The sequence below is a fragment of the Mustela lutreola genome, chromosome 11 (assembly GCF_030435805.1).
Source record: "Mustela lutreola isolate mMusLut2 chromosome 11, mMusLut2.pri, whole genome shotgun sequence".
NCBI lineage: Eukaryota > Metazoa > Chordata > Mammalia > Carnivora > Mustelidae > Mustela > Mustela lutreola.
In genome coordinates, this window is record NC_081300.1 from 95,954,564 (window position 1) to 96,075,059 (window position 120,496).

The window sequence follows — 120,496 nt, forward strand, 5'->3', positions numbered from 1 at the left end:
GGCATACCAAGAACTTGTAATAAGGCACTTTATTAAAATAAAAGTGCATACATCCCTTTAATGTATTAATCTATTTCCTGAATAACATATTGAATATTGAACAAATACTGTACACCATTCTGTTCCTTACAGTAGTAGGAAAACAGTATTATCGTAATAAGTTTGTCTACTTCTCCCGACTTTCTTTTACATTTCTGCTTACCATAGTATTGCCTAGAGCAGTGAACTGTTCTTAAAAAAAAAAAAAAGAAAAAGAAAAAAAAAATCTACCAAGTGTTCTCTAATAGCAATTGCAAAATGCTACAAAAAACTATGAAACAAATTCAAATAAGAATTCCAGGTAACTTAAATTAACACCAGTGTTGAGAAAACCATTTTTATTGTCATCACCACCCAGCGTATTTGTGCTGGATTATGTACCAAATGGCCAGATCTTCTAAAGAACATCTACATAACATTTCTTTCATGTTTCAAGAGATGAAAATAACTGTACAAGGTTAAGTACAAAAGTACACGAGACGGCGGACACGAAATACCCACGTGTGAGGTTTTATCCCACCTGCAGCTTTTACGTATTTGAAAAGTAGAATTCATGAACTGAAAAATATTGTCCTTCTATAGTCCTGTCAAGTTCAATGGAAGTGTGTTTAACCTGATTACAACACTAACACCAGTATCACTGATCTGATATTTACAAAAAATCGTATTTTTCAATAAATTAAAGTCAATGCAACACCCATGCAAGCTAGAATGCTAGCTGTTTGGTGAACAAGGACCTGACATCAGAACCAGAAGTCCATAAAGTCCCAAACATTAAGTCTGATCTTTTTCAAACTGCATCCATTCCTCGCATTGATGATGTGAAACCCAATCCCATTCCTCTTTGTGTGTGGGTTTGTGATCTTGCCATTTCATACTGAGCATCTAGATTTCTAAATACTTCTTCCTGTTGCTTCAAAGTCTTGTAACTTTCTTCATCAACTGAGCTACATCCAGCTTCATCTTCACTCTAAATACCAAATTAAAGATATATTATTAAAATAAACAGAAATGAGAATAAGTCGTTCTTCTCAATTGACAGTACCAATAAATCACATTTTTAGAATAGGTATTTACCTTCTACTTATTTATTTAGTACCTATGGAATGCAATGCACTGTTCTTTCTAGGTATGGGGATAATCCAGGATTTAACAAAAATCAACTTCATTTTAGTGTGTACGAGAAAGAAAATGTAGAACATACCATTTAATATCTAAGTAAACTCTAGGAGAAAAGCAGAAAATGGGGATGGTATGCTTACTATTTTTAAAAAGGCAAGTGAGAAAGGACTAAAAAGTTGACATCTGAGCAGAGACCAAAGGAAGGAATGATGCGGGAAGCTAAGGAAAGAATTAGAACAGGGAAAGCTAGCAGTAAATGCAAATATTGTCTGGTATCATTCCAAAAAAGCCAATTCAGTGAAGCTTAGTTGTTTTTTGTTTTTTAAAGATTTTATATATTTATTTGACAGAGAGAAATCACAAGTAGGCAGAGAGGCAGGCAGAGAGAGAGGGGGAAGCAGGCTCCCTGGTGGGCACAGAGCTCGATGCGGGGTTTGATCCCAGGACCCTGGGATCATGACCTGAGCTGAAGGCAGAGGCTTTAACCCACTGAGCCACACAAGCGCCCCAGTGAAGCTTAGTTTAAGCCAAATATCCCTTCAATGAAAAACCAATTCCCTTAAAGTAATAATAACCAATACCTGAGTGTTTGTGAACTTTTTTCCAGCTTGTTACATGAAATCTAGTATGAGATCTGTATATTTCCACTTGATTCAAACAAAATAGAAAACACCAAGAAAAAAAACCAAACAATGCCACCAGAAAACAAAACCAAAGAAAAAACAAACCCCCTACATCTTTAAAAAAGCTTTCTGGGGTGCCTGGGTGGCTCAGTGGGTTAAAGCCTCTGCCTTCAGCTCAGATCATGATCTCAGGGTCCTGGGATCGAGCCCTCCATAGGGCTCTCTGCTCAGCAGGGAGCCTGTTTTCCCCCACTGTCTCCCTGCTGTTATGCCTACTTGTGATCTCTCTATGTCAAGTAAATCTTAAAAAATAAAACAGCTTTCTATGGGCGCCTGGGTGGCTCAGTGGGTTGAGCCGCTGCCTTCGGCTCAGGTCATGATCTCGGAGTCCTCGGATCGAGTCCCACATCGGGCTCTCTGCTCAGCGGAGAGCCTGCTTCCCTCTCTCTCTCTCTGCCTGCCTCTCCATCTACTTGTGATTTCTCTCTGTCAAATAAATAAATAAAATCTTAAAAAAAAAAAAAACAACAAAAAAAAAACAGCTTTCTAGAAACTTTCAATATTAAGGCCTGATTCCAAGTACACTCAGTTTTTAAAAAAGATTTTTTCTGTCAGAGAAAGAGCACATGTGCACAAGCACAGGAAGTGGCAGGCAGAGTTCTCTCTCTAATAGTTCTTCTTCTGCTGCTGAGCAAGGAGTCTGATGTGGGACTCGATCCCAAGACCCCGAGATCATGACCTGAGTGGAGGGCAGATGCTTGACCAACTGAGCGAACCAGGTGTCCCTAAAGTTTGCTTCAAATGAACATTTTCTAAAAGTAAATTTATTAATTCCCATTTATAATTTCATTTTTATTTACTAGAAAAAGGTTCATTAAGGTATAAATAGGTTATAATCAACAACTATGTTAATTTAAATGGTCTGTATTGTCAACTAACGATGACAACGTAATTCTGTGAAATGAACGTGAAGCACGAAACATAAAGACACTAGAAAGTACCCAGAGATCACACATTACTGAAATTAACTTTTAGGGCAAGGACCAATGTAGTCTGAAAATGTTAGTATGAATTTTAATTCCAAGTGTGTAACTCACCTTAATACCCATTAATTTCCTGAATTTGACATTTTGGTCCTTGTTTCCAAAATTCAATTTTTCCCATATTTCAGCAGACTGGGATTTGTCCTGTAAAGAAAACAATGAACTTTTACAATTCATAAAATTTAGCTTTCTAAGTAATAAGGTTTAAAAGAAATGATAACATTTATAGTATTGTAACAGTGCAGTTCTAATTATTTTCAGTTTATGATTATTTTAAAATTTCTACTACAAAGTAACAAAGTAAATAAACAGTATGAAAAAGCCTAAGCCAAGGAGCATCTTCCTCCATTACAAATGTATGGGAATACTGGATTTCTCTGAATCACTACTGGTCTTCTTAGATCAATCTTTTTCCAACATTAAACTGTGGTAAATTAAACTATTACAATCAAGACTGGAGAAGAAAAATAAACCCAAATCAATCTTTTCCAATCCAAATTTGTTTTTCTAAGCAACTGCTAATTAGGAATAAATGACAAAAGAGGAGAAGAATTAAAGAACTTACCCCTTCTTTCTTGCCTTGCCAAAGCATTTTCCTTTTTTTCTCTTGTTCAGCAAATTTCATTGGATTCACAGCTGCTGGGTTATAATAGCTAGGTACAGCTATTCCGGTCTCTGCCAAAGCCTTCGCCTGCAGGGCAGCCATTTGAGCTGCCATAGCTATCTGAGGAGTTACTTGCGTTCCTGATGCCAACAAGGCAGCAACATTGAGAACAGAACCTCCTGTGGCTGCAGCTGCTAAAGACAGAAGCACAGATTTTTTTTTTCTTTTTTTAAAGATTTTATTTATTTATTTACAGACAGAGATCACAAGTAGGCAGAGAGGCAGGCAGAGAGAGGAAGGGAAGCAGGCTCCCCGCTGAGCAGAGAGCCCGACATGGGGCTCGATCTCAGGACCCTGGGATCATGACCCGAGCCGAAGGCAGAGGCTTCAACCCACTGAGCCACCCAGGCGCCCCCAGAAGCACAGATTTTAAAACCTAACAAAACCAACCTCCTGATTTACAATAGTGCATTTATAGGTAAGAATTAATGTAACAAAAAGGCAGAATATGTTTACCAAAATAAGGAAATGCAGGTTAGCTTACTAAGAATTAATATTTTAGCAAAATTTACCTCAATTTATTTCTAATAGACATTTCTGGATATGATCCCTCCTATATACTAATACTTTATGTATCTTAAAATAGTAAGAATTCTACAAACAAGGGGCGCCTGCGTGGCTCAGCAGGTGAAAGCCTCTGCCTTCAGCTCAGGTCGTGATCCCAGGGTCCTGGGATCGAGCCCCACCATCGGGCTCTCTCCTCAGTGGGGAGCCTGCTTCCTCCTCTCTCTCTCTGCCTGCCTCTCTGCCTACCTGTGATCTCTGTCTGTCAAATAAATAAATAATATCTTAAAAAAAAAAAAAGAATTCTACAAATAAAAAAATTTGTGATTTCAATGAAAATGAACTATGGTACTTGTAGCTAAACTTGTAACAATGAATACTATTTGTATGGCTCTTTAAGCTTAAAAAATGGTTATTTAGACGTTCATCTAAAATTTGTAACAAACATTTAAGATATATATTTTTTAAAAGATTTATTTATTTATTTGACAGAGAGAAATCACAAGTAGATGGAGAGGCAGGCAGAGAGAGAGAGAGGGAAGCAGGCTCCCCGCCGAGCAGAGAGCCCGATGCGGGACTCGATCCCAGGACCCTGAGATCATGACCTGAGCCGAAGGCAGCGACTTAACCCACTGAGCCACCCAGGCGCCCACAAACATTTAAGATATTAAACAAGTATTATGCACATTTAGCAAACAGGAAGCCCAAATCCTACAGAAGTTAAATGCCACACATGGTATTCCCATTATTTTAAGTGATTCAGTCAGGAACGAAGTTAATTTTTTGTGAACACAAAGACTACTCTATGTTTTTCTGTCAGCCCAGAATAAACTTATAAAGTTCTTTAATTACTAATACTATGGGAATCCAGTTATGGAAGTTTTTGTTCTATTCAAGTATTAAAAGCAAAATGGCAGGGATGCCTGGATAGCTGACTCCGTTAAGCTTCCAACTCTTAATTCTGGCTTACGTAATGATCTCAGAGTTGTGAGACTGAGCCCTCACTTGGCTCCAAGGTGAGTGTGGAACATGTCTCTTTGTCTCCCTCTGCCTCACCTTCTACCCTCTCCATATTAAATAAATAAAATGCATGAATACTTATTAAAGGCAATTTGTACAGGTTTTTTTTTAAAGATCTTATTTATTTATTTGACTGAGATCACAAGTAGGCACAGAGGCAGGCAGAGGGGAGGGAAGCAGGTTCCCTGCTGAGCAGAGTGCCCAACTCGGGGCTAGATCCCAGGACCCTGGAATCATGACCTGAGCTGAAGGTAGAGGCTTAAACCCACTGAGTCATCCAGGCGCCCCAATTTGCACAATTTCTTAAAAAAATTTTTTAATTTTATTTTTAAGTAATCTACACCCAACACTGGGCTCCAACCCACAACACTGAGATTCAGAGTCACATGCTCTACCAACTGAGCCAGCCAGGTACCCCAATTTGTACAATTTTAGATTATTTCTAGTACCACCAATTTATCAGGAATGTGAATAAACAAAAACACCTTCCAGATTACATTCCATGTAATTCAGTAAGTCTCCCTGATCTCCTTCAATCATCCACAGGCAATGTTTGTGTTATGTCTAATAACCTGATTTCTTACCCAAGATCAGTTGTCATCTTCAATAAATTGCATTTTCCCAAAAACCATGAGTAAAAAAATATGCCGTGATGGCTACAGTGTTATATGAACGAGAACAGTGACTGTTTACTTGTCAAAATCAGGTGCATCAACCAAGTAAGAAATACATATGCATGACGAATTTATGAGGAATGAAAGTTAACATTAAAAATGTTCACATTTCAGGGACGCCTGGGTGGCTCAGGTGGTTGAGCATCTGCCTTCGGCTCAGGTCATGATCCCAGCGCCCTGGGATCGAGTCCCATATCGGGCTCCTTGCTCAGCAGGGAGCCTGCTTCTCCCTCTGCCTCTGCCTGCCTCTCTGTCTGCCTGTGCTCACTTGCTCTCTCCCCCTCTACCTCTGACAAATAAATAAATAAAATCTTTAAAAAAAAAAAAAAATGTTCACATTTCAGTAATACTAACAGTTTTACAGTACACTGATGGGTAAGCAAGCCTCATAGGTGATTTTCTTCCTATTATTTTTCTGAACTTTCCAGATTTCCTACAAAAAAATGCCACACTTCTATAGTAAAAAAAATTACCTGCAGCTATTTCTTGTTGTTTCTGTTTCTCAACCATTTCCTTTTCTCTCTGTTCTTGTAATTTCTTTGCTCTTTCCAACCTGTCAAAAATAATTTCAATAAGTTTATAACAACACTCAATATAAAACCAGTATTTATCTTTGTATTTCTTTGTATTTCTCCACATGTATAGAAACGAAACACTTAACAGAATTTTAAATTAAGTTTAACACAAATTGGTATCTGTATGTGGGGGAAAAAAAGCATTCATCCTTAAGATAGTCATAGTTAAAGAATATTTCAATACTGGTTTTAAACATTTTTAAATTCATGGAATTGCCAAAAAATTGGAATATCTTTTACACACACTTCCCACAGAGACTAGTTTCAAAAAATGAAAATTATTCAACCTTTACCATTGATGGTTTTAACAGTATGGATAACATTACATCTTGCAAATGACATACTGAGAACCGAGTAAATCTTAGGGTATGTTAAAAGTAGTAAACAGTATTTACAGAACTACCTACATGCTTCTTAGGAGGGATGCTGATACAGGATAAGGCCAATTAAAACATGCCAATTATGACTTTTCTACTGAAACACACTTTTTAATCATATAACCTTAAATCAGTAAAAATTAAAAATAGCCAAAAATAAAAAAAGAGGCCAATAAATCCTATTTGGGAACTAACTTTTAGCAATTTAAGAAATGTATTATTAGCAATGGAACTAGAAACCTGAAACACAAATTCATCCTCAGACAAAACAAAAAAGAGACTGTAGTTCACTCACACTAAATTTACTAATACATATACTAAAAATGTATTGTCAAGTTAGTATCTACTTCTTATACAACAAATCTTAAGTAATAGCATCTTCATGAGTTCCTGAAAGAGAAACCTTTTTCAAGACTCCTTGATTTCCCAATTATTAAGTCAAAAGTCACCCTTTCTCCTTTAATGTGATATAAAGGGGCAAAGATTAAGGGAAAGGTTTTTTGTTTTGGTGTACTATGGGTAGGAAAATTGCACTGGCTTTAACAACTGCTGTATTTACATAAAATGAACATAACAATATAATTTTATTCCCTCTTACTGAGCACACATTCAAGACAGACACAGTACAGACTTGATTTTGTCCTTGGGAATACAAGTTCCTGATTAGGGGTAACATTAAAATGTTGGTACATAGATACTAAAACTGTTTTCAAAGTAGTTTAAAAATAGTCCAGGGATGCCTGGGTGGCTCAGTGGGTTAAGCCGCTGCCTTCGGGCTCAGGTCATGATCCCAGGGTCCTGGGATCGAGTCCTGCATCCGGCTCCTTGCTCGGCAGGGAGCCTGCCTCTCTCTCCACCTCTGCCTGCCTCTCTGCCTGCTTGTGTGCTTTCTCTCTCTCTCTTTCTGACAGATAAATAAATAAGTAAAATCTTTAAAAATAGCCCACATTTAAAAACAAAAATGGAACAACAAAAGGCCTATATACTGTAATATCTTGTTAACAAAAGATCGCCCTTTAGTAGCCAAGGACCAATTTGATTCTTAAAGAGTTAACTCAGGGGCGCCTGGGTGGCTCAGTGGGTTAAAGCCTCTGCCTTCGGCTCAGGTCATGATCCCAGGGTCCTGGGATCGAGCTCCGCAGGGAGTCGGCTTCCTCTCTCTCTCTGCCTTCCTCTCTGCCTATTTTTGATCTCTGTCAAATAAATAAATAAAAGCTTAAAAAAAATAGGTTTAAAAAGAGTTATTTCATGTAAACTTGTCATCTGAAAATCACTAAAGATTATTTTTTTACGCTGAAGTTTTTGATGCTACTAACAGCTTCAACTTTAATAAAAGCCAAAAATTAAAGCACAACCAACTTATAAGAATAAACTTTAGGGCCTAAAAAAATACTGGTCAGACTTAACAGATCCTTCTTTATAAGTTACTTCTGTGGATTTTAGTTTCAGAAAGAAAGTATGAGTCACTACTATTGATGCATATTTAAAATGGCCATTGCAGGTTGGAATTAACACCATTCACTACAGTGAATGGAACGAAGAAGGGGCGAGCTCACACCTTTGCTGCTGCTGCTGTTCAGCTGGAGTTTCTGCCAGGCTGGGTTCACAGGGCAGCAGCCCATCAGGTTACATTGTGATAACTGTATTTTTGTAATGAAAAAAAAATACAAACTCAATTTCATAAGGAAAAAAAAACCCAAAATCAAGAGTATAGTTTTCAGAATATGGGAAAACCTGCAAACAAGCACTTGGATTCTAATTTACTTCTTGCCTCTCTATATGAGGCAGTTCTTTCAACGGTTTTGCACATTTCGGCCAGACAGCCCCGCTGTGTGTAGTCCCACAATTACCACAACATCTTTGGAATGCTTACAGAATTAAAACATGAAATGGTCTCCCTATGCTATCAGCAGTAAGACTTTCAAGATCAAACAAATCACCTTGTAATGTTTATTATTTGCCACCTTTAAAATAAGAAACCCATTGACAGAATTGTTTCAGACTGTTTTCTTGAGGAAGAAAAACAAAAGGACAATGCAGTTTCAGAGGCAAAATTTAAGAGCTCTTGAATCAGATTCAGATTTCTAAAAAAGTTTTTATTGCAAATCAAAAATATTTAGGAGCCTAAATTTGAGAAAAATGAATCAGTTAATCATGAAGGAAAACAGAGAAACTGTTGCAGACATTGTAATCTTTCCAGTTGCACAAATAGGTAAATGTTTAAAATGAGAATTAACCAACTACTTAGTTCTAGATCAAAACTGGCACAATATGTATCATGGCTATATTTAATTATTTAACTTAAACTCTGAAAGCATTCACTTTGTCCACACAATTGAGTATCAACTTCAAGTTGAAAAGGAAAAATGCATCAAAGACAAAATATGCCCACCTCCTAGCTAAAGCTTCTTGTGCATCCATTGCTGTGTTTCTGCCTCTGAAGGGAGGTGGACTAGGAGTTCGGCTTAAACTTCTGCTAAATCTTCTAGGTTTTTCAATTCTCTTCTTCCTATCTCTGTAATAAATCGTATTTCACATGTTGCAATATGGCAAAGCAGTGATAATTAGTTCATTTTATCAAAATCCATTATATTTGCAGAGGTTCAACAAAAATGCAAACAGTAGACAAACCATTTAGAACCCTTTCCTCTCTGTACTATAGCTTCCACAGGGTATGGTAGTTCCCTGAATATGCTGCTAGTCTTCTATAAGTTCATTTAACGTTCCCTGCTACAGACTATTGAGGATGTTTTCCAATCCTTTGCGATTACACCCAACACTGCAAAGACTAGACTTGCACATCAGTCATTTTATATTCACATAAGTGAGTATGCAGGATAAATCCCTAGTAATGAGATCCACAGTTTAAATGTTCCTAGTATTTTAATCTACAATGAATTTGTAAAAGAAAAAAAAAATCCCAAGCACAAAAATCAGTAAAACAAAATAATTAGGAATGGAAGATAAAAAAAATAGGCACTGAGCAAAATAAAATAAGAGTAGCAGTGGTCAAAACTAGAAAGGCCATAATACAAAAAACTAGAAATATCACAAATAATGGCTTGTAAGCCCACATGGAGAATAAAATATTAATGATAATGATGAAATTATTATTTACCTAAACTCACTAGAACTCTTAACTGGTAAAGCTTAAATTAGTAAACTACTAAAAACTGAACTATTGATTAAAAACTGATCATCAGCAACCCATAGGTCCTGTCTGTGTGCTTTAATAAAACCACCACTGGGCACCTGGGTGGCTCAGTGGGTTAAACCTCTGCCTTCGGCTCAGGTCATGATCCCAGGGTCCTGGGATGGAGTCCTGCATCGGCTCTCTGCTTGGCCGGGAGCCTGCTTCCTCCTCTCTCTCTGCCTACTTGTGATCTCTGTCAAATAAATAAATAAAATCTTTAAGAATAAATTAATTAATTTAAAGAAAAAACATAAATAAACAAAACGACCACTTTGAGGGGCTCTTGGGTGACTCAGGTCATGATTCCAGGGACCCCAGCCAGCAAGCTGCTCAGCAATGAGTCTGCTTCTCCCTCTGCTGCTGTCCCACTCTTATCTCCTGCACACTCACTGCTCTTGCTCAAATAATGAAAATCGAGGGCGCCTGGGTGGCTCAGTGGGCTGGGCCTCTGTCTTCGGCTCGGGTCATGATCTCACGGTCTCAGGATAGAGTCCCACACCGGGCTCTCTGCTTGGCGGGGAGCCTGCTTCCTCCTCTCTCTCTGCCTGCCTCTCTGCCTACTTGTGATCTCTGTGTTGAATAAAAAAAATCTTAAAAATAAAGTAAAATAAAGAAAATCTAAAACACCCACCATTTGCATCCAACCCCCCCCAAAACCCTTGATAAACAAGAGAAAGCCAAGTAATTTGTCTTTACAGACTAACTTGAACAATTAACAAAAAACCTTTCCCCTTATTTAATAACAGTATCTGTGCATATGTATTATTAATAATTGTCTGATATAAACAAGTACAGACTAAATATATACCCTGATTATTTAAAAATTTTCTCTTGTGCTCTTCATTGTACTTTGTCTCAACAAATTAAGGCCTCCTCTCAATCAAGATAGGTTTGAATTAAGCTCATCTTTCTGAATACCTGAGACAGCATATGCAGTATGATGGGTCAAACACATAGACTGACTTTGCATTCAGACATACTTGGGACTTGGTCCTGACAGGACCATTTAACAACTATGATTTGGGGCTTCCTAGGCAAGTTACTCAAGCTCTCTAAGCCCGACGGTCTTAACTCACAAAACAGTTGTTTTGAGAATTAGATGAGGTAGTACATGGAAGAGCTGACATTAATACACAGCACATAGCAGGCATGCAATAAATGTTAAGCTACTCTGATTATACAATTAACACAATTCAACACCCAAAACAACTGAAGTAATTTTAATAGGACTATTTCTATCTGCACTTCACAGAAGACCTGATTAAATGAGTATCTCTAAGAATGCTATGGCAAGTGTTTAAATTGTTCTTTATTAGTCAGAATGTTGTTAAAATATTTTGTAACTCAAATAAAATTCTGACCCACAATTTTGATATTCTCAGACTGAGGGAAGATAAACAGACCCCGTGAGGGAACTATCTGATTTTATTCAAGAGATGACTACTTACCGACTTCTACTCCTTGTTCTACTTCTGCTTCTACTCCTATGCCTGTGTCTTGATCTTGAGCGGGAACGAGATCGAATCCGGCGTTTTCTTTCCCTGCTTCTGGATCGTGACTTCTTCCTCTCCCTGCTCCTGGATCGTGACTTCTTCCGCTCCCTACTCCTTGATCGAGACTTCTTCCGCTCTCTGCTTCTACTACGATGACGCCTGAAATTAAAACACGTAAGTGAGTAGTTATTTAGAGCTGCGTCTTCTCAAATTACAGACATTATGAATTAATTATCTGCAGTGTGTGCTGTCAAGCCAGGCAATAAACTAATCTGTATTGTGTAGAGAAAGGCTAATTGAGGCATCTACTGGAAGAAATTGTAACAACAAATGAGCCTTTATTCTTGATGATGTCTCAGAGGGCACACAATAAAGCTACATGTTAAAAATGCAATGCATCCTAACCCAACTTAAGATCCTATTTAATAGTTTAAAGTCAATTATTGCCTTAGTGAAGTACTTATGCGACTTAAAGATGACAAGTTAATCTACTACCAAAAAATTCAGACCTAATCTGATATACCACATATATATATTCCCACAGAAAACTCCAAACATACATCAAACACTGGCTTCTTTTAACAAAAGTCTCACAATTTTTCTGCCATGATCCAGTTTTCAATACAAAAGAAAATCTAAATTAATTTAGCAGCAAATAAATCCTACATTGACAATACAGAAGTACTGTTATATTGGCTTAAACATAGGTCAACTAAATAAATTTTTTCACTGCAAGTGACAGATAAATCAAGAAATTAAGAAATACTGGCTAGATGAATGTGAATCATACACAATCATCTTTTAATCCCTGAGTCTTTAACACTTTTCTTTACCTTCATCAGAAAACAATGCCCCAAAGACTTCAGCTACTAGCAGACATTAGATAGCAAAGGAATAGATCCTAGCAAAAAACTTCTACTTTCTAATTAAGATAGTCTGTGTATTGCTGGGTTCATGAGAAGCTTTACATAATACAGCTCCTTACATGGCACTAACTTATAAATAACAAAATCACTTACCTTTCACGAGACCTAGATCGTGAGTGACTTCTGCCTCTCGACGACTTTCTTTCTTTGCGTTTATGTCTGTCCTCACCGTTTTCAGATGAATTTAGTCGCTCTCTTCCTTTATCAGAAGAATGTTCTTTGTCATTATGTTCCTCAGACTTGTGTTTCTTAGATGATTTATCTTTGGATTCATGTCTTCTTGCCTGTTTTAAGAAGAAGTTGGTTCTTTCAGGAAAATAGTGCAACAAAGAGAGTTAGTATGGGTATCAGTAGACAAAAATGTTGTGATGCAACATTAGTAACCTTAGGAGTGTGTGGCAAATAAAAAAAATGATCTAGTTTCACATCACCCAAATGTTGCAGATGAATATTACTAATCTTATTGTCTTTATATATCCCCCAAATTGCAGTTTCCTCCCCAAAATAAATTATTAAAACAATGATTTTCAATGTTGAAATAATACTGAAAAACCATTATTATCAGAAAAAAGAGGAATCCCTGGTGTTTCTTTTATCTAAAGGAATAAGGGAAGTACACATATATCAAGACTTTCAAAATTTTCCAACAAACCTTTTAGAGAAACAGATCATGTATACACGTATACATCAACTTTCATAACCAGAATATATATTATTTTAGGCTTAAAAACTTAACAATAGTGAAGATCAGGACACAAGGAAATGCACAGAAAACGCATTTCAGTTAGGTAGCTAAATAAGATTAATCTTACTAATTATTAGTATTTTCTGCAATTTTAAGTTACTTTACGCAGAGTTGAAGTGTCCTTTTTATAGCTATACTGCCACATTCTCTCTAAAAGACGGCTCTTGATTTTTCTCCCAATGTCTAAACTGTGAAGAAATCACTTTTCATCTTGCAATATCCCAACGGGCTTGAAGTTCTATTACATTTCATGTACCTAGGGTAGAAAATGGCAACCGTATCTGTTTTAATTTTTATGAAATCAAACTAGGCATAACATAATTAATCCCTATACCATTATACAATACATACTTCCCCCATACTCTGAGAGATAAAAACCAAATTTTTGCTTTCACAACATATGCATTCAGAGACTGAGCTAAAATTAATTGCATGATCAAGTCTCCATCCTATTCTCACATGCCAAATTAGGAAGTGATAAACATTAGATCTCCTCACATTAAGTTGTCAAATCCATCTTTCAGTTAAAGCTTAAAAACCTGGACATCTCAGAAACACAATTTTAAAGCTGGAAGGAAACTCAGATCCTCTAAACTTCCCTTCCTTTAAGTATGACTAAATGAAGATTTAAAGTCACAAAACTACATGGTAGCAGCTGAATCCAGACCCCATGTTGTTCTTATGCCCAGTCCACTGCTTTTCTACAACAGGACACTTAACTCAGGTTTCCCAGAACATAGCATTTTTTCTTTACACTCAAGACTAACTTTGCTTAAAACCAAAAACCTGGCCAAACATTTTGGAACATGCATGATATATCTGGAAAGAATCGCAGAATGTTATTTAATATTTTGCAGAAAAATAGAGAGACCTGGAGACACAGCTTAATTTTAATTTCATTGCCAGTTCTCTGTATTATGAGCTTATAAAAGTATTTCCTTGGTTTTGCCATATAATGGCAAACTGGAAAAGCTTTAAGTGGTTCAATTTCGAAAGGTTTTAGAGTTTATTTCAAACCAGTTTTCCAAACATAACATTACTATTATTAAAAAAAAGACAATAAAACCCTTAACTGATTTAAGATATACTTAAGGGAAATAGGAGTTTGAATGACTAATAGTTACCTTATCATGAAGTAGGCTTATTATTTTGCTATCTGAGTCTGCAGCGTCTTCAGTTCAGTCTCTTCGCGCATTAGCACGCTGAGTATGATTTATTATAGAAATGTTATCATGTGAGCTAAACAAAATAGTCATTTTCACAAAAACTCTCCTAAATTAAAAATTTAACAGAGCTTCCATTAGGGGAAGAGGTGAAGTCCCTGCCCACATTTTTTTTCAGAGTCCCTTGCCCAGCCCCCACAAGACTCTTCTCCTCCCTTTTTGGCTCCTACTTCTGTTCTTCCTTGTTGGCTCATTCCTTGTCTTCTCAGGTGGGCGAGCAAGTTAACTCCTGCTTCTCTTTCATACAGCTGCTGTCTTTTTTTTTTCCTCCAGTTTTGCTGTCACTGCTACCTTTCCAGCTGTCCCTCACAAACACTTTATTTCAAAATTCGGTACTATTCTCAAGGAAACTGAGCTGGTTTGCTAATGCAAAGAGGACTCGTTATCTTCCATAAAGAAAAAGCCCACAGTTATCTAGGATATTGGTACTTAAAGATGACTGCTATATGAAAATCCTGAGCAGCTGTCAGGTATAAGGAGACTCGGGACCTCAGATTAATGGAAGCTCTGTGTGACAGGCCTAAAAAAACCAATTATAATCTTCATATGAAATTTTTATTGTGAATATTTTCACAACATAATAAAATTAATAGTTTTTGAATGAACTTTTCATATAAACAACTATCTTCTTGAAAAATGATGATCCATATCATGCTTATTTTATACCCAATTAACCTTTTAAATTTCAAGTTTTGGTACTTACCTTGATAGTATCATATATTCACACAAACATTTCTACCAGATACTTTACAAGAATTTTAAAGTGCCTATTCACTACAAAGTGTTAATTACCTCTTTGCTTCTGCTCCGGCTCCTGTGTTTTCTTCCTTCATTATCTGTAAATACATACAAAAATTCACCATAAACAAGACACAGAAACCTCTCAAACACAAATTCCAATACTCAAAAGGACGATTTCCAATCCACTTTCCTAAATTAAAATTCCACTTACTATCTTCTAAAGACTATTTTTTATGGAAGGGTGGGATTATACTACTTAACACCACTGTATATATTTGAAACAAATCAAGCATTCTGAATAAACAAAAATATAACTGAGAGCAAACAAAACAAACATCCCCCCTCCAAAATCCTTCATGACAAATCAAAAACATATATACTGTCTTTCCGTCTGTCAAAGATTCTTAATTCACAAACCACTGTGACTAGCCCATTTTGCTTTACAGCGCACAGAAAATTTGTAAAGCAGCTTAGTAGAAACAAACAAGAAAGCAAGAAAATACAGTCTGAACTTATCTGGCATAAGTAGTCAAAAGGATGCTACAGTTTTGAAATTTCTATTCAAAAGTGATTTTATACAGTACAGTTACAAATATACACATAAAATTACATTTTAACTAATTACAGATGATTATCTGTGGGCATAAAGCATAAATAAATGGAGCCCAGGTCATTAGTATTCTACTTCTCACTTAACCTCTTCATTAAGTAGCAATACTAATTTAAAAAACATACAGCAAAACATCATACTTTCTATACTACATCAGTCTAATTCTTTTTCAAGTAAATGAGTAAGAAACAACTCAGAATGCCAAGACCTCTCACTTCAGAAATATTCTAACATTAAATTAAATAAAAAAACAAGGTTAAAAATTTTCCATAACTCACATCAAAAAGCACATTAAATAAGCTCAGAAAAATACACCACTGCCCAGGCACATCTTTCAAAATATTTTACCAATGTTGAAAGACTGAAATTTAAACAACTCAGGGTTAAAACAGAATTACTGTGACAAAAATTTAAATATATATATATTTTTTGCCTTTGGACAAGTCATGACATTTCTGCATTTGGGTTTCTCATAACTAAAAAATTGTCCAGAAAATTACCAATGTACTTTCCTTACTGATTTCTCAACTGAAAAGAACACCTATTAATTATATAAAAAACTAAATTTATGGCTTATATACACATTTACATGGATAGAAGTAATTACAGTTTTCCAACAATTCATACCTGACTTTCGTTTTCTTTCTCTTGACCTTGATCGTGATCTCGAATAATGATGTTTTGAGGCTCTAGGAGAAATAGATACATCTGACTGCTCTTTTTTCTTATCTCTATCTGGGGATGTCTTCTCTGGGGCTAGTCCATCTCGTTCTGTATCACTAGCCTAAAAGTTTAAAGAGAAACGATTATTAAGTTCTTAATTACAGGGGCGCCTGGGTGGCTCAGTGGGTTAAGCCGCTGCCTTCGGCTCAGGTCGTGATCTCAGGGTCCTGGGATCGAGCCCCACATCGGGCTCTTTGCTCAGCAGGGAGCCTGCTTCCTCCTCTCTCTCTCTCTCTGCCTGCCTCTCTGTCTACTTGTGATCTCTCTCTGTCAAATAAATAAATAAAATCTAAAAAAAAAAAAAAAAAAAAAAAAAAAAAAAGTTCTTAATTACATTTAAAATGTTTCTAATTTCTTAAAAGAAGGAGGGAGGAGAATCTTCCTTGAGTTTTACAAAATTTAAAAAGAAAAAACCAATAAACCAGAATGGCCAATTTCTAAGTAGTTAAGTATTATTTGTACCTAATAAGCAAGCCTGAATAAACTGAAATGACTAACTCGGTAACAGACATATGTAATTAGGCTGATGTCTTTAACTTTTTAAAAATTATTTAAAAAAAATCATTTTCATAACTTTCAAAACAATGGGGAGACGAGAAGAATAAGGGCTCCAAGTATTTCCAATAAAACAAGCAGAGAAAATACAGTCCATTTTAGATTTGTGAAGTCATATGTGTGACTTTACCAATACTTCTATATTAGCAAACATTAAAAAAGCATTTAAAATGTAGTAAAATTTAAACAGACTTAAGTCTGTAAAATCTAAGAACAGCAGAGAATGCTTCTAGATTATAAAAGAATAAACAAAATTAACTTACCTATCTGAGAACCCACTCTTAATTTCATTAACCCTCTTTAATGAAAAGAGCCCCTTGGTACAGTGCTGCTGCAAAATATGGTCTGCCTCTCCTCACATATGCTCTGTGCTATGGAAACATTAAGTTGTTTCTGCTTCAAAGCATTTTATAAATTTTCACAATGCAAATTTTGTACAAGTTAAAAAAACAATCAAGTATTACACTTTCCCAAGAGTCCTGATTTACTCAAAAGGACGTTCCTTCATCTAAGTATCAGTTCCCTGTTTTCCAACTTACTTGCTCATAACTGCGTACTGAGCAAAGCTAATAAGAGTATCACACAAAGACATTGATTTAAATGAGTCCTAGAAAAAAGCTCTGTGAAGCTAAAACCTGAATGTTCCCAAGTCAGATTTTGATTAAAAGGTAGAGGGAACAGTTTCAGCAGTATGTAGAAGGTGGACTACTTGACCTTTGACCTAAGAAAGGTTTTCACATTTTGGAAGGATTATTAAGCAAGGAATGGGACAGAGACTGTATGTGATCCACAATGCCTAAAATATTTATTACCATGCTGTTTACAAAAGAAACTGGACTGGATAAATACGGATTTTCAGCAGGAGGAATAATCACATGTCAACGAACTCCTTTCCCTTAAGAAAATCAATCCAGAAAACAAATGCCAAGGAAATTAAATGGGGAGTAATTTAACAAATGAAGTGTGAGAGATTGCACTATTTCAACAACTAGTTACTGAGAGTCACAAATGTGCCAAACTCAATGCTAGACTCAAAGAGTAAAATGATAAACGCTTAGCTAGGATGAAAGACATAAATGTGTTAAACCTCTAACAGTGGTAAAAAAACAAAACAAAACAAAAAAACACAACCAAACCAAACCAAGCACAAAGGAAGAAACTAATTGCTGGAGAGACTCTCAGGTGATCACACATGCTTTCTCCAGTTTTCTATGTATGGGTGATTTCTGGAATCATAAAATTTTTGTGAGGAAAGCTTTCATCACAGAATCGAGTTCAACTTTCCGATCTCACAAAGAAGATCCAACAAACATTACCTGCCTCTCCTAGGATGGTACTCTAGCTCTTTGCTGTCTACTATTAAATAACTGATGCTGTACCACAGGTAAGGATACTTAAGATTTTCACAATACTGGTCATTTTCTTTTAATTCTCATTCTCATCATTATCATTACAAACTATTTCATATGTCTCTGATGCTGTGAAGTGCTGGTAAGGCCTGCATTTGGTAAAATAAAATTGCAAAAACTGAAGCACTGCTCACTTCTCTTAATTCATGCGACTTCTCTACCAAAACGAGCATTCCTGAACCACTGGCACGTCTCATTCACTCTTACAGAGATCATGACCAGAATGGAAAACCACCTTCTGATGGAAAAGGCAGCATCTAGACCAGGCAGTACAAGTTTTCAGTCAATGGTTTATTTACTTGCTTAACATGGGAGAAGCTTGGCATCAGGAAAGTCAAATGCCCTTTGCTTAGAAAGGTACCCTGTAATACAAGATAAAAACTTACATCAAAGAGCCATTTTCACCTGTAAAATACACTATAGAAACAAATAAAACCAACCATTCTATCACTAAACAGACTACAAATGATAGGTGGCCACTTCTCCCACACAAAACTTTTATTTCCATGAGGTTATTTTATAGTGCCCTAGTGAAAAGTATCCAAAAAATGAAGTGAATAAAATTTCTCTGAAAATTACTAAGCTTTATTTCAATTTATCAGGTGTACATACTAAATCTTAAATGCTAACTGCGAAACTGTCCTCTACTCCAGCACCTGCTTTTTCACCACTGTTATCTTAACATTGACATCCCGTTTAAAACCCTAATAATGCTCAAGACAGTACACAAATCTTTCTCCAGTGCAAAGAAGGTACACTGGATTTAATACTAGGCCACTTCTCCAGGGAACTGTGTCTCTTTATTGAAGGAGGCACTGCAGCACCAAATGTCTGAACGGACTTCATTTTTTTAATATATTTGCGCCCAAGTAAAACACCACTATTCTTTAAAGTACCTTAAAAGGCCCCAAACACTATTTAAACAAAGGAAAACATTACATCAATTAATTGCACAAACACCAAACAGCCTTCCAACTGTTTGAAACCTTAGAAAAAAATAGGTTCTTAATTCAATTAGGTACTGGGGGAGGGGAGTGCAGAAACCATCCTAATTTCAGATACCCCAATTTTTTGCAAGGGCAAACTACGAATCTTCCGGTATGTTTATAGTCCTACTTATTTTTGAAGAGGAGTACATAGAACTTTCTAGTCAGTCGAAAAGAACACAAGATGCTTGCATTTCTCTTTTAACAGGGTTAAGAAAAACGAAGTAGTCACAATAATGTGATCCACCAGAATTGAGCATCCTATACCCGAAGCAGGCTTTTTAAAAGAACTAGCGTTCTTATTTAAAATTAAATGGGTCAATGAAGGGTTCTTAAATTTAAGAAACAACGCCTATGATAAGGCTTTATTATAATCCTTCTCAAAGACTTCAAAATGATTACATCACGAGCTGCTTCGGAAATGAACGACAATCGGAATTCGTAGTTCAAAGCCCTCTCGGAATTAAGTCGATTTTTTTTTTTTACTCCCTTTGAGCAACAGCTTCCTCAGCTCCGTACTTAGGAATAAACTAAGGTTTTCACAGACAAAACACTAATTAAAATTATGCAACTAGAATTTTACTGAGCGTAAGCAAAAAATCACCCCCCAAAACGTTACAAGACGATTCTCTTCTTCCATTCCACTCCTTACAGACAACGCCTTTCTGATCCCATACTTTTCAAAGACCCCCCCCATCCCTTTTCTCTCTTCCCCAGCCCTTCCCCAACGCGAACAGAAATTCCCAAGCCCTAATAAAACTCAATAAAAACGACTAACAAGAACGAGTTAGCTAAACTGGAGACCGGTCTACGAGTGGAACGGAATACAGGCCTAGAAAAGGGATGAGGAAAGTTCTGGAAAAAAAAAAAAAAAAAAAAACACTCCCTGCGGCTCCCCACCCCCACCGACACCGCCTCATTTCCCCCTCCCTACAGCAGGCAGCCATGATGGCGGGCGCAGAAGAAGGCCGCGGCGCCATTTTGTCCACACACGCGCGGACAACAGCTCTGGGAGCCGTTCACCCGCTCTTTGGAGAGTAGCAGCAAAATATCCCGGGTTTTATACTCAGCGTCGGCACCTACCGCCATAGTCCAGAGTCCTGGCCGCTAGGGCGGCGCCTCCACTTGCCGCTCTCAACTGTACCGGCCGCCCCGACGCTTCGCCACAGACTAAATCGCTCGCGCGAGAGACCCGGATGGCACAAAGGGGAAGAGGCCCGGCGCGTCGCACAGCTTGCTGGGAAAAAAAAAAGGGTGGTGATAAGAGTCTCTATAGCAACGCGATTCGAGGAAGTGATTGGTTGTTCTTCTGAAAGGGGCGTGTAAGGCCAAGGAGGGGGCGGAGCCAAGAATACACCCTAGAATGCGCAGCCGGGAAATCGGAATGGGTGGAATTTAAGGTGGGGCAACTTCCTAGTTCGATTTTAAAGCAATTTTGGCCTCCTCCGGCTGCCGTAAAAGGGGTTGGGTTTGGTGTTCTCCCGCCAATTTAAACCCGTGGGCTAGAACCTGAAGAGATTAGGGACAGTTGTGGGTGGCAGGAAGAGGGACGATAAGTTTGAGTGTTCTTCTTTAGTTTCTTCAGTTGCAGGTGAGGAGGGGGTAATGCGCTGCTGTAGAGACCTGGGGGTGGGTTCAGGTCGTAGTAACAGCGGCCTCAGCCCAGTCGGGTGTTTTCCCATCAAGAAGCTGGCGGGAGTGAGTTTGAAGTCGGTTCTTGCTGGTCCGTTGTCCGGCGGGGAGCGTTTGTGCATGGGGGCCTCACTGACACTTTCATTTCACCTAATTCGCTAATCGGTTCTCCACCCAGCCTCTCGACTGATCAAAAATCGCTTATCAAATCAGGTCACTCGTCTCCTGAGTGTCTTTCCCTTGTAGTACCGAGCATAAAAACCCAATCTTAAAGTTGAGGATTCGTTTAGCTTTTGAATTGTTCCGTTTTTGCTGTGGCCCAGCAGCCGCCCCAAACTCCTTCCAGCCCCCGAGCCTTTGCACTGGCCTGCATTTCTTTTCTCTCTGAGCTTTGCAGAGTTGGCTTCTTGCCCTTGGGATCTCAGCTCCCATGTTCTCTCTTTCGTTTACCCAACAGGTTCTTCTTATATGGCCCCTCGGCCCCCACCTGAGCATCGTTTAGTTCAAAACTTTAGCACTGTTCGTAATTGGGCACTTACTTATTTTTGTAGGGAGGTACAGTTAATAGGTGTGAGTTTGAATCTTGTCTAACTATATCATTTACTCAATTTAGGTGACTTGGCCATTTATTTAATCCCTGGCTCATGTCTCTGCTGTAAAATGGGTTGTTGTGCAGATTAAATGAGTAAAGCATTCAAAACTGCTGTGCATACTCAATACATATTAACTGTTTTGTTTGTCCTTCTTAGACTAATATAAACTTTGTAATGATGACAGGGCTTTTCTGCCTTCTGGGCTGTATTCTTGCTTTAGAGCACTCCCTGATACAAAGTAGGTAGCAGTAAACACTTGTTGAATGCCTGACTTGACAGCTCTGGAAGGTTGATAATATTTCTCTATTTTTTTCATGTGTGGGACACAGAGACCCATCAAAGTATTAACCCGAGCCTGTCCCTCCTGTCTTAATCTCCTTCCAACTCCCACCCAAATACACGACTCACTAGAGCTATTGTTTGTTCTAACAAGCTTTGTTTTGTACCTTTGCTCACACTGTTGGTAACAGCTCCTTTCCTATATTTAAAAACTCTTGGTAACAGCTCCTTTCCTATATTTAAAAACCTCCTATGACCATAGCCTAAATGTTACCTGTTTTCACCAATGAAAATGATAAATTACCTAACGCTTAATATTCAGTGCTTGCCATGAACCAAGCACTGTTGCATAAGTATTTAAAACTCATTACCTTTGCAGGTACAACTATTCCTATTACAGGTAACTGAGAACAGAAGAAGGGATTACGTTGCTTTCTTGAAGACGACTGGTTATAAGTGAAAAAGCACCTTCACTGTGCTGTATGTTCCATAAAATTTAAAACCTACTTTTGCTAGCACTTATCAAAACAGTTGTAATTATTTGGTTGCTATTCTCCACCAGTGACTGATCAGGGATTATTTTTCATCTTCGTATTCTATTCCAACTCACAGCACACAAAATGAGTTACATAAGTCTTGGCTGATGAGATGTTCAAGTGACTCTCCTAGGTTACAGGTATAATCTTTGATTCAGTCAGAAACCTAATCTAATTTTTCCCCTTTCCCCTTAGCATTTTCATTTACTGTTATAATACTGGAAACATTAATTGACTTTTTAAAAAGTTTCTTTGGAAACTTAACCATCCTCAGATATCTTCTCGGTCTGACTTTAGGTCTTCTGCTATTTATTGTTATACTGCTAAAAGGTTTATTTCAAATGAAAACTTGTTATAAGTTTAAGTTATAAGTTTAAGCTAGGCACCCAACATACTAGAAGCTCTAGGATACATTGGTGAGATCAAATTTGTCTGATCCTAGACAGATATATATACATATATATATATGTATATATATATATGTATATATAGTTTTTTTTTTAAGATTTTATTTATTTATTTGACAGAGATTACAAGTAGTCAGAGAGGCAGGCGGGGGGAGGGGGGGGTGGAGCAGGCTCCCTGCTAAGCAGAGAGCCTGATTTGGGGCTCGATCCCCGGTCCCTGAGATCATGACCTGAGCCAAAGGCAGAGGCTTAACCCACTGAGCCACCCAGGCGCCCCTAGATGGCTATATTGTTCTCTGATGATAATCATAGCTCTAGTTCCATCTGTCTTACTGGTCTGAAGTATCTAGTGACTAAAGAAATAACACAGAAAGGTCTTCATTGATTGGTGTGGGTGTGTGTGTATTTACTTATCTGTTCTCTAATTTTACAAGTTGTCACAGGGAAATCAGTGGTTCCTGAGTCAGGAAGATAATCTGGAAACATGTGGAATGATATTGAACTGTTGACGAGTGATGATACTGGAAGCGGGTACCTAAGTGTTGGTTCAAGAAAAGAACACGGAACTGCTTTATATCAAGTTGATTTGCTAGCAAAGATCTCCTCTGAAAAGGTACTGATTATGATGCTGACTGTTTTCATTTATAACACTTTTGCTGAGTGCTTAGTAAGCCCAGTAGTCACATGGTAAATGTTCTATAAATGGATATAGCATTTCTCAGGGAATCAAAGTTCAGTCTCAGATTACTGGAAATTTCCATCTGAATTCTCCCTTCATTGTCTTAGATCACTATTTCCAAAACTGAACATTTCATAGCTTTTCTTGACATTGGGACAAATAGAATGTAAATAAAGAGAAAGAATACCCACCACAAGCTCAGGAAATAAAACATTACCAATAGGTTTGAAGGCCCTGGGGTCCCTTCCCAATCCCAAGCTCCCCCTATACTCCACCCCTGAGTTAAGCATTCTGCTGAGGTTGACATTTATCCTTTCCATGGATTTCTTTACACATAATAATTTTCTTCTCTTTTTTGTTTTTTAAAAATTTTATTTATTTATTTGACAGACAGAGATCACAAGTGGGCAGAGAGGCAGGCAGAGAAAGAGGAGGAAGCAGGTTCCCTGCTAAGCAGAGACCCCGATGCGGGGCTTGATCCCAGTACCCTGGGATCATGACCTGAGCCGAAGGCAGAGACTTTAACCCACTGGGTCACCCAGAGACCCCTAATTTTCTTCTTTTAACAATATTTCTACTCTTCTTAGTCCAGGCTTGAAACCTTACTTTTGGCATCCTGTAGAAGATATTATTAGTTTTTTATCTTACGTTTTCTTTTTCAGTAATTTGCATCTGATAAAATAATTTTTGTAAGCAAAGGGTTTTTTTTGTAAAGAAAGTACATCTGACTTGTATTCACAGTATTATAGCCCACGATCCTTTCATTTCTCTTAGTAAGTCAATATAATATTTAATCCTCTAAGAAAAAAGATTTAAATGAAAAGAAGAAAAAAACTATTAAAAACAAGATTATATCTTCTAGGGCTTGAAAGGAAGGGCCTCTCTTGGGGACCTTATTCATAAAGGACCTCAAATGTATGCTTTTTAGCTTTTTCTTCAAGTGAGGTTCTATATGTATTCAGAGAAACTGGCTGATAGGATTTAAAAAAAATAGACCATGCTTTACACAGCATGCATCCTATTGTTGAACTATACTGCCTTTCGTAGACTGTGAATCACAGAATTTGTAAATGTTCATGAGTAAAACAAATACATTATTTTTTTTGGTATTAAATTGTTATTTGTTAAAAGCAAAAATTTTAATTTAAAGTATACTAGGAGTTCTGTAATAAGAAAGTGGCTATTTTTAGCATTATCAGGAGCCTCAAAATATGGAGTAGCCCATGCCTCCCTTGAGCTCTGAGGACTCCTGTTGAAAAATAGTATGTGTGTACCTAGTTTCAAATACAGCTAGGAACTAAAATTCTATCTGTTATTAGCTTGAAGTATCACTTGTCGCTCATAGCAAATGCTATTTTCAAAACCATATACTAAGCTCTTAGAATATAAAGTAACCTATTATGCCATATTTTTAAGATCTTTCCTGAAAGTAAAGCAGACAGGACAGCAGCAAGTCAGTATATTCTAAATAACAAATGAATGATACAGACAGTAAATGCAGTAGGAATTCAGGAGAAGGGGTGCCTAGGTGGCTCAGTGGGTTAAGCCTCTGCCTTTAGCTTGGATAATGATCTCGGGGTCCTGGGATTGAGCCCCGCATTGGGCTCTCTGCTCAGCAGGGAGCCTGCTTCCCCCTTTCTCTCTATGCCTGCCTCTCTGCCTACTTGTGATCTCTGTCAAATAAATAAATAAAATCTTTAAAAAAAAAAAAAAAAGGATTTCAGGAGGAGAGTATGTTGTGGGTAGGGACAATTTAAGAAGCATTTCATAAAAAAATTAGCACCTAACTTGGTCCTTAAGAAAAAAGGAAAATGGAAATATAAGTTATCAAAATTTGTGAAGTGCAGCAAAAGCAGTGCTTCTTGGAAAATTTATAACATTGAATGTATAAATTAGAAAAGAAGAAAGATCTAAAATCAATAATATAAGTTTTTTGTTTAGGAAACCAGAAAAGTAAGGGCAAATGAAATCCACAGTAAATAGAAAAAAGAGAGAACAGAAAACAATGAAATTGAAAACAGGAAATTAGTAGAGAAAATCAATGAAACCAAGGGTTTCTTTGAAAAGATCAATAACATCTGTAAATCTCTAGCCAGGCTAAGTAAGAAGAAAAGAGAGAGAACACAAATTACTAAGATCAGAAATGAAAGAGGGGACATCACTACAGACCCTATGGGCATTAAAAGGATGGATAATCAAGAAATACTAATAGCAGCTCTATGCCCACAAATTTGGTAACCTAATGAAATGGACCATGTCCTTGAAAGATATAATCTTCCAAAGCTCATACAAGAAGAAGTAGGCAATCTGAATAAGCCTCTATCTTTCAAAGAAATTGATTGTATCAGTAATTAATAACCTTCCAAAACAGAAAGAACCAGTCTCAGATGGGTTCACTGGTAAATTCTACCAAACATTTCGGGAAGAAATTATAACAATTTTCTACAATCTCTTTCAGAAGATAGAAGCAGAGGGAATACTTCCTAACTCATTCTATAAGCCCAGCATTACTATCATACCCAGACCAGGTGAAGACATTATAAGAAAACTATAGGCCAAGACTTTTCATGAACAGAAATGCAAAAATCCTCAACAAAATATTATTAAATTGAATCCTATATATAAAAAGAGTTATAGGGGCGCCTGGGTGGCTCAGTGGATTAAAGCCTCTGCTTTCGGCTCAGGTGATGATTCCAGAGTCCTGGGATCGAGCCCCGCATCGGGCTCTCTGCTCAGCAGGGAGCCTGCTTCCTCCTCTCTCTCTGCCTGCCTCTCTGCCTACTTGTGGTCTCTGTTCTGTCAAATAAATGAATAAAAATATTAAAAAAAAAAAAAAGAGTTATATGTTACAACCAAGTAGGATTTATCCCAGGTATGCAAGATTGCTTAAACATTTGAAAATCAGTTAATGTTTAGGTGAGGAATGTATTAACTAACCTTATTATGGTAATCATTTCACAATATATATGTATATTAAATTACCACATTTTACACCTTAAACTTACACAATGTTATTTGCAAATTATATCTCAATAAAGCTGGAAAAAAATCAATGTATTCCTTTATATCAAGAGATTAAAGAAAATCACATAATCTTATCAATAGATGCAAAAAAAGCATTTGAAAAAATCTAACAATCATGATAAAAACTCTCAGTAAACTAGGAATAGAAGGAAGCTTACTCCATTTGATAAAGAAAAACCTATACCTAACATTATACTTACTGGGAAGAAACTAGAAACTTTCCCAATAAAATCAGAACAAGGCAAAGATATCCCTCTCACTACTTCTTTTCAACATCATACTGGAAGTCCCAGCTAATTCAATAAGACAAGAAAAGGAAATAAGATGCATACAGACTGAGAAGAAAGAAATAAAACCTTGCACATGACTTGATTGTCTACGCAGAAAATCTGAAATGGTTGACAAAAAACACCTGAAACTAAAATACTTAGAGCAGTGTTGCAGGATATAAGGTTAAATATGCAAAAGCCAGCTGCTTTCCTGTGTCCCAGCAACGAACAAATGGAATTTGAAAATTAAATACATAATCCAAACTAATCTTTGTGACCTTGGATCAGGCAAAGCTTTTTTTTTTTTTTTTTTTTTTAGATTTTATTTATTTATTTGACAGACAAGTAGGCAGAGAGGCAGGCAGAGAGAGAGAGAGGGAAGCAGGCTCCCTGCTAAGCAGAGAGCCGGATGCGGGGCTCAATCCCAGGACCTCGGCATCATGACCTGAGCCAAAGCCAGATGCTTAACCCACGGAGCCACCTAGTCACCCCCAGGCAAAGCCTTCTTACATGTGATGTCAAAAGCACAAGTGACAAGCGAAAAAAAATAGATAAATTGGACTTCATCAGAATTGAAAACTGTGTTTCCAAGGGCACAGTCCAAAAAGTAAAAAGACAACTCACAAGATGGAAGGACATATTTATAGGTATCTGACAAGGAACATGTATCCAAACATTACAAAGAACTTCCAATTTAATTATAAAAAGACAAATAACTTGGTTAAAAAAGGGCCAAAGACCCTAACACACACCTCCCCAAAGAAGATAGATGACAAATAAGCATAAGGAATGATGCTTTGCATCCTTTTTAAATTTTTTTTAAAAGATTTTATTTATTTATTTGACAGAGAGCAAGAGAGATCACAAGCTGGTAGAGAGTCAGGCAGGGAGAAGAGAGGAAGCAGGATCCCCGCTGAGCAGAGAGCCCGATGCAGGGCTGGATCCCAGAACCCTGAGATCACAACCTGAGTGGAAGGCAGGGGCTTAACCCACTGAGCCACCCAGGCCCCCAGATGCTTCACATTTTGTCATCAAGGAAGTTGGATTTAAAACATCAGAATGTGGTGGCATTTTCAAGAATTGCCCCTGGAGAGGGTGACTATTGAAACAAGCACAAAATGAAGTGATTGGATTAAAACTTAGTGGGGGAAGAATAAGAATAGTTAACATTTATTGAGTATATATTATATGCAGGGCTATCTTCTAAGCCTTTACATGAATTCAGAACTATTATTCCTGTTTTTCAGGAGAGTCTGTTGAGGTACTTCCCCAGCATTACTCAGCATTGTCAACCACTAAAGTGTCCAAATGCTTCGAGATACATTTCTGGGTCTCCTGCGTGGCTCAGTCAGTTAAGTGGCTGCCTTTAGCTCAGGTCATGATCCCAGGGTCCTGGGATTGAGCCCCTTGTCAGGCTCCTTGCGCAGCGGGAGACTGCTTCTCCCTCTCCCTCTGTCTGTGGCTCCCCCTACTTGTCCTCTCTCTCCCTGTCAAATGAATAAATAAAATTAAAAAAAAAAAAAGACACATTTGCATGCAAAGCTGTAATTACTGGAAGCTGAAAATTAGAGACTCATGATTGGCTTGCAAAATTTTTTTTAAAATGTTGACTCAGCTGCAAATATTTAAAACTCAGAACATTTCACATAAAGATCCAGTTTTCTAGGTAAATTGGTTGTGGCCATGCCGGGGTTACATTTCTACCCGCTTTTAATCTGTTTCTGTTCCCTTTACTGTAGAGGGGGTGTGAGCCCTCCAGTTCACAGCACACCCTCCCCCACACCCCAGGCCCCAGTCATATCTCAGACACTGAGACTTTGTGCCAGTCTTGGCTCATTCATTCAACTTGATGCCTGCCTGCTCCTACAGGCATAAGATCCACCCCCAGGAAACAAAGACTTGCCCATGAGAATCGCTTGCCCTTTCCTAGCAATCTTGGAATGTTTCCCCATTTGGGACTCTGAATGGATTCACGATATACCATAGAAAGAAAAGCTTGACTAATTAGAGATAAATAGACTAAAGAAAAAAGTTAACGTTTAATGCGGGTACTTGGGACTATGATGATGTTCTTGGTAAGTATTGTTAAACGTGCATAAGAATGTTTTATTTTAGTCCTGCTTTTCCCTCCCACAGGCCTCGTTAAATCCAAAGATACAAGCGTACAGCTTAAGTAGCGGGTTTATTATTGTGGTGGACCAGTCGGTATTCCTGCTTGACCATGTTTGCAGACTGCTTCAGCTGCATCTGGAATTTGGTAAGTCTAATGCAATACAGCAAATAAATTGGAAACCAGGTATAGCTTGCTACCGATTTATACCTCATTGCCTTTTCTTTACTCTGTTATTTCTAAGACTTGAAATTGAACTAATTTCAAAAAATTAATCTGAAGTTTTTTTCGAAAAAATTTTTAAAAATTAAAAAAAATTTAAATTTTTTAAATTTTTTAAAATTAAAAATTTTTTTTTTAATTTTTAAAAGATTTTATTTATTTATTTGACAGAGAGATAGAGAGTACAAGCAGGCAGAGCAGCAGGCAGAGGGAGAGGTAGAAGCAACTCCCCACCAAGCAGGGAGCCTGACATGGGGCTCCAACATGGGGCTTGATCACAGGACCCTGGGATCACAACCCGAGCCGAATGCAGCTGCCCAACCTACTGAGCCACCCAGGCACCCCTAAAATGCCTTTTTTGTGCTGAGTACTAGATGCAAGGGATCGTGAGATGATCCCTTCTCTCAATAAATCTAAGGAGTACATGTATATGTAAATACATGTAAAGCAACAATGAACTTTACTTGCATGATTTTTTATTTATTTATTTTTTGAAGATTTTATTTATTTATTTGACAGAGATCACAAGGAGGCAGAGAAGCAGGCAGAGAGAGAGGAAGGGAAGCAGGCTCCCTGCTGAGCAGAGAGCCCGATGTGATGCTGGGCTCAATCCCAGCATCCTAGGATCACCACCTAAGCCGAAGGCAGAGGCTTTAACCCACTGAGCCACCCAGGTGCCCCTTGCATGATTTTTTAAATTAGAATATCATGGAAACTGGGGTGTCTGGGTGGCTCAGTGGGTTAAGCCTCTGCCTTCGGCTCTGGTCATGATCTCGGGGTTCTGGGATCGAGGCCTGGATTGGGCTCCCTGCTTCCTCCTCTCTCTCTGCCTGCTTCTCTGCCTCTTGTGATCTCTCTGTCAAATAAATAAATAAAATCTTTTAAAAAAAGTAAAAAACTTAGCAGGAAAGGAGTCAGGAGGTATGCATGGGAGAAGGCAATCTTGATTGCAGTATAGAGGCAAGGAACTCCTAATTTGTAGAATCTCGTATCTACCCTGAATGGTCTACAAGAGTCACAATTTCACCATGAAATAGTGGGCTTTGTGAATGTGTAATGCGTTTGTGCAAAGTATTTATATCTTATGCAAAGAGGGCTATCCTGAGTGCTCCAGTGAGCCCTGTACCATGTGTGGTTCTTCCATGCTATCTTCCCCTGCTCTACATTTTCTTTTTTCCAGAGAATTTACCACCTTCTTACATGAAATATAATTTATTATGCCCTAATTGTTTATCATCTATTTCTGCTTTGGAATTTGAGCTCCATGAAGGTGTGACTCTTTTGTTACTGTTCTCAGATATATGCAAAAGGCCTGGAACATTACTTAGCTTGTATTAAGTGCTCAGTAAATATTTGTTGACTAAATAAAAGTATCATTCTTTTAAATTTAATTTAATTTAATTTTTTAAAAAAGATTTTATTCATTTATTTGACAGAGAGAGACAGAGATCACAAGTAGCAGAGAGGCAGGCAGAGAGAGGGAGCGGGAGAAGCAGGCTCCCTGCTGAGCAGAGAGCCTGATGTGGGGCTGGATCCCAGGACCCTGGGATCATGACCGGAGCCGAAGGAAGAGGCTTAACCCACTGAGCCACCGAGATGCCCCTCATTCTTTTTTATTTAAATCACCACTTTTTTGGACATACTTAAGAGAAGCTTGGATAGTTGACTTTTTTTTTTTTAAGATTTTATTTTATTTATTTGACAGAGGGAGAGCGATACAAGCAGGCAGAGAAGCAGGCAGAGAGAGAGGGGGAAACAGGCCCCCTGCTGAGCAGAGATTCCCAGTGTGGGGCTCAGTCCTAGGACCCTGAGATCATGATCTGCGCCGAAGGAAGAGGCTTAACCCACTGAGCCACCCAGGAGCCCCGAATAGTTGACTTTTAATGATAAAACTTGCACTTTGTTATATTGAAAATAAGTATTTTCTATTTATATTGAAAATAAGTATTTTCAATGGAAGCTAGTAACTTTGATTTGAAATTTTCAGATACTGAAGTGGATGTAGTTGGCCTCTGTCAAGAAGGAAAGTTTCTTTTGGTTGGAGAGAGAAGTGGCAACTTACATCTTATCCATGTAACGTCAAAGCAAACATTACTCACTAATGTAAGACCCTGTTATGTTTTTCATTTTTGTCACCTAAATTTAAAATTACTTCTTAGACAACTAAAACTGTCACAAACCATTACTTAATATGTTTTTAATTAAAAGAATAATATCCTTACATTAAATTTAAGAATCATACCTTAGAAATATATGAAGTAAATGAAATACTGAAAAATTAAGCTTTGAATATATTCCTAGTATGCTTGTCCAAAATAGTTTACTGTTTTAAAACTAAATTGTTTGGATTATAGGCAGAATTATTGATAATACTAGGCTTTAAAGAATATAATTCTTGATTGGATTATTCTGGGTTTAATCTTACCATTTGAAACGAATTTGCAATTAGGCTTTTGTTCGGAAAGCTAATGATGAACATCAGTGTACTTACCGGAATCTTGTTATTGAGAAAGATGGTTCAAGTGAAGGTAAGTTTTTAAATTTTTTTTCAATATCCTCTGACTAATACCCAATAAAAAAATCAGATTAACTACAAATCTAATAATTTATTAACTACAGTTCATTTTTATACCTCCTCTTCAATGTTAAATTTTCTAGAGGTTCGAATAATATTATGATAAGAAATAAGTTTTTATACTTTAGGTCTTTTGAGGGGTTTAGATGTACTTTCCCTGAATATAATATTCTAAATTCAATTTTATAGTTTTGAGAGTTCTATAGATTACCAAGGAGACGTTATATTCTTTTAAAATGTTTTTGTAGGTTTCAGCATGTTTATCATATTTTTATTTCAACAAATGTTAACTGGACCTTAATTTATTTCATTATATCTGTGATTTTTTTTTTTCCTGGCAAGGGAAGTTTGATTTATAAATGTTTCAAAGAAGTTAGCATTATTTTTGCAAATAACTTTTCCTAAATAAGCTTTATCTGTATCATTCCCATATTATTTGATGATTAGAATTTAATAATGAGTAAATTGACACATTTTTAACATAGGTCTAAACTTAAATTTTATTTATTTATTTATTTGAGAGAGGGTTCTCACAGGAGCGGGGACGGGTGGAGACAGAGAGGGAGAGAGAGACTTAAGCAGACTCCACACTGAGCAGGGAGCCCAATGCAGGGCTCGATCTCATGACCCTGGGATCATGACCTGAACTGAAACCAAAAGTTGGGTATTTAACTGGTCGCTTAACTGACTGCACCACCTAAGTGCCCCCAGACACTTCAATTTTATATTCATGCACCTGTTAGAGAAACTGGCTTGATTTTATTTCAATAGGTACTTATTATATGCTACTGCTTACAAACAGTGGATTTTTTTGTATCACAAACCTTCAACTTGCAAAAATTCAGCAAGGTAAGTAATGGATTTTTTAATTATTATTATTGATTTGTCGCAATATTTCTCACTAGTTTTTTGGGTAAAATTTTAAATATTCTCTGTTAGAATATTATTTTAGTTTAATTAGCTTCTATAAAACCAGATATACTTTTAAGTATTCCTATATTACTGTTAGGGCTGCAACAGAATCTGAAGGAATGTACATTGTTTACAGCCTTCAAGGAGTTTATAGCTTAGTCAGGGAGACAAGACACACATTAGCATAGTGATACATGCTTTTTGACGGAATGAATGAACCTGGAAGCTGAAATGACTGTATAAACACATTAACAATTCAGGCAGTAATCCATAGTATGTGCTAAGTGGGATGGACCATACATGCCTCTGAGCTGGGAGAGTTTGGAGAATTGGTTCAGGCATGTGTTCAACAAATATTTTTTCGTAGTCTTTGTGCCAAGATTGTACAAAGTCCTGGGGATGCCACAAGACCTAGTTCTCCATAGTTTAATGAAGGAAACAGACAAATAAAAGTGCTCTTCCAGAATGGTGTGCAAAGTGATGAAGACTTTACAGGTAGGACTTCAGAGCTTGGATAGGAGAGCTGGAGCAGAGAGAAGACCCCTGTAGAAGCGAGAAACATGGTAAGGGAAAGTATGCAGAGGAATGCCAGGGACTAAGAGGCAGCCTGGTGGGTACCCTGACTATGACATGTTGTCACAGTTGATATCTGTGGTCAAGGGTAAAACTGAAAAGTCATCAGTGCTTCTCACTAGAAGAATAGTGTATTTAATCTCACCTCTTGACACACAAGGGTGACTTGCATATATTTTATAGGTTAATACTATAACTTTAGTCTGTTCTCTCCTTTCACACAGCGATTGAGAATGTAGACTTCAATACGGCAAAAAAGGTAAGAAAAGAAAACCACATTGTCCTTTTGAAACTTAAATTTAATGTTAATTTAGGAGAGTGTTTCTGGATATTATCTAAGGTTGATATTTTGGGTATTAGGGTGATATAACATTTTAATAACATTACCGTTTTTAAAAAAACAACATTGCCCTTGAAAAATGCATATATAGGGGCTCTTTCATTGGAGCATGTGACTCGACCTCAGGGTTGTGAGTTGGAGCCCTGTGTTGGGTGTAGAGATTATTTAAAAATAAAATCATTAAAAGAAAAAAAGATGTAATTAAAAATAAAAATAAAAATGCATTTATAACAGATTGATTTAAACTCATTTTTATCAATCTAAGGAATTTGGACTGTGGAACATATGACATTCTTATTTTTTTAAATTTTGCAGTTACAAGGACAAATCAAGTCTGCTTTCATTTCTGTGGAAAATTATCATACTCTTGGTTGTCTCAACCTCGTGGCTGGAGATTTAGCAAGTGAAATTACCGTGATAATTGGGGTAATTCTTTCTATAAAATTTAATTTTTTGCTTCAGAAGTGTTTCTTCATTAGCATATAGTTTGGGTTCAATTACAATTTAATTCATAACGTGTAACAGAAACAGAAATTGTAAAATTAAGGTTGTAAAATTAACTCAATAAGAACACCTAAATTTCTATATTGGAAAACATAGTCCATCTTTATTTTCACTAATTTCTATCTGAAATTTAGCATTCCTTTCAATTATGAATCTAGGCCAAAACCAAAAAGTCTAATTATATTCAAGGAGTGTATTCTAATTATATTCAAGGAATAAGCAACAATTCAATAGAATTATGGCATCTGTAGCACTTCTACCTGCCAGGTTTGTATTTTATATTAAGAAACAGTCACATTGGGGCGCCTGGGTGACTCAGAGAGTTAAGCCTCTGCCTTCGGCTCAGGTCATGATCTCAGGGTCCTGGGATCGAGTCCTGCATTGGGCTCTCTGCTCAGCGGGGAGCCTGCTTCCCCCTCTTTGCCTACTTGTGATCTCTTTCTGTCAAATAAATAAATAAAATCTTAAAAAAAAGAAAGAAAGAAAAGAAGCAGTCACATTTCTCTATCCAGTTCAGTATTTCATTAGGGTTTCAAATGACTTAAAATTAATGTTTTTGAATTTTTTATCAAAAGTCTGTGGTTACTTTAATGAAAATACTTAACCAAAAACTATATCTCATCCAGCTGGAGAAGGTCTTAGAGTTTACCTCATGTCTTTGGAGCGATTTGCATGAATGTGCCCACTCCTTATTAAAAATTCATGTAATAACAAACAGCCAAGTTGGCTGTTCTTTCTATTCTGTTCTGTTGAAAACAGACTAAGAGAGGAACTGGAAGATAAAAGTTAGTTGGGCTTGAATACATAAGTATATTTTGAAATTAGTAACGTGTACAACTTGGGTGTTTCTATTTCGAGGAGACTTCAGATCTAAGAACCAAATTTGCAGTTGATGTGGTGTTTCATCTCTGTAGGGAACTGGTAATTGTGCATTCTCAAGATGGGAACCAGACTCGTCAAAAGAAGGAATGACAGTTAAGAATGTTATTGATTCAGAGATTATCAGAGGTAAAGTAAGTTATTGAATCTAGTTGGGATCATTCTGAGTGAGTTTTAATTTTCATGTCGGTATGCTAAGTCTGGCAAATGGGCCATTTTACTTTACTGCTCTGAAACAAGCCAGATTAGTGTGGTAATTGTCCACACACATGATTGTTCTTGACCTGTTGCAGTGTTTACTCTTCATTTTGGGAGCTTTTCCATTTTAGTGGTCATCTAAAAATACACAGAGGCAGGAATATGAGAATGGGAGCTTCTCCTTTAAGGGTAGTAGTTCTGCCTTTCCGTAAAGAATGGTAGTTTATTATTTAAGCATGGCTATCTATAACACAAAAATGTAATCTTTACACACCTTGCTTTCTCTTTTGTAGGTGCAAAGAAGTTCCAGTTGATAGACAATCTACTTTTTGTTCTTGATACTGATGTATGTTTCTGATATTTCTCCTTCAAATTTTTTCATTTGGAATTATGTTGAGTAAAACAAATTGTCAAACTTAACTAAGACAAGGACTTGAGCTGGGATGGATTACTATCTGGTGTGCTGTGCTTTATTTCAGTACACGTATCAAAAGAGAGATCCTGCAGTGTAAAACCTTGAAATGTCATTAAGATGATATGTCGTTGAAATGTCTCTTTTTGCAGAATGTGCTGAGCGTCTGGGACATTTACACGCTGACTCCTGTATGGAACTGGCCTTCTCTTCACATCGAAGACTTTCTTCTTACCACAGAAGCAGATTCTCCCTCAGCAGTCACGTGGTACATTATGACACTAGTAGTGATTTCCCTTCTGTTATAACCAGGTTTCTTAATCATTCATTATGTATTACATTCTACCTAACCCTCTGGACAGACTGACAGGATAAGGACCATTCCATTGTTAGCCCAATTCATTGAGAACTTATGGGCATTACAAACCTGCAAGTGGTTATGTTAGAAAGGGTGTCAGTCTGGACCACGAGCATGAAGAAACCAGGTTCAATGTCCTCTTAGGAATCAGTTTTAACCTATTCGAATATTCCTTTGACTTAGCCTATATCTAGCAATTGGCAGAGCTTATTTGGTTCACTTAAACCTTCTTTTCTCTTTCAGGCAAGGGATTACAAATCTCAAATTAGTAGCTCTGACAACTACTACTGATAAGAAGGTATTAGAAAATTCTATTTCACATTTGTCCACATTATGTGTTAGAAATAGCATTAACTAATATGGAAGTGGTTAAGTAGGACTCATAGCATTTTAACTCTTTGTTGACACACACTTGACAAATCAGAAATAGATTTGCAGAGTTCTTTTTTTTTTTTAAAGATTTCATTTATTTGACAAAGAGAGAGAGAGAACACAGGTAGGCAAAGAGGCAGGCAGCCTCTGGTCATGATCTCAGGGTTGTGAGATTGAGCCCTGCACTCAGCGCAGAATCTGCTTGTCCCTGTCCCTCTGCTCCTCGCCGACTCACGTGCGCGCACTCTCTCTCCACCACCACCCCCATAAATAAATAAATAAATAAAATCTTTTTTTTTTAAAAAATGGCTCTAAGTCTCCACCTCTCATTTAAGTGGAACATTGCAGAATTAAAAATATCCACAAGAAAATGTTCATTAGAGTGACTCATAGTTAGGAATTACATTCACCTTAAATGCAAATTGTAGAATGAACTTCAGGCGTATTGTTTTTCATCCAGCAGACTTGGAAGTTGGAATAGAGCACAATTTTATATGTAACATTTAAATAATTCACTAATGGACTTAGTTATAAAATTGTTTTTTGCATTTAGCCTTGTACCAAATATTTTAATCTAGGCTCATGATTATGAAGTACTATCTTGTTATAAATTTATATGACCTACTAAACTAATTACTCTTCTGTTTTTCCTAGATGAAAAATCTCATGGTTTATTCATTACCTACGATGGAAATACTGTATTCTTTGGAAGTATCTAGCGTTTCCTCTCTGGTCCAATCCGGAATTAGCACAGTATGTTGATGTGTATTTTGTACTTTATAATAAAAAACCATTAAGTAAGCTAGGGGGCACCTGGCTGACTCAGAAGAACATGCGATTCCTGATCTCAGGGTCCTGAGTTTGAGCCACACGCTGGGTGTAAAGATTACTTAAATAAACTTTTTTTTCTTTAAAGTTAAGTAAGCTAAGCCTGAGTGGAAACTGGTATAATACCTGGATAGATCTCAGGTGGTCAAGTATATTTCATGTTACCAGGTGTTTTCAAATACATTTGCCAAATACTAGTCTTCATATAAGGAAAAGAAAGGCATATTATTTAAATAAAACTTGAATCATCTACTTATTCAGCTTTCTTGTGTTTCTGTAGGAAATATGATAAGTAATTTGGGGGGAGGTCATTGCTTTTATGTATTTACCTTTTAATTACGACTTTGTTAAAAAACGTGTTAGGTTTGTTTCATATATATACACACACACGCACAATCACATGCATTGCACGTGCACTCATACACACACACACACATTCTGTGTTTTTCCAAACCATTTGTATTTACTTGCAGAAATCATGGCCTGTTGCCCCTAAAGGCTTCAGCAGGTCTCTCCTAAGAATAAGGTCATTCATCTATAGCACCATTATCACTCAGAAAATTTAACATTAATACAGGCTATTATGAAACATACCATCCAGATCCAGATTTTACCAGTGGTGCCAATTACTTTAAAACTTTTTTTTTTCCCCCTTGATCCAGCATCCAATCAAGCATCATGCTTGGAATTTTGTTGTCACGGTCACAGGGTAGTCTGCTTTAATAGTTCCGTAGTCTTTTTGTTTTTGTTAGACCTTGACATTTTCTGAATTCCATCCTGTTGTGTTATAGAACGTCTCTCTGTTTGGATTTGTCATAATTAGATACATGCTGAACTTTCTTGGCAAGGATACCACAAAGGTAATACTGTATTGAACTGTGTCACATTAAAGGGGCTCATGCCCATTTGTCCTATTACTAGTAATGACAAGTATGATTACTTGGTTAGGGCAGTTCTGCCAGATTTCTCCGCTGTAAGGTACTTTTTCCTGTTTGTAATTGCTGAGTAAATTCTGTGGTATTATCCTGAGACTCCAGGAATATCTTTTTTCCCAGTGGCTTTTGGACAGTGAATTTAGAATCCGTTGATGGATAATTCTCACCCAAACCAGTTGTTACTTTAGTGACTAGAAAATGAATTATTTCTGTATTTCAATTTTAAACATTTTTTTTTAATTGTAGGATACCATATACCTTCTGGAAGGAATTTGCAAAAACGATTCAACGTAGGTCATGTTTTGTTTTATCAAATAAGCTGTTAAATAGCAGCTAACTTACAGTTTGCTTATTAATATTAATGACAAATACACTTACAGTGAAAACTTTTTTCAGCTTTTCTAAAGATTCAGTCTCAGTTGTGGTACTCAGATGTCTTACAGAAGCTTTACCAGAAAACAGGTAACTTCTCATTTTATTTTAAGCTCTACCACTTAATGATAAACTTAAATTCCCTGATTAATAAAAACTTAACTAAAATTTCTTTTTCAACTTGTCAGATTGAGTCGGTTACTTCACAAACACAGATTTGCTGAAGCCGAGAGCTTCGCAATTCAGTTTGGACTAGATGTTGAGGTAAATCATTCATGAATTCATTTGTTCATCAAGCAAGCTCTTTTTCATGCGACGGGGACTGGAGAGACAGACATGTAAAGCGTAATTGGAATTTAATGATCAAGCCTATAATTAAGATATGACCAAAGTACACTAGGGATTCAAAGGAGAGATTGACGGTTACTGGGGTGGAAAGCCTTCACGGAGGAGGTAATTTTTATGTCAGATCTTGAAGATATTCCAGATGGTCCGGGAGGAGGAGGGGAATTCTAGGTGCAAAGACAGCATGAGTAAAGTGAGGGAGGCTTTTAAAAAAATATTTATTCATTTGACAGAGAGAGAGAGAGACAGGGAGAGAGGGAACACAAGCAGGGGGAGTGGGAGAGGGAAAAGCAGGCTTCCTGCGGAGTAGGGAGCCTGATGCAGGGCTCGACCCCAGGATCCCAGGTCATGACCTGAGCTAAAGGCAGACACTTAATGACTGAGCCTCCCAGGCGCCCCAAGGGAGGCTTTGAGGCTTCCAGGAATGCCCACTGATTATAGGTAGGAGTGGAGAATAGGTGATATGCGAAAAGGAGTAGAAGGAGCTAGTGACGGGATTCCTGGGTGGCTCAGTGGCTTAAGTGGTTGCCTTTAGGTCATGATCCCAGGGTCCTGGGATCGAATCCCACATTGGGCTCCTTGCTCAGCAAGGAGCCTGCTTCTCCCTCTCCCTCTGCCTGCCTGCTGATCCCCCTGCTTGTGCTCTGTCTCTCACTATCTCTCTCTGTACATCAAATAAATAAATAAATAAGTCTTAAAAAACAAAACAAAAAAAAACATGAAAAAAACAAGGAGCTGTTGATGAACAGGAGGGGGTCGGAGCCTGGGGATCCTTGTGTGCACTGCAGGGGATTTAGACTATATTCTGCAGGTGATGGGGAACTAGTAGAAGGGTCTTGATTAGATTATCACTTTATAAAGCTGCAGAATTGTTTGGAATGGGGCAGACTTAGGAGTGTGAAGACCAATTGGGAGACTGAACAGCTTTCTGCGTGAGACCTGAGCCCGTGCAGTGAGGTGAAGATGTACAAGAGGGATGGCAGACATGAGAGGTGCAGAGGAGGTAGAATCACTAAGTGATCACACATAGGGAGGACACATGTAGGAAATGGCCTGGCAGGACTCTGGCTCAGCATACTCGTAAGGATGGGGCTGAGCCCAAGCCCTAAAATGAGAAATATGTGTGGAAGAGCAGGTAGTGGTAGAAGTTGAAGGGTCTGCTTTGTAAAAATTGCATGGGCAGGGTCTTATGAAATGAGACTATCTGGTAGGAGGTTGGAGAGTGATCTGAGCTGAATCCAGAGGGTGGAGGGTATCCCCGGGGGATGGCTCAGACCGCTCTGGGTGCGTGTGTAGAGTAGAGAGATCTCATCTCAGGATGAGATCCAGGGGCACTGGCATGTAAAAAGTGAGGAAAAAGGGCTATATGCATATGTGGGGAGAAATGAAGGAGGAAAACTGCAAGAATGTATGATTATAGATTGAAGTCAAGGAAAGAGAAACTTTAGATTCTAGTGGAGAGTGATTAGTAGTTTCAAATACTATAGATAAGATCAAGTATTAAAAGTGGGAGATGTCGGGGCGCCTGGGTGGCTTAGTGGGTTAAGCCTCTGCCTTCTGCTCAGGTCATGATCCCAGGGTCCTGCGATTGAGTCCTGCATTGGGCTGCCTGCTCAGCGGGGAGTCTGTTTTCCCCTTTGCTCCCCCTGCCACCATGTACACTCGCTTTCCATCTCTGTCTCTCTCAAAAAGAAAACAAAATCTTTAAAAATAAATAAATAAAAGTGTAACATTTTAAAACATACAAAGCAATTTTGTGTGTTTAGAAAGGCATATGAATAAAGGGATAGAGATTAATGGGATATTAAGCACCAAAATCAGAGTAATGGATAATTCTGGTTGGGACAAGGAGAATGATGTATTTGGGAAGAAGAATAGGGGGTTCTTAAGTTATATTGGTAATATTTATTTTTAAGTAGGGTGATAAGTACATGAGTGTTATATTATCTTTTTGAACAGCTGAAAGTTTTATAATAACTAATTTTTTTAAGATTTTATTTATTTATTTAACAGAGAGAGATCACAAGTAGGCAGAGCAGCAGGCAGAGGGGGTAGGGAAGCAGGCTCCCTACTAACAGAGAGCCTGGTGCAGGGCTCCGTCCCAGGAGCCTGAGACCATGATCTGAGCCCAAGGCAAAGGCTTAACCCACTGAGCCACCCAGGCACCCTTGTAATAACTAATTTTCTTAAAAACCGAATGGGGGGCCCCTGGCTGGCTCAGTTAGTAGAGCCTGTGACTCTTGGTCATGAGTTTGAGCCCCACATTGAACATATATATTACTTTAAAAATAAAAATAAAATTAAAATTGGAAAGTGAATGGAGTGACAAAATCTGAATCCGTGAAAGCAGTTTTCAGGGAGTGGAGAAATATGAGTAGAGAAACTATGCTTTCTTATCATTTTTAGCTTTCAGAATTAGAGAGTCCTTTTTGAAGTTGGCATTTTGATTATAAGAAAGGAACCTAAAGTTTTGGGTATTTCTTTTTCCTTCTTTCTCTTTCTTCCTTTCTTTCTTAGAGAGTGTGTGTGAGCTGGGAGAGGGGCATGGGGAAAGGGAGAGAGAATCTAAAGCAGATTCCATGGAGCCTGACAAGAGGCTTAATCTCATGACCCTGAGATCATGATCTGAGCCCAAACAGAGTTGGATGCTTAACCAACTGAGCCACTCAGGCGCCCCGTGTGGTCATATTTTAAAAAGCAGCTCCATCGCTTTGGAACTGCATAGTTTCAAGTACATTACTTACCCTTCCTGGAGTCTTGGTTTTCTTGATGGTATAACGGGAATGTTAGTATTCATCCTGTCCTACGATGAGGTGTAAATTGCTCAGGTTTTTATGAGAATTAAATGAGATCATTCATGTAAGGCTCTTAGTACCCTGCTTGACATGTGTAGTTCAGGACTCAAATGGTCTCCTTAACTCTTGGCAATCTAGATTACCTTTGGGTTATCTGAGCGTTCCCTGCTTTACTGTTTATTCTTGGACCACATGAGGCTTCCTCTTTTTTTTCATAACAGCCTGTTGCCTGCAGCATAAGAAAGTCGTGCACAGGCATTATTTTGCTTCAAGTTGCTTAATGAAGCATGTTTGTATTACAGCTTGTTTACAAGGTGAAATCCAATGATATATTAGAGAGATTAGCCTTGAGTTCTGCAGACACCAGCGAGCAGACCGAATGGCAAAAACTCATAGATGAAGCTAAGAACAATCTACATAAAATCCAGGTGTGTTTCCCCTGTCGTGTATAAAAGCATTTAGATGGACGGAGATGGGCGGACTGATCGACATTAGATCACCTGACTGTGTCTGGCATTTCTCAAACAGGACGATGAATTTGTGGTAAATTACTGCTTGGAGGCTCAGTGGCTAACCTATGAAACAACCCAGGAAATGCTAAATTATGCCAAAACCCGGGTAGGTTTTTATGTTTGTACCTGTTAGTTTGTCTCATGCAAAAGAAACCATCTCAGAAAAAATGAATCTTGTCTCCATTGCACACATGTCCTAAAGTGTGTTTTCTGCCATAGGTTCCTGTCAGTGAGCTCTGAACACCGTTGCTAGTTATATTCCTTAAAATCAAGGTGTAATGGACGGGCAAAATATTGTGAGCTGTTTTCATAAGCTGCATTATTTTTTTAAGATATGTCATTTTTCAGTCATTCACTGTTCATCTTAGAGTTCAATGTGACCTGATAATTTGTGTCCTTTCACAGAAAATCCATCTTCCTTCATAAAAAAAAAAAAAACTAATATACCAGATATATTAACTTTGTTTCTCATTATTCATCTTAGCTTTTGAAAAAAGAAAATAAAACTGTTCCTGTCTATTCTGATGGTTTAAAAGAGGTAATTACACTGTACTTAATTTGAGAATAAACGTACCTTTACAGTATGTCTTTCAATTCAAGATAGACCTGTATTTTTTCAAGAACATTTTACTTTAACTCTTGTTTCCTTACTGAAAAATAGGAATAATAATAGTACTTATAGGGTTATTTTGAAGTCAGATGAAATAATTTATATAAACCATTTTGCATTGTGTCTGGCATTGGTTAACCACACAAATAAATATTAACCATGATGTTAACTATCATGGTTTAAACTCTTATTAAAGCAAAGTATATTTTTGGTATAATCCAACTGCATTTTAACACAAGGGCTCTTATATAAATCACTGGGAAAACTAGTTAATTTTGAAGGCACCTACAATTATTGTGTAAATGCCTTCTCTTTTGCAATTTTATTGCACCGAATGTGATTGGAAATGTTTCCATTTTTCCAAGGTTTTTTGGGTTATATTTATGAGAATTGATCTCTAATAGGAGGTGAAATGTGTAAGAGTTCTGAAATACAAGGCCTAATTTCGGGGGGGGGGGTTAATTTAATTTTCTTGCATATGACATTCAAATTATCATGTTCTTTTTTTTTCCTAGGTACTAAGGGCTCATGCAAAATTGACTACTTTTTATGGAGCATTTGGACCAGGAAAATTCAGGTGTGTACATTCTTCGTTTTTTATTTTTAGATTATGAATTGGATTAAATGTGTTTTCTGGGAATCGGGTAATGGAAAATATTATTTTCCTGCTAGGCTGTAGATACTCTTCTACACCATCTATGGAACTAATAAATTTGAAAGGCAAATTTAAATGCACGTATCTTTGCCTTAGCAATTTCACTTCTGGCAGTTGATTCTATTAGATATACTAACATGTGCACCAAAATTGTCATTATTTACACATATGAGTGGTAGTTATCTTAAAGATAATAGAAATTATTTGCAAATTAACAAGGAAGGGGGAAGCTTTATATTTTCCCTTGTGGCTAGTCAATCCCTCTTTCCCTGTTGTATTTGTCTATCTCTGGACTTTATATTCAGTGGGTTTTATATTTTTCATTCACCAGTATCATATAGTTTTTTGGTTTTTTAGAAGATTTTATTTATTTATTTGAGAGATAGAAAGAGAAAGCCTGAGTCGGGGGAAGGGGCAGAGGGAAGAGGGAGGAGGAGACTCCCCACTGAGCAAGGAGGCTTATGTGGGGCTTGAACCCAGGACCTTGAGATCATGACCTGAGCTGAAGGCAGAGGCTTTAACCCACAGAGCCACCCAGGCGCCCCAATTAATGTGATTTTAGAATGTCCTATTATCTGATAAACTAGCCCTGATATACTTTCCATACTTTTCTGAATCTGGGGGGCAATTTTCTCATGTTTATTTTTCTGTATGACATTTAGAATGAGAATCCCCTTACCCAGTTTATTTATTTATAATTTTTTTAAATTTAAATTCAATTAATTAACATGTATTGTCCGTTTCAGAGGTAGAGGTCAGTAATTCATCAGTCTTACAAGATTCATTCCATCGCATGCCCTGCTTTACGCCCATCACTCATTCCCCCATCCCCCTCCCCTCCAGCAACCCTCACTTTGATTCCTCTGATTAAGAGTCTCTTATAGTTTGTTCCTCTCTCTGATTATGGCTTTGTTTTTCCCTCCCTTCCCTTATAATCCTCTGTTTTGTTTCTTAAATTCCACATATGAGTGAGATCATATAATTGCTTTCTCTGATCGCGTAATGCCTTCTAGTTCCATCCATGTCATTGCAAATGCCAACATTTCATTTCTTTTGATGGCTGAGTAGTATTCCATTGTACAGATATACCACATCATCTTTTTTTTAATCTGACAAAGGATTTGTTTTTAGAACATAGAAAAACCATTTATAACCTAATAATAAAAAGGCAAGTAGCCTAGTAAAAACAAAACATGGGCAAAACACTTGAACACACACTTGGCAAAAGAAGATGTATGAATGGCCGAAAACGTGAAAAGTCAAACATAGGATTACCCTGCAGTCTAGCAGTTCTCCTACGTCTTTACCCAAGAGAAATAAAAAATAATCTAAAAATGCATTTTTTGAAAGATTATATTTATTTATCTGAGAGAGAGAGAGAGAATGAGCAGTGGGGAGAGGCAGAGGGAAGGGGAGAAGCAGACTCCCTACTGAGCAGGAAGCCCTACATGGGACTCAGTCCCAGGACCCTGAGATCATCACCTAAGCCAAAGGCAGACACTTAACTGATTGAATCACTCAGGTGTGCTTAAAAATGCATTTTTGTTCATAGTAGCCAAACACTGGTAATAACCCAGACATCCACCAACAGAAGAATATATGTATAACTGTGTGTTCATACAACAGAATACTGCTTAGCAATAGAAAGAACAAAACGCTGGCACACACACAGCCCCATGGACAAACCTTAGAAACATTATGTTTGTAAGGGTCCTGCAATTGGCAGAATAACAACCCCTCAAAGATGTCCAGGTCTAAATCCCCGTTAATCACAAGGCAAAATGTGATAAAGTTTGTTTCTATGTTTGTGTTTTTACTCCTAATTTTTCTTTCATTTTTTAAAAAAATTTAAATTCGATTACTTAACATATAATGTATTATGTTTTAGGGGTGCAGGTCTGTGATTCATCAGTCTTACCTAACACCCAGTGCTCGCCACAACACATACCCTCCCCAGTATCCATCACCTAGCCACCCTGTCCCCCGACCCCTCTCCCCTCCAGCAACACTCAGTTCATTTCCTAAGATTAAGAGTCTCTTATGGTTTGTCTCCCTTTCTTGTTTCATCTTGTTTCATGTTTTCCTCTCTTCCCCTATGATCCTCTATCTTGTTGCTTAAATTCCGCATATCAGTGAGGTCATATAATTGTTTTTCTCTGATTAACTTACTTCGCTTAGAATAATACCTTCTAGTTCCATCCATGTTGTTGCAAATGGCAAGATTTCATTTCTTTGATGTTTAATTAATATTCCATTGTTGTTGTTTTTTTAAAGAATTTATTTATTTATTTATTTGACAGAGAGAAATCACAAGTAGGCAGAGAGGCAGGCAGAGAGAGGAGGGAAGCAGGCTCCCCGCTGAGCAGAGAGCCCGATGTGGGGCTCGATCCCAGGACCCTGAGATCATGACCTGAGCCGAAGGCAGAGGCTTTAACCCACTGAGCCACCCAGACGCCCCTAATTAATATTCCATTGTAAACATACCACGTCATCTTTATCCATTCACCTATTGAGGGACATCTGAGCTCTTTCCATAGTTTGGCTATTGTGGAACTGCTGCTATAAACGGTGGGGTACGGGTGCCTCTTTGGATCACTGTATTTGTATCTTTGGGGTAGTACCTTACCCCAGTTTAAAGAAATCTTATTTGGGGGGCACCAGAGTGGCTCAGTCAGTTAAGTGTATGACTTGATCTGAGCGTGGGTTGTAATCTCAGGGTCATGAGAGCGGGCCCTGCGCCACACTTCTCATTCAGTGCCCGGTCTGCTTGAGATTCTCTTTTTCCCTCTCCCTCCGCTCCCACCCTGCTCATATGCATACATACTCTCTCTAACGAATAAATAAAATCTTTCTTAAAAATTCTATTTGGGGGGTGGGTGTCTGGGTGGCTCAGTAGGTTAAGCCTCTGCCTTTGGCTCAGGTCCTGATCCCAGGGTCCTGGGATCGAGCCCCGCATCGGGCTCTCTACTCAGCGGAGAGCCTGCTTCCGTCTCTCTCTGCCTGCCTCTGCCTACTTGTGATTTCTGTCTGTCAAAATAAATAAGTAAAATCTTTTTAAAAAAATCCTATTTGGTGGCCCCTGGGCCCCTGGCTCAGTCATTAAGCATCTGCCTTTGGCTCAGGTCATGGTCCCAGTACCCTGGGATTGAGCCCCACCTCGGGTTGCCTGCTCGGCAGGAAGCCGCTTCTCCCCCTCCCGTTTCCCCTGCTTGCGTTTCCTCTCTCTCTCTCTGTCAAGTAAATACGTAAAATCTTTTTTAAAAAATCCTCTTTTATTAGGATTTTTAAAATTATTTTTTATTTTTTTAAAGATTTTTATTTATTTATTTGACAGAGAGAAATCACAAGTAGTCAGAGAGGCAGGCAGAGAGAGAGAGGAGGAAGCAGGCTCCCTGCCAAGCAGGGAGCCCGATGCGGGACTCGATCCCAGGATTCTGGGATCATAACCTGAGCCGAAGGCAGAGGCTTAACCCACTGAGCCACCCAAGAGCCCCTTTATTAGGATTTTAAATTTTATTTATTTTTATTTTCTTATTGGGAATATGCTGAATGGAAGATCAATTTAGGGAGAACCAGCATCTTTACATTATTGAATCTTCCTTTTTAGGGACATTATGTCCTACTCATTCTGTCCTTTCTTTTGTTCCTGAGCAGTTATCTACTCAGTTGTCTTTATATAGCTCTTAAATATTTCTCCTACTGCTATAAATAGGACATATCTCCATCATATATTTTTTTAAAGATCATTTATTTATTTTTTGACAGACAGAGATCACAGGTAGGCAGAGAGGCAGGCAGAGAGAGGAAGGGAAGCAAGCTCCCTGCTGAGCAGAGAGCCAAATATGGGACTTGATCCCAGGACCCTGGGATCATGACCTGAGCCGAAGGCAGAGGCTTTAACCCACTGAGCCACCCAGGTGCCCTCCTTCATATTTTTGAAAGGCTATGAAAAACTATTGATTTTTTAAAATTACTTTTTAATCAACTACTTTATTGAATTCCTTTTTTTTTTTCTTTTTAAGATTTTATTTATTTATTTTAGAGAGAGAGCATGCACAAATAGAGGGGAGAGACAGAGGGAGAAGGTGAAGCAGACTCACCGCTGAGCAGGGAGCCCAATGTGGAATCCCAACCTTGGGGTCATGACCTGAGCCAAAGGCACACACGTAACCAACTGAGCCACGCAGGCGCCTTTGCATTTCTTTATTATTCTTAATCATGTTTCAGTTGCTGGGTCAATAAAATCAGGTCATGATTTTAGGGTCCTGGGATCGAGCCCAGCATTAGGCTCAGAGCTGAGCAGGGAGCCTGCTGGCTCTGCCTCTGCCTGCCTCTCTGCCTACTTGTGATCTCTCTCTATCTCTGCCAAATAAATAAAAATCTTTAAAAAAACAATGTCTCAGCTGATCTTATTTTTTCTAAGTGTGTGATTATATAGTCAAATAATGATAATTTTGCCTCATTTTTTTCCCCTTACCTCATCTCATTGACTGGTACTTACAGAACAGTATATATATTTTAAAGATTTCATTTTATTTATTTTAAAGATTTCATTTTATTTATTTTAGAGAGAGGGAGGGAGAGGGACGAGTAGACTCCCCGCTGAGTGCAGAGCCTTCCACAGAGCTCAATCCCAGGACCTTGAGATCTTGACCTGAGCCAAAATCAAGAGTCAGACACTTAACTGACCGAGCCATCCAGGAGCCCTTCATTTGTTTTAAAAACTTATCATGGGGCGCCTGAGTGGCTCAGTGGGTTAAGCCGCTACCTTTGGCTCAGGTCATGATCTCAGGGTCCTGGGATCAAGTCCTGCATCGGGCTCTCTGCTCAGCAGGGAGCCTGCTTCCTCTCTCTCTCTCTCTCTGCCTGCCTCTCTGCCTACTTGTGATCTCTCTCTCTCTGTCAAATAAATAAATAAAATCTTTAAAAATAAATAAATAAAAATAAAAACTTATTAGGAAGTATCTGATTTCAACTTAGTTGGTTAAGTATCTGATTTCAGCTTAGGTCATGATCTCGGGGTCCTGGGGTTGAGCCCCACATCAGGCTGCTTCCTGCTCACTGGGGAGTCTGCTTCTCCTTCCCCCTTTGTCCTTTCCCAGGTTCTTACTCTTGCTTCTTGCACTCTTTCTCTCTTTCTCTCTCTCTCTCTCAAATAATTTTTTTTAAAAAAACACCTTAAAATAATTGCTCGTATATGCGTGATTATCCCAGGAAGAACCTATAAGGAGAGATGACTTTCAGGGAGGGTGACAGGAGCTCTACAAGTCTGGGATAGGAAAGAAACCATTTTTTACTGTACAATCTTTGGAACTTCTTTTAACTTTGAGGGGGGAAAAAACTAAACCACTAGTTAAAATTTCTAATGGTATCCACTTGTAACATTATGACCTTAATTTTTTAACTACTAATTTTATTCCTCTCTTACTTTGCAGTGGTAGTTCTTGGATTGAATTTCTGAATAATGAAGATGACCTTAAGGATATCTTTTTACAGCTACGAGAAGGAAACCTTGTTTGTGCACAGTACCTTTGGCTTCGACATAGGGTAATCTGTTTTGGGTTTTGTTGTTAATGGCTTTATGGCTCCTGGGGTAGGTGATTGAATCTGTTGTCTTCATGTGAATGAAGGGTGTCAGGTGTGAGTGGGCAATGGAATGTTTGATAAAATTTTCCTGATGATATTAAACTAGAGGTGAAGTTACTTTAGAAGTGTGTTTTATCTCATTCAGAGTCCAATGAACTCCTAAACTTAGCTGAAAAGGCAACATTTTGGGGCACCTGGCTGGCTCAGTTGGTGGAGCATGTGACTTTTGATCTCAGTGTTGTGGGTTCGAGCCCCACATTGGGCTCGGAGATTACGTTAAAATCTTAAAAAAAAGAAAGGGGGAGCCTAGGTGGCTCAGTGGGTAGGCCTTTGCCTTCAGCTCAGGTCATGATCTCAGGGCTGGAATTGAGCCCCATATCGGGCTCCCTGTGCAGTGGGGAGCCTGCTTCCCCCACCCCATCCCCCGCCTACCTCTCTGTCTACTTGTGATCTCTGTCAAATAAATAATAAAATAGAATCTTTAAAATCTTAAGAAAAAAGAAAGCAATGTGTTATTGAATGATTTATTGATGGGCTTTCTTAAGTACTGCTGGTGAAGTTATTCCTGTTACAGCTCAGACTATGTAAAGGATTGTGCATTAGCAGCTCTGCTCTGATTCCCTCCATGCTGGCCAATATCATGAGGTCCAAAACGTGTCATCTTGGTGTGATGTCACTCATGGACACATGGCTTGTTTGGATTTGCACTATCACTTCCTGTTAAATTTTCCTTCCTCTGCCAGTTCCACTGCCCCCTAATTTATTAGTTGGTCCTTGCTGCCATGAGAGTTCGTGGGATTCGTGGCTGCCAACGACTCATCAGTATAGAGTAAATCACCCCTTGTGCTTGTAATTAAGACAGTAAAATATTTCCTAAAAATGACTTCCTAACAAGTCTTTCCATTTTGGGAGGCTGTCATTTTAAATCCGTCTGATAGATCCTAATTTCTCACTCTGTATAATTTAGGCAAATTTTGAAAGCAGATTTGATGTGAAAATGCTTGAGAACTTGCTCAACTCAATTTCTACACCAGTGTCTTTGCAAAAGCTTTGCCCGTGGCTTAAAAATGATGTGATCCCATTCGTGAGAAGGGCTGTACCTGAAGGGCAGGTGAGTGGCCTTCAGTATTTCCACTCTGGGTCATTCAAGTCCAGCCTTTGCCTTATATCACTGCAGAGTAAAGGGCGGTAACACCAGGTAGTTCAGTGTCTCTGTTGAAAGATTATCATGGGGGTTTTACATTATTTCCTTGATTATCTACTGACTATTTATTTTATTTTCAAATGATATGTCTGTTTCAGAAAATTCTTGCAAAATGGTTGGAACAAGCAGCCAGGAACCTTGAATTAACTGATAAGGTAATACCAGTATTACTAGCACTGAAAAGACATTTCAAACACTCCCAGTGGCGTACAGCATCACTTTTAATGGTGTGTGTTCCTCTTTAAAGGCAAACTGGCCAGAAAATGGACTTCAACTGGCAGAGGTATTTTTTACAGCAGAAAAACCAGATCAGTTGGCATTGGTGTCCTGTTGGCATTGGATTTCCTTGGTATGATATAGAAAATGAATTTTCAGTAATAAAGCATTCAGTTTATGTTAAAGGATTTGTGTACATGTACTAAGAGATACATCTATTTCTTACATTTTCTGTTTGTGTGTTCTTTTATTGTGTACATCTAAAATTCACCAACCAAACAGGAAACCATATATAAACATACTCCTTAGTAGTATAATTGGAATTTTCTGCATTGGCAGCAATTTACAGTCCTTTAAAGGAATGAAATTTAATAATGCTTTAGGGTTAGTTTTCAAGATCTTATTTAAACCAGCAAACCACTCCCAGTTCTGATTGCAGTTCTTAGGCATTCCAATAGCCATTATGGCTTAAGTACTAGTGAATTTTTTAAAAGATCACATTTAAAAAAGAAATGCTTGGACTTTTTTGACTGAAAAAAAATAGCAGTGCTAGAAAGGTTACTAAGCTCAAGAACACTGCTGTTATATTTGGTGTTAATTTGAAGTTTGTGAACTGAATTTAGTATTTGACTTCTAAATTTCTTAAATTAATTTCTTTTTCCCTTTAAGTTTCTAAAAACTAGAAAGCATTCATTATATTGAAAAGAAGGAAAGTATATTCTTATATTTTAGGAAAGTCCATTGGAGTGCTATAAATTAGTTTATAAATTAACATTTGAGATATCCCTGTATGATCTCAACTCCGAAGTTTTAAGGACTTAAGTACCAGAAGGTAAACCTTCTTTGTGGTAATATACATTATAAAATTGCACCTATTCCTTAAATTTCTGGAGCCTAAAAAATAAATAAATTTTCTTCTGCTTTCTGATATAGCAGATTCTTTTTTTTTTTTTTTAAGATTTTATTTAATCATTTGACAGACAGCAAGAGAGGGAACACAAGCAGGGGGAGTGGGAGAGGGAGAAGCAGGCTTCCTGTCAAGCAGGGAGCCCAATGTGGGGCTCCATCCCAGGATTCTGGGATCATGACCTCAGCTGAAGGCAGACAGACACCTAATGACTGAGCCACCCAGGCGCCCCAGATGTAGCAGATTCTTGGTAATAATTGTACTTACTGGTTATATACTATTAAAAAGTAAGCAGGAATTTTTTGATATATGTTTCAACTAGTATATTGATATATATAATCAGTATATATTGATCATTATAATACATTTTTCCATAGAAGAGCTTTTCTTCTTGCTATAAAACACTACCCTGTCCTGGTATGCCTGGGTCACTCAGTTGGTTAAGCTTCTGTCTTCAGCTCAGGTCGTGGTCCTGGGATCGAGCCCCATGTCCGGCTCCTTATTCAGCAGGAACCCTGCTTCTCGCTCTGCCTGCTGCTTCCCCTGCTTGTGCTCTCTGGCAATTAAATAAATAAAATCTTAAAAAAAAAAAAAAAGTCAAAAAACACTACTCTGTCTTTTCCCTGTTGTTTTTATCAATATTGAAAATTCTATTTCTTGTATATAAGTTTATCAAATGTTACAGCTTTATCTCGGATCTTTATGTCTTGATCTATACAGATGGGGCATTGAGGGCCATCTAAATGATGTTTTTGTACATAAGCATAAAATTTTACACTAACATTCAGGGGTACCTGGCTAACTCAGTGGAGAGTGAGACTCTTGATCTCACAGTGTAAATTCAACCCCTGCATTAAGTGTAAAGATTACTTAAAAAATAAAATTTTAGGGCAGCCTGTGTGGCTCAGTCGGTTGGATGTCCAACTCTTGATTTGGGCTCAGGGTGTGATCTCAGGGTCGCGAGCCTGAGTCCTACGTCGGGCTCCACACTGGGTGTGTGGAGATTTATTTATTTATTTTAGAGAGCACAGTAGGGGGAGAGGGAGAGAATCCTCAAACAGACTCCCCACTGAATGCAGAGCCCGACTAGGGCTCAATCCCCTCAGGACCCTGAGATCATGACCTGAGCTGAAATCAAGTGTCAGATGCTTAACTGACTAAGCCATCCAGGTGCCCCTAACATTGAAGTTTTCCTGTTTGTTTATTTGTTTGTTTGTTTGTTGAGAAAGAAAATCGCCTTTAGATTTCTGTTGGATTCTAATCTATAAATTTGCACTAGTTAATGTGTTAAAATTCCACAAAACTTACAGGCATTAAGTACAGATTTCCTCTTATGTACATAATCATGTTCCTTTTTTATTTTATCTGAAATAATTCTGATTTTTCTATGTATTTCCCCTCTCACACTTCTGTTTTTAGAAGGATTATCAGAACACGGAGGAAGTACGTCAGCTAAGGACTCTCGTAAATAACTTGCAGGAGTTGATCACATTGCATAGGAAATACAACTGCAAACTGGCCCTCTCTGATTTCGAGAAGGTAAAAACCTAGATTTATCGGAAGTGTTATTTTTTAATGACAGCCACCATGACTAGAACTTGCATCTCTGCCGCCTTTCTCTTGTCATCCAGGAGACTACAACCACCATTGTGTTCCGCATGTTTGATAAAGTGTTAGCCCCAGAGCTGATTCCTTCTGTCTTAGAGAAATTTATAAGAGTTTACATGCGGGAACATGGCTTACAAGAGGAGGAACTTCTTCTGCTCTACATAGAGGTAACTTCTTTACCTCTAGTCTTTTCCCCTTGTGTCTATGTGTGTCACTGTTTAAACATCTAATCCTATAAGCCTTTGCCTTTGGCTCAGGTTGTGATCTCAGGGTCCTGGGATCGAGCCCCGCATTGGGCTCTCTGCTCAGCGGGGAGTCTGCTCCCCCTGCCCCCCACCTCTGCCTACTTGTGATCTCTGTCAAATAAATAAATAAAATCTTAAAAAAATAAAATAAGGGCGCTTGGGTGGCTCAGTGGGTTAAGCTGCTGCCTTCGGCTTAGGTCATGATCTCAGGGTCCTGGGATCGAGTCCCGCATCAGGCTCTCTGCTCAGCAGGGAGCCTGCTTCCTCCTCTCTCTCTCTGCCTGCCTCTCTGCCTACTTGTGATCTCTCTCGGTCAAATAAATAAATAAAATCTTAAAAAAAATAAAATAAAATAAAATAAAATAAACATCTAACCCTATAGGGAATGTCATGCTTTACCATTGGGATTTATGCAGTGGATTATATTGGTTAATTGATTGACTGGTAACCTTGGGCAGAATGGAATAATATTAGGACTTTCTCCAAATGCTTATTGTGAAATAAAAGGAGCTCAATCATGTGAGCATGTGTTTTCACACATTAATAAGCTGCAATCATCTCATTTGTAGATTCTTCAAAAATATTTCCTTCTTAAGTTTCCTTGTCCATATTAAACGAAAGGCCAAGGCCTTAGTGATTTTGTTTTTTGAGCATTGTTTCACATTCATTGCTAAGTCATTTTTGCTTTTTTTTTTTCTTTTCACATCTATAAAAGCTGTTTTTCTATATCTATATGTTTTACTTTTTTTTTCTAGTAAGAGTTTCAAATTTAAAAAATATGTGTTTATCCCCTTTTAGGATTTATTGAAGAGATGTAGCTCAAAGTCCACATCACTCTTTGAAACCGCATGGGAAGCAAAAGCCATGGCAGTCATAGGATGTTTATCGGACACAGATGTAAGTAGATAGTGACCATGTAGATTTTCTTTGAGCATCGCATCTTTTCTGAAAACTTTCTCTCTGATCACAAAGGCAATAGCAAATTTGTTAAGAAGAATTTGTGAAGTTCGGAAAAAGAATAAAAATAAATAAATAAAAACTACCCATAATTCCATTTTCTTTCATTATAGAAAATAAGAAATAAAAATTTTCTCATTCCCATCCCCAGAAGAACTACCATGGATGATTGGGTGCATATATTTCTAGGCTTTTCTATGATTATACAAACACGGACACATTTTTTAAATCTGTTATAACACACTTTTATTATGCCTTCCCACTGTTACCATTATAAACTGTGAATAAAGTCATGAAAAATATTTTTAAACACAGAGACTAGAGACTGTTGAAAGGAATAGAACTATATGACTTCACTTTCAGCAGAGAAAATTTTTTTCTGAGTTTTTCTAAATAATGAAATTGCTCGCGATATGTGAGAATCAGAAGGAACATATACTTTTGTAGTCAGAGGAGATACTCTGAGTGTCCACGCTGTAGATGTAAGACCTCTGCTGCTATAGATGAGGCAATGTCATTAATTTCCATGAAACGTGAATCCGAGGGCTCTTCTGCACGGTCAGTGTCTGTGTGTCTTCATAGCTCATATTCGACGCTGTGCTTAAGATAATGTACGCGGCGGTGGTTCCTTGGAGTGCAGCTGTGGAGCAGCTAGTGAGACAGCACCTAGAAATGGACCATCCCAAGTAAGACGGCAGTCTCCCAGATCATGGTGTCGGTGCTGGATAAGTCTCCTGTTTCCTCTTGACATTCATTTATGTTTTATGCCCTTTACTGTGTCTCTTAGTATTTAAAAAAAAAAAAAAAAAAGACAATCCATGTTAATATCAGCAAATTTCTTGGGCATCTGGGTGGCTCAGTCAGTTGAGCGTCTGATTGTTGATTTCAGCTCAGGTTGTGATCTCAGGATCTGGGGATCGAGCCCCACGTTGGGCTCTGAGTCAGCGCATAGTCTGCTTGTCCCTCTCCCTCTGCCCTTCCCATCCCCCCACCCCCCTGTGCTAGCTTGCCTCACTCTCTCCCTCTCTCAAAGAAATGAACAAGTAAAATCTTTTAAAAAATCATTTAAAAAATATGAGCAAATTTCCTTTCAGAGTCAAGTTATTACAGGAAAGTTACAAACTAATGGAGATGAAAAAACTTCTACGAGGCTATGGAGTAAGGGAGGTGAACCTCTTAAACAAGGAAATCATGGTGAGTACAGTAGCTGAAGGGTCTTGAACCCCGCTGTTCCGTTCTGAGGGCAGCTTGGGAAAACTAATGAGGACTTCATATTCTTGAAGGCTAACAGAGCTAAGTTCTCCACTACTTTCCTTTTGTAGGATAGAGTGTGAATAGGACGTTCAGGGGTGCCTGGCTAGCTCAGTAGACAGCGTGTTCAACTCTTAATCTTGGGATCATGAGTTCAAGCCCTACATTGGGTGCAGAGATTACTTAGTTAAATAAATAAAACATTAAAAAAATAAGTCTTTTTTAAAAATTGGGTATTCACTTGTTTATTAGGATAGTAAAGATAACAAGGACATTAAGAAGCTAAAGGAGTATATCAAATCATCATGCTGTACACCTTAAATATACGCAGGGTCTATTTGTCACTTACATATCATAAAATTCAGAATATAAATCATGTTTTAATTTTTCACACAGCTTGGGTTTTTTGCTGCTTGATTTTAATTTGATGAGTACTTTGCCTTTATGAACAAAGGACTTCTGGGTTCTCTGAGATTTCATAATGAAGAAATGTATATATTGTCTCTGCTTCAGAGGGTGGTCAGATACATTCTCAAGCAAGATGTCCCATCTTCCTTAGAAGATGCTTTGAAGGTGGCTCAAGCGTATATGTTGCCCGACGATGAAATTTACAGTCTAAGGATTATTGATCTCATTGATAGAGAACAGGTATGAAAGTTCTGTATTGTCCTTTCTTAGGTTTCTTTGTTAAGTAAATCTGTAAAAGCTCAAATCACTCAAATTATCTGAATAGATTATCACAAATGAAAGTTATACCAAGGGGTACCTGGATGGCTCAGTCAGTTAAGCATCGCCTTTGGCTCAGGTCATAATCCCAGGATCCTGGGATCAAGCTCCGCATCTAGCTCCCTGCTCAGTGAGGAGTCTGCTTCTCCCTCTCCTACTCCCACTGCTTATGCACTCTCTCTCTCACTCACTCTCTCTCAAATAAACAAATAAAATCTTCAATAAAAAGAAAATAAGTTATACCAGGATGAAAATATTAGATGTTAGATTGGCCATATTCTTTATATCTGTAGTTTCTTTTTTTTTTTTTTTTTTTAAGATTTTATTTATTTATTTGGCAGAGACACAGTGAGAGAGAGAACACAAGCAGGGGGAGAGGGAGAGGGAGAAGCAAGCTTCCCGCAGAGCAGGTTGCCCAATGCGGGTTGGATCCCAGAACCCTGGGATCATGATCTGAGCTAAAAGCGGACACCCAATGACTGAGCCACCCAGGCGCCCCCATATCTGTGCTTTCTTTAAAAGTATTTTATGACTAGCTATTGGGCTTTCATATTCTTTGGTGTTTATGAAACATAGACTCATGTTTTTTGTACACCGTAGGACCCTTTGATTCCAGAAAAGGGCATGCATTTTCTTTTTCTATTTTAAATGTCTTTATTCTGATATAATTCTATAACCATGAGCATAGTTAAGAATTATGAAATACAAAGGGGTGTATTTGAATTTAATTTTTTTTGTTTGCGGTCATCAAAACCAGAGTTATCAGTCTTTTTAAAACATTAGATCATATTCTATTTTTTTAAATGCTGTCTTTTCACCTTTAAATAGAAAAAAGCAAGAGGTAAGTCTAAACTGTCCTTTACAAGTACCAGCTGTTTTTTCTTCCTTTCAAACACTGTTTATAGGGCGAAGACTGTATCCTTCTGTTGAGGTCTTTGCCTCCTGCTGAAGCCGAGAAAACTGCAGAACGGGTAATCATATGGGCACGGTTGGCATTACAAGAAGAACCAGATGATTCCAAAGAGGTGAGATTTTCACTAAATACAGATGAATCCAGTATTTATGGATAGTCATCAACAGGATAGAAAAGATAGATAAGCAGATAGGAATATCTCCTCTTCTCTCCGCTAGAACATCCTAATGTAAAACTCTTTGTATAAATTTGCTGCATAGAAAAGAGCCACATATGGCTGTTTTGGAGCAACGGCTTGAGCCCTCACTGATAATCTGGGATCTACAAACCAGAAGGATTAATTGAAGTAGATGTTGTACATGAAGGGTTTTCCATAAACCTTTGCAATATAATTTCGTGTTATATAGGACATAGTCATTACTGTCAAATAATGACATCAGCCACACCCAGTTGATTAAGCATCCAGCTCTTGGTTTTGGCCAGGTCATGATCTCATGGATCATGAGATTGAGCCCCACATCAGGCTCTAAGCTCAGCGGGGAGTCTGCTTGAAGATTCTCTCCCTCTGCCCACCCCCCACTCATTCTTGCTTCTCTCTCTCAAGTAAATAAGTTTTAAAAAGTCATGTCAGGGGCGCCTGGGTGGCTAAGTGGGTTAAAGCCTCTGCCTTTCGCTTGGATCATGGTCCCAGGGTCCTGGGATCGAGCCCCACACCGGGCTCTCTGCTCAGCGGGGAGCCTGCTTCCCTTCCCCTCTCTCTGCCTGCCTCTCTGCCTAATTGTGATCTCTGTCAAAGAAATAAAATCTTTTTTAAAAAAAAAGTCATGTCAGCCACAGAATGCATGGAAATCTAAATAATCTTAGAACATTGAAACCTGGGGAGTTTCAAGAGCGCCAGTTCTCTTTAGGGAGGTGAGGAACCAAATACCTAATTTATTCAGGATAGTTGGGAGATATATATATATATATAAAAAATCCTTTAGAGATAGTTATCCCTCAACCTCTCTCAGCAGTCCATCTCAGTAATTTTTTTGCCTTTAGGGAAATTAGTTTGGTTATTTTGGCATCAAATATTTATTATGCTTTTACTATACTGGAGGCCTTAGGTTAAATACTTTAAATGAACTGTCTACACAGTTGTGAGATCGTTCCTGTTCTCAGCTCCTTATAGATTAAGTGCAGAAAATAACATTTTAAGGGCACCTGGTTGGCTCAGTTGGTTGAGCATCTGCCTTTGGCTAAGGCTTAGGTCATGATCCCAGGGTCCTGGGATTGAGCCCCACATTGGGCTCCCCGCTCAGCAGGAAGTCCGCTTCTTCCTCTGCCCCTTCCTCCCTGCTTGTGCTCTCTCTCTTTCAAATTAATAAATTAAAAAAAACAAAAGCCTAACATTTTGAAATAAGTGACTTTTGCAAGCTTATTAGAAAGTGGCAGAACCTCAGCTCAAACTCTGATAGCAGAGTCCGTATTCTTAACCACCAGCTTGGACTGTACCCCGTAGTGGAAATGTTGGAGTACTTTGTGTCGTCCTAGCACTGTCTAAGCGTTTCATGTACACTGCATCTTTAAAGCTTTTCCTTCTTTGATTTTTCTTGTCTTTTTGTTTGTTTTAATGTTGTCGGTCTTCAAAATAATGATTATTTCTTGGACTTTCATTCTCTGAACTTAAACAACTTCAGTTCTTTTTTGACTTTTCCAGAGAACTTTGCCTAATGTTTTGTTAAATAATAAAAACTATTAAAAAAGCGAAACTGGGGTGCGTCGGTGGCTCAGTGGGTTAAGCCGCTGCCTTCGGCTGAGGTCATGATCCCAAGGTCCTGGGATCAAGCTGCGCATTGGGCTCTCTGCTCAGCAGGGAGCCTGCTTCTCCCTCCCCAACCTCTGCCTGCCTCTCTGCCTACTTATGATCTCTGTCTGTCAAATAAATAAATAAAATCTTTAAAAAAAAAAAAAAAAGCGAAACTGGAGTGACGGTTAATTATAGTGTAGCCAAAAGGTGATTTGTGGGATTTGTATATTCTTGGCATTTCTAAACTATATATCCAAGCACTCATACTGGTGTTTTCATGTTTACCTTCTGTGTAATTCAGTTATGATCCATTTTGCAGCTGCCTGACATCCTCTAACATGGATCTCCCATTTTTTCCACATTTTTTACTGTTTTTTCCTGATTTTGTGGCATTTATATATTTGTCTGTATGTATACTAAGTGGCAAGTAAAGGAAGCAGATTTCATTTTCTATTTTTCTTTTCAGGACAAGGCCTGGAGAATGTCCGTAGCGAAGACATCCGTAGACATTCTTAAAATACTGTGTGACATCCAGAAAGGTAGACTGTACCTCTCTGCCCTCACCTCGGGTTTGTTCTGAAGCTTGCCCTTTTCAGAACGTAGCATCGATGACAGGCCTCCTCCTTCCCCCCTGGTTTTTCTGGCTTTAATTATCTCCATTGATCCCACTCGTTTTTCCTCATGAAAAGTCTTCCTTGCTTTATTTTCTTGATTGCCAGTGTTGAAACAGAAGCATCTAAAAATCAGCTTATCAACTACATTCTTCAGTAAACTGTTTAAGGCTACACTAGATTTCTTCAGTGCCTTGTCCTTATTGCTCATGTTTTTCACTTATCATTTGGTCATGATCAGGCAAAAACCTATTTAAACTTGAACTTAAGTAAAACATTAACAAAGAAATGCTCTTGGGGAAAAAAGCTACAATTTATTTCAGAAAAATTGTCATTTCTCTTTTTTACCCATAAATTTCTCTTTTCTACCTTCAGATAGAATAATTAGATTTCTTTTTGTACTTAAATTCTCTTACCTCAGCTTCTGAAAAGACTTGAGATGAGAAAACCAGATCCAACTAAAATTGTAGCTTTTAAAAATTCTCACAGTACGGAAACTTGGATGTCTGCTGTAACTTTAAAAAATTTAATTACAGACTATCTACAGAAGAAGGATGAATGTGAAGAAATCCTGAAACTATTTAAAGTTGTTGCTAGCTTGCAGGTAAAGATGTTGGTATATTGAACATTATTACTTTACTAATTACATTACTAACGAGTGAACTTGACATAAATGATTAGTCTTAAAATTTTCTGTGCTAGCCTTCAGGAATTTTTAAATACAGCATAATGGTTTCCCTTTTCTCTGTCTCTGTCATTTAAAAAACAACCTTATAGAGATATAATTCATATACCACACTATTCATCCATTTAAAGTGTGTAATTCAGGGCACCTGGGGGGCTCATTTGGTTAAGTGTCTGCCTTCAGCTCAGGTCATGATCTCAGGGTCCTGGGATCGAGTCCCCATTGGGCTCCCTGCTCGGCGGGGAGCCTGCTTCTCCCTCTCCCTTTGCCCCTCCCCCCAGCTAGTGCTCTCACTCTGCTCTATCAAAAAAAAAAAAAACACTTCCATGAAACAAATAAAGTGTATAATCACTGGTTTGGGTATATTATTAAGTTTTCGTAATTGTGGTCACAATGTAAAATTTGCCATTTTAGCCATTTTTCAATATATACTTCAGTGACATTAATTATATTTACAGTGTAATATGACCTTCAACTCTATCTGCTTTTCATCACCTCTGGCAGAAACTCTGCTTTTTATTCATTTTATCCATTTTTACCCATTAGGCAGCAGCTCCCCACTCCCTTTTCCTTCCAGCCCCTGGTAACCTCTGATCTGCTTTCTGTTTCTGAATCTGCCTATTCTGTATATTTCCAGTATAAGGGGAAGCACACAATATTTATCCTTTCATGTCTGGCCTCTTTCAGGCAGCATGATGTTTTCAGGGTTCATCCCCAGTGGAGCAGGTTTCAGTGCATCATTCCTTTTTACGGCTACACGTTCCACTGTATGGATGGACCACGTTTATTTATTCCTCTGTTGATGGACCCTTGGGTTGTTTCTCCTTTTTGGCTGTTCTGAGTAGTGCTGCGGTGAGCCTGGTGAGCGAGACACCGGAACCACTACTCAAACCCCACCTGTCTGGCCCCAGTACCCTTGCTTATTCTATTTGGCACTGTCTCAGCAGCAGTAAACAGTTAAAATGAGATTACTGAAAATAAAAAAAATGTATATATCCTTTAAAAATCATGAAATACGTTGACTCTACACAGAAGCTGCATTCCTTTGGGAAAAGATCCACATTGAAAAAGGAAAACCGGGTGCCTGGGTGGCTTAGTTAGTTCAACGACTGCCTTCGGCTCAGTTCATGATCCTGGGGTCCTGGGATCGAGTCCCACATCAGCCTACCCCTGCTCTGTGGGGACACTGCTTCTCCTTCTCCCTCTGCCTGCTGCTCCCCTGCTTATGCTCTCTCTTTCTTTGTCAAATAAATAAATAAATAAAACCTTTTAAAAAAGGAAAGAAAAAAGAGAAACTCCTTGGTTTAATCACTTCCATGTTTATCTTTGACTAGATTATTCATGGATGATACATAATTCAAAAGGTTTTTAAAAATGGTTAAAATGGTAAGTTTTATGTTATGTATATTTTACCACAATAAAAAATAAACTTACTAAAATTCTGTACTGCATGTTGTAAACAATAAGAAATTAATTCTTTGATCAAAAAAAAAAAAAAGCTTAAAAGAATAGGGCACCTAGGCTCAGGGGGTTAAACCTCTGCCTTCAGCTCAAGTCATGATCTCAGGGTCCTGGGATCTAGTTCCGAATCGCATCGGGCTCTCTTCTCAGCAGGGAGCCTACTTCCTCCTCTCTCTCTGCCTACCTCTCTGCCTACTTGTGATCTCTCTCTGTCAAATAAATAAATAAAATCTTAAAAAAAAAAAAAAAAAGAACATATAGTGCAAAACAAGTCTTCCTTCTGTCTTAACACTCCCAGCTCTTCAGTTTCCCACATTAAGTGCCACCACCAACACCAGTTTGTTGTGTATTTTTCCAGAGATAGTCTATGGTTACATAAGCAGAAACATTTCTGTGGTTCCTAGTAAGGCAGGAGCTGCGACATATAACAAATCTTATCCATAGTAAATATAGGAAATACTATATTTATTTCTATGAGTAAGTATTTATTTCTGTGAGTATATCTACATGAGGCATCCCCTTTGGGAAAGATCACTAATATTTTGGGGGAAACGTCAGTTTCAAAATTTTACATTTTATAAATATTGCTGCACCATAGATCAAGTTATACAACCATCAAAAATAGTATTTGTGGTGAGGGGCCTGGGTAGCTCAATCGGTTAAGCAACTGACTCTTGATTTTGACTCAAGTCATGATCTCAGGGTCGTGGGATCGAGCCTGACTGCTTCCCTCCCTCTGCCTCCACTCCCCTGACTCATATATCCTCTCTCTCTTGCTCATTCGAATGTTGTGGGGGTTTGGGGGGTGGTTTTGTTTGTTTGTTTTTTTAAGATTTTATTTATTTATTTATTTGACAGGCAGAGATCACAAGTAGAGAGGCAGGCAGAGAGAGAGGAGGAAGCAGGCTCCCTGCTGAGCTGAGAGCCTGATTCGGGGCTCAATCCCAGGACCCTGAGATCACTACCCGAGCCGAAGGCAGAGGCTTTAACCCACTGAGCCACCCAGGCGCCCCTCTCTCACTCGTTCAAATAAATTTTTAACTGACTGAGCCACCCAGACTCTCTCTTAAATAAATCTTTAAAAAACAGTAGTATTATTTGTGGAATCTATGTAGTGATGAAGAGAGGGGAAATGCCATAGAGTTAGCTGCAGAAGGTAATACATGAAATTACCCACACAGCCACCAAATGCTGGTGAAGAGACACTCAGGCAATACCAAATCGTCACTGTTTATTAGGTTAACCATTTCTCAGCTCAGGTGTGTTTATGCCCAGGGGGCGGTATCTGAAGATATTTTTGATAGTCACAAGTAGTGCAAGGAGGATGCTGGTGGCATCCAGTGGCTAGCGGCCAGGGACACTGCTATGATGGGCAGGCAGCCCCCACAAGAAAGAATGATCCGGCAAGACTGAGAAACCTTGCTCTAAAGTGTGGCATCAAAACAGAAGGTCTAGAGGTTATGGTTCATCAGAAGAACATGTGACTCTTGATTTTAGGGTGGTGAGTTTGAGCCCCAAGTGGGGCTTAAAGATTACTTAAAAAAAAAAAAAAAAAGGAGAAGAGCTGACTTACTGTCACTACTTCTTGGTAACCTTCCGAGGGCCTCTGGGATTTTTTAATTGGGTCAGAAAAATAAATTCTAGGTCTGGAATTAGCGGCCAACCGGGAGTTATTACAGAGAAGAGCAAAGCTGGGTTCTTCGAGCCGCCAGCATGGAATCACCCAAATCTAATACTTAATCTGTCCCTCCTGCTTGTCTGGGCCCCCCCACGACAGAGAATGACACTGAGAAATGGTGTCAATAGCGCTGACACGGAGAGAATCCTGAGTTAAGATGGCTTTTCCTGTTTTCCAAACTTTTTCTAATACTATGACTTTCATAATTTGAAATATGAAGTCTCAAATCTTTAATTTACAAGGGAATAGTCTTTGAGGCAGAAATAAGGCAAGGTTTGAGCCTGGCCAGTGGTTTTTTAACAGCATGAAGTAAACAGATGTGCGCTGTCCTGCTTACCTTGCTAGGAGAACTTCGAGGTCTTCCTGTCCTTTGGAGATTACAGCAACAGTGCCCTGGTCGCAGAGCTCCGGGAACAGTACATCAGAGCCCACGAAGTCACGCAGACCCAGCACAAATCCCGGGGCACCGCGGAGCCTACAGCCCGTGAGGGCAGGAGCCTCAGCACTGAGTCCAAGCTACACAGACAGGCGCTGGCGCTGCAGATGTCTGTGCAGGAGCGGGAGGCCGAGCTGACCTGGAGAGCCTTAAACCACGGGAATGTGGAAGCAGCGCTGGCCAGGTGCAGGTGAGTCCCACCGTGCACGAGCACGGCTTGGCGGAAAGGAACGCTGGCTTCTGTAACTTCTGTGGTGGTGGGATCAGGTCAGTGACATTTTCATTTTCATGGTAGTCATTCTTGGTTTCTCACTCTCAGACCCTAGTTTGGACTTCGGGGTCAGAAAGTTGTAGCCTAGGGGTGCTGGGGTGGCTCGGTCAATTAAGCATCCCGACTCTTGATTTTGTCTCAGGTCAAGATCGCAGGGTTGTGAGATCGAGCCCCGCATCGGGCTCCACACTGGGTGTGGAGATTCTCTCTCTACCCCTCCACTCCCCCTCATTCTCTCTCTCCCTCTCTTTAGAAAAAAGAAAGTCGTAGCATAGAAGGCAAGTAAGTAACATGGAGTCGTGGGTAAGCTAACTATTGAATTTCGTTTGCCTTTGCACTCTGGTTAATGGCGTCCCAAGTAAGTTTGAAGACAAAGCACATTAGATACCATGAATACAGCATAAAGACATTTTAAATGATGGTGGTTGTCAAATATATATACTTTTTTTTTTTAAGATTTTATTCATTTATTTGACAGACAGCACAAGTAGGCAGAGAGGCAGTCAGAGAGAGAGGAGGAAGTAGGCTCCATGCTGAGCAGAGAGCCTGATGCAGGGCACGATGAGCCCGATGGGGGCTCGACCCCAGGACCCTGGGATCATGACCTGAGCCGAAGGCAGAGGCTTTAACCCACTGAGCCAACCAGGTGCCCCGGTGGTCCGATATTAATCCAAGAAAGGCAAATGCATTTGCTTTTGCTCTGCGTGCTCTAACTTCCAACACACCCTTTCTTCCAGAGACTTATTTAGGTATCACTGCAATGAGGACACCGGGAAATTGCTGTTTCTGACATGTCATAAGCTTTGTCACATGTTGGCTAACGACGTTCCAATGGCAACACCTGTCGGCCTCAATCTTCCTTCCGAAATACATGCTCTAGCTTGCCAAGCTGCCACCATCTGCAGCCCAGGTGACAAGATTTATAATATACATAGCTTTGTTTCATGCTGGGCTCCCACATGCTGTCTCTGTACCATTGGATGTTGCCATAAGGACAGAAGATCATTGTCTCCATTTTCTAAAGAGCCAGTTATAATCAATCCTCTACAGGGATTCCTATTTGAAAATATTTACAGGTATTAACAATGTCATTTCCGACTATTGATACTCACTTTAATGGCATTGTGAAATTCCTTACCTCTGCATCTATGATCTTCTCATCTGAGCTTAAGGAAAAACTTGAACTGCATTATTTACGGTAGTCAGAGGTTTGTGGAAGCTTTTCTCTCTACCTTGTGGCTTTCCTCAGAATTTTGAATGGTAGTTACTGGAAGATTGTTTTCTTTTTTTTTTTCTTTTTTGGAAGATTGTTTTCATTATCCCAAACACATGAAATATTTGTATAATGATTTTTCCCCATTTTTCTTTCAGATTTTTTACTAGATGCTTTAGAACTATGTAAATATACCTTAACGGCAGTAGAACTTTCCAGACAGTGCCAAATGGATGACTGTGGAATTCTAATGAAGGTAATTGCTTTCGAATTTCTTTTTCTTTTTTAAAGATATTATTTATTTATTTGACAGACAGAGATCACAAGTAGGCAGAGAGGCAGAGAGAGAGAGGAGGAAGCAGGCTCCCCACCAAGCAGAGAGCCCCATACGGGTCTCGGTCCCAGGACCCTGGGATCATGACCTGAGCTGAAGACAGAGGCTTTAATCCACTGAGCCACCCAGGCGCCCCACTGAATTTCTTTTCCTTAAATAAAACCCCACCCATCCTTTATGTACCACTTTTAAATCACTCGCGTACTTTACAAAAATAATGAACCTACCTCGTGTGTTTTCTTATTCGAGCCTGGAAAACTCAAGGGCATGAGACCTCTTTTCCTATCACATTTATGGGCTAATTTAAGTTGCATTATGTTTTTGAAATGTTGGGCCTCAATCCCAGCATCTCTGGACATTGTCCTTCTCTTAGAGTAGCAATTTACTTTAAAATGGTGTTATTATAAGCCACAGACCTGAAAAAACAGACTTCATGGTTCGTTTTGACCCTCAAAACTGCATTTGGCTCTAATACATCTATCTGCCCATGGGTTCTGCCTGGTGGAGGTGGCAGTTCTGTTTTGGAGTATTTACTTGTGTCATCTCCATGTGGTTTGGTGTTCAGACTTCCTTCGGAACTCACAAAGATCCCTATGAAGAGTGGTCTTACAGTGACTTCTTCAGTGAAGATGGGATAGTCCTTGAGTCCCAGATGGTGCTCCCGGTTATTTATGAATTGATTGCATCGCTTGTGCCTCTTACCGGTAAATGTCACTTGTGTTGTTGTTTTCCATGTATTTCTGCCTTATGCAAGGTTTTTTTTTTTTTTTTTTAAGATTTTATTTATTCATTTGACAGACAGAGATCACAAGTAGGCAGAGAGGCAGGCAGAGAGAGAGGAAGGGAAGCAAGCTCCCTGCTGAGCAGAGAGCCCTATGCAGGGCTCGATCCCAGGCCCCTGGGATCATGCCCTGAGCCGAAGGCAGAGGCTTTAACCCACTGAGCCACCCAGGCGCCCCAGCCTTATGCAAGTTTAAACTGCAGAGATTTGGGCGCCTGGGTGGCTCAGTGGGTTAAACTGCAGAGATTTGAAACTAGAACTCTACACAGTAATATGGTGAGTCTCACAGGCATAATGCGAGTGAAAGAAGCCAAACACAAAAGAAGGCATACTGTCCAATTCCATTTACATAAAGTGCAAGGATAGGCGACAAGGAAGCCGTGCTGTTGGATATCAGGGGAGTGGCTGGTTAGGTTACCCTTGGGGATGGGTAGTGACTGGAATGGAGGCCAGCAGGGGCTTCAAGTGCTGGTGAGGTTTGTTTCTTAGTTTGGGTGCTGTTATGTGGATGTATGCACTTTTTCAGGTTGTACACTCATCTGTGTATTTTTCCGTATACACTTAAAATTTTTATTTAAAGTGGCAGTTTGCTTTAGGACATTATTTGATAATAGTATAATATTTAAATATCTCTTAGAATATGAATGAGTTGTTTTATTTATTGTTATGTACTTTACTCTCTTGTAGAAAGCAAGAGACATCCCTTGGATTCGACAAGCTTACCATACTGCTCTATTAATGAAGGTATTTGACGTCAGAAATGTACATATTGTGTTATGATTTTATAAATACACCAATATGGAAATTCCTTGAAATCCTGAATATGAGTCTGCCTTAATGTTCTTGAGGTGGTTACTTAGTTATTACTGTTACAATGTTATTCTTCTGAAAGATCAGTAAAGTGTGTCATTTGGCTTGTAACAGTAACTTTTATGTATCTATTCATAAATTTTGCTCTTTCCAATAGGGAAGTGGGTTTTTCTCAGCTAAAGACTTAAGCATCTCAAAATAGACAAATTACAATCAAACTTAGTTATTTTCTGGCTTAAAATCAAGCCCATGTTAATTCTCTTACTTACTCACTTTGAGAACCAAAATATATGAACATCCTCTACATTAAAGATGTAGCTTGTCTCTGGAAAAAATTTTCAGTAATGTGATCTTTCTTTCTTTGAGGAAAAAATCTAAATGGATTATAATACTGCTACTGAAATAAAATACTTTTATCATTCCACAGGAGACAACCTTATTTTACCTATTATAAACTCCATCTCTGCCCTGCTCCAGAACCTTCAAGAATCTAGCCAGTGGGAGCTGGCCCTAAGATTTGTCATTGGTTCATTTGGTACCTGTCTTCAGCACTCTGCATCTAGCTTCATGAATGCCAGTCTGAGCGGAAAGGTATAGTTTGGAGAACAAAAGCTTTCACTCCAGGTGTATATAGATACAAAAGCTCTGCCAAACAAAGGAATTTGAAGTCCGCATTTTCTCGTTTGGCTCTGGAGCAAGGACACTGATAATTTGTCAGATGTAAGAAACATTGTTGAGCAGCTGCTAAGATTTGGGTTCAGTTCAGGGTTCTTGTGCACTTTTCATACTCGATCTTGACAACAACCCTGAGAGTCTCCATTTTGCAAATGAGGAAGCAGACTGCGAGAAGTGAGATCCGTCGCCCGAGCTTTTATGTTGCAGTGGTGTGTCACCTTATTCCAAACCCAATAAGTGGTCTCATTCCACCCCATTAGGTCGAAACTTTATCTTTCACGCGCCAGTCAATTCCACCACCCAGCGCCAACCTCCCCCTGCCCCGCCCACTGTGGTCAGTCATCGTAAATTAAATGCCAACACATTTTTCATATGATGATGAATTTTCAAAGTTCTTTAATATTTGAGGAAAGTTTTCAGAATGATGCATAGCTAGAAATGGGCCTAAAAATTCTTTTATTCTTTTCTAAAAGTTGTTTGGAGAGGCCACATTAGTTAAATCAAAGCATGTTGTTATGGAATTGAAAGAGAAAGCTGTTACATTTATCAGGGGAAATGCTACAATATTACTGCACAAAGTGAGTATCTGTTCTTGGTAAGCTGTCTCTCTCTCTCTTTTTTCTTTTTTTCCCTCTTCTGGTTGCTTCTGATTTCTCAGTGAGGATAAGAGTGAGGAGGGGGAGGGGGTGTTGGGGGTTTGAAGAGAAGTGATAGAATTGTCATGCCATATAGAACTTGCTAGAGTTGTTTCCTTAAATCTGTGATAACGATAAAGGATGTTAAAACAAAACAAACAAGTTAGAACTGAGTTACTTTAAATAACTTTTCATGAAACACTTATTCTTCCCTTGGGTCTGTAATTAAATTCAGTAACAAGCCTTCAGAGACCAAATTCCGTTTTGATTGTAAAGAATGTTCTCCGATTCTTTCTTCTGATAGGTATTTAATTGTCGCGTGGTGGATCTTGACTTGGCCTTGGGTTACTGCACTCTCTTACCCCAAAAAGAAGTGGTTGAAAATCTCTGGAAGCTCATAGATAAAGCATGGCATAATTACGACAAAGTTTTGGTATGGCCTAAGGAAACTCAGCCTTGGTTCTTGAAGTATTAAAACATTTATGGGAAGAAATGAAACAGCTTTGCCCTCAGATCTTAAAGATTTAAACAAAAGAAACATTGAGCTCACTCACTCACTCACTCACTTACTTACTTTCTACCAGCTTTTCCTTGACTCACCGGCTCACTGGTGAATGTGTATGCAGATTATAAGAATTGCTCAACTGGAAGGATTATATTTTTTTATTTCTTAAATCTATATGCAGCCAGAAAACTTGACATCTTATAATTACCTGAGGGTATTTGAAATTTTAGACCCATGAGCCAGTTCTTTTTGAAGGACAAGTTTAACTGATGCAAAACTTGTCTTTGTTATTGTTTGTTTTAAAATTTGCTTTTTATGGGGGTTTTGTTTGCAGAATAACCAAACTTTGGCCTTTCCTTTGAAGAAAAGCCAGACTAAATTTATGGCATCATACTAAAAGTTGAATGAATGACCTGAATATCCTATGAATAATGACTGTATCAAGCAATATGTAACATTCCACCCTGTCATCCCAAAGAGAGGTTGTGAGTTTTGTTATTGGGTTTGATCTAAAAGGTGTTAGAATGTATTCTATTTGCAACTGAATTTTATATTTTAATTCTTTAGGCAATATCTCTGGTGGGCTCTCAGCTGGCCAGCCTCTATCAGGAAATAGAAACAGAGCTTAAGTTCCGTGAGCTCAGTACTGATGCCCGGTGGGGTATTCGTCTTGGCAAACTTGGTGTGAGTATTCTTTGGAGTACCATGAAATTTTGTTCATTCTGATGGTTTTTCTAAAGGGCTTTTCTTTTTTTTTTGACAGAGAGAGAGAGGTCACAAGTAGGCAGAGAGGCAGAGGCAGAGAGAGAGGAAGGGAAGCAGGCTCTCTATGAGCAGAGAGCCAGATGCAGGGCTCGATCCCAGGACCCTGAGATCATGACCTGAGCCAAAGGCAGAGGCTTAACCCACTGGACCACCCAGGCGCCACAATTCTGATGATTTTCCCCAGGAAAACTTAAAGCAAAGATCTCATTGTCTGTTTCTTTAGAGAAAAGATGTATATTGTGGATGCATAGATTTTAGTTATATTAAGTATACCCATTGGTGTTTTCAAAGAAATAAGGACCGTTGGCTTCATTTCCTTTTTTCTATATTTTTAAGGAAATTAGGAGGGGCTTGACATATTTATCTGCTCAGCTTTCTCATTTATAGAAATATTTATCTAGTATTAAGATCTAAGGTGTTTCAGACCTAGCCTTTAGTCTGATATTTCTGTGCTGCTGTTTGGTTAAAGATAACATCAGTGTATACACAGGTATACCAAAGTTTAAGAACTCCTGCTAGGGAAACATCATTTTTCACTTTGTAAAAACAAACGAAACTATTTTCTTTACGCTGTGCATGAGAAACATTTTACCTTATTGGCGAACAGTAGGCTTATCAGGAATGTAATCACTGCAGAAATGGTATGTGTTTTGAAGCCTAATTTGTATGCAGTAGTAATGGGACTGATAACCAACCACTTGACTGATGAAGTGCCCCAGGTTAGAGTGACTAAGAGAGATACTGGATCCACAGTCAAATATACCTGAAATCTCAGAATGATGCTCAAGTTGAGTAGGGTGATTTAAAAAAAAAAGTTGGAGGAGTCTAGAGAAATATTTCTCTATAAAAAAGCAAATCACTGTTGTATCCTTATTGTAGTAAGTTTTACTTTTTTTTTTTTTTGCTTTTTGTTTCTAGATTTCTTTCCAACCTGTTTTTAGGCAACATTTTCTCACCAAGAAAGACCTCATTAAAGCACTCGTAGAGAATATAGATATGGACACAAGCCTCATTCTGGAATATTGCTGGTAATTCTTTAAACCTTAGTGATATTTTTTGCTGTTAGCTTAACGAACTGGAAGTCTTTACTGCAAGAACATGATAATACAGAGGATTATTCCTCGTGGTCCATGGACCTCTGGTGTTTACTTTTGTTCATCCCTAAACTGAGTAAACCCCAGAACCAGATTAAATTCTTGTATTATCACCCTTTCAATTCACTGTTAAGCGTTTCCCAGGCTTGCCTCTTGATGAGCAGGACCAGGGGCACCTGATCTAAAATACAGATTCCTGGGCCCCTCCCTGGTGGTTCTGACTCAGCAGATCTGGGCCAAAGCCCAGGAATCTAATGCTTAATTTCTAGGTGATCCCCATGTTCAGGAAAATTTGGGAATATTGTTACTGAGCAATTGAACTTGTAAATCAGATTAACTCAGGGGCAGGGTTGTTTTATTAAGACATAATGAAAAGTATGATTTAGGGAGAATTTGTAAAAGTAATTTAGTAAGTGAATAGAGAAAACTAAGGCTGAATGTTTTGTTTGTAGCTATGGATAGGTAACAGTTCACCGTGATGAGTAGGAATAAATACTGTCTCAGGCATTTATTTAATAAATAGGATGACCATTTTGCTGTTACGTTACCAGTTTCAAAGTGCTTTCACATACACCACCATTTAACTTTTTATAATTTTTTTAAGTTTTTTTAAAGATTTTATTTATTTATTTGACAGACAGAGATCACAAGTAGGCTGAGAGGCAGGCAGAGAGAGAGGGGGAAGCAGACTCCCCGATGAGCAGAGCGCCCGATGCAGGGTTCGATCCCAGGACCCTGAGATCATGACCCGGGCTGAAGGAAGAGGCTTAACCCACTGAGCCACCCAGGCGCCGCTTTTTACAATTTTTATTGCATACTATCATCAATTTATGTATGAGAAAACAAACCCATACTAGGTGACCTGCTCAAGGTCAAATAATAAGGGACTGCTTTTAAAATACCAACAGTGCTGTAGCCCTCATCCAGTTGGTGGCAGATGAGTGAAGTCCGAGTTACTGGGTATCCAGCTCTTCCGTGGATGGAGGACAGGGCAGTGGACCCTGGCTGCCACCATCCCGAACCCTCAAGTCAAAAGCTTCAGGGTGCTCATACTTCTAAGCAGCTTTGACTAACTGTACTTTGAAATAACAGAACCATGCCGTTCTTTAGGTTAGCTGCAAATCCGGAATGGGGTGTCACACTATCTCGTTTATTAATTTGAACTCCCGGCAGATTTTGGTATGTGGTTTTGTCGTACTGAGCCCTTTTCTGCAATGTAAATAGCTAGAATAATGTCAAGTTCATTTTACATTCTTGTTGCTCTTGTGGCATTGATGATTGGTCTTTGATAGTTACAGTTTTACCCCGAGGAGTCCAGCTGAATAAATTTAGATGGCTTTTAGAATTTTAGGGAAAGACTTTAAAATGGTTCTACCTAAAGCTTTTCTTGATATTTCTGTTATTCTGTGCAGCAGATTAAACTACCATCTTATTGAGCCATCTGGGTGGCTCGGTGGGTTAAACTACCATCTTATTAATAGGGCTTAAAACATTGGAATTGTCTGTCTATATTAACCTCAATCTTTTTCTTAAAGATTATTTGATTATTTATTGGACAGAGAGAAAGCATGATCACAAGTAGGCAGAGCAGCAGGCAGAGAGAGAGAGGGGGAAGCAGGCTCCCTGCTGAGCAAGGAACCCTATGCGGGGCTCGATCCCAGGACCCTGAGATCATGACCTGAGCCAAAGGCAGAGGCTTAACCCACTGAGCCACCCAGGCGCCCCAACCACATTCTTTTTTTTTTTTAATTTGTCAGAGAGAGAGAGAGAGAGCGAGCACAGGCAGACAGAGTGGCAGGCAGAGTCAGAGGGAGAAGCAGGCTCCCTGTGGAGCAAGGAGCCCGATGTGGGACTCGATCCCAGGACGCTGGGATCATGACCTGAGCCGAAGGCAGCTGCCCAACCAACTGAGCCACCCAGGCGTCCCCCCAACCACATTCTTAATTTTTAAGTCTTTATTATTTTTCTAACTCAGATGGAACATACTCAAATCAAAGCTCTACATAATCTCACCCTTCAGGAATAATTACTGTTAAAAGAGTTTGGGTTCTATTGTTCTTTTATTTCCCCTATGCAAATGCTGACATGCATTCTTGACATTCCTCAACAACAGAATCCTACTTTACAAACCATTTTGTAGTATGCATCATTCACTTAGCAGGATGTCTTACCGGACTGGTATGTAGAGCCCTTCCTCAGCTCTTGAACACTGGTATTCTTTTTTATGAACAGATTATTCAACTAGCCCCTCATTGATGGGTGACTGAGTGGCTCTCAGTTTTTAAATATTACAAACAGTTGTTTCAGTGGACACCCTTATACGTGTATCTTGGCTATTTCTGTGAAATGTGTGAAAGTAGAATTGCCCTGTTAAAGGAATTAAATATTCTCAATTTTATTACAAATTTCTTTCCAGTATTGTGCCTTGTCAACAAAGCCGCCAAGAACAAGATCTGATTTTTTTTCTAAAGTATTTATTTATTTATTCGACAGACAGAGATCACAAGGAGGCAGAGAGGCAGGCAGAGAGAGAGAGAGAAGCAGGCTCCCTGCTGAGCATAGAGCCCGATGTGGGGCTCGATCCCAGGACTCTGGGATCATGACCTGAGCCGAAGGCAGAGGCTTTAACCCACTGAGCCACCCAGGCACCCCAAGATCTGATTTTTTTTAAAGGCAGTAATGAACTGTGATGACCGAGCTATGGTCCGATACTGAGGCTGGGCTACAAGAGGGTTGTTGGAGTCTAGTAATGGGAGCGGGTCGGGGAGAAATTGTATGGAAACACACACGCACACGGCGAAGTGAGTGTAATGGAAAACTTCTCTTAGCACATTTCAGTTGGACTGTGATGCCGCTCTTCAGCTCTTCATCGAAACACTGCTACACAACACCAGTGCCAGCCAGAGCCAGGGAGACGCCAGCACGCAGCCCGTCAAGCAGCAGCATCCCAAACTCCTGGCCAAAGCCCTGGAAATGGTTCCTCTCCTGACGAGCACGAAAGATTTGGTCATCAGTCTTAGTGGAATACTCCATAAGGTAGATGAACGGGAAGCGAATGTATCGGGTCACGTCAAGCAAGCCTCCTACCCTTAGTTCATTTAGAGACGTGGAGCACCAAGGTGGAAATGCAAGTCCTATATTTTTTAAAACTTCTAATTATTTTAGATTTCTATCTTTTTAACAGTTTAATACAGCAACTTTCTGGTCTTTTATTCCTGAAAATAGAAATAGCTTTTTTTTTAAGATTTTATTTATTGTCAGAGAGAGAGAGAGCATAAGCAGGAAAAGCAGCAGGCAGAGGGAGAGGGAGAAGTAGACTCCCCGCTGAGCAGGGAGCCTGATACGGGACCTGATCCCAGGACTCTGGGATCATGACCCAAGCTGAAGACAGACGCTTAACTGACTGAGACACCCAGGCATCCCCAGAAATAGTCTTTTTTTTTTCCAGATTTTTGAAAATAGTACACATTCTTTGCAAAAGAGAGAAGTATAAGTCAAAAAGTGAGATTTCTCTATAACCCCATTCCCGTAGATAAAAATGTTAGTAGTTTGGTGACTATCTTAGGCTAATTATCCTATCCTGTTACTCTCTTTTTTTCACTTAAAATATTGTCATTACATGACAGCACACATACATCTTCTCATTTTTGACAGATAGGAATTATTCCAGGGTGTGGATGAAACATACCATATTTAACCAGGCCTTTATGAATGGACATTTAAATTGTTTGTACATTTCACTATTATAAGTTAGCGTGAGTATCTTCATATATATACCTGTTTGCCCTCTTGTCTATTTTCTTAGGAGATCTTTATGAGAATTGAAATTTTTAGGTTGAAGGTAGTTTCTTTTTTTTTTTCTTTAAGGATTGATTGATTGATTGATTGATTTGACAGACAGAGATTACAAGCAGGCAGAGAGGCAGGCAGAGAGAGAGGGAGGAAGTAGGCTCCCCGCTAAGCAGAGAGCCCGATGTGGGGCTCGATCCCAGGACCTGGTACATGATCTGAGCCGAAGGCAGAGGCTTTAAGCCACTGAGCCACCCAGGCGCCCCATGAAGGGTAGTTTCCTGAGGGAGTAAAAGTGGATGGAAGGGTGAAAAGGATTATAAGACTGTAAGAGATACTTCAGTTTTCAGTGGGTTAAAGCCTCTGCCTTCGGCTCAGGTAACGATCCCAGGGTCCTGGGATCGAGCCCCTGCATCGGGCTCTCTGCTCAGCAGGAAGCCTGCTTCCCCCCACCCCCTTCCTGCTTCTCTGTCTACTTGTGATTTCTGTCAAATAAATAAAATCTAAAAAAAAAAAAAAAAAAAACAAAAAACTTCAGTTTTATCAGTTTTATATTTGGCCTGAAAGTCAGCCAAAAATAATGTAGACTTGCTCAAAAGTTCTAGGTCCTATAGAAATCCTATTCCCACTTAGTTCAGTGTTGTTATTCTTGTGATTTTATTTGACATTTAAGAAATGGGAATAAAAAGTAATGGTGTGTGGGCAAAACAAAGAACAAAGAGAATACTTCCTTTCTTTTTATGAGCATACATAGATGCCACCCAATTAATTTTTGCATTTCAGTATATGCTTAGAGCCAGAATGCAGTCCTTTGAGAAACTTTTGCTTGGAGGCCCACTGTTTCAGTTACATCATCACCAAGAAAAGGTTCATTTCCTCGTAGTGTACTTTTCCTGTCTTAAACGGAAGACATAGAATTCTCATTAAAAACATCTTACAAGGATGCCCCTCAGTGACTCAGTTAGTTAAGCATCTGCCTTTGACTTAGATCATGATCCCAGGGCCCTGGGATCGAGTTCTGCATCAGGCTCCTTGTTTAGCGGGGAGCCTTCTTCTCTCTCTGTCTGCTGTTCTCCCTGCTTGTGTGCTCTCTCTCTCTGACAAAAAATAAAATCCTTTTAAAAAATTTTTAAAAATATGAAATTTTACAAATTAGTAAATTTTTTATTCTTTTTAGATTTTTAGTACCCTAGGAATAGCTTTCTTTTTAAAGTCACTTTGGAAACATTTTAAAGAGCATTTATTTAGGGGCGACTGGGTGGCTCAGTGGGTTAAAGCCTCTGCCTTCGGCTCAGGTCATGTTCCCAGGGTCCTGGGATGGAGCCCCTCATTGGGCTCTCTGCTCAGCAGGGAGCCTGCTTCCCTTCCTCTCTCTGCCTGCCTCTCTGCCTACTTGTGATCTGTCAAGTAAATAAATAAAATCTAAAAAAAAGGAACATTTATTTATCCTGCTAGAACTAATAAAGAACTAATTTTGAGATAAGAACATTTCAGGGTTTTTGTTTTGTTTTGTTTTTGAGAGAGCATGTAAGCAGAGATGAGGGGAAGGGCACAGGGTGAGAGAGAGAGAGAGAGAGAGAATCTTAAGCAGACTCCATGCCCAGTATGGAGCCAGACTTGGGGCTTGGGGTGATTTCATGACCCTGAGGGTCATGACCACCACTGAAATCAAGAGTTGGACACCTAACCGACTGAGTCCCCCAGATGCCCTCGTTTCAGTTCATTTTTATTTATTTATTTATTTATTTATTTATTTATTTATTTATTAAAGATTTTATTTGACTGAGAGAGACACAGTGAGAGAGGGAGCACAAGCAGAGAGAGTGGGAGAGGGAGAAGCAGGCCCCCCACCAAGCAGGGAACCTGATACAGGGCTTGGTCCCAGGACCCTGGGATCATGACCTGAGCCAAAGACAGACACTTAAAGACTGAGCCACCCAGGCGCCCCTCAGTTCCTTTTTTTAAAAAAATATTTTATTTATTTATTTGACAGACAGAGATCACAAGTAGGCAGAGAGGCAGGCAGAGAGAGAGGAGGAAGCAAGCTCTCCACGAAGCAGAGAGCCCGATGCGGGGCTCGATCCTAGGCCCCTGGGATCATGACCTGAGCTTTAAGCCACTGAGCCACCCAGGCGCCCCCCTCAGTGCATTTTTAAAAGAATAATCTCACACCATAGTGCAGAGATTTTGTGTTTGTAATCTGTACTGGTGACCATAATTGAATAAAACCATGTCCTGCCCTGACTGTCTTCTTAAGTTTTGATATATTATTACTTTTATACAGTTGGATCCCTATGACTACGAAATGATTGAAGTCGTCCTAAAAGTTATAGAAAGAGCCGATGAAAAGATAACCAACATTAATATTAATCAGGTATAAGTAATATATTAAACATTTAAAAATTACCTTTATGCTTCTTTTTGGATCATTTACAAAATTGCAGTCAGATATCTTTCTGGACTGTCCTTTGTGCTTCCTATTTTATTCCTGTCTTCTTCATTGAAAGGAATATAGAGATAAAAAGACTTCTCATGCTCTCTATATCATTTATCTTAATCCTATTTTTGCTTTCCTAAAGTGCTTTAAGTTTGTCCAAGAGCATGATGTCACTAAAGTACTGATTTGGAATAATTAAAGCAAAATTTCTGTGATTCAGAAGGGAAAAAAATGTATGTGGGACCTAAAGTTAGATTCTACTTTTTATATTAGTAGGTAGGACTGACTCAATTCTAGTGCTTTCAGTAACTTCTTAGTCTTCTCCGAATTTTGGTTGCAGTAGCTTTTATCTCTTTTTAAATTAGATTTTAAAGATTAAAAGTGGGTTGATTCAAACAGTTTTACAAGCCCCCCAACATATCAGATATAAGCTAAAGAGATGTAAGGGATATAGAGGATTAATTTTAGATCGACTGCCTATGTCTTTAAAATGAAATCAAGCATTTTTGAGATCTGTCAGACTGTTCGAAGAGGAATGGAGAACTGTCAGACTCATAAACATCACACCCACAACAGGGTTTTTATTTTTTCCGCACATAATTTCTTTAACCATCGTGTACATTATGGTTTTGGTTTAGAAGAATAACCTTAGAGGTAAAACTACAAAAGTTTTGTGTATCTTTATGAAAACAAGGCCATCTCAGGAATGGAAATCCGTGATGCTATCAAGTTAGACAATTCGGAAACAGGACTGGTTTAATCTCACAGGAAATTCCATTTGTATTTTAATCTAGGCATTGAGTCTTCTGAAACATTTGAAATCATACAGAAGAATATCTCCTCCAGTGGACCTAGAATATCAATATATGTTGGAGCATGTGATAAGTTTGCCGCCAGCTGCCCAAACTAGACTGCCTTTTCACCTAATATTCTTTGGCACAGCACAGAACTTCTGGAAAATTCTCTGTATGTTCCTTAACTTATGAATATTACTGAATCGTCAAATTATTTTCTTCTTAAGCAAATCATATTCTTCTTGCTTCCTTTTTAGCAACAGAACTCAGTGAAGAATCATTCCCAACACTGCTCTTAATTTCCAAATTAATGAAGGTAATGGGTTGAGACTTTGTAAGACATTATCTTTATACCCTCTAGTTAACTTAGACCCTGTGTAGGAGAATTTGGGGCTGCTTTCAGATAACCCTTTAAAGGAGTGCCTATAAATCAGCCTTAACTTTTCTTTTCCTCTTTTTGAAGTTCTCTTTGGATACTCTGTACGTGTCTACAGCCAAGCATGTTTTTGAGAAAAAACTGAAACCAAAGCTCCTGAAGTTAACACAAGCTAAATCCTCAACACTGATTAAAAAGGACATAACTAAGATCACTCAGACCATCGAATCCTACTTACTGTCTATAGTTAATCCAGAGTGGGCTGTGGCTATTGGCATCAGTCTTACCCAGGATATCCCAGAAGGTACTGGATTCTTTTTCTAAATGGGCTCAGTATGGTTGGCTTGTTGTTTTGAACTTGCAGTAAAGAAAAAAAAAATGGACTTCTCTATCTCTAAGGAGAGGCATTTAAAACTATTGATGGTGGTTAAAAATGTTATGTGTGCCCTCAGTCTTCACTTGGTGCATTGCTGACATTGTTAAAATCTGCTGAATGCTGAAAAGTTTCCAGTGAGGTCAGCAAAGTTCACTCCAGCACATCAGGGTGTAGGGATGTGGCACTCTCCACCTTGTCGGTAGGGATAGAAATTGATGCTTTCTAGTATCCACTCATACTTCTAGTAATGAATCCTTATGTGTTCTTACGTAACCAAACAAGCACGCAAACACTGGCACGCACTGCTGTTTTCAGTTGTATCAATAATTGAAAATAGTAATTTTTTTACATGCTCATTTGTCAGGAACTTGTTTAAAAAATAGAGTGTAGGGCACCTGGGTGGCTCAGTGGGTGGCTCAGTGGGTTGAGCCTCTGCCTTCGGCTCAGGTCGTGATCTCAGGGTCCTGGGATCAAGCCCTGCATCGGGCTCTCTGCTCAGCAGGGAGCCTGCTTCCTCCTCTCTCTCTCTCTGCCTGCCTCTCTGCCTACTCGTGATCCCTCTCTGTCAAATAAATAAATAAAATCTTAAAAAAAAAAAAATAGAGCCTATTCATAGAATGGAATACTATGTAGTTAACTTGGAAAGATATCCAACAAACCTGCTTAGGGAGAACAAGGAAACTGTATGTACTACATGTATGACCTTATCCCGTTTGGGTTAAAATGTGTGTATCGTTCTGTCTTGTTTAAATTGTTTCTTTACTCTGAAAATGCATTCTCATTTTTAAAATATAGTCTTTTTTTTTTTTTTTGAAAGAAAAACATAGTCTTTTAAATTTGACTCAAATACGTTTGTCTAGATTAAAATTTGCTTATAAATCTCTTCGTCTTTTCAGGATCCTTCAAGATGTCCAGCTTGAAATTCTGCTTGTATCTAGCCGAGAGATGGCTCCAGAATATCCCATCTCAGGTGTGTCTGAACTGCATGGTGGAAGGCTCCTTCCTCTCTCTTTTCACTTAACTCATGCCAGGTGTCCCTTCTCTTCCCGCCCCGGGGATGGGCGTCTTGGAGGGTTGGAAAAGGGAGAAGGAAGATTAGGGTGTGTGTAGCTACACAGGATGTTAGGTAAGGCAGGAAGGGACCTTGATGGACAAAGACGGATTCTTCATCTCGCCCCAGGTTTAGAGCATGAGAGTTTCTTTTTACTTGTGATTTTTTTTTTAAAGGACGAGGCACGCGAAAAAGCGGAGGCTTTGTTGAAGAAACTTCATGTTCAGTGTCGGCGTTCAGGCACTGAAGCTGTGCTCAGAGCCCACAGACTGGACTCGGCGGAGTGTCTGAGAGTCATAGGGAAACCCGCTCATCTTCTCGTCAGTCTGTACGAACACCCGAGCATCAGTCAACGGATTCAGAACCCGTCCGGCAGAGATTATCCTGGTGAGGACAAGACGCTACTCATCTTTCTCCTCTAGGAGAATTCGCATTTTGATTCCCAGTTATCTTGCATTGAAAACTTGGGTTTTTCCTTTTTTTTTTTAAATTCTTTATCTTGAATATCTCAGATATTCACACAGCCGCCAAGGAAATTGCCGAAGTTAATGAAATTAATTTGGAGAAGGTCTGGGACATGTTGTTGGAGAAGTGGCTGTGCCCAGTCACAAAGCCTGGGGAGGTGAGTCTGTTCTCCTGGAGGGTCTGTTGTTCTGTTTGTTGTCCCGCACTGCCAGAACCTTCTAATGAGGAACTCAGTTTCTTAGAACCAGGAATGACAGCTCCTTTTTGATACCTTCTCTTATCTGATGAGTTCTTTCTTTTTTTTTTTTTTAAGAATTTATTTTTTTTAAGATTTTATTTATTTGACAGGGAGAGAGATCACAAGTGGACAGAGAGTCAGAGAGTGAGAGAGAAGCAGGCTCCCTGCCAAGCAGAGAGCCCGCTGTGGGGCTGGATCCCAGAACCCTGGGATCATGACCTGAGCCAAAGGCAGAGGCTTAACCCACTGAGCCACCCAGGCGCCCCTATCTGATGAGTTCTAATGAGGTTGTTTACTTTTTCATTTAAATATTGTTTTACAACTATTTTCCTTTTGAATGGTGACTCTAGATGAATTCTTGTATAAAAGAAGTGTCCTGTTCTTAGAATCATGTGATTTAACTTTTTATTTGAAATCATTTTAAATATCTAGAAAAGTTGCAATAGTTGAAAAGAATTCCTGTAGACCGTCCATGCAGCTGCATCAATGTTTAACATTCTGTCATATTTGTTTCACCCTATAATATATATATATTCACAATTTTTTTCTGGACTGTCTGAGGATGAATTGCCTATAACATACCTCTTTACCCCTTAGCAAGTCTGTATTTCCTGAGAACAAGGCTTTTCTCTTACATTTGACCTTAGCCAAAAGGCCGAGAAGCGATAACAAGGCTTTTCCTCTTACTTAACCATCAAAATTAGATAATTGAGGGACACCTGGGTGGCTCACTGGTTAAGCATCTGCCTTTGGCTCAGGTCATGATTCCAGGGTCCTGGGATCGAGCCCCGCATCAGGCTCCCTGCTCAGTGGGAAGCCTGCTTCTGCCTCTCCCAATTCCCCCTGCATATGTTCCCCCTCTTGCTGTGTCTCTCTCAGTCAAATAAATAAATAAAATCTTTAAGAAAAATAATACTGTTGAGATTAAAGAAGAGTAATTTTTTTAAAAATTAGATAATTGAAAATTGATACACTATTTACGTACCACAAACATAGGCTGATCTATGTTCGATATAATGAATTGACCCAATAATGCTCTTTTTAATAGCAATCTTTCCTCTTCTCTCCTTCACTGGGACCAGGATCTAGTCTAGGACCATGCATTGTATACATTTCTTGTGTCTTTAGTTTCTCTTAGTCTAAAACAATTCCATGGCTTTTCCTTGTCTTTTATGACACATTTTTGAAGCGTTCGTACAGACCAGTTATTCTATAAGCTGCCCCTCAGTTTGTGTTCCTCTGGTCTTTCCTCATGATAAGATTCAAATGGTGCAGTTTGGGCTAGAATCCTGCCTGAGTGATGTTGTGTCCTTCTCAGGATATGACATGTGGAGGCACATGATACCTATTTGCCCTTATAGGTGATATGAATTTAAATAACTAGGTTACAATGTTGTCAGTGTCCCTGTTAACATAGTTCTGCTGTATTTCCTTTTGTAACTATTAGGGGAGGTGTTTGGAGACAATTTAATAACTTGCTTCTCTTGGGGGTCCTGGGTGGTGGCTCAGTGGGTTAAGCCTCTGCCTTCAGCTCAGGTCATGATCTCAGGGTCTTGGGATCCAGCCCCACATTGGGCTCTCTGCTCAGCAGGGATCCAATTCCCCCCACCCCGCCTGCTTCTCTGCCTACTTGTGATCTCTGTCTGTCAAATAAATAAATAAGATCTTTTAAAAAAATAATAACTTGCTTCTCTTGAAACTCCTTTCCCCGCGACACATATAACCTGATTTAGCATCTATTGATGATGCTTACTTCAGTTTGTTTTGACTGTAGTGGGATATTGATGTTTCTAAAGGGCACCGGCCATTTGGTTTGCAAAATGTCTGGGTCTTATGATGTTTCTTGTGATTAGATTCAGGTTGTGTGTTTTGGGCACAGACACCTTTTAGGTCATGTGTTCTTTTTAGTATATCACATTGGGAGGCACATAGTGTTGGTTTTTTAGAAATAGTGTCATTAACATCTGATTTTATGCAGGGATTCGGCAGTCTAAATGCAGAATTTTCTCTACTGCTGCTATGTTTGCAGGCAGATCTCAACCAGAGAGACTTCCTCTATCTTCCTGGCAAAAACGCTTGGAAAAAAATCTATTTGTAAATAAATATCATACCCGAAATGACATTAAGTTTTTAATTAATTTTTGTATCCCTTGGTGTTCAGTGTAACAAGTATTACTTTATTTATTTAGTGTTTATGAAGAGCAGGGAGTATGTCTTATTGGGCACAGTTAGAAGCAGAGTTGGGCCACGTAGAATCTGGTTGACTCAGAAACCAGCATGTTTTAGCTTTTATGTAAATTTGGAAAACTGAACAAAAGCACCTGAGGCCAGGAACTGTGTCTGTACCGGGCACTTTGCACATGGCTTTTTTTTTTTTTTTTTTAAAGATTTATTTATTTGACAGAGAGAAATCACAAGTAGACAGAGAGGCAGGCAGAGAGAGAGAGAGAGAGGGAAGCAGGCTCCCTGCTGAGCAGAGAGCCCGATGCGGGACTTGATCCCAGGACCCTGAGATCATGACCCAAGCCGAAGGCAGCGGCTTAATCCACTGAGCCACCCAGGTGCCCCTGCACATGGCTTTTATAAATTTACACTGAATTACTGAACGACTCATTTAAGATTCATGGAGTCCTTTCCTTTTAAAAAATTATCCAATGACTCTAAACACCAGGAGGACAGGAACATTTCTTTTGTTCACTCAGGCCACCCTTGTGCCTGAGTGTCTGGCACATAGTAAGTGCTCAGTAAATATTTACTGAGTGAATAAATGTGAGGAAACCCACCACTTTTCTTAAAGGATTTTTTTTAAATTTATTTGAGACAGAGATACAGAGAGAGAAAGAGCATGAGCAGGGGGAGAGGCAGAGGGAGAGGGAGAAGCAGACTCCCCGCTGAGCCAGGAGTCTCATGTGGGGCTCTATCCCAGGAAGCTGAGATCATGACCTGAGCTGAAGGCAGAAGCTGAACCATCTGAGCCACACAGGTGCCCCCAGGAAACCCCTTTTTAAAGGAAAAATTATTTCATAATAGAGTAGAATTTCACAATTCTACTCTAATTTCTTCTATGTAAACATAATTCTGTATATTGGGTTTTTCATTTGATTATGTTAGCTTATATAGTCAACAAACTTTCTGTAGTTTTTTTACTTTTTTTTTTCACTTTTTCAAAGAAACCATCAGAATTATTTGAACTTCAAGAAGACGAAGCACTACGAAGGTACTCTTTTTACTTCCTTGCGCCTTTATCTTATTGCCCAGTGGGACTCTTAAAATAAATCTGTCAGAAGTTGGTTTTGAAAAGACTTTCTTCGTGTAATTTGGGTCAGAGTCTTTGAGAAGAATCACTCCATTGATATATGGCCATGAGTATGTACAACTGTCTCCAGTGGAATAAATAAGAAACGACCAAGATCCAGAATTTCTGAACCTTCAGTGAGTCCCTACTAATGTTGAGGGTTCCTAGAATAACCTTAGCAGAGAAAGCATCTCAAGCAAAGGAGAACTCTCTTATTTGCTAGGACTCTGGCCTCAGACCTGCTATGTATTCTCTCACCCTGGTAAGCTGGGCTGGTTCCCATATGGGCCACCAGGATTCCTTTTCCCCTTCTGATCTAAGACTGAGACCAAGGAAGGCGCTTGGGTTTCGTCTAATGTGCTAAATCTGATTGGTCATGGTTTGCTGACTGTATCTGGGCCCAGATCATAAAGGATGTGGTAATCCACTAATGATGCTTGGCACAGGCACACGCGAGGGAGTGGTGACATGCATGCCAGCTTTTGCCATTCCTCCTCTAGACCAAAAGTAGGTCAAGTCACTTGTGAAGCCCTGCATCAGCCTTGGAGATCTGATAGTGAGAGGGGATGGGGAAGGGTGAACCCAAGAGAAGAATTTCTCCTGCTTTGGGCAGAGCTTACTTACCACCCCCTCCATCCCCTCCTTTCCTAGGGACCCCACCTTGTCCTTGCTTAGTCTTTCAAGCACAAGGGCACCTTTGTCTAAGCAAGAGGTAGATTCATCTTGCAAAGTCTAACTGAAGCAGTTGTAATAGAAAGTCTTAGAGGGAAACAATTCAAAGAGCATAAAAAATTAAAATCCCAAGGAGATCTCAAAGGGATACTTCCTGCCTTTCCCACTGAAAGTTCTACCCTCTCCCTCCCTTGGATCCTGCCCACCGTATCCGGATTACTCTCCTCCGAAGGGGGCCATTTGGGCCCAAGTGTAGAGGCTGAATGCTAAACAGCTCCTGTGAATTAAAACAGAATTTTCCATGTGTAGTGTCCAATGTTCTTTGTAGCTATCGTTTGTATTAATTTCTTAAATAGAATTTTAATTGTTAGAGATTGACTAGCTGATAGATGAGAAGACTGAGGCCTAGCATTTATTATTTTTATTGTCTTTAGATATGATGAGAACTCAAGGGAAGATTAAGCATCCATTAAAGGGAAAAGCAAAAATGCCTTTGACCCTTCAGGCCCATGTTTGGGATGCCTAGTTACTTTTTTTCTAAGGACTATAAAATAGGTCTGTTGTTTGTGCAATCTATCACTAAATTAAAATCGAAATTTAATTTAAAATATTTTTTCCAGAGTTCTGTATCTCCTTCAGTCTCGTCCGATTGATTACAGTTCAAGAATGCTGTTCGTGTTTGCAACATCAGCTACAACCGTAAGCCCGAGACACAGAGTCAAAACTAATCTTTGCATCTCAGCTTAGCATTTTTTTTTCCTGCATTTTTACCATGCTTGATACCATGAACAGATGATTTAGATAACGCTCACTGACACATTTATTCAGAGCACTGCATAGCTTACTTCGTAATCAGGATTGCAGTATCTGCGAGCCCCATTTAGTGCCGGCTTCCATGACATCCTGTTTGGCAGACTGAACCTATGGACAGTTCCCATGGTTGTCTGCATTCGAAGTTCTTAACTCCTTGGTTAGGTGACTTTCCTGCTGCCACGGGCCCTGCAGGACGAGCTGCCCCCTCCAGTCCTGCCTGCCTCCCTCCCTCCCCACTAATCTTCAGCTACAGGAAACTTTCCCTTTTCCCTAAAGGCAACACCACCTCTTCACCCTTCAGGCTTTTGCCTGTGGACTTTTCTGAGGCATTTGGAACCGTGGGAGAGAAAGTTTGTAGAGCCAGGAGGCAAATGGGTCTTGGGCAGAAGGAAGAAGAAAGGGGAAATCGGAGATGCTGATTATTTGTCCTCAGCAGCAATGGTGGGGGGGGGTGGACAGACAGACAGACATCCCTTTCATCTTTCCCTGTGTATTAGTTTTTCTGCTAGCCATTGCTTCAGATAAAAATGGTGCCCCGTTCAGCTCATAGCTCAGTCATACACATGCTTTTCCCTGAAAAACCCTCCGTCTGTGCTATGCTCCACGAGTGCTTCCTGTTCGGGTGCCCGGAACACGGATGAATACATTCTAGTTAATGATTATGTACTCAAGTGTGAACTCGTTAATGTATTCGGGAGTTGAGGTTAATCAGAAAATTAATTAGAAAAATGAATCAGAAAATTAATTTTTACTGCCCTACCAAGAACCTCGGTGAGTGGAATCCAGTCCCCTTTGCCCGGCGGTGGGGAGCACTAGGGCTGCGCCGGCAGGTGGCTGTCTCTCCGCTGACTGGCACCAGCCGTTTTACCCCCCAACTCAAGGGTCAATGCAGTGTCGAGGCAAATAATGGCTTAGCATCACTGTGAACCTAGTTCTGACCCTTTCCCACTTGAAAGAGTCTGCAAGAAGCCCACCAGGGCTACGCACACCACCCTCTGAAAACCACTGGCTCCCTAAGGGCAGAGACTGACCTTAAGTGTATTTTGTTAAGTGAGGTTTATGCTGCCTGAGCTGAAACTCACACACACAGCCCCAGCGCATGCGCGCCTCTGCTCACCCGCTTTGGTTTACAGAGCCTGGGTGTGCGCCAGCTGACTTTTGCCCATAGAGCACGAGCTCTTCAGTGTCTCCTGTACTTGGCCGACAAGGAAACTATAGAATCTCTCTTCAAAAAGCCCATGGAAGAAGTGAAGTAAGTGGTATTTTATAAATTGTGTTAAGAAATAGGAAACACGGGTGCCTGGCTGGCTCAGTCAGTAGAGAATGCAACTTTTTTTTTTTAATTAACATATAATGTATTATTAGCCCCAGGGGTACAGGTCTGTGAATCATCAGGCTTACACACTTCACAGCACTCACCATAGCACATTCCCTCCCCAGTGTCCATAACCCAACCACCCTCTCCCTATCCCTCTTCCCACTGCAACCCTCAGTTTGTTTTGTGAGGTTAAGAGTCTCTTATGGTCTCCTTCCCGATCCCATCTTGTTTCATTTTTTTTTACCTACCCCAGAAGCCCCCCTCCTATCAGGGAAATCATATGATAATTGTCTTTCTCCAATTGACGTCTTTCACTCAGCGTAATACCCTCTAGTTCCACCCACGTCATTGCAAATGGCAAGATTTCATTTCTTTTGATGGATGCATAGTATTCCATTGTATCACACTATGCCACATTCCATTATACTGTTCCATTATACCACATCTTCTTTATCCATCCATCTGCTGATGGACATCTAGGTTCTTTCCATAGTTTGGCTATCGTGGCCATCGCTGCCATAAACACTGGGGTGCATGTGCCCCTTCAGATCACTTTATTTGTATCTTTGGGGTAAATACCCAGTAGTGAGCACATGACTCTTGATTTGGGATCATGAGTTGAGCCCCAAGTTGGGTGTAGGGCTTACTTTAAAAAAAAAAAAAGGAAAATAAATAGGAAACAGATTGGTTCTTTGGAAGTGTACATTTAAGCCCCTCATTTTGTAAGAGTGCATGAGAGTAGCCATGTAAACCTAGTTCTGGTACCTCCAATTTCCTTGCCATTTTGGCAAAGGGGGCATAGACCTCTGAGAACATCTTGTTTCCCTAGTTGTTTGAGGCATTTAGGAACTGAATGTTTTCATGATCTTGCTCATATTGATTTCTTTCTACTGTTATATTCAGTGAATATATTTAGAAGCCTAAAAAATAGACATTTAAAAATAAAGAGGCCTAATATTGCCCTACAGTGGCTTTTATCTTGAATGTAAATGTGGTCTATCAGAATGATTCCCATCAATACCTCTGTTTTCCAGATCTTACTTGAAATGTATAACTTTTCTGGCATCATTTGAGACTTTGAATATCCCCATCACATATGAATTATTTTGCAATAGTCCTAAAGAAGGAATGATTAAGGGTCTATGGAAAAACCACAGCCATGAGTCCATGGTACGTACTTGGAGTTGTCTGAGGGTGGGTGCCTCATCTTCTCTGATGTGCTCATCCTCACCCAAATGCCCGAAGCCAGAGAAGCTCTTCATTCCTGAACAAGCCTACTGCTCGGAGACCGTTTCTCCTTTCCTATCCTGACAGGTGACACGCAGCTTAGAGGGTCCGCTTCACCTCTGTCCTTGAAGGTGTAGGGCTTGATCCCCACCACCAACAAGAGGACACTTTTGTAGTCCCTTCCCAGGCCCTGTGTGTCCTCCTCCAGATGGGGAAAAGAGACTGTCCCCGTGCCAGGAGGGGTGTTCTTCCTCTTTCTCCTCATTGCCTGTGGGAATTCAGTCTCTGAGGCAGTTGGAGCCCAGTGTGCGAAGGTTACGGGGCCAAAAGGCAAGCGGCTCTTGGGTAGAAAGAAGGCAGTGGGAAAAGTCCAAGATGCTGTTTGAATCCGTGACAGCCAGAAAGAAAAAGAATAATCTTAGTCTCTCTTTTTTCTTGCATTGGAGAAACTGGGGGCCTTCACTGAAATCAGGCAGTAGGCACACCTAGATTACAAGCATGTTTTGTGTGTAGCTGCCCTACCTCTTCCACAGGTGGTTTGATTTCCTGGTATCTTGATGCAGTATGATTTTTTTTTTTTTTTAAATTTCTTTTCTGCTTCAGGCAGTCAGATTGGTGACTGAGCTTTGTCTGGAATACAAAGTCTACGACCTGCAGCTTTGGAACGGACTCTTACAAAAGCTTCTTGGCTTCAATATGGTAAGACTCTGCGCCCTGGACTGCAGTCTGCGTGAAAGATTTTGCATAGCAAGTCTTAAGCATTGTGCACGGATGCTGGTGATTGCACAGATGTATGCTGCAAACATTCACTCCCCTTGGTTTCGTGCCAAACTTAACTTGGTCTTGGGCCAGAGGAAGTGCTGGCTCAAAAATGACATAATTTCGCTGGAAACAAATGGAAGCTTCCCTGACCTTTTTTGATATTTGTCATTTAGTGAGTGAATTTCCCTGGTGGTTCTCATGGTAGATACATTCTACTGATCCCTTTTTGAAAATTTAAGAATCTGATATTTCATGTTGAAGTTTTTCATTTTGGTCATTTTCTGAACTGTATTTTCTTTTTCTCCAGATTCCTTATCTAAGGAAAGTTTTAACCGCCATTTCTAGTATCCATTCTTTATGGCAGGTATGTGGTTTCCTAAAGTAAATTTTATAGAATTTAATCCTTAGGGGCACCCGGATAACTCAGTTAAACATTGACTCTTGATTTTGGCTCAGGTCTTGCTCCTCAGGGTCCTGGGATCGAGGCTCTTGGCACGCTCTGCGCTCAATGGGGAATCTGTTTGAGATTCTCTCTCTCTCTCCCTCCCCCAGCTCGTGTACACTTGTACCCTCTCTCTCTCTCTCTTAAATAAATAAATCTTTAGCAACAACAACAAAAAGAATTTAATATTTGTACTTGACGGTCTTGTGGCTGCCAGTTGCATTGGGTAAAGTAACCAGCTCCTAAGTAAAGAACAGAACTGATATCCCATTAAAATAGGGCCAGGACCCAGAGTACATGTCTCAGAGGTCACCTCTGCCAGGACCTCACCAGCCCCAGCCCGCCAGGCTTCCTGAGCCACACCTTCATGCACACGCTCCAAACCCTGGCTCTATGGTAGCACCTGTCACAGTGTAATTTGTTTTGATACACATTCAGCTACCCCTCCTGGACTTGGAGGATCTTTAAATCAGACACCATGTCTTATTTCCCTTTTCTACATTTCACAGATTGTGCACCATATAATCATTATGTAATGTGGAAATATATCACTTATTCTTAGCTTAATACATTAGAACAGTATAGAAACATGCTGAATAAAACATGAAAATTCTCCTTTTCCATTTCCCATCAAAATTATCTCCCCAGAAGTAACTACCGTTTGCACTGTGTTTGGAACTTTCCTGTTCTCTTATAAGCACGTGTGTGTGTGTATGTGTGTAGGTGTGTATACATTTTTGTACATATAAATGCAATGACATTCTAGATAAATTTTTTTTTCCCACATAACATTGGTGCCTTAGAGACTTAGAGACTGTTCCATAGAGCACGTAGAGACCTATTTTCTTTTTTGTTTGTTTTTTAAAGATTTTTATTTATTTATTTGACAGAGATCACAAGTAGGCAGAAAAGCAGGCAGAGAGAGAGGAGGAAGCAGGCTCCCTGCTGAGCAGAGAGCCCGATGCGGGACTCGATCCCAGGACCCTGAGATCATGACCTGAGCCGAAGGCAGAGGCTTAACCCACTGAGCCACCCAGGCGCCCCTTTCTCTCCTTTTTAAAAAGATTTTATTTACTTATTTGATAGAGAGAAACAACGAGAGCAAGAACACAAGCAGGGGGAATGGGAGAGAGAAAGGCGTAATGCTAAGCAGGGAGCCCGATGTGGGACTCGATCACAGGACTCTGGGATCATGACCCGAGCCGAAGGTAGATGCTTAACTGACCAACCTCAAAGTAAATGAGGATCGTACGAGCCCCGGACACCCACGTGCCCTCCTTCTTTCTTTCTCAAAGTAAACTCTATACCCAAAGCGGGGTTCAAACTCATGACCCCAAGATCAAAAGTTGCATGCTTTACTGACTGAGCCAGGCAGGCGCCCTTAGGTAATTTTCTTCATAACTGTATGTATAGTTCAGGATCCTATTATACAATCTTGGCTGATTCATTATTATTTCATTTGGGGGAAAAGAGCATCAGAACCCAACTCGGAAAACAAAACTTATACTGTTGTGTGCCAGACGTTACGTAAGAGCCACAGGAAAGGGCCAAGCAGACAAGAGAAAGGATTTCGAAAAATGAATAAGGCAACATAAATTTCCACTCATAGGGGAAGGGTGAAGTGACTTATGCAACATTTTACCCCTTATTATAGAGAATAATTAAGAGTTAAAAGTAATGAGATGCAAAAAAAATTGTATGTAGAGGTCTCATAAGATCTAACAATCCCATACCTAAGTATATGCTCACAAGAAAAAAACCCACATATATCCATATAAAAACTTGCACACGAATGTTCATGGGGCATTGTTATTCTTAATCGCCCAAAAATCCATCAACTGATGAATGGATTTTTCCAGTCATCATCATCGTGGGTGTGTCTATACAGTGAACATCAATTGGTAGTAAAAAGGTATCAAGCCCCGACATCTGATACCCAGAGATGAACCTTGAACACATGATGCCGAGTGAAGGGAGCCCGAATGGCCCTGTACTGCATGATTCCACTGATATGACATGTCCAGCAAAGACACTTTCAGGGGCTGGAAGAGGGAGGAATAGGGAGTGACTGGTAATGGATATGGGGCATATTTTCGGGGTGAAGAAAATGTGCAAGAATTAGAGAGGTGGTGATGGTTGCACAATGCGGTGAATATATTAAAAACCACTTAATTAGGGCGCCTGGGTGGCTCAGTGGGTTAAGCTTCTGCCTTTGGCTCAGGTCATGACCTCAGTCAGGGTCCTATGATTGAGGCCCGCATTGGGCTCTCTGCTCATCGGGGAACCTGCATCCCCCCCACTCTGCCTGCCTCCCTGCCTACTTGTGATCTCTGTCTGACCAATCAATCAATCTTAAAAAAAGAAACTCACTTAATTATACATTTTATTGATTTCTGAATTTTATTTTTTTAGTAATCTTTACCCCCCATGTGGGGCTTGAACTCTAGACTCCAAGATCAAGAGTCACAATCTCCATGCACTTAGCCTGGCAGGTGTCCCTTAACTGTACACTTTAAAGGGGTACATTTTACATGGGAATTATAATCTCAATTAAAAAAAAATAGGGAGGCACCTGGGTGGCTCAGTGGGTTAAAACCTCTGCCTTCGGCTCAGGTCATGAGAGAAAGAAAGGAAGGAAGGGTAGGAAAGAGAAAGAAAGAGAGAAATTGTCCTAAAATCTAACCATCTCAAACAGGAAGATGCCAGTGTACGATTTTGGTCTTAGCATCCTGAACATAAGCTCTAAGCATATAGTTCTGTGACTACAAAACCAGAGAGTTCATGAAACCCCAGGCATGAATCCCCAAATGTGCTTGTCTCCCCAGGTTCCCTACTTCAGCAAAGCTTGGCAGCGTGTGATTCAGATACCCCTGCTTTCAGGTATTTCTCTCTTCCCTGAAACATCGACAGTAGCATTTTATAGCTCTGTACGTGTGTGTGCATTGTTGCTGTTTATTTTCAGCATCTTGTCCTCTGAGCCCGAGTCAGTTATCAGACTGTTGTGAGAGTCTCGTCGCTGTTCTAGAGTAAGTAAAATACTTGTCTTCCTACCCCAAAAAGTCATACCTGTTGCTTATAAAATTCCTTTCTAATAAACCTGTCTTTTGAGTCATTCCTTCTTTTGGGAATGTTAAGCACAGCACTTGTTTCTAGGGTAAACTGTCTCTCATATTTGTACAGTGTCCACTCTGCACAAGCAGCTCATAAACTGAGAGTCAGTAAGCCTTCTCTAAAATTACTCTTAATTAATGTACAGAGTACTTTTCCGACTACCTCCATCGCGCAGTGTTTTCACAGAGGCTTTGAGTCTTCAGAGAACGTGTCTTTAGGCACGTGTGTGCTCTCAGACATAATCACAGCAGCAAGGAGCACTCTGTGCTCCCGTAGGTTGTTTTATTCCATGAAGAATACCGTGAAAGACTCGAGCTACTCATTCCTAAGTGTATGTTACGCCCCAGCACTTTAATGCTTAAAATCACTGAAAGCACCATCGGGTCATTAACTCATGAATTAATGTAAGTAATACTAACAAACTCATGTGCTCTCTCGAAGATGTCCTGTTTCAGATGATCTCGACATGGTTGGAATAGCCAGGCAGTATGTCCAGTTAGAGCTCCCGGCATTTGCACTGGCCTGTCTAATGCTTATGCCCCACTCGGAAAAAAGACATCAGCAAATTAAGGTATCTCGGCAAATTATTCCTCTGGCCGCCCAAAAAAGGGAAGGTCTCATACTGCACGTCCCCAGCTAAAGGCTTGCATTTTCCTTTTTACCAGACCTGCAAGGCATGAGTGCATCTGTTTGAGTGGGGCGGGAGGTTTATATGCAGGTGTAGCAGGAGGTAAGCCTGAAAGATAGATCAAGGTCCATCTGAGGGACACCTTAAGAGGGGTTTGGACCAGGGCACTCAGGTGGCTCAGTCGGTTAAGCCTCTGCCTTTGGCTCAGGTCATGATCTCTCAGGGTCCTGGGATCGAGCCCCATAGCAGGCTCCTTGCTCAGCGAGGAGTCTGCTTCCTCCTCTCTCTCTGCCTGCCTCTCTGCCCACTTGTGATCTCTGTCACAAAAGATAAAAAAAAAAAAAAAAGGCGAGAGAGATTTGGACCTTGTTCTCCATCAGGTGGAGGTCGGGGGACAATCAGTTTTCCTACAAGAATAAGATGAAAGTGCTCAGGCACTGCTTTAGAAGGAACGATCCATGGGCTTGATCAGAGGAGAGAGTCGGCAAGAAGGGAAGAGTGGGAAGTGGGAAGCCGTTGGCTGGACAAGTATCTTACTTAATCCACACACAGCAGCCTGTGGACGGCCCGGAAAGGCTGGAGGGGGTGCGTCCCCAAGGTGGGGTGGTGGCGCCGAGGAGGAACTGGATGGAGCAGCTTGACTTAGTGTTCGGATGCAGGAGATGAGGGAGGGTTTTGTGTGTGGGTGTCTGACAAAGGGAGCCATGAGTACTTTGAGGACAGAACTTTTAAAAATAACTCATTCCCTTTACAATACAGAACAAATAGAACAAAGCACTTGGTAATGATCTTCGGTGTTTCCCCAAAGGTAGATTAGCCAGTAGATCGAGACCTACGTAAATGAACATGCATATTTTTTTCATCTGTCATTTGGTCTGTTCATTGCGTTTTTTTCACAGCCATCTGTGCTTGTCTTTGACTTTGGGTTATTTTATTTTACTTTTTTTTACTATTCATAAACTCATCCGTTGATGCTTTTCAAAATTTTAGTATTTAAATAGATTCCTTTTGGCACTTAGAATGACAAAATGCTTGTTAAACAGCTCTTGCTGTTACAATAGGTGTTTGTAAAATGTCTTCTTCCTTATTTCCGTAATTTTTTGTTACATGATAGAGGTGGGGTTTTTTTCCTATAATAGAAATTCTTTTATTTTTTATAAACATATATTTTTATCCCCAGGGGTACAGGTCTGTGAATCGCCAGGTTGACACACTTCACAGCACTCACCAAAGCACATACCCTCCCCAATGTGCTTAACCCACCCGCTTCTCCCAACCCCCCTCCCCCCAGCCTATAATAGAAATTCTTTTTTTTTTTTTTTTAAAGATTTTTATTTATTTATTTATTTATTTGACAGAGAGAGAGAGATCACAAGTAGGCAGAGAGGAAGGCAGAGAGAGAGAGAGAGAGAGAGAGAGAGAAGCAGGCTCCCCGCTGAGCAAAGAGCCCGATGTGGGGCTCGATCCCAGGACACTGAGATCATGACCTGAGCTGAAGGCAGTGGCTTAATCCACTGAGCCACCCAGGCGCCCCTATAATAGAAATTCTTAAAGATATTCCAAATTTAAAAATGACTTAACAGAAATTAGTAGTTATAGCACTTTTCCATTAACTGTGTTTTGATTTTTTTATTTCCCTGTAGAATTTTCTGGGCTCATGCAATCCTCAGATCATTTTACAGCAATTAGAAGAGCATATGAATACTGGCCAGTTGGCAGGATTTTCACATCAAGTAAGCGGCAATTTCACTTCATTTTTGCTATGAAAAATTTGATATTAGAAGGTAATAATTTTCCCCAAATGAAAATTAAGCTGAGAACTACTGTATCTTTTTGGCAATAGATAAAATGATTTTGCTTTTATTAGAACCTTTGTAAATTTTTTAAAAGGTGGAGAGACCCCTCTCTCTCATTTGGGCTGTGCTCAGTGGAAAATCTGTAGCCTTAAACGCTTGTTGTTGTAAGTAGATCTTGTTCGGAAAAAGTCCCAAAGTGCTTAACAGCGATTACTTCTTGCTGATTTAATCTGTTACTAAAATGGGCCAAAACCTCTCCCTTTCCCCACTCCATTAGAAAAAAGGCTTAGTTACAACAAAATGCTCATTTAACTTGTGATTGTAAAAAACTTCTGGGTATTGCATAAGGCCTTGGAATTTCACACATTTTTAGTATAATGATACCTGTTATTCTATAGATTAGAGATCTGATTCTGAATAATATCATAAGTAAGAAGGAGTTTGGGATTTTGGCAAAGACAAAATACTTCCAAGCGTTAAAATTGCACATGATGAATGGCAGCAACATCACTGACTTGGTAAACTATCTGGCAAGTGAGTTAAGGTAAGTTAATTAACAAACAAACTAAAACACCTTACTGTAGAATTTCCTTAAAATTTACCTTTATTTTGGAGGGAAAGATCAAACAGTTGCACAACTCTCTGGTCATAACAAAGGGCTTGGCGTATTAAGCTATAGCATTACTACACACACCCACAGGCTGGCCGTCCTGTAACTCAGTCCCTTCGAACGTGAACTTGGAGTCAGACAATCAAATAAGCTTTCTGAACCCCCAAATAGGTGTCTCACAGTCCCGCTTCAAAACCTGAGTTACAGCTTTCTTCCTTAGACACTTGCTCAGAGAATTGGGGGCTTTTATGTAATATAATTTTTGCTAAGTTTGATTGTTTCACTTTCCCGCACCCACAAGTTTAGAAATCAGCTTCCTGGGTTGGGAATGGATTTGGAAAGTGAAAAGAAGAAGGGAGAAATGGCTGGCACTGAAGAATGGCAGCCCGATCAGGACGGAAGTCTTTCCTGGGTCATCCCCACATTTCTTCTAACTGCGTTGGCCACTCGGGATGTGTCCCTTTCTCATTACCACGCCATGCATTTCCTTCTGCTTTTCCATGCATTTCCTTTCCCGCTTGTGATCCAGCCAGTGCTACATGTTGTCATTTATAAACATTACTTTTTAAGATATAATCTATCTATATATATATACATACACACATGCACATATAGGCCCATATTTCAAATATACAGTTTGATCAATTTTGACATATATACCCCTGCAAAGCCATCACCACAGTCAAGATAGCAAACATATTTATGACCCCCCCCACTCCGAGAATTTCCTCATGACGCTCTTTTGCTTTCCAATTCCATAGTTTAGATGAAGCGTCAGTCTTTATAACTGAATATTCAAAGCACTGTGGGAAACCTGTACCGCCAGACACCGCTCCCTGTGAAATCCTGAAGGTAAGGCTGGCCCACTGTTACTTGGGTCCTGATCTGACACCATTTATATTTTTAGGGTCTTGACATTGAACCAACTTGTTCTGGTGTTGTGGAGATAAATGTATTTTTATGTGTAACTGTGTATATTGTTGTATTTTGCTCTTTGTGTAAGTGGGTCCTAGACCAGAAATCAAGAGGCCATGATTCTACTCTGCGGACAGCGTGACCTTGGGCCAGTCGCTGAGCCTGTGTGGGATTTAGTTTTTGGATCTGGACCCCATGGTCTCTTGGATGCTTTCCAGCATTACAATTCCTCATAAAATCTTATTTTTCATATTGAAGCAAGTGAAAAATTTCAAGAAGCATTCATTAATTGGGGCTTAATTCCTTTTAATTCTTCCCTGTTTTAATTGCCAAAAACATGTTCAGTATAGAAAAAAAAAATTGAGGGATACCTGGTTGCTCAGTCGATTAAGCATCTGTCTTCAGCTCAGCTCAGGTCAGGATCCCAGGATCCCAGGATCCTGGGATGGATGGATGGATGCCCCACATCGGGCTCCCTCCTTGGTGGGGACCCTGCTTCTCCCTCTGCCTACCATTCTCCCTGCTTGTGTGCTCTCTTTCTCTCTCTCTTTCTGACAAATAAATAAATAAATTCTTTAAGAAAAAAAGAAAAAAAATTTTGCAAGAGCCAAAAACAAACAAATAAACAAAACCCTAATCTCTTGAAATCTCGCTACCACAAATAGGATCACTGTTAACATTTTAGCATACATCCTTCCAAATGTTTTCATGTGTGAAATATGCATATAAGTTATTCTTACTCCTATCCTTAACTTAAATATAGGGTAAAATATTTTACTCCTTTTTATTTATCTATTTTTTTCAAGATTCTATTTTTTTGGGGAGTGGCCTGGGTGGCTCAGTCAGCTAAGCATCTGCTTTCGGCTCAGGTCATGATCGCTGGGTTCTGGGATTGAGCCCTGCTCACAGGAAGCCTGCTTCTCCCTCTTCCTTTGCTACTCGCCCTGCTTGTACTCTCTTGCTCTCCCTGACAAATAAATCCTTTTTTTAAAAAGATTTTATTTTATTTTTTAAATTTTTATTTATTTATTTGCTAGAGAGAGAGAGAGACAGACAGAGCATGAGGAGGGGGAGCCACAAGCAGAGACAGAGGGAGAAGCAGGCTCCCTGCTGAGCAAGGAGCCCCGCGCAGGGCTCAATCTCAGGACCCTGAAATCATGACCTGAGCCAAAGTCAGACACCCAACAACTGAGCTACCCAGGCGTCCCAAGATTTAATTTTTTCTTTGAACTAATCACTTCGCTCAACGTGGGGCTCAAACTCACAACCTGAGACCCAAGAGTTGCATGCTCCACTGACTGAGCCAGCCAGGCCAGTCAGTGGAGCATGCAATTTTTTACTTTGCATCATGTTTTGGTAGTTTTAGTAAACCTTATTAAATTATTGTGTCTTTTTTTCCCTCCTTGGGTTCAGATCAGGCATAAAATAAGCCTACATTTTGTTAACTTTCATTAATAACTTCCCTACACTTTCAGTCTGTGTGTTCAATGGCATAAGATTACTTTTTTTTTAAAGGGAGATTATTGGGGCACCTGGGTGGCTCAGCTATTAAGCGTCTGCCTTCTGCTCAGGTCATGGGATCAAGCCCTGCATCTGGCTCCCTGCTCAGTGGGAAACCTGCTTGTCTCTCTCTCACCCACCCTGCTTTTGTTCCCTCTCTTGCTATCTCTCTGTCAAATAAATAAAATCTTTAAAAATAAAAAAATAAAAGGGAGATTATTGATTCAGGATACAAATTTGTGGCCCTTAAAATGTATGTTTTTCTCTAGTCCTATCTATCTAAATGCCAAATAATTTAATATAGAGATTTTTAGCAATACAGTTAAGTCTTCAATTTTATAGTTTTTTTTCAATTTTATAGTTTATCAGACTGTTTTCTATTGAAAAAACTAAATGACACTAATAAAAATGCTTCTGTGCTTCTTCCCATTTAGATGTTTCTTAGTGGATCATAGTGGATCATCCAACCTTTTTTGAGAAGAACAAAGGGAAGTTTGGAGTCTACTATTAACTAATCATATTTATTACAGTTTCAAAAATAGTGCAATTGATACAACTTGTTAAATGTTAACGAGCAAATAACAACTAAGAGGCTTCACAGAAGTCTGATTGTGCAGTAAAGAACTCACATATTGAATTAATAAACCTTTTCTTTACCAGTCACTTGTATAAACTTATGGACACTATCTTTTCTGCATCCCCTATGAAGGAAACTAAATGCAAAGATACTTTGCTCCCTTCACAAGATAAACAACTACTTATATCCTGTATCTTCAGATACAAATAAGAACAGTGTTAGTATTTCTAATGTAATTGGAGTAAATACGTCCTAAGTTTTGTTGCAGAGGTACCAGTGGCCAGGCTGAAAAATAGAAACCACTGTCTAGCTATTTTAGGCAGAGGGATTGGATGCCAGGAATTGGTTACAAAGGTGTTAGAAGGACTGAGAAACAACAGGGAAGTGGCAGAGGAGGGCGGGGGGCGGTTGAGGGGCAGGGGGGCAGCTAGAGAGGCAGGAGGGGAAGGGGGTGTTAGCCGAGATCAGAGCCTGCTGAGGACCCTGGGTTGGGTGCCCCCACTTTGCAACACTGAGTTGGAGGAGCCCACAACTGCTCTTGGTCACCCCCCTGCGATGGCTGCCGCACACCACGACCAGAAGAGAAAAGAAGCAAGTCTTTGGCTTTTTCCAACCTTCTCATTTTCGTGCCAATGCCAAGAATGACAGAACCAAACCAGAACCCATCTGGCAGGGGGGCGCTCCGGGAGACTCAGTCTGCAAGCTGTCAGCCGCAGCAGTACGCAAGCTGGCCTGGCGGGGCAGTGTGGAGCTGAAGGCCTGCAGCCGCCCCCAGCACCCCTGCCTCTGCAGTCTTTTCTAGAGGGGTGTATAACTTGAATAAACTTAATTTTATAAATCAGAATGAGCTTCCCTTTGTTTTTCCAGTTTAGAAAAACATTATTTCTATACAGAAAACTCAGTGTAGTTTTCTGTACAGAAAACTTGGGCTTGGGGGATAAAACTAGCCTGGACTTGCATCCTAGCTCTGTCCCGTACTAGCTACATGATCCGGGACAAGTTACATAACTTCTCAAAGCTTTAGTTCCCTCATTTGTAAAACCTCCTGAGGAGGTTTAAATGCTCCTCCACTTGCTCTGTTCTGGACATTTGGACCATACCAATATTTTTCACAAAGCTTTCTCCGTATTTGGGATTATTTCCTTTAGATGGATTCCCAGGAACAGACTGACCAGATCAAAGGGAACGAAGAACATCTTAAAAGCTCTTGATGCACGTTGCCAAACTTCGTGTGCTCTCAAAGATCTTCACAAATGCCCATTCCCACCAGCAAGCGGCAGGTCTGCTTTACCTCTTCTCCCTGACGTGGACCAGTCAGACTTTTTAAAAACTTCCTGCCGGTATAGAGGTGAAAATGGCATCTCACTATTTACGTCTGTATTTCTTTGATACTTATGTGAGGGGACCTTAAGAAAACCATCTGACTGCTTTGGGAAGCAGAACCTGGAATTGTCTTCTTGGGCAAAATGTGCAAGGCACGGAAGGGGTCAAATGGTGGCACCAGAAGGTAACAAATGGGGAATGACTGTGTGCCCGCCGGACTCCAGCTAAGCTGAAGGATTCTTTCCCAATCTTAACACTGGCTTCATTGTTCCCAGGACAATTCTGACTGGCAGAAGGGTTAGCTTCTGGCATGCCGTAGAAGTAACTTTTTGAAACATAAATATATTTAAATTTATTTTCAGTTTATCTGAACTTAAGATATGCAATTAGCCAGAATCCTTATTCTATGTATTGTATTTTAATTAGCCTTGATTATTTTCCACTCTTGTCTCCATACAGCCATTCTCCGCACCGTTTATCCTTAAAACAAGCCAGATCTTGCCTGGACCTGCCTCAACACTTTACACTGGCTCCCCATTTCACTTAGCACAAGACCCAAGTTGCCAACCGAGACACACAGGCATCTTTGGTCAAATCAGAAACAGAATCCATTTTAGGAAGATGAGTTACAAAAAGGCTCCCCTCCAGTTGGTTAAGCATCTGACTCTTGATGTCTGCTCAGGTCTTGGCCTCAGGGTCCTGAATTCAAGCCCTGCATCGGGCTCCACGCTCGGTGTGGAGCCTACATTTAAAAATTTTAAAAAAAGAAAAAGCCTCTCCCCTTGATAGAGCTACGCTAAAAGGCACTCCCTGGAAACAGTCACATTTGTTTAAAAAAAAAAAGCGCTGAATTTCACGGGTACTTGGGTGGCTCAGTTAAGCATCTGACTTCAGCTCAGGTCATGATCTCAGGGTCCTGGTACTGAGCCAGGCAGGGGCTTCCCACTCAGCGGGGAGTCTACCTGTTTCTCTCCTTCAGCTGCTCTCCCCACTGGTGTGTGCAAGCACTCTTTCTCTCTCAAATAAATAAAATCTTAAAGGACAGCTGGACTTCAGTTACAGCTCATTGCTACCTTCCATTCATATAGTGGCTTAGAAAGGTTCTGCATGATTTAGCCCCAGCTTCCTTTCTAGCCTGGATGTCTACCACTTTCTCCTCTGACCAGCCTTCCCAACCAGCCCAACCAAAGTTGCCTACCCACCTCCAGTCACCTGCTATGGCATTTACATTCTTAGTTCCTTTTCTTTTCTTTTTTTTTTTTTTTAAGATCTTAGTTATTTATTTATTTGTCAGAGAGAGAAGGGATGGGAGAACACAGCAGGCAGAGTCAGAGGGAGAAGCAGGCTCCCTGCCGAGCAAGGAGCCCGATGTGGGACTCGATCCCAGGACCCGGGATCCATGACCTGAGCCAATGGCAGCAGCTTAACCAACTGAGCCACCCAGGTGTCCCTCTTCGTGCCTTCTTAAAGCAATTCAAAGTCATTATGGCTGACGGGTTTATTGTCTCACTACTCATCATGTTGTCCCCAAACCATAGAACAGAATCTTATATAGTAGACAATAAACATGCATGAAATAAATTAACTATCTATTTTCAGGGTAAAATTCCTTCCTCAAATGTGTCACGATCATGTGAACACATGACAGCACCTGGTTACACGGAAAGGGGGAAGTTAGCAACAACAACCAAGTAAAGGCACTACTATATTTAATTCTCATGACTCATGCCCAAACTTTCATCATCTCTTGCTCTGAGTGAGGTGACAGATTTCCATTGCTTTTAACTACTTGAGGTAGAGAATTTAATTAGCTTTCTTCTCAGATGGAAATCCTGGCCCGGCAAAACATTGGATATTGTCTTCTTTCTCCTGTGTCTTCTGGGGCCCAGAGATTTGGAACCTGTTTGCAGTGTTTATGTAACACATTGGATCCCTTGAAATGAGTCTAAATGTTAACTCACAACAGCTAAGTCTTACCATAAACTCTACAAAACATTAGAGAAAGACAAAGTGGTAGCCATGTTTTCTGGCATTCTTTACATATTTGAAAACAACCAGAAAACAAGAGCATGTGCTTCTAGATTCAACCAAAGCTGAATATTTTCTAAAGGGAAAAAAGAAATTTCTAGAGCAATCCTCTTTTTGAAGTCTACACCCAGTGTTCATATAACTCAAGAATGTGACCTGTAAACTAACTTTCCCTTGATAACTACTTATAGCTTTTTTAAAAAATGTATTTTATTTATTTATTTGACAGAGACAGTAAGAGCAGGAACATAAGCAGGGGAAGTGGAAGAGGGAGAAGCAGGCTCCCCACTGAGCAGGGAGCCCGATGCGGGGATCGTTCCCAGGACTCTGGGATCATGACCTGAGCCGAAGGCAGATAGATGCCTAACAACTGAGCCACCTAGGAGCTCCTCTTATAGCTTTTTTTAAAAAAGCTTTATTGAGGTATAGTTCAGATACCATACAGTTCACCCATTTAAAGTATACAACTGGATGTTTCATAGATATAACCATCATCACAGTCAATTTGAGAATATTTACCTCTGAAAGAAACTCTGTGTCCTTTAGGGGCTAGCCCCCTCCAACCCTAGCCTTCTCCAAAGCAACCACCATTGCTATGGCTTTACCTATTCTGGACCTTTTCTATAAATAGAGTCATACGATATGTGTCCTTTTGTGCCTGACTTCTTTCACTCCGCATGCTGTTTCCAAAGTTCATCACGGAGCATGTGTCACAGCTCCATTTGTTTTCATGGTGGAATGAAATTCCATATTATGGAAGGACTATGCTTTGTTTATCTATTCATCCATTGATGGACATTTGGGTTGTTTCTACCTTCTGGCTATTATGAAAAACATCACTACATCTGATAGCATTTGAACCACTTTGATACTTTCAGATTTTTTCAACATTTTTTCAATATGTATACCTAGACTCATCCAAGATACCAGATAAGACTGAATGATTGTGGGCACCTCAAGTGGCTCAGTTGGTTAAGCGTCTGCCTTCTGCTCAAGTTATGATTCCAGAGTCCCAGGATCAAGTCCCACGTGGAGCTCTCCACTCAACAGGGAGTCCGCTTCTCCCTCTGACCCCTCCCCTGTCTCGTGCTTTCTCTCATGCTCTCAAATTTTAAAAAGCTTTAAAAAAAAGAGAGAGAGAATATGTATACGTATGAAGCATTGGGACATTCCTTGTTATCAAAGAGATAAGAGATCAACCAGAGGAATGATAACTCAAAACCAAGATTATATTTTTAATATTTTTTTAAAGATTTCTTTATTTTAGAGGAAGAGAGAGAATTTTTTTTTTAAAGATTTTATTTATTTACTTGAGAGAGAGACAGTAAGAGCATGAGCGAGGAGAAGGTCAGAGGGAGAAGCAGACTCCACATGGAGCTGGGAGCCTGATGCGAGACTCCATCCCGGTACTCCAGGATCATGACCTGAGCCAAAGGCAATCATCCAACCAACTGAACCACCTAGGCGTCCCAGGGAAGAGAGAGAATCTTAAGCAGACTCCATACCCAGCACAGAGCCCAATGTGGAGCTCAATCTTATGAACCTGAGATCATGACCTGAGCTGAAATCAAGAGTCAGATGCCCAACCAACTGAACCACCCAGGAACCAACCTCCCAAGATTATTTTTAAAGGTATGTGTGTATGTATGTATGTATTTAAGATTTTATTTATTTGAGAAAGAGCACAAGTAGCAGAGTGACAGGCAGAGGGAGGAGAAGCAGGGTCTCTTGAGCAGGGAGCCCCGATGTGGTGTTCAATCCCAGGACCCTGGGATCATGACCCAAGCCGAAGGCAGACACTTAAGTGACTGAGCCACTCAGGTGCCCCAAGCTTTTATTTATTTTTAGAGAGAGAAAGAGAGCATGAGCGGGAAGAGGGGCAGAGGACAAGGGGAGAGAGAATTTCAAGCCAACTCAGGCTCAGCTCAAACCAGACAGAGGCTCCGCTTCACGACCCTGAAATCATGACCTGAGCAAAATCAAGAGTTGGATGCTTAACCAACTGAGCCAGTCTGGCACCCCTCAAAACCATGCTTATTGCCAAGTCATTTTTTTTCCAATGTTCTTTTTATAGACTTGATTTTTTTTTTTTAAGCCTTAAGAAGATATGTTACTCATAGTCCATAGGTCTGAGAAGAAATGGCCAAAAAAGAAGTCTTGAGACATTTCCATGCCGAAAAGGTGATTTTATTAAAGCATGGGGACAGGAGGTGCCTGTGAGGTTCAGTCAGTTGGATGCCTGCCTGCAGCCCGGGTCATGGTCCTAAGGTCCCGGGATCGAGGTCCACGTTGGTATCCCTGCTTAGCTGGGAGTCTCTGCCTCTCCCCTTTGCTTATGATCTCTCTCTTTCTCAAATAAATAAATAAACTAAAAAAAGAAAAAAAAAACAAAAAAGCATGGGACAGGACCCGTGGGGAGAAAAATCTGCATTGTAAGTGTGAAGTGACTCATTATATAGCGTTTTTTATCCTACGGAGGGGGAAGATGACATTAGGGCTCCAGGAAATTGAGTCTAAAGGTTTCCAAAGATCTAACTATTCTCAAGATTGTGCTTTTCTTGTAAATCATTAAGACAGTTACAAACTGATGGAGTCTTACGTCCTTCATGACTGTGATCTTTAGCAGTTGGCCATTTGCTTTCTCCTTCCTTTGTTCTTGGTCAGTCACGAGTACCTATGAAATGTCACATAGATCCCACTTCCACCTTGGGGCAAGGGAGTATGTGGAGTGTCAGGTCGTCTTTTGCCCTCACCTTGCCTTTTGTTATGTCATCAAAAAGAAGAAGTAGTAATTTACAAAATTCCCCCCTCTCCTTCCCACTCCATTATGTCACATGTCCTGTAGTTGCTGTTTTTGATCATAGAAACCGGAATGTGTAGGCAAGCGTTTGTCATCAAATGATATGAATGCATATGTTTTTGCTTGTCTGGCTCTCTTTTACATTTTTTTTTTTTTTAAAGATTTGGGGACAGACAAGCAGACTTCATACTGAGTGTGTGATCTCACGTCCTTGAGATCACAACCTGAGCCAAAACCAAGTTGGTTGTTTTTTTTTTTTTAATTAAAGATTTCATTTATTTGACACAGAGAGAGATCACAAGCAGGCAGAGAGGCAGGCAGAGAGAGAGGGGGAAGCAGACTCCTCGCTGAGCAGAGAGCACGATGTGGGGCTCGATCCCAGGACCCTGAGATCATGACCTGAGTGGAAGGCAGAGGCTTTAACCCACTGAGCCACCCAGGTACCCCTCTCACTCTCTTTTTAGAAAAGACTCTTGGGGTGCCTGGCTGACTCAGTCATAAGGGCATGCAGCTGTTGATCTCAGGGTCATGAGTTCGAGCCCCACATTGGGTATAGAGGTTGCTTAAATTAAAAAAAAAATTTTTTAATTAAAAAAAATAAGAATCAAGGGGCACCTGGGTGGCTCAGTTAGTTAAGCATCCGACTCTTGGTGTCATCTCAGGTCGTGATCTTGAGGTTGTGAGATGGAGCCCCACATCTGGCTCTGGGCTCAGTGAGGGGTCTGCTTGAGATTCTTTCTTTCCTTTAAAAAAAAAAAAGATTTTATTTATTTATTTGACAGACAGTGATCACAAGCAGGCAGAGAGAGAGAGAAGAAGGGAAGCAGGCTCCCTGCTGAGCAGAGAGCCCGATGCAGGGCTGGATCCCAGGACCCTGGGATCATGACCTGAGCCAAAGGCAGAGGCTTTAACCCACTGAGCCACCCAGGCGCCTCTGCTTGAGATTCTTTCTCCCTCTGCTCCTCGCCTTGCTCCCCTGCTCTCTCCCCTTGGCCCCACTCCTGGGTGGGACATGTGTGCTCTTCTTCCAAGATGCTCCCAACTATCTTAATATTAATGTCTTGCTCGAGGAAAAAACAACTTTAACTTGACAATGGAAAGGCCTCCAGTATCCTTTGTCTTTAATACATGAAAATCCTGTTGAAATCTCCCTTCTCCTTACCTCCCCCAGCTCCCAAGTGTATAACCAGTCACCCCTCACAACCCTGGGGCAGCAGCTCTTTCTGCCCACAGATCCTGACCTCATGCTTTGATAAAACCACCTTCTTGCACCAAAGACGTTTGGCTCCGGACCTCACCCCACCAAACCTCCCCTGTGTTCCGAAACCACATCATTTGGGTGAAGTATATTCTCCTTTAAACGACCGTGAGCTCTCTACCTAGTCATTGATCAGAAACAATCATAATTATTAATTTTACTGGAGTAAAGTAACATACAGAAACGTACAGAAATCATAATGGATTTCCACAAAGTGAACATGCCCATGTTATGAGCACCTAAATCAAGACACAGAACATTCCCAATATAGATTGGGAGCCATATTCTTTCTTTCCTTTTTTTTTTTTTTTTCATTACATTTAAAGAGAATTTCTAATTGTGGTAAATGCACATAACAAAATGTACCATTTCAGCCGTTTTTAAGTATACAGTTTATTGGTAGTAAGTGCATTGACATTGTTGGGTAACCATTGATGGGAAGAACAGGGGCAAAAGAAATATAGATAAACTTAAATCTCTCTTAAATCTTGGTGCGCCTGGGTGGCTCAGTGGATTAAAGCCTCTGCCTTCAGCTCAGGTCATGATCTCAGGGTCCTGGGATCGAGCCCCGCATCAGGCTCTCTGCTCAGAAAGGAGTCTGCTTCCCCTTCTCTCTCTGCCTGCCTCACTGCCTACTTGTGATCTCTGTCTGTCAAATAAATAAATAAAGTCTTAAAAAAATAAAAAATCTCTCTTAAATCTTACAACCTCCTGTAAGTCTTCTTTAACATATAAAAATCCCTTTGGAAACTTCTTTATCTCTGCCTCTACAAGATCTCACTGGCTATCATCCTTCAATCAAATGGCCCACTGATAGACATCTGAAGGGCATCACCAGTAAGGTTCTACTAGACAGGAGTAAATGACCTTATCTAACAGCAGCCAGACTCTCAAGGCCCTGGCCATCTTGCTTCCAAATTCCTTAGAGACTTCTTTCTCTCTTAACCCCCAACAACTAAAAGGTCTATAAATCAGTCACTCCTCACAACCCCAGTACAACTCTTCCTGCCCACAGATCCTGTCACTATGCTTTCACAAAAACACCTTTTTGCACCAAAAGCGTCTCAAGAATTCTCTCTTGCCCCAGAGCGTATCAACCATCACCACGATCCATCTCCAGAATTTTGCCCTGCAAAACTGAGATTCCAGCCACATTAAACACTAACGTGCTATCTCGTCATTTTCCCAGCCCCTGGGAACTGATACGAGGAACAAAGGCAAAAGAAATAGATGATAAAATTAAGCTTCCTGGGGCGCCTGGGTGGCTCAGTGGGTTAGAGCCTCTGCCTTAGGCTCAGGTCATGATCTTAGGGTCCTGGGATCGAGCCCCACATTGGGCTCTCCGCTCAGCAGGGAGCCCTGCTTCCTCCTCTCTAAAAAAAAAAAAAATAAAAAAAAAAAATTAAGCTTCCTTATGATAACAGAGCGGAAGAAAAAGCACAAGCCCACACCCTGGCCCCATCCTGGGACATTCTTCCAGAAGCTCCAAAATCTTAATGCCTTGCTAGAGGGAAAAACAACCTTAGCTTGCCAATGGAGATGCCTAGGGTATCCTGTAGGTCCTCGTTAGCATATGAAAGTTCTTTTGAAAACCTTCCTCTTCCTGACCTTGGTCCAACTCCCAAATACAGATTCAGCCACACCTCACCAGCTCTTTCAGTCCAGGGGTCCTATCCCGGGGCTTGAAGAAAACCATCTTTTTGCACAAAAGATGTCTCAAGAATTCTTTCTTGGCCCTAGGCTCTGGACACCCACCCCCCCACCCCCACCCCGCACAGCAAACCTCACCTAGATTCCAAAACCACATCACTTATAACTTAGAGTCCATCGACAGGTACTTGGACAGACAGAGCGACCATCCTCTAGGAGTTCAGCTGCCTCAAAGTTAATACTTCGTTAAGGGCAAAAAGCAACCTCAGTTGGGCATTAGCTTCACTTCAGGATCCTGTAAATCTTCTTTAACATAGAAAAAATCTGTCTGGAAACTCCCATTATCCCAACCTCCCAAGATATATGTTGGCAATCATCCCCAAAGCATATGGCCACCGATATAGATCTGAAGGGTCTCCTGACCATGGTTGGTTTCACTAGACAATAAATGACCCCTCAAGGTCCTGGAAACCTTGCTTCCAAATTCCTTAGAGACTTGGGCTCTCCCTAACCCCCACTAACTTAAAAGTGTATCATCAATCACCCCTTCACACTCCCGGTGCAACTCTTCCTGCCCACAGGTCCTATCCCCGGGCTGCTTTAATGAAACCACCGTTTTGGCACAGGAAGACATCTCAGGAATCCTTTCTTGACCATTCACTCCCGAACCCCAACATTTCACATCAGGGACTATCATTCTACTTTCTCTCTCCATGAATCGACTCCACGAGGGACTTCTGTGAGAAGTCAGGCAGTAGGCGTCCTTTTGTGACTGGCTGACTTCCCTCAGCACAACGTCTTCCATGTTGTAGCCAGGGTCAGAGTCTCCTTCCTCCTTAGGGCTGAACAATACAGGAACTGATGTGAAATGCTGGGGCCCTGAGCCAATGGCCAAGAAAGAATCCTTGAGATGTTTTTTATGAAAGCCCGGGAACAGGACCCGTGGGCAAAAAGGGCTGCGCTAGGCTTGTGAGGAGCAACCGTTCCTATACTTTGGAGTTGGTGGAGGTCAAGACCCAGGGAAGTTTCCAGAAGGACTTTCATATGTTAAAGAAGACTCACAGGATCCTGGAGGACCAGCTATGGTCAAGCTAAGGTTCTTTTCCCTCGAACAAGGCATCAAGATAGTTGGGAATTCCTGGAGGAATGTCCTCCTCTGCCTGCCTCAAGTATTTGTCAATGGGCTGCAGGTTTTTGCCTTTGTTCCTCACGTCAGGAACCATATTCTTTTTTTAAAAAAAGACTTATTTGAGAGAGAAAGAGAGAGTGCGTGTGCTCAAACACACAAGAGCACACACACGAGGCGGGGGCAGAGGGAGAGGAAGAGAAGCAGAATCCCCACTGAGCAGGGAGACCGATGTGGGGCTCAATCCCAGGACCCTGAGGTCATGACCTGAGCCGAAGGCAAACACTTAACCCACTGAGCCACCCGGGATCCTCAGGAGCCATATTCTTTTGAAAGGTGATCATAACCTCCTTTCTTTGGATTTTTATGACTATAGCTTTACTTATTTTCATCCCTGATTCTAATTAATAAACCATGCATATATCTTTAGCATTTTCCTCCTTGATGATTACAGATTTTAGTGTCTCAGGTTTTTTTAAGCAGAATCTACCCTCTGCTCTGGGTCCCATTATTTTGGTCCTGTGAACCACTGTCATGTGCATTTTTTTTTAAAGGTTTTATTTATTTATTTGACAGAGATCCCAAGTAAGGAGAGAGGCAGGCAGGGGGTGGGGAGCAGACTCCCTACCGAGCAGAGAGCCAGATGCAATGCTCGGGGCTCCATCCCAGGACCCTGAGATCATGACCTGAGATGAAGGCAGACGCTTAAGCCACCCAGGCAGGCGCCCCTATCATGTGCATGTTAATTACCCCACTACTCAATCCATGGGAAAGCTAAGGAATCAACAGATTTCAAAAGTGGGTAAGAGTAACCAGAAGGACAATTCTCAGAGAACACTCTAATTCTCTATCCCCTTTCCTTTTTCTGAAGCTGGCTCCCAGGCTAAACCCCCAGGACATCACAGTGGTTTAGATCTTACTCCAGGAACTTAGTGACCTCCTACAGGCAGCCCTCTGAAGGTCAGCAAGATTTTGTGTTTGGTTTCCTTTTATTTTAGCACACTTACCCATTGTTTTGTAAATACCTCACATTCCAGGCGATTCCAGACTTCTTGAATCAACAACTCACCTCTTTATAGACAAGATCCATTGACGATCTGAATTCCTAGCTGAATTTAAAAAAAACCATGGTATGAAAACAGGACGAAAGGTAATGCCACATCCCGTGGAATATTCTCCGAGGGATTAAACTTAATTCGTTTTTCATCATGGCTATTTGCCTGCCACCTTTATAGACAGATGGTGCCCCTCAGTCAGCCCAGGCAAAGGACCTATTTCCTTTAATCTATTAGCTGTGAAACAGGTTTTTTATGATAGGCAACTTAAGTCATTTATTTTTGTTGTTTACACATTACACAATGACTTAGGACTAGATGCCAAGAGCTATAGAGGAGAGAGATCAAATCCAACAACATTGCAAGAGCTGATCCCTAATATTAGCCCTTAAATGCCCTTATAAAAGCCTACCCAGCTGCATTTATCCATTTCCTGAAAGCTTTCTATGTGTGGAGCCCCGCAGGAACCTTCTAGCATGGCAATGCTGGGAGTTTGTAGAACCATGGGAAAGTGAGGGAGAGGCAGGGGAGAGAAGACTACTGATCTCTCTCTGCTTTTCCGGGCTCCAGCCTACTGATGCCGAAAACTCAACCTGTCTTTGAGAAGGAAAGCGTTCACCTTCGCCACATAGATTGGAAGGAGACAGCCTGAGTTTTCCATAATGCTCGGTCCCATGTCAGACTTAGATGCTAAGCTCTCAAATCCCAAGAGAAGCCACACAAACCCACTGGCGTGGCCAGTGATTCCAACTTGCCTGTAGTGCTCAGAGCTGACAACTCTGTAATTATTTCAAGATTGCACCTGAAGCTAGTCTTTCCTGTTTTTGAAATCCTAAGACTGGCTAGAGACAACAGGGAGAATGAAATCTGGGTTCATCCTGAGAAACGGGGCACGCGTACACACATACACACTCCTTGTCTAACCCCAAGGATTAACAGCTCTCAAGAACTTGTCATCATCTGCTATTTACCTACAAGCTGAAGAGGTGTGTTTCTTTCACATTGGCCATACCAATGCGTTATGTCATCTTCTCCCTCCCGTGAGAGACGCATAAAGTGTGTGAAGGTGGCCACTGTTAGTCTTGTGATTCTTGCTCCCGTTTGGATAAAATGAATGCCTTTGCCTTGCTTTTTCTGAACCTTGAAGTCTACACTGACTTTGGCTGCAAATCATAGAAAACCCAACTAGATGGGGCTGGAGGCAAAGAGGGCGTTTATATCTTGCATGATCAGAAGTCTGGAGACCAAGTTCCCCCAACTCGCCAATGACGTAATCAAGGGACCAGATTCTTTCCATTTTTTCACTTGGCCATCCTCTACTGTGCTGGCTTGTCCTTAGTTTGTCTCCTCACAATGTGTAAGGGCTCAGCTGTTCCAAGCATTACATCCCTAGGCGAGAATTTTCAAAAAACCTTTTTTTAAATTGATGTCGAATTCACACGACATAAAATTAACCTTCTTCAAGGTGAACGATTCGGTGACATTTGGTACATTCACAATGCTGTGCGACCACCACCTCTCTCGAGTTCCAAAATATATTCATCTCCCCGAAAAGAGATCCCCATTCCCACTAAACAGTCCCTCCCCACACCTCTCTCCCCGATTCCGGGGCAACCACTAATCTACTTTCTGTCTCCAAGGATGTGCTTCTTCTAGATATTTCATGAAGCTGGAATCCTACAACATGAGACCTTCTGTGTGGCTTTTTCACTTGGTTTAATGTTCCTATGGTTCGTCCACAGCGTGGCTTGTAACAGCACGTCCTTCCTTTTGATGACGTTCTTTTGTTACGGAACCACAGCCCTTTGTATATCCATCCAACTGTTGACCGACCATTGCGCTGTTTCTACCTTTGGGCTATCGTGAATAATGTTGCCACGAACATGCTTGTACGTGTATTTGTTTGAGTAACTGATTTTCAGTTCTTTGGGGCATATATCTAGCAATAGCTGGAAAATTTTCTGAGACATGTCCCTAGGAGACACCACCCCCACCCCCGCCAGAGTTGTAGTACTAGTCAGAACCGTGTCACAGCTCCACGCCCACGGCAATGTCTTGGCAAGGAGAGGAAGACCACCATGATTGGCTTAACCTCACAAGATTCACACCCCGTAGTTGGATTTGAACCCAGTCACCTTTGAAGGATGCGGAAACTGGGAAGAGGTCCATTTGCAGAAGGTGGTGACCGTGCGGACGCACACCATGAGGCAGGTGAGCAAGGTCTCTGTCCACCATCCCATTCGAGCAATCTGAATCCTGGTCAAGTGTGTGAACTTCTCTGTTCTAGTTGCCAAACAACCTTTCCTTTAGGGATTGTCTGTTCTATAAACAGTTGTCTGCATACCGAAGTGTGGGAACTAGAGTCATAACAAACAGCATTCCAGAGGATCAAGGCCATGCAAAGTGGAAGCCCTTAAAAAATCCTAGAGGAAGGACCTACATCTAGGATCTAGAGTGTGCCTTGCCTATTGCCCCCTTGCAGAGAGACCCTGGTCTGTGCTTCAAATGGGCATGTGTCTCGGTGATTTACTTGTCTTCTAGATTTTGTTTTGTGTACCCAGATTTGCCTTGCTTCCACTACTGTTGTATGGAAGTCTCTTACTCATCTCTTCCACAAATGTGTATCATGTGCCTGCTGTGTGTCAGGCATGGTGCAAGGCACAGTGGAAATGATAGCAAGCCAGAGGCCCTCACGGAGGTTACAGTGTGGTGGACAAGATTGAAGCTAAACAAGTAGTTGTACAGATTATTATGATAAATGCTATGAAGAAGAAAAAGCCCAGGGTCCCATGAAAATACAGAAGAGAGGACAGATTCTGATCAGACCCTTTCGCCCCCCTAATGTGGTGGCTCCGGGAAAGTGGTTACAGCGAGGAAAGGTCATGGAAGTCCCTTAATAGGCCAGCAAGGCCAAGGGCAGGCTCCAGGGAAACGATGTGGAGCACAATGAGGGTCTATTTATTTTCAGCTTAACGTTCATGAGAAAAGTCAAACTAAGTTTGAAGATGAATGATTGTTTTATACCCATAAATTCCAGAGCAGGGCAATTTTAAAAACGGAATTGGAATGTCTCATGCTGCTCTCTCTGTGCTATGCTGGAAGAGAAGTCTGTGGCTCAAACACCATGTCCTGTCACCATTCTGGCTTAGGCTAACTACAACAGCTATCGGTACGCATGCCCCAGGACCATCCCAAGGCTGACCAGCAGCCCTTGAGATGGCCTGCTACACTAAGTTTTGCTCTAAAAGGCACTCTGCTTTGGCCTATTCGCTCCCTAGGGCTGCTGTTACAAATTATTACACACTGGGTGGCTTAAAACAACAGAAATTTACTCTCTCGCCATTTTGGAAGCCGGAAATTTGAAATCAAGGTGTTGGCAGGTCATACTCCTTTCAGAAATTCTAAGGAAAAATCCTTCTGCACCTCTTCCAGCTGTGGTTGCCCCACTCCGCTCTGTGCCTCAGTCTTCAGGGGACCTTCTCCTCTGTGTATCCCCTATAAAGATACTGTGATCGGATTTGGGACCCATCCAGGTAATCCAGGATGATTCGTGCTGGTGACCTAATCATATCTGCAAAGACCCCTTTCCCAAATAGGTCACATTCACAAATAAGGTGCCGGGGTTAGGCTGGGGAACATAACATTTTTGGGGTCACCATTCAACCTACCGTTATTGGATTAATAACTATTATACCCAATGATACCTCCTGCTAGAGCCTTCAGACAAGCTCTCAACGTCCACTTGCTGGAGAGCATAAGGTAGTCAAGCTTCTGAGACTCCAGAAACATCCAAAGGAGGCACTGCCTGTGGTAGTCTGCCTTTCTTTAAAGAAAATAAAAAATTGAAATGAATAAATAAACATAAATAAATAAAGTATTTGCTTTAAGGATAGCATTTTTTAAAAAAGATTTTATTTATTTATTTGACAGAGATCACAAGTAGGCAGAGAGGCACGCAGAGAGAGAGGGGGAAGCAGGCTCCCCGCTGAACAGAGAGCCCGATATGGGGCTTGATTCCAGGACCCTGTGTGTCATGACCTGAGCCGAAGGCAGAGGCTTTAACCCACTGAGCCACCCAGGCGCCCCAAGGATAGCATTTTTTTAAAGATTTATTTGAGAGAGAGAACAAGTCGGGAGAAGCAGAGGGAGAAGGAGAAGCAGGCTCTCCGCTGAGCAGAGAACCAGACACAGGGCTCAATCCCAGGACCCAGGGATCATGATGTGAGCCTAAGGCAGACCCTTAACCCACTGAGCCACCCAGGAGCCCCAAGGATAACAATTCTTAACATAGTTTTCATACCAGTGTTTCTCTACCATTTTCCCCATTATCACCCCTCCCTAACTTGCCCTTTAGACACTTTTTTCCTAATTGTCTCCCTCCATGAATGTTTTCTTATTGTGATAAAATATACACAACATAAAATTATAACCATTTTATTTTATTATTTTTTAAAAGATTTTATTTATTTATTTGACAGACAGAGATCACAAGTAGGCAGAGAGGCAGGTAGAGAGAGAGGGAGGAGGAAGAAGACTCCCCACCAAGCAGAGAGCCTGATGCGGGGCCCGATCCCAGGACCCCGGGATCACGACCTAAGCCAAAGGCAGAGGCTTTAACCCACTGAGCCACCCAGGTGCCCCATAAATTTTAGCCACTTTTAAGTGGCATTAAGTACATTCACCATGTTGTGCAGCCACTTCACCGTGTCTAGTTCCAAAACATTTTCGTCACCCCTAACAGAAACTCCATACCCACTGAATAGTCATCCCCCCGCTCCACCCCTGTGCCCTCCCCCAGCCCTTAGTGACCCCTAATTGGCTTTCTGTCTTTATGGTTTGCCTGTTCAGGAGATTTCCTATAAATGGACCCATACAATATGGGACCTTCTGTGTCTGGCCTCTTCCACTCAGCATCACGTCTTCCAGGTGCAGCCACATGGTGCCAGGCATCAGTGCTTCACTCCTTTTTGTGGCTGAATTGTATCACACTGCACAGATGGACCGTATCTATTGATCCATCTATCCTCGATGGGTATTTGGGTTATTTTCACCATTCGGCTGTTGTGAACAGTGTTGGTGTGACTATTGTCTTCAGGTTTTTGTTTGAATGCTTATTTTCAATTCTTTTGGATATGTTCTCAGGAGTGACGGTGCTGGGTTATGTGGTACCGCTACGTTTCACCTATTGAGGAATTCCCAAACTGTTTTTCACAGTGGCTGCACCGCTGTACATTCCACCAGCAACATAGCAGAGTTCTGATACCTCTACCTCCTTGCCAACCTCCCCCAACCACCACAAAATGCTAATACCCCATATACGTTTTGTATTTGTTTATGTACCATGGCCCTATGGAGGACAGGCTCTGTGTCTAATGGAAATGTGTACAGGGGGTCACAGACTCAGAAGCCTGCAGAAATTTATTAAAAAACACCGCTGGCTCACGAAAAGCACATTCGCCAGCCCTTTGGGCTGGTGGGCTGCCATGTCGCAGACCCTGATTGATTTTATTTTATTATTATTTTTTAAACATTGAATTGTACACTTTATTTTTTAAAAGAATTTACTTATTACTTGAGAGGGAGAGATTGAGTGGGCAAGAAAGAGCACAAGCCAGGGGAAGAGGCAGAGGGAGAAACAGATTTCCACTGAGCAAGTATCCCGAAGCAGGACTTGATTCCAGGACTCATGACCTGAGCCCAAGACAGACGCTTAACCGATTGAGAAACCTGGGCACCCTGATGGATTTTATTTTATTGCAATATGTATAGAGTGGCTGTAACATAACTCATGCAGTAAATCACTTTGTGATCTACTTTTCCTTTTAACGGGGACTCACTTTGTGACAGGTCTTCTGCCACAAAAACCAATGCTCCGATAAACATCCTTGTCCTTAAGCATTAGTGTTTTTATTTCCTTGGGCCAGATTCCCAGGAGTGGGATTAATGGGTGAAAGGGTATGTTAGTTTTAATTTTAACAGACACTGCCAGATAGCATTCCCAGATGACTGCAAGCTCCGCATGTAGGAGAGCGCCCTTTCCTCCACATTCTTCCCGGCACTTGACAAGCTGTCTTCTCCATGTGTGTCAGTCTGATGTCTCGTTGCTTCTTTAGTTTGCATGTTCCTGGCCACTGTTGAAATTGAGGGTGTTTTTATATGTTTGCTAGCCATTTCATTTCACTCCTTTGTAAACAGTCTATTTATACTCTATGTCTGTTCCTGTAGTGGTTGTTTGTCTTGTTCGGGTCAATTTGTAAAGCTCTTTATATAGCGTCCATTTGGCCATTGTTTCCTGGGTAGGGCTGCCAAGGGTCGCATCAGAATTCAGGCCCTGACAGGCCATGTGACTCTTGGCAAGTTGTTTAACTTTGTGAGGCCTCAGTTTACCCATCAATAAAGTAGTGATCTTCGGGGTGTCTGGGTGGCTCCAGTCGGTTGAGCATCGGACTCTTGATTTCTGCTTAAGTCATGATCTCAGGGTCCTGAGATCGAGCCCTGCGCGTTGGCTCTATGCTGGGCGTAGAGCCTGCTTGGGAGTCCCTCTCTCCTTCTGTCCCTGCCCCTCCCCAAAGGGGGGGAAAAAAGGCAGTGATCATCACCATCATCATCATTCCTGCCTCACAGCATGGCTCTAGACACAGATGAGTTAATACACGTAGAGTCAACAGAATGGTGCCAGGCACGTAATAAGTCAATTCCAATTGCTGGCAGTTATTTCTATTACAGATACTTTTCCAGCTCCATCACTTGAACTTGCTGTATTTATGGTATCCTTTGTCACACAAAACATTTTAATGTTTATATAGTCAAATATATCCATCTTTCCTTGCCTGGCTTCTGAGTTCCCTGGCTTGGTTAAGATCCCCCATCCCTTCCATGATGAATTTCCCTGCTCCCATGATCAGAGGCACATAGCGAACCATTTCCTTCATCTGTTTCCTCCTCTCCTCCCGCACCCAGTAGGATGAGACCTTTAGAGCGTTTTCATTCACTTCCTCATCTTGCCTTCCTTGTGTCTCCTGCTGAGACCCATGGCGCTTTCTACGCCCCGCTTGCTCTCTGAGGTTTGGCCGAGATAATCTACTGTTTGTTAGAATTCCCTTGGAGGATCTTCGCTTGGTTTCACAAGTCCTTCCCTGTTCCACAAATCCTAGTCTATCCTGCTCCATTTAGATTTAAAATGCAATAGGTGTACATTTTTTAAAAAACGCTTTACTTATTTATTGGACAGAGAGAGAGCAAAAGCAGGGGGAGCAGCGGGCAGAGGGAGAAGAAGCAGGCTCCCTGCCGAGCAAGGAGCCCAATTCGGGGCTCCATCCCAGGAACCTGAAATCATGACCTGAGCCAAAGGCAGACGCCCAACCCACAGAACCACCCAGGTGCCCTGCATGTGTACATTCTTTTTTTTTTTTTAATATTTTATTTATTTATTTGACAGAGAGAAAGATCACAAATAGGCAGAGAGACAGACAGAGAGAGAGATGAGGAGAAGCAGGCTTCCTGCCGAGCAGAGAGCCCGATGCGGGACTCGATCCCAGGCCCCTGGGATCATGACCTGAGCCGAAGGCAGAGGCTCAACCCACTGAGCCACCCAGGCGCCCCACATGTGTACATTCTTAACACTGTTTTCTTTCTCTTTCTTCTTCCTCCTTCTTCAGTTTTCTTTGCAGGTTTGCTTATGGTTTGGCGAGGCTTTTCTCAGGTTGTTTCCTCAGACGGAGTCCTGGGGATTATGTTCTCTGAATTCTTGGGTCTCCTCAACTGTCTTCCTTTCACCTCAATAGATGCAAATATTTTGACAACTGGACAGAGTCTTGGGTTGCACTCCCTTCTCGCTTCCCTGTAGATACTGTTCCCTGCCATTGTTCACTACCATCAATAAAAAAAAAAATCTGATTCCAGTCTGATAATCTTTTTCTTTGTGAATATTTTCTGCTTTTCACTTGACACTTGTAAGATTGTTAAGGAATAAGCTTCAGGCTTTCATATGAATCTCTCATCGGAACCCTGCCCGGAACTCAGGGACCTCTTCAATCTGTAATCTTTGGTCTTTATTACTTTAAGGGAACTTTTCTTCTAGTATTTGTTTATCTGGCACATATTCTCATTTTGGAAACTCCTACTCCTACCTCTTGAAACTCCTACTGGGTTTATCTTGCCAGTCTTCTCATTTTGGAAACTCCCATTTGGAAACTCCTACTGTGTATTCACTCTTCAAGAGCTCTCCTCCAACTTGATCTTTCTCCAGAGACTTTGTTTGTTTGTCTGTTTCTTTCTTTCTTTCTTTTTCCCAAAGATTTTACTTATTTATTTGACAGAGAGAGTGAGAGAGCACAGCAGAGGGAGTGGGAGAGGGAGAAGCAGACTCCCCACTGAGCAGGAACCCAATGTGGGGCTCGATCCCAGGACCCTGAGATCATGACCTGAGCCGAAGGCAGATGCTTAACAACTGAGCCACCCAGGCGCCCAATTGAATTAAAAAGATAATGTATCATACAGACATATTTATACATATATTATACCCAGGCCACTTCAGGAGAAATTGTTCCTTAAAGATAATAGTTTCTCAGACTCACAGACCACCAGGTCCCTCTCCAGTGTCATTGAAAGAGTTTACACTGAAACACCTAGATAATGAAGCCTATGGAAAACCAATACAAACACTGGGGAAGTATGAGATGATACACCCACTAGTTGAAGCCCCAGTGGGTTTGGACTCTCCACTAGGTCACCCTGAGAGAGGAAAATGACAATGGTGCTGTCTGCTCTGCCATTGAATACTGGTACCATTGTCACATGCCCTGAGAGCGATTAGCTCATTCAACTTCAGCGCTGGGAAGTCGAGAGGACCCAGAATGCTCATTTGGAGACAACGGCAAATTCCTCCTGGAGAACCCATAGACCTGGAGGCTCCTACCAGAATCCACTATCTTCTGCCTGCTTTACCTGTCTGTTACTCTGTAACAACCCCAAAACGTAGCGGCTTAAAGCAACAATAATAATTTATTATCTCTGCTGGTTTCCATGAGCCAGGAATTCAGACAGGTGCCCCTGGACTGTACACTTCCAGCGGGTGAATTTCCTATTATATGAATTACATCTCAATAAACTGTTTTAAAGTATTAAGAATTGTAAGGTACTCAGGTGCCAGGCTGGCACAGTCGTTAGAGCATGCAATTCTTGATTTCAGGGTCATGAGTTTGAGCCCCACGTTGGGCGTAGAGATTACTTAAAGGAACTTCAAGGTGCTGATGGTGGAGCTTTAGAACAAATCCTGGGCCTTTCTTACCATGAAGCCCTGAGCCCAGGTCACATTCTCATGAAGGTGGCGCGGCTGGCTGTGATGCTGGCTGTCAGCTCAGAGTCTAGTGGGAAAAATCAGCCAGAGCAGTCCCACATGGCCTCTCCATATGGCCTCTGCTTCCTCCCAATATGGTATACCCCACAGAAAGAGAGAGGAAAAGAGGGAGATAGAAGCTTTTAATACCTAGCTTTGGAAGTCACATAGCATCACTTCTACCCCATTCAATTTATTAAAAGAAAGTCACAAAGTCTGACTAACATTGAAGCAGAGGTAAGTTAGACTCCATCTTTTTTTTTTAAGATTTTATTTATTTATTTGACAGATGGAGATCACAGAGAAGCAGGCAGAGAGAGAGAGGAGGAAGCAGGCTGGCTCCCTGCTGAGCAAAGAGCCCGACGAGGGGCTTGATCCCAGGACCCTGAGATCATGACCTGAGCCGAAGGCAGAGGCTTTAACCCACTGAGCCACCCAGGCACCACTAGACTCCATCTTTTGAAGGGACCAGTGTCAAAACATTTGTGGACATATTTTAACCACCACACTGGTCTTCATATCTAGGCTAAGTGCCATTTTCTGATCTCCTGGCCAGCACATGGATAGGAGAGAAAGCACCTCTTGAGTTCCCCAACAGATACCCTAACAGAGCCCAAGCAAGGCCTCATTTAAACCCATTGGACCCAATCCCAAAACAAGCATGTAAACCAAGATTTGATTTTGAGGTGGAAGACTGGATTAAGACATTTTCCTCCTCGGGGCACTTGGGTGGCTCAGTAGGTTAAGCCTCTGCCTTTGGCTCAGGTCATGATCTCAGGGTCCTGGGATCGAGTCCCGCATCGGGCTCTCTGCTCAGCAGGGAGCCTGCTTCCCTTCCTCTTCCTGCCTGCTGCTCTGCCTACTTGTGATCTCTGTCTGTCAAATAAATAAATAAATATCTTTTTAAAAAATTTAAAATAAAAGAAAATTGAAGGCTTTTTTTTTTGGATTGGCTATCATAGTAATAATTTTAGTACTTTTGTTATTTATATTTTTATATATTTAATAAATACATATATATATTTTTTTAAAGATTTTATTTATTTATTTGACAGAGAAAGATCACAAGTAGGCAGAGAGGCAGGCAGAGAGAGAGAGAGGAGGAAGCAGGCTCCCTGCTGAACAGAGAGCCCGATGCGGGACTCGATCCCAGGACCCTGAGATCATGACCTGAGCCGAAGGCAGCAGCTTAACCCACTGAGCCACCCAGGCGCCCCGATAAATACATATATTTATACATTTCTATATGTATAGACAAATGTAAGCTCTGCACCCAGCATGGCACCCAACTCATTACCCTGAGATCAAGTCCCATGTCTACACCTAACACGGCACTTGAACTCATGACCCCGAGATCGAGTCCCATACTCTACCAACTGAGCTACCCAGGCATCCTCCAAGATATGTATTTTTTTAAAGATTTTATTTATTTATTTGACAGACAGAGATCACAAGTAGGCAGAGAGAGAGGAAGGGAAGCAGACTCCCCGCTGAGCAGAGAGCCTGGTGTGGGACTCAATCCCAGGACCCTGGGATCATGACCCCAGCCAAAGGCAGAGGTTTTAACCCACTGAGCCACCAGGTGCCCCCAAGATACGTATTTTTAAAATCATGACTGAACTCTCAGCCTCCACAGAAACTCTAGAGAGCCGTGTGACTCTTTTCTCTCATTCCATTTTTTGAAATATGCACTTCTATAAATCCTGAGATTGGTTTCCATCATCAAACAAAAGGTGGAGGAAGAGAGGGAAGCAGTTGGGCAATGTTTGCCTATGAAAAGTCAACTGTCCTTAGTGTTGGTCTCCTTTTTCCGAAGTTGAATTTCTCTGCTGTGTAGCACAGCCGGCCTTATGTCAAATTCTCTTCAGATTTATAGATGATAAGGGGTTTTAGATAAACACATAGGGCGTTCCAGCTGAGCTCTGGATCCACTGGCTGACTGAGCCATAGAAGAAGGATGATCAGACCCCGTGAGTCCGTGAGGGCCACCGCGACAAACGCCCCCCAGACTGGGAGCTTAAACAAGAATTTAGTTCTCACAGTCCTGGAGGCCACAAGTCCAAGGTCAACACATTGGAGGGTATTGTTTCCTCAGAGACCTCTCTCCTTGGTTTGCAGTTGGCTGTCTTCTCTCTGTGTCCTCGCATGGACTTCCCTCTGTGTGTGTCTGTGTCCTAATCTCCTTTTCTTATACAGACAC

At 40.4% G+C, this 120,496-nt stretch overlaps 2 protein-coding genes and 1 non-coding gene across 7 annotated transcripts; 2 read left to right on the top strand and 1 right to left on the bottom strand.

Moving 5' to 3' along the window:
* Window positions 1-362: 362 nt before the first annotated feature.
* RSRC2 (arginine and serine rich coiled-coil 2) lies at window positions 363-20,487 on the bottom strand. 5 transcript variants are annotated; one of them, XM_059139182.1, is made up of 10 exons: window positions 20,329-20,487; window positions 16,200-16,356; window positions 15,014-15,057; window positions 12,347-12,537; window positions 11,283-11,486; window positions 9,034-9,156; window positions 6,163-6,242; window positions 3,393-3,622; window positions 2,882-2,971; window positions 363-1,009 (listed from the first exon to the last, which is right to left on the bottom strand). In XM_059139182.1, exons 1-10 carry the CDS (start codon window positions 20,332-20,334, stop codon window positions 830-832), a joined length of 1,305 nt encoding a protein of 434 aa, XP_058995165.1. In that variant the 5' UTR covers window positions 20,335-20,487; the 3' UTR covers window positions 363-829. The 5 variants fall into 5 exon arrangements, with proteins under 5 accessions (XP_058995165.1, XP_058995164.1, XP_058995168.1 ...); XM_059139181.1 differs by having other exon boundaries at window positions 3,393-3,625; XM_059139185.1 differs by having other exon boundaries at window positions 12,347-12,559.
* Window positions 20,473-98,563, top strand: KNTC1 (kinetochore associated 1). The gene is made up of 64 exons (XM_059139180.1): window positions 20,473-20,836; window positions 23,127-23,305; window positions 28,801-28,921; window positions 30,984-31,099; window positions 31,446-31,524; window positions 32,343-32,420; window positions 33,281-33,315; window positions 33,712-33,822; window positions 34,815-34,908; window positions 35,271-35,323; window positions 35,542-35,657; window positions 35,991-36,045; window positions 36,774-36,872; window positions 38,129-38,172; window positions 38,279-38,344; window positions 38,443-38,518; window positions 41,697-41,822; window positions 41,923-42,012; window positions 42,391-42,444; window positions 43,032-43,093; window positions 48,607-48,718; window positions 49,725-49,868; window positions 50,060-50,116; window positions 50,209-50,310; window positions 52,504-52,623; window positions 52,716-52,859; window positions 53,736-53,834; window positions 54,477-54,580; window positions 54,989-55,088; window positions 55,659-55,793; window positions 56,777-56,896; window positions 59,040-59,112; window positions 59,721-59,788; window positions 63,354-63,634; window positions 64,453-64,625; window positions 65,087-65,184; window positions 65,828-65,966; window positions 66,731-66,787; window positions 67,281-67,444; window positions 68,002-68,106; window positions 68,468-68,596; window positions 69,236-69,352; window positions 70,352-70,461; window positions 73,356-73,563; window positions 76,601-76,690; window positions 77,548-77,719; window positions 77,805-77,863; window positions 78,011-78,227; window positions 79,196-79,269; window positions 79,527-79,737; window positions 79,863-79,972; window positions 83,224-83,270; window positions 84,641-84,719; window positions 85,967-86,085; window positions 87,186-87,321; window positions 87,982-88,077; window positions 88,448-88,504; window positions 91,408-91,462; window positions 91,545-91,608; window positions 92,135-92,264; window positions 93,965-94,054; window positions 94,516-94,661; window positions 95,489-95,579; window positions 97,577-98,563. Exons 2-64 carry the CDS (start codon window positions 23,177-23,179, stop codon window positions 97,595-97,597), a joined length of 6,627 nt encoding a protein of 2,208 aa, XP_058995163.1. The 5' UTR covers window positions 20,473-20,836; window positions 23,127-23,176; the 3' UTR covers window positions 97,598-98,563.
* On the top strand, window positions 48,950-49,022 carry TRNAK-UUU (transfer RNA lysine (anticodon UUU)). The gene has a single exon. It is a non-coding gene; the product is annotated as a tRNA-Lys (tRNA).
* Window positions 98,564-120,496: the final 21,933 nt, after the last annotated feature.

Bases quoted from the DNA above. Each gene is read 5' to 3' on its own strand.
- RSRC2 (XM_059139181.1), bottom strand. The intron at 11,487-12,346 runs GTAAGTGATTTT...TTTTAATTTCAG, and splicing joins CGATCTAGGTCTCGTGAAAG to GCGTCATCGTAGTAGAAGCA. The intron at 1,010-2,881 runs GTGAGTTACACA...TTTGGTATTTAG, and splicing joins GGAAATTAATGGGTATTAAG to AGTGAAGATGAAGCTGGATG.
- KNTC1 (XM_059139180.1), top strand. From the start codon at position 23,177: ATGTGGAATGATATTGAACTGTTGACGAGTGATGATACTGGAAGCGGG. The intron at 56,897-59,039 runs GTGAGATTTTCA...TTTTCTTTTCAG, and splicing joins AACCAGATGATTCCAAAGAG to GACAAGGCCTGGAGAATGTC. The intron at 70,462-73,355 runs GTAATTCTTTAA...AACTTCTCTTAG, and splicing joins CTCATTCTGGAATATTGCTG to CACATTTCAGTTGGACTGTG.